Source organism: Nannobrachium achirus (assembly GCF_963921795.1).
Source record: "Nannobrachium achirus genome assembly, chromosome: 18".
NCBI lineage: Eukaryota > Metazoa > Chordata > Actinopteri > Myctophiformes > Myctophidae > Nannobrachium > Nannobrachium achirus.
Window position 1 is genome coordinate 50,678,024 of NC_137825.1, and position 116,803 is coordinate 50,794,826.

At 41.8% G+C, this 116,803-nt stretch overlaps 4 protein-coding genes across 4 annotated transcripts; 1 reads left to right on the top strand and 3 right to left on the bottom strand.

Annotated features, from left to right (window-relative positions):
• Positions 1 to 12,135: 12,135 nt before the first annotated feature.
• On the bottom strand, positions 12,136 to 15,094 carry LOC308302700 (uncharacterized protein). Its single transcript, XM_080746991.1, has 9 exons — positions 14,675 to 15,094; positions 14,417 to 14,488; positions 14,114 to 14,170; positions 13,895 to 13,965; positions 13,694 to 13,771; positions 13,501 to 13,580; positions 13,263 to 13,349; positions 13,078 to 13,155; positions 12,136 to 12,861 (listed from the first exon to the last, which is right to left on the bottom strand). Exons 6-9 carry the CDS (start codon positions 13,537 to 13,539, stop codon positions 12,757 to 12,759), a joined length of 309 nt encoding a protein of 102 aa, XP_080603117.1. The 5' UTR covers positions 13,540 to 13,580; positions 13,694 to 13,771; positions 13,895 to 13,965; positions 14,114 to 14,170; positions 14,417 to 14,488; positions 14,675 to 15,094; the 3' UTR covers positions 12,136 to 12,756.
• A 2,428-nt stretch (positions 15,095 to 17,522) lies between these two features.
• Positions 17,523 to 28,557, top strand: LOC308303172 (carbonic anhydrase 4-like; the record flags this gene model as incomplete). The annotated part of the gene is made up of 9 exons (XM_080747496.1): positions 17,523 to 17,563; positions 21,975 to 22,018; positions 22,156 to 22,182; positions 23,023 to 23,193; positions 24,296 to 24,444; positions 25,978 to 26,073; positions 26,793 to 26,871; positions 26,990 to 27,153; positions 28,378 to 28,557. 9 exons carry the CDS (start codon positions 17,523 to 17,525, stop codon positions 28,555 to 28,557), a joined length of 951 nt encoding a protein of 316 aa, XP_080603622.1.
• An 11,978-nt stretch (positions 28,558 to 40,535) lies between these two features.
• Positions 40,536 to 66,709, bottom strand: mmp25b (matrix metallopeptidase 25b). The gene is made up of 12 exons (XM_080747049.1): positions 66,613 to 66,709; positions 66,406 to 66,512; positions 62,752 to 62,884; positions 59,874 to 60,018; positions 58,016 to 58,320; positions 53,737 to 53,919; positions 50,672 to 50,729; positions 49,438 to 49,520; positions 48,515 to 48,667; positions 44,194 to 44,297; positions 43,293 to 43,500; positions 40,536 to 40,857 (listed from the first exon to the last, which is right to left on the bottom strand). The coding sequence occupies exons 2-12, from the start codon at positions 66,502 to 66,504 to the stop codon at positions 40,589 to 40,591; spliced, it is 1,740 nt and encodes a 579-aa protein (XP_080603175.1). The 5' UTR covers positions 66,505 to 66,512; positions 66,613 to 66,709; the 3' UTR covers positions 40,536 to 40,588.
• A 13,147-nt stretch (positions 66,710 to 79,856) lies between these two features.
• LOC308302792 (paired box protein Pax-6-like) lies at positions 79,857 to 98,930 on the bottom strand (the record flags this gene model as incomplete). The annotated part of the gene is made up of 7 exons (XM_080747081.1): positions 79,857 to 79,954; positions 82,097 to 82,232; positions 85,711 to 85,784; positions 86,591 to 86,747; positions 88,867 to 88,949; positions 94,890 to 95,117; positions 98,825 to 98,930. The coding sequence occupies 7 exons, from the start codon at positions 98,928 to 98,930 to the stop codon at positions 79,857 to 79,859; spliced, it is 882 nt and encodes a 293-aa protein (XP_080603207.1).
• Positions 98,931 to 116,803: the final 17,873 nt, after the last annotated feature.

Below are 116,803 nucleotides of genomic sequence, written 5' to 3' on the forward strand. Positions count from 1 at the left end.
CCCTTCTGTGTTGCTTAGAACTGGAGGATTGATTTGGGGATTTGTGTTGTAAATCACACCGAGATGACATCACACCGGTGTGATTTAGGCCTACAATCTAGGCAACAGTGATTTTTTTCCCCCCACACAACTCCTCTAAGGCATATTAATGTAGGGTGACCAGACGTCCCAGTTTGTCGGGTACTGTCCTGTTTTCAAGCTGCGTGTCCTGTCACCCTACATAGTTCAATATTGAAAATGGGTGGTTTTCCCCTTTAAGTAAATGTACGTACTTTCCACCACTGCCTCCTTATTGGTCAATTCAGGGCAATGGTTTTCAACACTTTTGTTCTAGATTGTAAGCGCTTTAATAATTTTTTGGTAATATCTGTATTAGTTCTTTGAATATTTGTTTTTGTTTGTTTTCGGAGTATCCTGTCTTTCTGATTCATATTTTAATATTGCTGTATATAAATGTAGGCCTATATCCCTGTTGATTATTGTGTTGTATCTCAGTTAGGGCATTCACCAAATATTCGAATATTCAAATATTCGAATATCAAAGTCACAATTCGACATTGTTCACCAAAGTCGAATATTCGCTTTTTTATATATTTGAACTGGGGACCCCCACCCTGACAAGCACTTGGAATTGTAGGTATTACATTTAATGTGACTCGGTTCCCCAGATAAATATTGTGAAAATAGCAGATCTACATGCTCACAACGCCTCGCAACGCGAGGCGTTGTGAGCATGTACTGTAGATCAGCTATTTTCACAATGTTCGCCTCTTGCTTACTTAATATTTGACAGTTTGGCCAGTCCTGTCGAATATTCGACTATTCGAATACTTTGAGGTCGAATAATTCGAATACTAAAAATCACTATTTGTGAATGCCCTAATCTCAGCTACATTGAAAGGGAGGGCCTGCCCCGCAACTGTACTCCGAGTTGAAATAAAGGTTATGATGATGATTCTTTATACATCGTTGTTGTCCAGTGCAAACCTTGTGTCCATGTCCAAAACCATTTTGTATCCATCATTTAAAAAATGATATAAACTAGTGAAAGCCTCGCAACGTGAGGCGGTGTGTGCTTGTAGATCAGCTATTCTCACTAGTTTTGTGAGACAGCATTGTATGATGAAGCAGGGCTTCAAATGTGTCGTTTTTACGAAAGAAACTACAAATTTGAAACTTGGAGATACAAGGTTTCCGCCTGACAGTGACGATAGAGTGATTTCCCCTATTCTGACCTCATGGCGGCAATGAAGGTCAAGGCAGTAGAAGAGAAGAGCAACTTGCACAAATATTGTTCAAATAAATACAAAATCTGATATAAAAAATAAAATCATTTCTATACGTATCCAGTCTAATTCAGGGGCGTCAATTGGGTATGGCAGGGGTATGCAGCTGCCATACCCTGGGTCCAGGGAGGGAAATAAAAGTTACTTTTAAATATAAATCCATGAATGTCTCTTTGTCTATCTGTGCTGGTTATTATGTTGTTAAATGACAGTCAAATAACTACAAATGCAAAATTTTACAAAATGGTAACTTTAACAAGGTATTATAATTATTCTTGTATTCTCCGCAGGCCAGCTGCACAGGTGCAATGCATTATTGTTAATTGTGGCAAGTTTACTAACATGCATAGAAACGGGGGAAAAATAGAATGTACTTCTTAAAATAAATGTATTATGCCTTTTGCTAAGGTATGGCAACATGACTGGTGTCTTGCACGCGCGCCTTCGCGTGCATGCAAGACACCAGTCATGTTGTCATACCTTAGCTTTCTCTGAACTGACGCCACTGGTGTAATTGTTGGTGTGTCATATTTTGTACACCCATATCCTCTAATAATTGACTCTCTGTAATCGACACCTGACTACATTTATTCTTTCACTCTTGGAGTGTAACAGTAGAGGATTAGATTGAGACCTAATTTGTATCTTGTCATATCATGTCAGTCGTCTTTGCTATCATCTCAGACTCAACTCGAGGGTGGCAAAAGAAAGGTGACACGGTCTAATCAATGTGTTTCTGCAGAAAGGACACGTGTGTCTAACAGTATTCTATGTTCCGAATATGACATTGACATGGGGCAATCATGTCGTCGTTGTCGGGTGAAAACCTGTATGTCCAAATAGTCGGGGAGCCACAGGCCCAAAAGCTCAAAGATTAGGGTTTTCCCTGTGACGTCATGACATACTTTTTATTTTATTTTATTTTTTCTGTTCATTTGGTCAATAAGATACACAGAATGAGAGGCCTGCTCTGCCTGAAACATTGCGAAAAAAAGTTATGGCCATTTGTATAGTCACTGTCCCATCGACTTCGCTATACAGGAAAAGAATACAAAAAATAAATCTGCTTTAAGTAGCATGTGAGGGGTCAAACTAGGGGTTCCTCATGATTCTGAATCCATTGCAAGCATTTGTTTTGCATGAAAAACATTCCTTGGGCTAGATTTCGGCATCTCAAAATGGTGAAAAGCGATGAGTCATCACTTTTCCCCGTTTTGTGGGGAAAGCTGCATTTTGTATTATTTTCCTGTATAGTGAAGTTGATGGGACAGTGAATATACAAATGGCCATAATTTTTTTTTTTTTTTTTGCAATGTTTCCGGCATAGCAGGCCTCTCATTCTGTGGACCTTATTGACCAAATTAATAGGACAAACAAAAATGTGAAGTATGTCATGACATCACAGGTCCTCGTTCATTTTTGGCCTGTGGCTCCCCGGCTAAAAACTGTTTGTTTTACATTTTTTATTTAAAAAATGATTTAAACAAGTGAAAACAGCAGATCTGCGCGTGTATGACGAAGCAGGGCTTCACTTTACGCAAAAAGGTACAAATTTGAAACTTGGAGATACGAGGTTTCTGCCCAACAGTGACGATGTACAGATTATAAGTAACGTTAAACCATTAGGATTAGGCTGTACCGCCAAGATTTCCCGAGGCTACAGTAGATGCTGCACATTTCTTGAGGTATTATAATTTTACAACATAAGCTGAATGTGCACAGCACGCACGCACGCACACACACAGTCACACAGTCACACACACACACATATAGTGAAAGATCAAGTCTCCTTAAGCCGTTGCTAATAGATAAGATCAGACTGTTTGAATGTTAGTCAGCAAACAGGTATTTCCGGGTAGAATGTCTGTGGATGTTTTCACAAGATAAAATAAAGTGTAAAGAACATTAGTTACAGTACATGTCCAGCATGTCAACCTGTGGATATTTATAACAAAATAGTGCAGTATATTTCTGATTGTCAGTTTCTAATAACATTATCATAAGAGTCCTGTTCTTCCAGTAAGAAGCTTACTGGAATATTTCACACACACACACACACACACACACACACACACACACACACACACACACGCACGCACGCACGCACGCGCATGCACGCACGCACGCACGCACGCACGCACGCACGCACGCACACACACACACACACACAACACGTTGGTCATTTTATCGTCTAATCAGACTTTGCTCGATCCAGTAATTAGATATTTGATATTCATTTTATCAGACACGCCCCCTTCCTATACAAACCCTTTGTAACTTCAAACTCCATTTTAACTATGTTAGATTCATCAAAAACATTGTGTGTGTGTGTGTGTGTGTGTGTGTGTGTGTGTGTGTGTGTGTGTGTGTGTGTGTGTGTGTGTGTGTGTGTGCGTGTGCGTGTGCGTGTGTGAGGGTGCTCAACAGTGCCACTTGGTCACCCAGGCCTGTGGTATTACCACCAGCCCATGCTATATACATAGTTAATTATATAGTTACATAGTTAGTTACATAGCAACATAGTTAGTTACATAGTTAGTTACATAGTTACATATCACATGCAGTCAAGCATTGGAGACGACGTACCACCGCTCAAAAATAAGTGCACCGTGTTTGTGAGGTTAGGCTTAGGGTTACGGTTAGGGTTAGATTTTATAACCACTCCCACCTGGGTGAAACACCTGGGATAGAGGGCGCTATCGTTATCTACGCGGAAATACATTTCTGGTTGCGGTGATATCATGATGATTCAGTCTATTTGCATTTCTCGAATCCTAACCAGGATAAGGTTCAATCTATGTTGGTCATAGGTCAACACGTCACACTTGTACGTGGATGGATGGGCGTGGTTTTATGGTGCAGTCCTAAGCAACGCCTAAGTTACCTGGAAAATAAATCAGAGAAACAGCCTATATATGGCAAACGCTAGAGCAAGCAATTACCATCCCCAAATGACTACTGTCGGCTGTGTAAACGTACCAGAACTGTGTTTGTGTGTGTGTGAATGTGTGTGACTGTGTGTGTGTGTGCGTGCGTGCGTGCGTGCGTGCGTGCGTGCGTGCGTGCGTGCGTGCGTGCGTGCGTGCGTGCGTGTGTGTGTGTGTGTGATTGTGACTGTGTGTGCATATGGTTGGTTTCAACTTTGTAATTGTAATTCTGAGTCAGAGTGAGATGATCCCTGTTTACTCAGTGGAACTGCTAACTTTATACGCCTATGGTAGCCTCTCAATCTTCTCAGGCCGCAAACCCCAAGATTATCATATTTTAACTGGGGACCCCCCACCCTGAGAAACACTAAGAGTTGAGGCATTGCATTTTGTATAACTCAGAAACAAAATGAACATTTTAATCAAAAGACTATCTAAATCAGCACTGGTGATAAGGGGACTTACTGCACAGATGTTGGGATTCAACCAGGGCGGTGGGAAAGGGGTCCAGCAGGGGCACGCGTAGAAGAAGGCTTCGTCTTTTTGACAATGCTTGCTGTGTGGTGCAGGTGAAGCAAGAGAGGGGGTGAGGGGTGCAATCCCAGACTGTGGGACGACAGTTGGGACAGGTAGAGTGACAGGGCGAGGGGGGAAGACGGCGGATGTTGTCGACCGGGGTGCATTCCAAAGGTAGACCTACTGGAGCATTCCAAGCCATCATCGTTGCCTTCTGCTCTTCCGTCCCTCCTGCAGCGGTGGGAAAAGTATGTATTCTGCCAATGCGTTTCAATGGGAATGGAGCGGTTTGCTACCATTTGCAGATTTCAAAAAAATATATATATATAGAAAACCCTCCATTCCCATCGAAAAGCATTGCCAGAATTTGCCCTCATATAGGTAGAATAAAGCATGCGGCTGTTACCATGGTGTAGTATCAGTGATGTCAGCATGCAGACAGACGGTCAGGAAGCGGACGGACAGACAGACAGACAGACATTCGGTGGTGTCAGGTTTTTCTGTTTTGTATGTGTCTATGGAGTTAACATTACTCTAATAGACCCCCAGGTGTGGTTATAACACGCAAATATGTCTTCCCTGTGTATTTCTGGTTACTTCCTGAAAGTAAAGCCTTTGAGTTAAAAGGCCCAATTGAAATATACACTGATATAATGACATAATAATATGATCCCCTCCCCCCTTTTACCATTCAACAACACTGTGGGTGTGGCTAACTTCAGCTGGGTCACCATACCTGACAACCAGGTATACATGAGCAGCTGGGTGTGTGGCCACATAAAAACCTAATTTTAACACTTTCTGTAGACTTCTTAGGGGGAAAAAAATCTTCATCCAAGTATAATCATACCTGATGATTATGTTGTAGGGGAGAAGAATTCACGGCACGCAATGTCTTTAAAGGACAACTTTGTTTTTTTACAACCAGGGTTCATATTTTAGATAGTCATCAGAGAAAAGAAAAGATGAGTGTTAAAATGTTTTCATTTACTTCTTTCTATCATTTTAGTGATTTTAAAGATTTTGATTTGCATGGGCATGCAAGTGGCTAAATATGTATTTTTAGACAGAGTAAGCCCATTCCCAAGATGCACCGCAATCTTTCATGGGCAGATGTGACTTATGGGGGCTGGTGTAAATAGTAATACAAAATACTAAAATCGCTAGAACAATAGAAAGCAGTAAATGAAAACATTTTAACACTCCTCTTTTCTTTTCTCTAATTACAGTCTAAAATATGAACCCTTGTTGTAAAAAAACAAAGTTGTCCTTTAAGACCTGTGGAGGAAGTAAGGCTCTTCCTTACTTCCTGAATGTATTTCCAATATGGCTGCAGTGCATTGAGCCTGCTTTCGCACAGCTTTCTGAAATGTACTGTATCTGCATAAACGCCGCCTAGGCTAACGAAATAGCCTATCGTCACTGTCGGGCTGAAACCTTGTATCTCCAAGTTTCAAATTTGTAGTTTTTTCCCCGTAAAGTAAAGCCTCGATCGCACCACGATTTGGGCTATTTTCACTATTTTAAATGGTTTTCAAAATGATAAACACAAAACGAACCAGTATGGTATGTGTTGGGGTTCTTATTGCGACTGTAGGTGGCAGTCAAAGCGGAAAGCCACCCATTTTCAATATTGAACTATGTCATTAATATACCTTTGAGTTGTTATGTGGAATTAAGAAAAGAAGTGTTGCCTAGAACTGGAGGATTGATTTTGGAGTTTGTATTGCAAGTACACCGTGATGATGTACAATTTGCTGTCAAAATAAACACTGTCTCAGAGTTATGGGGAACCGTGTAATAAAAAAAAAAGAAAACCTTGAGAACCAACCGCTCATATATTGTTTTTATCCAACCAGGGGCGTCAATTGGGTATGGCAATATGCAGCTGCCATACCCTGGGCCCAGGACATATTTATGATGTTGTATGTTCCACAAGCTGATGGGTCAGATTGTGGTTCGTTGTTGTTAGTTCTTATTAGTACGCACATATTATAATTGTTTGTACCTGACTGGGGTTTAGATTAATATTATTGTTTTTGTACTTGATTGGGGTTTAGATTAGTATTAATGTTTATTGTACTTGATTGGGTGTTAGATTTGATTTTCGTAAAATAGAAAAGCCTCCTGTGGACAGGTGATGAGAATTAACACGTGTGCTATAATCACTTATATCAATGCATCTGGTTCGTCCAATGTAATTGTGATGTCCATGACAAAAAAATAAAACATAACATATATCATAACAGTAGGGAAAATAAAAGTTACTTTTAAATATAAATCCATGAATGTCTCTCTGTCTATCTGTGCTGGTTATTATGTTTTTAAATTACAGTAAAATAGCTACAAATGCGAAATGTAACAAAATGGTCACTTTAACAAGGTATTATAATTATATTCTCCACACTTGTATTCTCCCCATCTTGACAAAATTGTATATTCCCAGGTTCTGCAAGTCAGCTGCACAGGTGCAATGCATTATTGTTAATTGTGGCACGTTTACTAACATGCCAACATTTAGCTGCACTTGAACAACCGTTCCAGGCTGCCATATCCAGCCCAAGAAACTGTAGAAACGAGGGAACAAATTGAATGTACTTCTTAAAATAAATGTCTGTTGCTAAGGTATGGCAACATGACTGGTGTGACACCAGTCATGTTGCCATACCTTAGCTTTTTCTGAACTGACGCCACTGTATCCCACAAGCCACATTTGAATGCGTCAACTATTTACAAAAGTATGCTTTACCTGGACCAAGCAGGACAGCCCAAGTCCTCTGTCACCTCTGCTGACAACCAGGGGTCCGCGGACCACCTGTTAAAACCCATGATATAATACATTACCTCTGTGCAGGCCTTGTAAGGCTGAAGAACCAGAAAATCTTTTCTGCGGAATGTGCAATTCATCAAAGAATGGTGTACGTCAGGTCACAAGACATGCCAGCATCACACACAGATGCCAGACTACAGATAAAAACATTGGTACTCAATCTCTACATCTGGATTGTCTTACATAACTCGAACGACAGGATTTTTATCTGGGGTTATGTAAGGTTGTTTGGGCCTAACACCCTCCCACAATGATGACATATGGAAAGATGAATACATATTTAAGTGTAATGATTCTGTATAAAAGAGGGTGGGTGGGTGGGTGGGCTAGGGGGGGAGAAAAAATGCATTATGTTGCAACTGAATTATAGACAGTAGCCATATAATAAATGACTGACTGAGACATTGTATGGGGTTATTATTAGGCCAAATCAAATTCGTATTCGTACTTTGCCTTTTTTTTACTCGTAAACATTTTTACCAAAAAAACTATACGTAAACAAATTAATTGGAAAAAAATATCCGTAAAAAAAAAAAAGTATGAATGTTTTTGGGGAAGCTACAGTGATTATAATGCCAAAACAAAAAAACAAGACAAAATACGAATATTTTCTTACTGATTTACGAGTGGTTTTGTTGGTTACTTCATCACGAATGCTTTCGTCATCTCACGCACACGAATCTGTATCACGCGCACACGAATGCATGCCTGGAATCAAACGGCCAATAATCACGTGATCAGCAGAGAGCCAATGGAGTGCGGCCTTTCCCACTAGCCAATCATAATTCTCCATTCTTGGCAGCGGTTGCCATGTCTGGTAAAAGTGAGTAATCTCTGCTTTCTGTTGTTTGTTCCTCACATAATATGCCCTATATAAAACCTATATCCACACGATATTTGTTTTTAAACTATTGACTAATCAATCATTTTTATACATTAAATAAAATAGAAATGCATATATTATTAATACACACGATAAAAGCCACTTACAGATGCTGCAAATCAAAACTAGACAATTAACCTTACCTCCGGCCCTGACCTTTTTACTGTAAATACAATATTTATTGTTTCTTATTTTTTTCTTATGATTGATGATACAATGTGCACAATAGCCTAATGTATTTTATTATTCTGTCATTTAATGTACATAGCATCCATGAAATGTGAAATGGATGATTACAAAAACAGACCATTTGGCCAAAACAAACTAGTTACTATGATGAACAGTGTTTCATAACAGATTACAGTACAACTTTGACTGTACAACCTGGATTAATGAACATTTTGCTAATAAAGAATGCAATCAATTCCTAATGTAATTTATTTACTTACCAGCAGACCCTCTGATGTTATAACCAAGCTAAATAAGTGTTCATGTACAATAGGTTATTTCACATTGATGTTAGCAGACAGTGATGACCAAGATCAACTTTAGGCTGGAAGGAAAAAATGCTACAATAGTCAAATACAAATGCACAGAATTATATTTTATTAGACAGTGGCTCCACAGTGTGTGGCAACCAGGTTAATCAAACAGATTTTCCTGCCGAGTCCCCGTTTCAATGATGTGTTCAATTGCTGAATCTTATTTGTTAGTTTCTTTCTACATGAAAACTAATTATAATAGAACTTGCAGAATTAATTGTACAAAATTATCGATGTGATTGTTTAGAGATGTAAAGGATGTTTGGAGGAGGGTTTCAGTATTTCTAATGTAGGTGTTGTAACCAGGGCAGGAATTTCAGGGAGGCCATGAAGGCCATGGCCGTCGTTGCCCCTCAGTTTGGCCTTGTGCCCCTCCAAAATATGGCATGCCCTGAGGCCACAGTGGCCTTAATGCCCCAGCTGACTGTACCACTTTCTCCTCTGTCTCTGTCTTGCTAACATGTGACACCAGTGTCTTTCTTGTCATGTAGACAACAGTGTAGTGTTGAGTTCCCATTTATAAACCAATCCAGTATCTTTGATTTGTACAGGGCTGAGGCTGAGCATCAGATTGTAAATACCCATTTATTTATTTCACAGCAGATATTCTACATATTAAATGTAACATTTAAATTAAATTCATTATTTAAATGGACTAAAATTGTTGTTTTATTTGATGGCCTTCCTGCCCCGGCATTTGGCTTTTGGGCCCTCAAAAAATGGACTACACTAAAGGCCAAGTGGCCTTGCCCCTAAAACGATGAAATTCCAGGCCTGGTTGTAACAGTAATACAGTGCCTGGAAAGGGCATTACATAGAACTGAAAATGGAAGGACCATAGGTTAAGTGTCTGTTCAGCTCTACAACGCTCTTCAACCTACTAAGGCTAGACTCATTGGCTAAGTTGACCTCAACAATGAAGATAGATGTCCCTACTGTGGTGTCAAATTTCAACATCTCAAAAGTGCATTCTGCTGTAATTATATTAGAAATGGGCAAATAAATAAGAATACAAATAAGCAAATAAAGAAACATTGCACTGCCCTAAACTATTTTTAAACAGTAACAGAGCACACATGACACACATTAACCACTGTGTGCTGGATTCCAGGTAGTGAAGACTGTACGAGGGAGAAGGACACTTTGAGCAGAACACTTGTCGACATAACACCTGTCCAGGCAGGGAGGAACATGAACCCAGTGGGAATTAGGAACTTTGGTAACGATGCCACCCCAGAGCAAGAATATCATACAAGGTTTCATAATTTTAGATTGTAATTAGGGAAAAGCAAAGATGGGAGAGTTAAATGTTTTCATTTAGTTCTATTGTTTTAGCGATTTTAAATACTTTATTTCAGTGCATGTGTGCAAGTGCCTAAATGTGTCCTTTTAGACACAATAAGCTGGCAATTTATTTTATTACAATTTACAGTGACACTACTAGCCCCCATAAGTAACATCTGCCCAAGATTGTGGTGCCTCTTTTTGAATGGACTTATTGTATCTAAAAATACATATTTAGCCATTGTACACATGTCCCCAAGCACTGAAAGCAATGTAATCAAAATCGCTAAAATTATAGAAGAAAATTAACACATTTTAACACTCATCTTGTCTTTTCTCTAATTACAATCTAAATATGAAATCTTGTAAAGGTGTCCATTCAGTCAAGTTTGCGATTCTATGTGGTGATGTCAGACGGAGAGAGAGAAAAACAGAGAAACCATCACTCCTCGTGCTCATGGCGGAGGGCGTTGTAGAAGCCATGGAAATCACTGGGCAACACCTGCTTCATTTCTTGCAGATGTTTGAAGTTCATCGCTTTAATGGTGCGGCGGCAGGTGTAGAGTGGGGACACTGTGGTGATGTTGCTCTTCTTCCTCAGTGATGGGGACTCGTAGGGCTTCCAGGCGTCTGAGTGGTCGATCTTGTACTCCATACTGCCATCAACGTTGTACCTAGGATGAATACAAGGACAGTGACAGGGGAGAAAAGTCAGGTTTTAATACTCATTAAATAATGTTTGTTTTGGTTTCCGCAGCCATGTCATTATTATGTATTCAAATACCTGATTGCTCGGAGGTCATGCACGGTGGGATCCCCAGTGACCTTTCCCGGGCGGATGGCTTTGCAGAGGTTCACCTGGCTGAAGTTTTTGAAGAAAGTGTGGTCTACATACTTCACTTGGTATGGCCTGGGATTGGTACGGGCTTCCCGGATGGCAACGACATACTCAGCTGGAACGCAGATGTCTCTGTTCCTCAGTCTTCTCTCAATCACACTGTGCACAGGATGTACTCATCATAAGAGGGATGTTCTTCGAGGAAGTGCACGAAGCAAACTCGTTGGCAGAGAGACCAGCTTCACCCTCATGCCATAAGTAATTTGATGCATCATGTGAAGTCATGTCATACATGGTAAAGTTATGGACACAGAGCTTGGTCTTGAAATAGAGGGATGAGGCCTGTAGCTTGGAGCAGAGCAGGAGCCCCTGAAGATCCATGCATGTCACCAAGGTCTTCTCACCTGCCTCGTCTTTGTCCTTCTGCTTCATGGCTTGTGCAGTGTCCTTTTTGTTGCAGTGCTCCTTCCATGTGGCAGCCTCAATGTTCCCAGCCTTGAACGCACAGCAGGTATCACACCGGTCTTTCTTCGGGTGAAAAAGAGAGTAATTCAAACATTAAACATTCTGGTGAACACTTGCCTTGACAGCGCCTGGATGCCATGGTCTGCACTGGAACGGATATACTCTGCATGGAGGTGATTGATGGACTTGAACACAGGCTCCAGGTACATCTTAGTAGCCTGATCTCAGACTCAGCTCACGCTTTAGTCTGAAACTGTGCTCTATTCTAAGCGATTTACAGGGAGGGACTTTTTTGCGAGCGCGCGCGAGTGATCGACACGCACGGTGGACGCGACGCACGGTCGCGGACTGTGTGTGTGTGATTGTGTGTGTGTCTCTGTCTGTGCCAGTGACAGAACTGCGACCAGAAACATGTAATCAACATAAACAGCTTGGTGAACTCAGCGTGTGCGTGTGTGTGTGTGTGCCTTCCTCAGCCTGCCTGTGTGTGAACTTCGTTTGAATCGTTTCAACTGCTGCGCGGATTGGATATTCGTTAGACCCACCCCCCACCCCCCGCGCTCATTGGAGCAGCCGAAAATAAAAAGTGATTCCTGTACTCAGCTCCAGACCAGAGAAAGAGTCCACTCTGAGAGTGGGCGGGGTCTCTGGTCTGGAAGCAGGCTAACATCTTAGAGGACGAGGACCGGCAGTAGTGCGAGGGAACTTTTGGAAGGTCCAGAAGGAAGGTCTTCAAGAAGTCAGACTCCTCTTTCCTTACCCTCACCCGCTTCTGCTTATCTTCCTCAGTAGGGCTTTTCCCTCTTCTTCCTACCCACTTCAAAAAAGACCACTGCTTCAAGCCTAGGGTTGACAGGAACATGCGTTGGCACACTCCGAGTCTCCTGCCATCTACGACAAGGTGACAGAAAATGGATGCCGACCTCCTGGATTTCTCTGCTCCTGTCCTCCGTCGCTTTACACTGCTCACCTCTACCAATGATGCAACATAAATCTTCCTCTCCTCTCTCAGTCTAATTTCTCCCAGAAGTACTTGAAGATCTCTTCTCGCTTCGACTCTTCCACTTCTCTGCAGTGCAGTTTACTGGACCTGTGGCCGGCTGCAGACTGACATGACACACCCATTTTTCTTCCCTCCTTTAACACTGACTCTCTATTCTTCCTAGGCCAGATATGACTGGCCTATCATTCTACGCCTCTTCTGGATGTTGTTCTTCCAGCCCTCTGGATTTCTCCTCTTCCTACAGAGACCAGCATCAACACCTGAGGAGTCTTCTTCCACCTCAAGTCCTATATTGTGTCACAAAAAGAGAGAAAATTTGTCATTCAGACCATTAGTGTGCGAGTCTCTCTGTGTGTATCTGTGCAGCCCCTTGCGTGCACATCTGTGTGGGTATGTACATGTGTACTGTATGGATGTGTAGTTGAAAGAAAAGAGTTAAATAGCAAACATGCACCATGCAAGATACTACATTACACACGTGTCCATATTAATAATGACAACACCTTCATTTCCAGATTCCGATTCACCAGGAGAATCACCATGTTGGTCACGTTCAGGTGTCCAGTTTCGATCAAGCGGATCTGGGAAAGAAAGAGGAACAAACAGAATGCACACGTTGACATAATTCAGTGTTGCTAGGACTTTGCATTCTTTGCTCTGGCTGACTTAAGCCTGGTTGTACACAAACCTTCTTCGTCCCCACTTGTGTCGTCATCCTCAACTCCTTCAGAATCTTCATCCTCCACATTTGAGTCCGGCTCAACTCTGTCTGCACCTAAAGAACAGAAAAGAAATATGAGATGTTCTCACATTAAGTGTGAGGCGCTTTCTGGTCATGTACAGTATGATTCTGAAGGAAAAAAATGAAAATGCAACATTCAGCAGTCACTATTTGTGTTTATTACAGTGATTATTAATAATAATACCTTCATATCCAGATTCAGCAGCACCAGAAGAATCACCATGTTGGTCACGTTTAGATGTTAGGGTTAGTGGTCGAGTGGATCTGGGAAAGAAAGAAACAAAATGAATGCAATGTTAACACACCTGCAATTCAGTGTCAGGCTTTGCTCTGGCCAATAGCCTCGGTTCCCTGGCACTTGTTAGTTTTACACCAACCTTCTTCTTCCCCACTTAAGTAGTCATCCTCAATTCCTTCTTCGCCTCCCTCATTTGAGTGAGGCGCAACAACTTCTGCTGCAGAAAAAGAGAAGAGACTGAATGTCAAATAGAAAACATGCAGCATTGACAATAATGCAAAGTGTCACATGTGTGCGTCATGTTTTTGTATGAAAGACTCTATACAGCTATTAATATTACCTTCATATCCAGATTCAGCAGCACCAGGATTATCCAACTCTAATTTAAGGTTCCATGATGAATCAAACCCTCTGGTAAAAACATAAGAGGAACACAATGTACAGTGAATGCAAAGTAGAAATTACATTGCCAAGATGTTGCATCCTTTGCCCTTAATCTGTTTTACCACAAACCTTACTTCTCTCTCAGTGGGTGTGTGTGCGTGCGACAAAGACAAACCTTCAATCTCCTCAATTGATGAGTCCTCCACAACTGCTTCTCCTGCTGCTTCTCCTGCTGAAAGGGGAAAAAGGTCACACAAATTAATGAAATGGCTACTTTTTAAGATTGTGATACTACAGCAGATACTGATTAACAATTTGTGTTAAGGTAATAATACTATGTTTGAAACTAGTACAGCAACAATTCAAAATGGGTACTTAGTGCATGTTTAGGGATTTGTAACTAGGACAGCAGGTACAATACAAAACCACACATATGTGTTTCTATGCACTATAATTCATAACACACCACACCACATACCTTCACTCCCAGATTGAATCAAAACAGCTGACCCAGCACTGGCAGCATCAACTTGGTCACAATCAAGTGCATCTTGGAAAGATACAGATTATCATTAGAACACTGAATACAGCAGCTAATTATTGTAATTCATGATTAAAACACTTTGATTTCCAAATTAATCACACAAGTTGCACCACAGCCAGAATCACTACACACATCATTAAACTGAGCTGACTTATTCCTATTTTTCTTTCTATTTTTTTTTATCCCACAAACCTTCTTCGCTGCTTTCACTGCTCTCTAGTACAGTCTCTGCCTCGTCATGTCTGCCCCTGACATACTTGACGCTAACCAAAGCACACAGCTCCTCCATAGAATACATCATCCTGAAATGTTATACTGAAAATAAAAGGAGAATACAGGGTTAAAATCAAGGGTAACACAATGGTGTAAAGAAATTAAGTACATTTTCTTAAGTACTGTACTTGAGTACAATATTGAGGTATTTGTACTTGACTAGAGTATTATCAATTTCCAATACTTTTAATCCACTATATCTCAGATCCAAATATTTTACTTTTACTCCACTACAAGCTGAATTATTTCCAATTTCCAATACTTGTACTCCTCTATATCACAGATCAAAATTATTGTACTTTAATACACAACAAGCTGAGTGCCTTTGGAGTACTTTTACTCCAATGCAAGCTCACAGTGCGACTCATTGTGAGCATGTAGATCTGCCATTTTCAAAATATTTGAAATGGGACATTCTGCATAGAGTACTTTTACTTTTGGCACTTTAAGTACATTTTGATGCCAACACTTTAGCCATTTTATCAAGTACATTTTGAATTCCAGACTTTTACTTGTAAAAGAGTATTTCTACATTACATTATTGATATTTGTACTTAAAGTAAAAACATTTGAGTACTTTTACCACACGTAATGGTACGTTTTTGTCCAGATGGAACCAAATGGACCCTTTATGGACCCGTTAAGGGTCCATTTGGTTCCATTGACACTCTATAGAAGTTGTTGTGCTGGCAGCTTAATGTAATGGTACGTTTGTGTCCAGATGGAACCAAATGGACCCTTTATGGACCCGTAATGATGTAGTAGCCTATTATAGACGGAGCTAAGATGCTAATGAGGCTAGCGTTAATATTAAACTTTCTTTACATCAAATAAAGACCCCGGACTAAACCCTAAAAGACACTACTGCTAAGCACATTTAACAAACGTTTTAATAGATAGATTGCTGTATTTTATGATAATAATAGCGACGTTATCTTACCTTTCTCTGTCTGTCGGCTCTGCTGTGAAGACTGTAGCATAGTTACATACGTTTCCCTTTTATAAATAAAAACCGATGACAACACTAACAAAAAAAATGAACGGTAAAAAGATGAAGCATCCAAATAAAACGTATTTTGACAAGTGATAAAAGTAGAAAAAAGTGAAAAGAAAGCATTTTTATCTAACGAAGACGACAACAACACAACACTGTCTGTGGACGAACCGGAAGTACACAAAACGCCTCTGCGCGCCCGCCCCTTCCCCCTTCCCCCCTTCTGCTTGTATACTATACTAAAAGTATTAAAAAGAAAAGTACAAGACAGCTACAGTTCAGTGATACAAGGTCAACTAAAAAGAGAAATAAAAAAGATGTTGGGGTGTTTACACTGGGGTAGCCTATCTATCAATTCCTACAACATTAAATGACAGAATAATAAAATATATTGTGCACATTGTATCATCAATCATAAGAAAAAAATAAGAAACAATAAATATTGTATTTACAGTAAAAAGGTCAGGGCCGGAGGTAAGGTTAATTGTCTAGTTTTGATTTGCAGCATCTGTAAGTGGCTTTTATCGTGTGTATTAATAATATATGCATTTCTATTTTATTTAATGTATAAAAATGATTGATTAGTCAATAGTTTAAAAACAAATATCGTGTGGATATAGGTTTTATATAGGGCATATTATGTGAGGAACAAACAACAGAAAGCAGAGATTACTCACTTTTACCAGACATGGCAACCGCTGCCAAGAATGGAGAATTATGATTGGCTAGTGGGAAAGGCCGCACTCCATTGGCTCTCTGCTGATCACGTGATTATTGGCCGTTTGATTCCAGGCATGCATTCGTGTGCGCGTGGTACAGATTCGTGTGCGTGAGATGACGAAAGCATTCGTGATGAAGTAACCAACAAAACCACTCGTAAATCAGTAAGAAAATATTCGTATTTTGTCTTGTTTTTTTGTTTTGGCATTATAATCACTGTAGCTTCCCCAAAAACATTCATACTTTTTTTTTTTTTACGGATATTTTTTTCCAATTAATTTGTTTACGTATAGTTTTTTTGGTAAAAATGTTTACGAGTAAAAAAAAGGCAAAGTACGAATACGAATTTGATTTGGCCTAATAATAACCCCATAACATTGTTGTGTGTTGCTTCAATAAATATATCTCTGCTGTCAGGCCGAAACCTCCAAAATGTCCATTTTCGGGAAAATGAGCTCAAGTGCAGTTAGGAGGTTTTGACCGAAGGGCTTTGTACTACTTTTCATTGGTTCAATATTATTTTAACCAACACACAGATGTAAAGGGTGTTCAATAGCACATATTTATGAAAAAAAGAGAGGGCCAATCGGGTGGAGTTAGCTGGTTTGGCAGAAAGTGTGGAGTTAGGAGGTTTTGTCCCAAGCACGTTTTACTACTTTCCATTGGTTCAATATTATTTTAACCAACACTCAGATGTAAAGGGTGTTCAATAGCCCTGATTTATGCCAAAAAAAATCGAAATGATATTAAACATTGGTCAAATTGTCAAATTTTAGAGGCAGAAATTGTGAAAATAGCAGATTTAGTTGCGAGGCGTTGTGAGCATGTAGATCTGCTATTTTCACAATAGAACCGTATTGCGAGTCGTTGTGAGCATGTAGATCTGCTATTTTCACAATAGAACCGTGTTATACAAAATGTAATGCCTCAACTCTTAGTGCTCGTCAGGGTGGGGGGGTCCCCAGTTAAAATATATTCTTTTGGGGTTCGCGGCCTGAAAAGGTTGAGAACCACTGCCCTAGAGTGCCCCAGCTTGTCGGACAGCCACACCCAATGCCTCCATATGAGGGAAAGTATGCTGTAGCCAAGATGAGGTGGGCGGTGGCTTTGCTATACATTTTCCAACGTCGACAGCAGAATGAGATCACCCTGACTGGCTTCGATGCTTAATGGACCTGGTAATGGTATACGGCACGCCAGGGGTTCCGAAAGATGGCTATCTGGGCAGATGGGGTTACATTGATGTGTAATACCCAGAGAGATTGTAGCGAAATAGTGTTCTCATGACAGAAACGTGAGAGCCTGGGACGTGTCCAACGAGACCAAAACATGTGGGGCAAACAATGTCCCCGGTGACTGGCGGTGACACTTGTAAAGTTGTGTTCGTTCTGGGGACAATTTCAAGCTATAGCTTTGCTGTAATGAATGAAGTATGACTTTGGATTAAGGAGAGTCTTGACTCTTGTTGCACCTGCAGGAAGATGAGGATTTGATGGCTCTGACTCTCTGAGTGCCTCTGCCAAATATTGGCCTGAAAGGGCAATGGTGTAAAGTAACTAAAGTAACTTCAGAGGAGGGAGAGAGGAGCGCTTGTCAACAAACAACAAAGTTCCAATACTGGTCTTGGGTGCACGGCTCAGGGAACTAATGTACTTTAGAAAAGATGCCAGCACTCACTTTTAATCTATCATCAGCATGTATGATACACGGTGAGGAAGGCCCGGTAGGGCCGAAACGTCCGACCGTGTGCTGCAGCTGCTGGGGCAAGAATTAAATAAAAAGGAAAAAGATTAAAAGTGATTAAAAGTGAGCATTTACTCAAGTAGCCTACTGTACTTAAAGGAGTAGTTCACCCCCAAAATTACTTTTTTTCCCGTTGATTAGTCACACCAATAATATTTTGTTGTATTTTGTTGCATTTGTCGCAAGACAAAAAATTGATTATCGTAAACTTAGCCTGATGGTTTCCCCAACCAGTGCCATGCATTTGGGTCCCCATCCAGGGCCATGCATTTGGGTCCCCATCCAGGGCCATGCATTTGGGTCCCCATCCAGGGCCATGCATTTGGGTCCCCTTCCAGAATCAATGTGGGTAAATTCACTATAATCACATTTTTGTCTTAGGAATGCGACAAATAAAAACATTAAAAAATCTCTGTGGCATGGAGTAATCAATAGAAAAAAAGTCATTTTGGGGGTGAACTACTCCTTTAAGTACACTTTTGAGGTCTTTTTGAGCGGTGGTCACACCGTCTCCATAGCGTGGCCGTGTGTGTAGGTATGTTTGTTTGTTAGTTAGTTTGTTTGTATGTGGGTGGGTGGGTCTGTATGTAGCCTCAAGCCTGTGTAGTACCTTTTCTGACCACACATGTTAAGGGAGGGGCGCTGTTGTCCAGGCCACACACACACACACACACACACACACACACACACACACACACACGCGGGGGGGGGGGGGGGGGGGGGGGGGGGAGAACCACCGCTCAGTTCACACGGGTGTGATTTTTACTTTACTGGAGCAGCTGCCATACCCTGGGTCCAGGGGGGAAGATAAAAGTTAGTTCTAAATATGAATCCATGAATGTCTCTTTGTCTATCTGTGCGGGTTATTATGTTGGTAAATTACAGTAAAATACAAATGCAACATTTAACAAAATGGTCATTTGAACAAGGTATTAGAATTATATTTTAGGTATAATTATATATTATATGTACTTCTTCTTAAAATAAATGTATCATGCCTGTTGCTAAGGTATGGCAACATGACTGGTGTCTTGCACGCGTGCGAAGGCGCGCGTGCAAGACACCAGTCATGTTGCCATACCTTAGCTTTTTCTTAACTGACGCCACTGTACTGGAGTATTTCCAATTTCCTGTACTTTTACTTCTACTCCACTAGCCCACAACTCAGACAAATATTGCACATTTACTCCATTATTTATTTGAAATGTAGATTTTGATAATTTTTTATACATAACATAGGCTAAAGTAACCCCTTCTTCTTTCGGCCATTTGAATATAGCTGATCTACAAGCTCACAATGCGTTGCGACACATTGTGAGCTTGTAGATCTGCTCCTTTCAAAATATTTTAATACATTTTATATCATTTGAAAACTTGTTAAATGGGACATTCTGCATAAAGAGTACCTTTACTCAAGTAATTATTTCATTCCGGACTTATATTATAACAAGGTATTTCTACATTGCAGTAGTGACACTTTTACGTTTAAGTAAAAAAAATAGATACTTTTTCCATCACTGTGAGAGGGTGATTCCCAGGTCTGATTCCCATTCGGACTTGATTTTGTGCAGTGCATGCAAAATCTAACTGAGATATTCACTTGAAGCAATGCACAATAAGACCCACCTTTAATAATATAGTGTTAAAGGTGGGTCTTACATTGCTTCAGTTATCAAATCAATTTCTGTACGCCTACTTTTTTGCGTTTTAATGGCTGAAATTGCACACATAATTTTCCAATGCCAACAAAGCAAGCCTGACAAAAGTATCAAACACACAAAATTCAACAGAAACACAGGAAAATACACCTACTCTGTTAAACAAGTTTCTTGGGGAACAGTCCCCCGCTTCATGGGGAATCCCATCCCCCTCCCTGAAACCAATAGTAGCCTATACATGAAAAACTTGTTTGCTTATCTCCCCCCCTCCTCCTTTTTTTTTTACCTGAAGCATTGGCTACTTTGAAAAGGTAAGGTGGTGAAAGGTAAGAGGCGTGCTCAAGCTATCTGCTGAGCCCAATAAAAGAGAGAGGAGCTGATGCTTCCCCAGAGAGAACTTAAGGTGACAACAGCTGTTCTGTGAAGGTAAGAGATGTTTTTTCTTCTCATTGGCGTTTTTCCCATGAAATGTAATGTAACGTGCTAAAGTTAACATGCTATTTTAGACTAATAGGCTATTGATTGATTGATTGAAGACTTTATTAGAAGTTTGCATAGGAAAAGGTACAGTTTCATGACGGTACAGTTCACTGGCACAAGGTCTACTAAAAGGAGATCCTAGAAAAGGCTAAGTTTATTTCCATAGGAAACCATTGAAGTTTCTCATATAACATTGAAAGACAGACGGATAGAACACAGTACTATGCAGTACAGTAGATATAGTTGTACTTAGTTGTACATAACTGCACCATAGCTGTACATATTTGACACAATTTGGTCAAAAATGGTGAGTGCATGCACAAATGTGTTGGATTTTAAAGCTTTATGGTCAATAGAGAACTTAATTGGGGAAGCATGCTGTGTGCCTTTTGCAATTAAGGAAAGTGCACTTAGTTTAATAGCAAAAAAAAAAGAATACTAAATTGTTTTACTCAAGTAAAAGTATCAATACTGCAATTTAGAAAATGCTCTATTTTCCAATACTGTAAAATGTAATTGAGTAAAAGTATGGGAATCAAAAGTAGGCTACTTAAGTATAGGTTACCAAAAGTAAAAGTAGCGTATATGCAGAATGTCCCATTTCAAGTTTTCAAATGTATATACAAATCTTTTGAAAATAGCAGATCTACGAGCCCACAATGCCTTGCATAATGACATATTGTGAGCTTGTAGATCTACTATTTACAAATGGGTGAAATGTATAGGGCTGAAGTGGTTATGTATTTGTAAAAAAAATATCCAAAATCTGCAAAGTAGCCTAGTCGCCTAAAGTTTTCAAATAAATGTAGTGGATTAAAAGTACAATTTAGTTGTCTCTGAGAAGTAGAGGAGTAGAAGTTAAAGGAGTAGTTCACCTCCAAAGTGCCTTTTTTTCAATTGATTACTCACCCCATGAGACTTGAGTTCAATAATATGTTTTAGTTTTTGTCACATTCCGAAGCCAATAATTTGAGGAAACTCTTTGTAGGCCCATTGATTCCGGATGGAGACCCACATGCATTTGGGTCTCCATCCGGAATTAATGGGGGGACATTTCTTATAATCAAATTATTGGCTTAGGAATGGGACAAAAACAAAAAAATATTATTGAACTCAAGTCTCCATGTGGTGTGTAATCAATAGGAAAAAAAGTCATTTTGGTGGTGAACTACTCCTTTTAAAGTAAATGACTCAAATAAGTAGCCTACAAATACCAAAAACATGTAAGTACAGTTAGCCTACTATTACTTTACACCTATTGAATCACTTTACTGCAGTCTTTGATAATTGAACAGTTGTTCTTTTGACTTGAATGTTTGTGAATTAATTGCCGTCACTCACCGCCAGAGGTGTCAATTGGGTATGGCAAGGCATGGCAGCTGCCATACCTTGGCTACAGGGGGCAAAAATAAAATGTACTTCTTAAAATAAATTCATCATACCTGTTGCTATGGCAAGGTATGGCAAGTTTTGGCAACATGACTGCGCGCGCGTGCAAGACACCAGTCATGTTGCCATACCTTAGCTTTTTCTGAACTGACGCCACTGCTCACCGCCTTCTGGCCGTTCCTTTTCAGATGAAGAGCCTTCTTATTGTGTTCGTTGCTTGCGCTCTCGTGCCCAGCTGGGCTGTTGCCGGCAAAGGGACGAAGGCTTCGACCTCAATCAGTAAGTGTTTGCTTTTATGTTTAAGTCATTTATAAAATTATTATTATTTTAGATAGTATAGCCTGATCATTTAGTTTTACTCTTGCATGGCCGCGCACGGCTATTTATAACGAATACTTGTTGTTTTCTCCCCGCAGATTGGTGCTACCATCTTTCAAGTTGCAGTAAGTACTACATTACGCATGTAAAATGTCATTGAAATACCCCTGCTGCGTATAGGCCTAGGCCTACGCACAGTGGTTCCCAAACGGCGGCTTGTGATGGACATTTTCGTCCAAATTAATTTTTTTTCTGCGGAGATTATAGGCTTAGCCTATATAGGCTACACAGCCGTCAATTATTGCCAGAAACGTTTATGCCAATATTATTTCTGCATTATAATTAGGCCTACCTATTCTGAAAAACAACAAAAAACATACAATATTTTCATATGAAAAGCTTTCAAAAACATTCAAAGTTTCATAAATAAATAAATAAACAAATAAATAAACAAATAAATAAATTAATTAATTAATAAGCTCACAAGGTGTTGCATTGTGATGCATTTTGAGCATTTATTGAAATAGCTGATATACTGTAGGCCTATAAACTTTGGGTTAAATTGGTTAAACTGATTTTGATAGTGTATAGTGTTTTGTTTTTGTGTTCATTTTATTGGGGACCCCCAGGAGCCCACCCAAGGAAGGACCCCTGGGGGTCCCCAGTCAGACCATGCTTTGAGAACCACTAATCCTGATAGCTTTTGGCCACTTAAACCCCAGCATCGCTATTGTGCATGGGGAAGGCTTTCCTGAAAATAGCAGATGGTGCGTTGTGAGCTTGGGCGTTGTAAGCTTATTTTCAGTGAAAGCTTTCTCCACAAGGGTTAGACAGAGAACAGGAAATACACTAGTATAGAGCCCTGAGGCACTCTGCGCAACCATATGGGGTTTAAGTGGTAAATACAATGAACGCCCGCCATTGCGGCTTGACTAATTGAAACTCTTGCGTTTGTGCTCTTCCAGACGATACGACTTGGCCGACCATCGCTCCGAGTTACTGTAACGGTTCCAGGCAGTCTCCCATCGACATCGTCTCGGCATCAGCCACCGGCGACTCCAATCTGGGAGCCTTCACCTTTAACAATTATGACAGCAACTCGTCGATGACAACCGCCTTCAACACTGGCAAGACAAGTGAGTAGCAGCTGCTTTAGAGACAGACCTTTTCGTTGCTATCGGGCAGCCAGAGACCTCTTATCTCCACATTTGAAACTTTACAGCGTCACAAAAGCATCGTAAGTAGCAGATCGTCAAGCTCCAAACTTTTGAGATTTTGAGCAGTGTTTTTCCATAAATTGAAGCCCTACTTCATCATACAAAAGCGTTGCACAAAAGTAGTGAGAATAGCAGATCTACAAGCTCGAAGGCGTTGTGTGCTTGACAACGACGATATTCATCATTAATGTTGCAGCTGGTAAAGCTGGGGCTGACTTTAACATGCTGCTGGCCTAGCTTAGCCAAGGCCTATATATGACCAGTTTTCTTTTTGTTAGATTTTTTAATAATCTAACCAGCAAATTAACTGAAGCTGTCAAATAACTATATTGGAGTAAAAAGTACAATATTTACCCCTGAGATATGGTGTAGAAGAAGAAAAAAACACACATGCTTACTCTCCTGTGTTTAAAATTTTCATGTGAGGATTACATAATGCAATGGTTCTCAACCCTTTCAGGCCGCGACCCCCAAAATATTCATATTTTAACTGGGGACCCCCCCATACATTTTATATAACACGGTTTTGTTGTGAAAATAGCCGATCTAAGGCGTTGTGAGCATGCGGATCTGCTTTCACAATTTTCACAATTTCTGCCTCTAATATTTGACAATATGGCCATCGTTGATTTTATTATTATTTTAGAGGTATAAAAAGGGTTTAAAGGTCCTTAAATGTAGAAATGTGCAGATACCCTCTATACATTTATACTGTATATGTTGGTTTGTTTACTGTTGCACATTAAGTTAATCATCTGGGGACCCCCCAAAATCATTTGGGGACCCCCCTGGGGGTCCTGACCCACAGGTTGAGAACCAATGACATAATGGGTCAGTCGACGTTTAGGGGTGGATCTGGGATGTGCTCCTCTCTCATGGTGTCTTCAATCTGTACACATAGCCTACAGTGTAGCCTATACTGCATGTGGGTGGTGAATGTTGTTTGTCCAACGACAGAATGTTACTGTACTAATACATTTCCTGTCTCCCCCCCCCCCCCCCCCCCCCCCCCCCCCAACAGTCAAAGTGTCACTCACCAGTGGGATCAGCATTTCAGGAGGTGGTCTTGCTGAAGCCTATCACAGCCTGCAGTTCCACTTGCACTGGGGCAACGGCTCCTCAGTGCCCGGCTCAGAGCACACCGTGGACGGCAAGCGCTACCCCATGGAGGTATACTTCTTCAAATTAATGCATGCTTTTTTTGTATTAATTGTCTTTAAAAAATAATTGCCTTTGAATGTTTTTGAAGCTCTTTTGAAACGTTATATCAACTCTGTATAATGTGAAAAGCACGGCTTGGGTGACTAAAGGTCAAGACATGCTCCGTCCGTCATTCGGACTGGCTTCTGAACTAGTTCAAAGAGTCAGGACATCTGGAGGTGCAAGAGAGTTCTGAGACAGCCCATCAGGCTGCCTACACACAGTAAAGTCATATACCCTCTCCTTGTCCTTTGAGAATGAGGGGGGGAGGGTGTCGTCCAATTAATTCTCTATGGAAGTCACATGGTTTCATGCCTCTTCCAAGCCTCTTGGCTTAAATCAAGCTTGATTTAAAGGACCTACACCATGAATTTTCACTTTTTCTATTTTAAAACCTTTTTTTGGGGTCCCACTGGCACCTTCTATCCTCACAAAGTCCTATTTCTGTACATTGTGTCTTTCTCTGGTTTTGGGAAGACAGAGATGAAAAGCTTTCCACGGGTTCTCAGAACAGTGCTGTTCTGAGAGTTGAAAAAAAAATTTTTTTTTTCAAAACCTTTTCTTTTCAAAACATTTTTTCAAAACATTTAAAAAAAAAAAAAAATTTCAAAACATTTTTTTTCAAAAACTGTCAAAAAGTAAAAAAAATATATATATATTTTTTTTTTCAAAACTTTTTCAAAAAACTTTTTTTCAAAAAACTTTTTTTTTTCAAAAAAACTTATTTTTTTTCAAAAAACGTCTTTTTTTTCTGGAAAAACCCCACTAGATGCGCCCCTGAGCAAACAGAGGCCGTTTTGGTATTGCAGCTGGAGAGCCTCATTATAGTAGAGCTAGAACAAACAAAAAGAATGGTCAGAGTGTTTGTTGAGGGTTAAAACCTGTCTAAGACTCAATTTTGAGCATATATTTATACAAAAAATATAGTTTTAAAAGCATGGTGTAGGCCCTTTAAGCCAAGAGGCTTGGAACCATGTGACTTCCATAGAGAATGAATTGGACGACACCCCTCCCCCCTCATCCTCAAAGAGGGTATATCACTCTTTTGTGTGAATGCAGCCTCAGAAGTTCGGAGGGAGTCCATTTGTAGTCATACTGTGCATCTCCTCCCTGTCCGGAAACCTGGGAAGGAGCATGCATTGTGCTCAAGTCTTCCAGCAAGTACTGAGAGCTGATGATAGGAGTTCTTCTCCAGTCGCTCCACCTCAGCAATCCATCTCCCAGTACTCTAGCGCAGTGATTCTCAAACGTAGACATTTTAAGGTCTCCCCTTAACTTTGACAGTGTACAAATGTTTTTTTGTACTCTGTACTCTGTCAAAGTTACAGACTTTTAAGGACCCCCATAAAGGAACCTAAAGAGTCCCTGAAATCCACTTTGAGAACCACTGCTCTTGCGCAATGTAAAGGGTATCAGACTCGTCCTTGTTCTAGGAAGATAACAAAATAAGCCACTCTGACCCGGGTACTTAATTGCTTATTTCTTTATTTCCCTCCCTCTTAGTTGCACATTGTGAATGCCAAGGCCTCATATAACGGGAATACAACGCTCGCTATCCAGGACTCCACGGGGCTTGCTGCTCTCGGGTTCTTCATAGAGGTAAGGAAGGCGATTGATTCACAACAACATCAGATATTAAAGGACCAGTTTACCTCTGCATGAATGATGATGCATTTTGCATCATGTGAGTCATCATGCTGCATCATATGATGCAAAATGCATCATCATTCATGCTGAAATACTAAAATATCTCAAAACACAGATTGAACACAAAACATAACTCAGGATTGTGTTGATCTTGAAATAAGATCTGGTTGTCCCAGAGGTGAACTGGCCCTTTAAAGAGGCGGTGCCATAGTTTTGTACTTTTTCTGGTTTTCATGTGTCTGTGAGGTTGACCGTACTTCAATAGACCCCCTGGTGTGGTTGTTATGAACAATTATGTATTCCCTTTGTATTTTGGATTTCTTCCATGAGGCTGAAACCTTGTGGGTCAAAAGTGCCGATCCAAAAACACAGATTTAATGACATCATATAATCATCCCCTCCCCTTTTACCATTCACCCAACACTGTGGGTGTGGCTAACTTCAGCTGGGTCACCACCCACCTGAACAACCAACCAGGCATACTTAATGAATTGGTGGGTGTGGCCACCTAAACACCTAATTTTAACTCTTTCTGTACACATTTTTGGAAAAGATCCTCCTCCTATAATCATAATACCTGATAATCATGTTTTAGGGGGGAAATAAATCATGGCATTGCATCTTTTAATAGTGTGACCTGACACGTGCTAATTCAGTGTTCACTTTGTCAGGAAATGACAGGTAACGACACTGCTTCGCCTGCAAGCTGGAATACCTTGACCGGCTACTTGTCCAACATCACACAGAAAGGTAAGCGTTTGTTTTTGCATCGTTTTCCCTTCACATTTGACCGTGTAAATGAATTCAATGAAGGATCAGCAATCAGCGTGCAGTTCCTTCACCAGTCAGTGCATCTGTCTGTCCACAGACCAGAATGTAACGATCGCTGCCGGCATTTCCCTGGATGACCTGTTGAGTGGAGTGGACCGCACCAAGTACTACCGCTACCTCGGCTCATTGACCACCCCCACTTGTAACGAGGCCGTGGTTTGGACCGTGTTCAAGGAGCCCATCAAAGTCAGCAAAGATCTGGTGGGTTTGATTTTACAGCACATGAATGCATCCGTTTTGAAATCGTACATGACATAATGTTACAGCTAGGAGGTTCTGTAGTTCACTTTTTCCGAAATATTGAGTCAGGACCCATCTTTGGGACCAGGCACGTGCACACATAGACATCAAAGGGGGCTTGAGCCCCTGCCCTTTTATCCCTCTGTAAAAAGTGCCCTCTCCAGACCATGAATGCAGTTTTTACTATGGCGAAAGAAATTGATTATCGTTAGTTCAGTGTGGTATCAAGCTCCGAAAACAGCCGACCTCCAAGCTCACAACACGGCGCGCTGCGAGGTCTGCTATTTTCGATATTTTCGATATTCTGCGAGGTCTGCTATTTTCGATATTTTCGATATTCTGCGAGGTCTGCTATTTTCGATATTTTCACCGAAAGGCTCTTTTCATTCTCTGCACGTCCCTGTTTAGGACGTAGGCCCATTTTTTATGGGTCACGAGTAAATCTGTTTAATGATTATTTCAAAAGATCTTAAAAAAAGAGAACATTTTTCAAAAGAATTTCACAATTTAAAATCTTGAAAAGTTTTAAGAAGTAGCGATAGCAGATCTATAATGCGACACGTTATCGTCTTATCGATTGGCTATTTTCACAATTTTGGATACCGGGGAGATCTCGGGCTAAAATGCAGTGGTGTAAAGTAACTAAGTACATTTACTTAAGTAATGTACTTAAGTACACTTTTGAGCTATTTGTACTTTACTTGAGTAGTTCCAATTTCCAATACTTTTACTTCTACTTCACTACATCTCGGTTCCAAATATTGTACTTTTACTCCACTACAATTTTTGAAAACTTTAGTTACTAGTTACTTTGCAGATATAAATTATAATATTATAAAACATGCATGGACCACTTTAGCCCTATTTCATAAGTTGGCTATTTGAAAATAGCAGATCCACAAGCTCCCAACGCGTCGCGATGCGACGCGTTGAGAGCTTGTAGATCTGCTATTTTCAAACATTTAGTACTTTTACTTTTGGTACTTTAAGTACATTTTGATGCCAATACTTTCATACTTTTACCCAAGTACATTTTGAATTCTGGACTTTTACTTGTAACGGGGAGTACATCTACAGTGCAGTATTGATACTTTTAATTAAGGACAAAATGTGTGCACTTTTTCCACCACTGCTAAAAATGCGTGTGGAGACCACTAGCTGACGAACCGACGTCTTGTCTTGCAGATCGACCTCTTCAGCACCACGGTGCACGTTGGCGACGCCACCTCAGAGCTGATGACCAACGTCTACCGAGGCATTCAGCCGGCCCAGACGGTGACCACCCAGGCCAGCACAAGCGGATCGACCAAGACGTCTTTCTCTCTGGGCCTTGTGGCTCTTTGCCTACTGATCAGGAGTGTTTAGAGTTAGGGGCTCCAAAAACCTTTTTAATCGTTTTTTAAAAACCAACTGCCACCTGTGCCATTGCTGTTGATCACCAATACCCAGTGGAGGAAAAACGGTTGTCTGTGTTTTAAGTTATTGCTGCTATTTGCATAATGCATGTACCGATGTCTCCGTTTCACATTGGCACATTTCCTGGGGCAATCTGCCTAGATCATGCATGTCAAGCATCTGCAATGTAGTGCATTTGAAACTACATTGCAGTGCACATCATGGGGTGATCACTGCTTGCCTCCTGTGAATTGTTTTATTTACATTTTTGTTTGTTTTATTTTTATTTTGTTGCTGAGGTCAGCGGACAAAGTGACATGAGTGAGATGAAAAAAACCTGAGTGAAATGTGCCAATGTCAACCAGAGACATCGGTACCCATCTCCCTTATGTTTTCCATGTGACCTGATGTCCTCTAGAGCAGTGTTTCTCAAATGGGGGTAAGTGTACCCCTAGGGGGACCTGATTCTATAAGTGTCTTTTAAGTCCTTCTAAGATTTTTTGAAAAACCTATGTTTCTATGTCAGCAATCTGGCCAGCCGTCGTCAAAGAAAAGGTCCTTTTCACTTAAATGGAGCTCAGTTAGTCTGTTCTTGAGAGACTACTATGCCAAAATGACACGTATTTGACCACGGACCCGTATCTCAAAATATTTCGTTCCAGGGACCACCCTGAAGTAAAATTTGAGTTACAAACGTTCGCTTTGAAAATACATATATTCAAAGATTTGCACACTTTAACGACTTTTTCAAAAATAGCAGATCTACAAGCTCGCAGCGCGGCACTCGGTGCCGCGCTGTGAGCTTGTATATCTGCTATTTTTCAATAGTTAAAGCATTCAATAATCCCAGGCCTAAATGGGTTTTAATGATAAAACATTGGCAGACTCTGTGTGAACCTGTTCATCCGTAGATTGTTAAACGAAATGACATCAATAACTCGACTAACTGTTATTCAATAGAAAGCAACGTTTATTTGCCATTGTGCTGTTTCATTTTGTAACATATTGGCATTGGAACTGGACTTTTGATGTCAATATTTTGTAAGCAAAAGGTTGTAGTCAGGGGAGGTTTTTGTCTGACACCATTCTCTGTAAACTCTAGCAATAGCAGGAATCGATAGATACGTCTGTCTCCAATTACGTTGACCTCACATATTGTTGGAGTAAAGTTAACACTGCCATTAAAATGTGACGTATTTCAAAAAAGGAATTACTTCAATATTCATTTTCCTATTGTGACTTGGGTCGCAGCATCCGCTATATCAGCTCGAGGGGTGGATTGAGATTCATTCTGGTGACAAGTTGGTCAAACGTAAATGGATGTGATTCAGTCTGGGATATTACGCCAACATACTGGGTTTAGGCTGTTGGTCTCAACGTAGAATTAGATCACTTTAGTCTGAGATCAGTGGTTCTCAAAGTGGATTCCAGGGACTCTGTGGGTTCCTTTATGGGGGTCTAAATTAACCCATACAAGTCTATAACTCTGACAGTGTACAAATGGAACCAAATGAACCCGTTGGGTTCATTTGGTTCCATTTGTACACTGTCAGAGTTAAGGGGAGACCTTGAAATGTGAAAGTTTGAGAAACACTGCCTTAGATCACACGCCTTGCTGGTTGTAATGTTTAGTCAAACAGTATCTGAGCAGCAGCACGCACAAAGTAACATTGACGGTGGCGCCTAACAGGACCACTCCAGTGTGGAATCGGCATGGCAAGTGTAGCTGAACCGCCATCCATTCCTTGCAGAGCTTTGATTTTGTCCACATTGATTCGGAGCGCAGAACACTGTGTACAAACACACGCCCACAATGTAATCCAGGTGATGATGAAGATCTCGGCTTGTACGACCGTGCTGTTGGTATGATGATGAAGGACTGCAATGAAGGACTGATTTTACTCAAAATGGACGCCACCACTCATGACAAATATCGTCGTTGTCGGGTGGAAAGCTTGTATGTCCAAAACTGTTCGTTTTGCACATTTAAAAAGTGATTTTAAATCGTGAAAATAGCTGATCTACAGGCGTGGTGTGCTTGTAGATCTGCTATTTTCACTAGTTTTGTGCGACAGTCTTGTATGATGAAGCAGGGCTTGGCTTTACAAAAAAAAAACGTACACATATGAAACTTGGAGATGCGAGGTTTCTGCCCGACAGCGACGATATGTTATGCTCCTTTTTCCCCTGTTACCTTCTTGTGCTATGTAAACATGCAGCAGTGGTGAGAGCATTGAATGAAAAACACTGTATTTATTATTTTCATTTGTAAATGTTTCGAAACGTGAGATTTTTTAGGATTGTATCCGTATTCCGTAGATATGTTTAATAAAATGATAATGATAAAGGACTCTAGTGCCCAGTCACATTCTTTGCTTTGATTTCCGTTTGTGCCCTATAGTAACATCACATTCATTTAATCCATGTTGTTGCACTTTTCCACGTGGAATTCTTCCAGACACTTGATATGGGGAGAGGTTAGCCAAGTGTTCAAAAAACCTTAGTTCGACAATAAAAGCCTGTGTGTGTGTGTGTGTGTGTGTGTGTGTGTGTGTGTGTGTGTGTGTGTGTGTGTGTGTGTGTGTGTGTGTGTGTGTGTGTGTGTCAAAAGCAGGTGGATTCTATTTCAAAGAATTGAAAGGTATACCCTGCACATTGTCTGTTCCAAAATAGTGGTTTTCTGCCCAGTTTGAACTGGTGGTGGGCTCACTGGGCTCATTCCATTCTCAGCTTTGCCATTGTTTGTCTTTACGAATAGTTTCATTGTTAAGTGATTTCTATCAGCATGCTTGTGGCCCTCGTGTTGTTCCACGTGAAGGTATTGGCACATGAGTAAATGGGACAAGCTTGCCAAGTGTTTCAAGTGTCAAACAATAGAAGAAGTGGATAAACATTACTAGGCAAACATCTGCACTTTGAAAAGCATTGAAAGGATAAAACCCCTCATGGCATTAATTGATTGTTGTTTAATAGGTGCTCCAATGTAAAAGTAAAAGTGGTTGAGATGGTGCCATGAGCGTTAATATTGAACAAAGTATATTCAGTGTCAGTGCCAGTGGCCTTCAAGGAGTGTTAATCCCCCTACCTTCTTTTAAAACGGCACTGAAAAGCCACTTAGAGGAAGGAGGCTGCTACTCGAAACTGGTAAATGAAAACAAAGCCTATCCTTACCTCTCCTTGATCTTTATATTGCAAATACCATTTATTTTGCAACTGTTTTTGATGATATCTTCAGCATAGTACTGTGTGCTATCTGTCTGTCATTCAATTAGTGGGAGAAATATGTAACAAAAATAGGCTAATGTGTTCACTTCCGGCAGAAAGCGTAAAAATGTGCACCTAGGGGTATTTTTGTGCACCTGAATTCAAAAATCTACGGATCCAAGCACTTTTCTCATGGGATCTGGTGGTTCTGGTGCTTGCAATCGATTCAGAATCATGAAAAACCCCTATAGATAGACCCCTCACTACTTAAAGAAGATTTTTTTGGGGGTCTTTTTTCCCTGCATGGTAAGTGAATTATAACCACCAAATCCCATGGGGAAAGTGCTTGAATCCGTCAATTTTTGAATTCAGCGCGCAAAAATACCTCTAGGTGCAAATTTTCGCGCTTTCTGTCAGAAGTGAACACCTTTTTTACATACTTCTCCCACTAAATGTTAAATGAAAAAAAGGACCTCAATTGAAACAAGCCAGGCTTTTTTGGGTGTATCCTTTTAGTTGAACCACTTGTACCAGTGAACTGTATAACCTACTGTCATGAAACTGTACCTTTCCCTATGCAAACTTCCAATAAAGTCTTCAATCAATCAACCTGTCAAATGTACAGTATAGTCTACAGTATACACCAGGGTAATCACCTCAGCCACTTTTGATATACAGTATTTCATGAGGGATTTTTGAGCGGTGGTCACACCGTCTCCTATACGTGGCCGTGTGTGTGGGTATGCGTCCGTCCGGCCGTCCGTGTATGTAGCCTCAAGCCTGCAGTACCTTTTCTGACCACACATGTTAAGGAAGGGGCGCTGTTGTTCTCTCTCACACACACACACACACACACACACACACACACACACACACACACACACACACACACACACACACACACACACACACCCATCCCCCCACACACACACACACACACACACACACACACACACACACACACACACACACACACACACACACACACACACACACACACACAGGGGGGAAGGGTGGGTCAGCATGTGTGGTCAAGTATTATTATTATTATTAACAAACTGAATGTTTTAGGGTCAAATAAATTAGAGTGTGTGAAGAAACTACAGCATTGTAAAGCACACTAACCCCGCTGCACCCACCCAGTAGTGCTGTTGCACAGCCTCCACGACCACCGCTCAGTTCACACGGGTGTGATTTTCTACTTCTGACTGGCTTTCAGTCTTTATTCGATTCCACACTTGACCAGTTTCCCAATTCAGACATTAAAACCGACTTGCATGCAGCTTTTTGAGTTGTGATGATAAGAGAGCCTTCCTCAAAATCAACATGAAATCCTAGTGACGTACACCATCCTGTATTTGAAGTCATCTGCCTCGTCTGTTCTCTCATTTGATTTTCAGTAGAGATGTTACCGATCAATCGGCAATGGATCGGATCGGGCCGATCAAAGCGTGATCGGCGATAATCGGTGGTTTAGATCAAAAGGTAAATTCACCGATCCGATCGGTGCATCCGATCAACCAGCCGTTCAGTATGCCCACTTGAGGCCATTTTGGGGTATTGATTTCCACAGTGCTGAAGGAATAATTAGTTACTGCTATGATAATAAATACATAGTAATGCTGGTAAATAACTATAAGGCAAATATATAAATGAATTCATGAGTGAATTAATTAATTAAAGATAAAACATTAACATTTAGAAAATATAAATAATATATAAATAATAACTTGATCGGATCGGTGATTGATCGGTATCGGGTGATCAAACTTTTGTGATCGGTGCTCGGTGATCGGTTCCAAAAAACCTGATCGGACCATCCCTAATTTTCAGCTAGTCCATTTCAGAGTCTCAGTAAAGATGTGACGTTCATCACAATGGCCTGTCTATAGCAGGTGTGGCGCAGAGAGTCGCAGCCCCAGCCTCAAGCCTCAAAAGTCTAGTATCTGCCCTCGCTCCATAGGGATATCCCTTTGGAGCGATGGTTAAGATATTGGACTTTCACGCGGGAGGCCTGGGTGCGAAGCCCGGGTGGGGAGGTCCGATTCACCTCCGTTACATTGGTGCCGTGACCCGGATCCGGGCTTCCCCGTAGGAGGAGGTCAAAGGGGGGTGAGTGTGGCGGAGAGAGCTCGCAGCCCCATCCTGAAGCCTCAAAAGTCTAGTATCTGCCCTCATGCCATAGGGATATCCCTTCGGAGTAATGGTTAAGATATTGGACTTTCACGTGGGAGACCCGGGTTCGAAGCCGGGTGGCGAGTTTCGGATCACCTCCATTATACAGGGTTTCCCAAAGTGGGTGCCGTGATGTCAGTCTAATGCCTCATTCACACTACAGATATATAGTTGAACGTTTAGCTTGGTAATTCAATGTAATCTCAATGGAAACCAGCTTTAAAGATACAGGAGACGCTCCAAGCAAAGCTTTGAAAGCTTTAAAGCTGGTTTCCATTGAGATTACATTGAATTACCAAGCTAAACGTTCAACTATATATCTGTAGTGTGAATGAGGCATAAGGGTGCCGCAGAATACTTTGATAATATTTGGATTTCACTTCAGTAAGTTTAACCACTTAGACCCTATGCTTAGTAAAACAGACCTGATTTGCACTGTACTTGATGATTTCTTTCATCTACCCCAACTCTCTTCACCAAAAATAGCCGATCTACAAGCTCACAACGCGTCACGTTGTGACGCGTTGTGACGCGTTGTGAGCTTGTAGATCAGCTATTTTGGGTGAATAGCTGATCTACAAGGCCCCACAATACTATGGTTTAGTGATGAGTCATCACTTTTAACAGTTTTGTGGGAGCCACCTTTACCCCAAGGTGTTTTTCGTGCAAAACAAATGCTTGCAATGGATTCAGAATCATGAAAAAACCCTAGTTTGACCCCTCACATGCTACTTAAAGCATATTTATTTTGGTGAGTTTTTTCCTGTATAGTTAAGTTAATGGGACCCCAACTTTCAGCATCCGTAACATATTCTCCTAAGGAAACAATGAATTTCAGTTTTTGTGAGATGTGTTACTAGACACCTTTACAAACACATTGGTGAAGACATGTTTTGGTAAGGAATTTATTCCAGGACTTTTTAAGATAACCCCTGACTATATTGTGCAATCCTTAAAGGACAACTTTAGTTTTTTTACAACAAGGGTTAATATTTTAGATTGTAATTAAAGAATATAAAAGATGAGTGTTAAAAGGATTTCATTTACTTTTTTCTATTGTTGCGACCGTAGGTCGCATTTACTATCAAACCCTGCACAAACTGTGAGTGAGTCCGTCAGTCCGTCCGTCAGTCTGTCTGTCACACCTCACACGTCACACTCTTGCCCTGCTCATATCTCCGCAACCGTTGCCCCGATCCATGCCAAATTTTGCACACACGTTCCTTACCTGCCAAACTACAACCTCCGGAGCTCCAGGGACCCCCAGGTCCCTGGGGGACCCCCAGATGTAAAAAATGACCAAATGTGCTAAACTGACCAAATGACCACCCCAACGGGGCTGCTCACGGGGAATTCCCGGGGACCACCCACTCCTGGTGCTCCAGAACGGATGCAAAAGTGGTGGCGCCCCCAGTGGAGGACCCCCTACACTGCAGCTCACATAAAATGCCGTAACTCCGGCTAGGAGCGACCGGGACAGCCGGGGCCGGTACCTATTCGTCCGCCTTGCCGGCGCGGAGACCCCACCCCTCATTTCTCACATGGCCCTCTTCTAGCGCCACCATGAGGCCGATTCTTGCAAAACACATTTTTGGACACTGCTCCTACAATTTTTGCCCTAAAATCACGCAAATCGGTACACAGTATGTCTACACTCATCCCATCAACATGAATCTCTCCCATATAGCGCCACCTCCAGGCCGATTTTTAAAAACACATTTTTGGACACTGCTCCTACAGATTTTGCCCTAAAATCACGAAAATCACTACACAGTATGTCTACACTCATGTCATCAACATGGATCAGGAAGATTTTGGCAAAACACATTTTTGCCCTATTTGTGGAGATAAGTGACCTACGGTCGCTTATCTCCCGATTAGGGAGTCTTACTGGTTTTAGAGATTCTTATTTCAGCGGTTGGGGGCATGCGTACAAGAGGCTAAATATGTCATTTTACACAGAATAAGCCCATTCCCAAGATACAACGCAACCTTTATGGGTGGATGTAACTTATGGGGGCTAGAAGTGTTACTGTAAATAGCAATAAAGAAACTGCTGGCTTATTGTGTCTAAAAAGACATATTTAGCCACGTGTACGCATGCCCCCATGCGTACGCATGCCCCACATTTTAGCACGGTAAATGCGATAAAACAATAGAATGAAGCAAATGAAAACAATTTAACACTCACTCTTTCTTTTCTCTAATTACAATCTAAAATATGAACCCGTATTGTAAAAAACAAAGTTGTCCTTTAATAAAGACAAAGTAAAAAAGAAAAAAAGAAAAAAAAAGAGTGCACAGAGAGTTGAAGGGATGGTTTAAATAGGGGCAAGATATTGATCAACAGGAAGGTTTCGATCACAAGGGACCGATGATAACCATCACTTGACGTCGAACAACATGTACGGTACACCGAACAGGTTTGTCACGGCACGAGCATATCACTCTAAGGCCAAGTAGTGAAGTAGAAACTCTTCATTCTTGTTGAAGTTGAAATGTCAGGTAGCCTACAGTAGTTACAGTATGACGTCTGACATTCTTCAGAGCAAGATAAAAAGGCAGACAAGGACATGGATAAGACATGTTGTAAATATTGTTTTGACATTCTAACGTTAAGATCTTTCTTTCACCACCCTCGACATTCGAGACCAGTTAATTCTTTTGAAATATTTCACATCAATCACCCGATTGCTTTTCATTTGATGATAAATACATTGATGACACGTGAATTTGTAATACAATTAAAGTGTAACGAATACTGTAAAGCAAAAGGAAAACAACAAAGGAATTCAAATTATGTACAGAGGGATATCCACGATTTCCACTCTCAAGTGGGCTGAGAGATCAGCTGTGCATCCTCCTGATGATATATAGGTCTATATATTTTTTTAATTAATCAATAATCATTTATTTTTTTGTATTACACTTATGGTGTAAAGAGGGTTTTGGAATATGTACTGTATGTGGAGACTGTTTGAGAGGTTTCACTGAACCACACAGAGCATGCCAAAAATTCCTTTACTGTAATTATGCACGGTAAAATGTCGTTTTGCAAGTGAATCCTATACAAACCCTAAATTCCGGGTGTGAACAAATAATGTCTCTAATACTGCATAAGCTCACATAACGATGCGTTGTGAATTTGACTGACATGTCACATGAGTGGTTCATTCGACCCTGTGAAAGTGTTAAAAAAGCACCTGGTTGTTGTGGCTCAACTGGTAAGGGTGCATACCACGTTATAGCAAGGCCATAGTCCTTCCTGCAGGTGGCCGGGGTCCAAATGTGACCCGGGGCTGTTTGCTGCATGTCATTTTGTCGTGTGTCGGGTGGAAAACCTTGTATGTCCAAAACCATTCGTTTTGTGTTTATAATTTTGAAAACAATTTAAAATAGTGCGAGGCGTTGTGTGCTTGTAGATCGGCTATTTTCACTAGTTTTGTGCGACAGTCTTGTGTGATGAAGCAGGGCTTTACTTTAGGAAAAAAAATGCCAAATTTTAAACTTGGAGATACAAGGTTTCTGCTCGACAACGACAAGTGAAGATTTACTTCAGTCTCTCTCCTGCCTTGCGTGTCTCTCTCTCTCTCTCTCTCTCTCTCTCTCTCTCTCTCTCTCTCTCTGTCACTATCAAAAATAAAGCAGAAAGGCAGGGGAAAAAAGGCAAAACATTTAAATAAAAAAGAAATTGAACATTCAGGAATTGTAGAATGTTCTCACAGACCATTTTCACGTTGTGGATGTCACCTGTCAATTTTCTGAACAACAAACCAGCTGCTGCGCTCAGTGTAGCTTGAATTTGCTTCCAAGTTGACTGTCTGTTAGTGGGGTCTGGGGACCCCCGATGGTCCTTGAGGGGGTTCCATGGGGTCACCAGCAGAATGAGGACATGAGACATGTATTGTGACATGCAATGTCATGTATCATTAATGTCACCTCAATATCTGGCCTATACACACTAAAATCCTGTGTTTTTTTTTTTTTTTTTTTTTTTTTTTTTTTTTACATTTGCATTTCTGAGAGTGTACAAATAAAAAGCAACTTGTTACAGTGCATCATTGCTTTACAGTACATCACTGCTTTAAAACAGTGGATGGATTATTTTTTTCAGTTTTGCAGTTTTAAGAGACAAGAGTTGTATATAATATAACTGGTCAAAAAATAAAGAAGGAACCAAACATGGACAACTAAACTCACCTACTTACAGTAGTGAGAATGGACCTAACATGAGAACAATTAAAACATTAAATGCATTCCATAAATCAATCATCAGTTAATGCACAACGTTTGACAGCCCTAATTTATACACTCTCCGAGTTGAATTAACACAGTTCTTCAGTGTGTAGTCACAAGGCTCATTGCTGAGTCACGGGTTTTTCATATTTATATTTCACTGATTTATTGATTTATTCAGTGTGCAAGTGTCGTGGCACTGAAAATAGCCAACTATTTTTCAGTACACGACACCCGCATCCGCATGCACCTATAAGTATAAAGCAAGCTTAAGTAGCCCTTGTTTAAACCTGTTAAGGGGGTGGGATTCTGCCCTAAATCCTATATGTTCATTTTGTGCTTAAACATAAGGTTGTCTTGAAAGTTCTCATTATGGGGGTAGTTATTTGTCCCGTGTTCCAGTGTTGAATTTCAACGCAATATCCTGTACACACTATGTCATTACATGCTTATTCTTGCAAAGGAGAAATTCAATTCTTTTTTGAGCAGGACTTAAAGTAGTAGTTCACCCCCAAAATGTCTTTTTTTTCTATACTCACGCCATGGAGACTTGAGTTCAATAATACCTTTTAGTATTTGTCGCATTCCTAAGACAGAAATTGGATTTTAGTAAATGTACCCCCATTGATTCCCATCCGGAATCAATGGGAGTAAATGTATTAGCCTATAATCTCATTATTGTCTTAAGAATGCGACAAAAACTTTTTTATTTTAGCGAATTCAAGTCTCTATGGGGTGAGTAATCAATAGGGAAAAAAAATGCATTTTGTGGGTGAACTACTCCTTTAATTCATTGTAGTCTGTGTAACTGCAACCAGAACCAACACTGCCCTCTAGTGGAATAGGGGGAACTTTACACAACTTGCTGGTGCACACACAAACGCTCCCACACGCAGGCACGCACGCACGCACGCAGGCACGCACGCACGCACGCACGCACGCACGCACGCACGCACGCACGCACGCACGCACGCACGCACGCACGCACGCACGCACGCACACACACACACACACACCTATTTAAAATAGACATTAATCAAATTCAAATGTATAGCATCAATGAAGAGCTATGTAACAAATACTGCCCACATAGATGCATGGCAGGGTATTATAGTTAGTCCTGTCCGTGTATGCCTGTTTGTCTGTCCGTCTGTTAGCTAAATAATTAATAAAAAGAATAATCAAAAAAACAAAACAAAAAAAATCAATTAAATTCGAGAACAGATCCCTGGATTTGCATGAAATTGATGTAAGAAATCCAGAACCCGGAAGAAGTACTTCCGGGTGTCAAAGGTCAAGGTCACAACAGTGTTGATTTTGACAGCAGATTTTGATTTAGTTTTAGGCATATTTGATCTGAAAATGTTATCTGAAATGTTTTAGTTTTAGTCTAGTTAAAGCTAGTCTAGTTAAAGCTAAACTACAGTTAATTGATTTTATCGACATTCTTTATTTTGGGGGCCTTGATTTTACACTTGGTTTCATGCTGGAAATAGCCAATCTACAAGCTCACAAGCTTGTGAGCTTGTAGATCGGATATTTTCAGAGCGCAACAGCCGAGCACAACCAAACATGACTTTGTCTTTTTTAGTTCTAAGGGATCTCTTCTCCACTAGTCCCTCCCTAACATTTTAGTCTAGTTTTTATTTCTTGACGAAACTGTCAATATATTTAGTCTTAGTCATCATAGCTAGTAAGCATTTTTCGTCATAGTTTTAGTTGCCGAAATCAACACTGGGTCACAATCAAGGTAAAGGTCAAATATAGGAGGCACGGTGAGACGTAGAACAACAGTCCAGGACTTTGTTACTCTCCAATGCAGTGGTTCTCAAAGCGCATTTCAGGGACTCTCTAGGTTCCTTTATGGTAGGGTGACCAGACGTCCCAGTTTGTCCGGGACTGTCCCGTTTTCAAGCTGCGTGTCCCGGTGTCCCGACGAATATCTCTAAAACACTAATATGTCTCGGTTTTCAACATTCATTACAAAATTGTCCCGTTTTTTGGCAGAATTAAAATAATAGTAGCTGTTTTCAGTGGTTGCATAGACATTTATCATGTTCTTTTCATGAAAACATGCTCACCTAACCAATCAGAAAACATGAACAAATTCATTGCGTGTCTGAATTCAACACTGAGGCTGTTTGTCAATCACTCACTGCCTGTATGCAACCCTGGTGCGTTATGTGCACGTGCACGAACATTAGAGAATGGGCACGCGCGTTTGCGGTTTCCAGTTTGAGCGCCTGAAAATATGGTCACCCTACTTTATGGGGGTCTAAATTGACCCTTACAAGTGTGTATATTTGACAGTGTACAAATGGAACCAAATGGACCCTTAACGGGTCCATTTGTACACTGTCAAAGATAAGGGGAGACCTTCAAAATGTCAAAGTTTGAGAACCACTGCTCCAACTAACTCCTCAGATGCCCATAGAGCTGACAAGAGGAGCAGCCAACTGCCGGTGACCAGCGAAGAGGATCCCGTCATGCTACAGCTACAGTCTTTGGATTTGGGATTATCCGGAGGAGCGCCGGCGGTGGCCGCCGGACACCTGAGCCAGTCCACCGCTGTGGATTTAGGAGAGACGTCGTCTTCGCCCATTTCACCGCCCTTCAGCACCAGATAGTAGTTGTCCTTGAAGACGTGGGTCTCTCCTTGAAGAACAGAAGCAGGGTTTTATGTCATTAGAACTGTGAAATGCAAACAGCAATTATCCAAATAAACCCTATTTTATATCGTTTTTTAAATGTTTGCCTATAATGCAATGTAGATACCGGTAGGCTATTTTAAAATCTACAAAGTAACTAGTAACTAAAGTTTTCAAATCATTGTATGGGTAAAAGTATAATAAATGTATTCTCATTTGATGAGATGTAGTCTCTCAGACCTAAAATAACTCTTCTCTAATTGTGTTGACTTCTTGTAAATTAAGTAATGCATATGTTTAACAATAATTTAACTCGTAAAATGAAACAGGTCCATTTGGTTCCATTTTACGCTCTAGAGTTAAAGATCTATAAAGTGCACTTTTAACCAAACCGATTCGGCCGTGAATCGGCGGCGGAAAGCGTCTGTTGCCGACAGGGAGCTCATCGGCAGCGGGTCGGGAACCCTATCGACCAGTATCGACGGAAAACTGGAAGACTGGAGTGGACTTGCTCAGTTTTGTTGAGTCGCCCCTGGCCGTCGGAAGGATTGAGGGAGTTGTAGAATGGACCATTAGTTTGCTACTGCTGCAAAACCAAGCCAAAATAAGCCAGAGACATTTTCCCGTCACAAATCTTTACTAAATAGCATATTCACAATCTCAACTCTCAATTTCCTATACTAATCAACTCCAAAGCAATGCTAGTAATAGTGATGTGTGTATTGGTAAGAGCAGTTAAAAAACACTGCACGCACAGAGTAAAATCTCCGCTTCCCCCTTCTGGTTGCCAGATTCTGTGAGTGAAACAAGCGACCAGTTTCACCTATTAAGCTCTATTACATTAGCTATTTTCTAAAAGAATGTTGAAAGCAAGGCCAAATAAGCAACTACAATTCAGAAACAAGCCCAAACAAAAGTAACCCACAACTATAGCAACATTATAAGAAAACAGGATCAAAGTCACTTATAACGAGCAGACCTGGCAACACAGTGCGCATGCGCAAAACTGCGTACAGTGTGTCGTCTGAAAAAAAAATGTGCTTAGTTTTTTGCAGTTCTGTGAACAGTTAGAAAGAGTCTCCTGTAGTATTTTCGGTGTGGAGGCACCTTAAGGGTCAATTTGGTTTCATTTCACGCTTTCAAGAGTTAAAGATCTACTGAACAAGGGTCCATTTGGTTACCAACTCTCCATCATTTAGCTGGGGACCACCGGTGGTCCCTGGTACCACTGGCTGAAAACCGCTGCTATAACGAAATGCCCCAAATAGGAATGCCAGGTTGAAAGTGATACACAGGGTTGTGGAGTCTCGTAATACATTCAAAGCAACAGAGGGACTAGAGTAGTGGTTCGGGCAGGTGACAGTGGGGTCGCGCATTGGTAACAAAAAAACAAACAAAAAGGTTTTATGGCCGTCGCCAGGGGCGTCACACCAAATTCTGGGCCCTGGGTACAAAGATTCACTGCAGGCCCCCCATGAATGTTAACTATTGAAAAATAGCAGATATACAAGCTCACAGCGCGGCACCGAGTGCCGCGCTGCTATTTTTGGAAAAATCGTGAAAATGAGTGCCAAGAAACCTATGTTTCCATGTCAGTGATCCTCAAACTTTTTCATGTGAAGGACCCCCCATCTCTTAGTTCCAGGGACCCCCCCCACAAGCAAAATTTGAGTTACAAATGTTCACTTAAAAAATACATATATTCAAAGATTCGCGCACATTTTCACGACTTTTCAAAAATAGCAGATCTACAAGCTCGCAGCGCGGCACTCGGTGCCGCGCTATGAGCTTGTATATCTGCTATTTTTCAATAGCTAAAGTTACTAGGGCCCCTCCACCTTGGGCCCTGGTAACTCAGTCCCACTTTCCTACCCCTTGTGACGCCCCTGGCCGTCGCCACCAACCATAGAGTTAAAGCGACGGCAAGGATGGCAAGTCGGCAACTTGACAACACACTCCGCCTCCAACACTGAAGGAGGAGAAGCAGAGAAACACAAGACACAGGCTGCAGAGGAATTATGTTCAATGTGAGTAGGCAGCTTAAAACAGCCATTGTGGGTGTTTTTGTTACTCCCGACTCGCGAGGTACAACACATGGAGTCCGACATGGGTCCATTTGGTTCCATCCATCCAGCCCCGTGGCTCGTGGAGTTAAATTACGGATCACGAAGGAACATTAACGAGGCGGGGAGATCATTCTCACAGAGACAGACAACCGGACAGTTGCAACAGTTGTGTCACAGACTCACAAAGATAAAATCAAAAGCTGCCTGGATTATTAAGAAACTCCGTTCTATATTTTGGCAAAATGCTTCTGTTTACAAATGTGTCGTGTGTACACAACACATTATATTATTATGGGGGATGGGGTCGTGAGATCAAAAAGTTGAGAGAAGCCCTGGACTAGAGATAGATAAGCCCTCTCCGGGTGATCAGGTTTACCTTGACCTTTGCCTTGACCGGTACCCCAGCTGATGATGTCATCCAGGTCAGAGGGGACTCCCTTCCAGCGGGAGACGTCCCGGGGGTAGTCCGACTCGGGCTGCTTGGTCAGGCGCTGGCTCCTGTGGCTCTCGTCGAACCTCCAGTACTCTCCTCCGCTGAACAGGTAGGTGTGGCCGTTGTGGGCCCAGATGAAGGCAGCGTCCACCTTGACCAGTGGTGAAAAAAAAAGTACTCACATTGTTTACTTGACTCATTGCCTCCCGGGCCCGGGGACGAGTTTTAAGTTACTAAACGTGGTACTAAAAAGTATCCAATCTAGAGTAGGTCTGAGCTAGGATGTAGTTGTTATACATGATAATAGATTCTATTGTGTTATAATCACTGTTATAATCTGTTATAGTGTATTATAATTATCATAGTAATATATTAATTGTTTATAGTGTATTATAATCACAGAATAATCCATTATAGTGTATTAATTAGGATAGTTGTAATACCAATTTATATTGTATTATAATCACAGTTAAAAGGGTACATTTGTTTCTTACCGATAGGGGAACTTTTGTGTAATGAAAACTTTATTTTAATTAATTTATATATATATTTTTTAAAGATTTGTTTTGGGGCTTTTTATGCCTTTATTTGATAGGACAGTAGACTGACAGGAAATGAGGAGAGAGATGGGGAATGACATGTGGCAAAGGTCGTCCGGATCGGGAATCGAACCGGCGACGCCAGCAGGCATCATAGCCTAGTATGTGGTATGCGCCTTGACCACCAGGCCAGCAGATGCCCCCAAATGTCGATATTTTTATGTGGTGCAGTGTAGTGTCGTGTAGTGTGGTGTGGTGCTAAAGCTGCAGTCAAAAAGGGGCTTTAGTGACTATCCGTTACTGACCTTGTCCACTTGCTTCCCACTCTTGGTCCTCATGCCCCAGTCACTCAGGGGTCTGGGATAGCCCTCCAGGGCCTGGGTGTCTTTGAACACCCAGTACTGAGGACCTGGACAGAGCAGAGAAGAAGAGGACAGCTTGTTGTAACCCATATATCGTCACTGTCGGGCAGAAACCTCGTATCTCCAAGTTTCAAATGTGTACGTTCTTTCGCAAAGTAAAGCCCTGCTTCATCGTACAAGGCCGTCGCACAAAAGTAGTGAAAACAGCAGATCTACAAGCAGTTTAGTTCATTTATTTAAATGATAAAAACGAACGGTTTTGGACATACAAGGTTACCCGACAACGACAATATGCTTTCAATGAATAGCAGATTGAACAGTCAAAAAATGTAAACAGCACACAGTCAGATGTTAAGGCTAAAAGGATAACACAATGTATTATATAACACTACTGCATGTATTTAGTCCATTAACATAGCATACAATAACACAATAATAGATGTCATCAACAAATACTACAGTGTACTGTACAAAGGAGAAAAAGGAAAAATAAAATACGGCAGAAGTGAATCTCCTTTCTTTTCAAGCCAGTTTTGAAATAAACCTGTGCACATTTATGTTGTCTGTTTATGTACTGCACTCTATGGAGTATGCAGGGAGCGATATAAAATAAAGAAAGAAATAAAAAAAGATAGAGAAAGAAAGGCACAGGACACTTTTGCTGTGCTACTTCTCATGCACTGACCAATGGACACTTTCGTTTGGCTCTGGACAATTAAGTAGTCATTTTTTTAAGTATTATTACTTATGTTTGACACAACAATGAGATACTTAGGCCTACTGTATGTAGAACTGACTAGCATTGACTGTTATGGACACTTTATTTGGTTAAGGTCACTTTTCTTTTGTTTGGCACTGCATTGATATGTTGTACTATAAGTAACCCCCAATGTATGAATGAATGGACCATTGTAAAATGCTTTGAGTTTGCAACTTGTATAGAAAAGCGCTATAAAAATGCAATCCATTATTATTATAACTATAAGTATTACTATTTGTGTTATGATGTGACACTTATGCATTGACTGTTCTTTACACTTTATATCTTTTAGGTTTTAACCTACATTTATGACTGCTCTGTATTGTTGACAATCAACAGACAAACGGCTACAGAAAGAATTATAGAATTATGTCTGCTATGTTCATTTATATGTCAACTGCACCGACTGGACATCCATCTGTTCTGTTGTTGTGTCTACTCTGCGTAGGATCACTCCCCTACCCTAGCCGCAAGCAACTTAGATGTTATGAATGCTGTGTGCAAGTTGCAATGCCCTCCATTGACAGCTCATTCATGAATCAGAATTGACAATAAACTCTCCAATATTCACTGCCAATATTACACCTGTACAGATAGCTTGGGTAGGCTCTTTGTCTCTGACAAGTCTTTGTTCCATAAAGATCATAAAGGACCCTTACTGTCCATACCTGGAAAATGGACATGGCAAAGTTCCAATTATTTAATCTTTATAACAGCATAAGTTGAATTTTACTGCCAAGATATTCTTGTTATCTGCCGACATTCTGATATTGATGGAGTCTACACAAGTTTAATATGTTTGTTCTATTCCAGTTTAAGGGATGCATTTTAAAGACCTGCTGAAATGATGTTTGCGTGTCAAAAGTCCTTAAAGGTCTATTCTAAAAGCTACTAGTAGATTGGAATGTAACACGGAAGCTACAATATATTCTGTGCTCAATTTATGTTAATTTACAGTTAGTATATCAATTTGCCGACCTGTAATTTGTTGGGCTTAAGTTTATGATTTCATCCCATGCACACCTTTAGTTACTTGAAGAAGATTCTGGACAGTTTTCGTCATTGTTTCAATAATAATAAACATTTGCAAAATCAAGCAGTTGTCTACTCCCATGACCCATGTTGATAAAAGTATTAAAAACTTGAAAAGTGTCTGTTTAAGGTAGATTTAGAACGGATAAAATGATGCGATTCATTTGCGATTAATCATGATTAATTATGGACAATCATGTGATTAATCAGATTAAATATTTGAATCGACTGACAGCCATGAAAGCATTAGAGGCGAGACATTCTGTAACAAACATGCTTCGGCACTGCCTCTCTGTTTCTTTGTAGACCATCCTAAACGATGATGAAATGAAACCAGGGACGTTTTTAATGGATGGGCCTGGGTGGGCCCAGGCCCATCCATGTAGAAAGCTGGCCCACCCATCGATTTTCTTTTCTTCTTTTTCTTTTTTAATCATATCTCTTTCAATAACAGTACTTGCTCCAATGATGCATCTTTTACACTAGCAGCAGTTGGCTACTGTGTGTTTGGAGGGGGAGTGTTAGTTTATATTTGGAAATGTGTTGTTGGGATGAAGTGCAGCTGGGAACTCAATGCTTTGTATAAGCCTATTAAATATTGTTCATTGATATTGCCGCCCACACCCGTTTTAACCCTTGGGCCCACCCTGAAGTTGCCAGGCCCACCCTATTTCTCTGTTCTGGCTGCGCCCCTGAATGAAACTGATGTGAAACTAGCGTTTTGTAAACGAATCTGCTCGCCCTTTTTGAGTAACACATTGTCGAACATTGTTTAACCTAGATTTGATCTTGTTCAATTGTGGCTTCATACCTACTGTATGAAACTGGTTGTTGTGCAGGTACTGTAGCATAGAGGCGTATGCCGGTGAAACCACACAGCAGTAGATTAAAGGTTGAACTCGCACCCGCGACATACTAAATCCTAAACCGCTTGTGTTTATAACCACGGCCCGCTTCTGTGGCCAACGGAGGCGCACCCTCTCAAGCGACCTTTGCACTCTCAAGGCACCACCCAGCAAGCTAAAGCGAGATAGTTGCTGTATCAACTGGAATCAGCAGCGTTCGAGTTGCGTGATGTCCCGATAAGGATAATAGGAAATAATGTTTTGGCGAGAACATTTGCCCCAACTGCCACTCAAAGTGGCTACTGGCCAGTCACAGCACGTCCTGGCACAAGCGTAATAGCCAATCACAGCGCGTCCTTGCACAAGTGCTATAGATTCTGGGATGACGCATCCCAACCAATATTTCAGTGCTTGTACCTCTATGAGTGAGAGATAAATAAACCCCTCTAGATTCTGATTCTTTATTAAATTGTCTTCATTTTCTTGGAAACCATGTTTTTACTACTAGCTTTTTACTACTTTTCATTGGTTCAATATTATTTTAACCAACACACAGACATAAAGGGTGTTTAATAGCACATATGTATGAAAAAAAGAGAGGGCCAATTGGGTGGAGTTTGCTGGTTTGGCAGAAAGTGTGGAGTTAGGAGGTTTTGTCCCAAGCACGTTTTACTACTTTTCCATTGGTTCAATATTGTTTTGACCAACACTCAGATGTAAAGGGTGTTCAATAGCTCTGATAAAAAAATAAAAAAAAACTCAAAAATGGAGTTAAGAGGTTTTGGCCAGATAGTGACAATTTATACACTTTGCCCGTGTACATATTATTGCTCCCTCCCATACTGATGTATGATTATATAAATGTGTGTCTGTCTTACAATTAAGCAGAGCAATCTGAGAACGAACTGTGTCACAAATCTTTGTTCTCTAACACACCGCCTATGTGCACGCTGACTTTCATCTGACTTTCTCAATCAGTTCACACGTCACTAATGACCAATGTAGATCATAGAAGATAGAAACAATTTCACAATGCTGTGAAAATGTAAATCATAGCGCTGTTTTTAAGTAATATTCATGCCAATTCACTATCCTTCTTTCTCTTCCCTCTATTATGTCTCCCTTCTATTTCCCCCCTCAGTAATAAATCTGTCTTTTTAGACCCCTGATGCAATAAGTATGATTCAAGCCTCATCATAGCAACTTCCTGCTTGAAACGCTGTCACAAAAGGAAAGGCCTAAGACAGGGGTCTTCAACAGGGGGTCCGGGACCCCTAGTGGGTCCTTGGAGTTACTACAGGGGGTCCTCCAAATCGTTGTGTGATAGAAACTAGTTTTCCCCCCTTTTTTATATTAACCACTTGAACACAAACATCCATATTCTGAGAGCTTTAAAAATAGCAGATCTACAAGCTCACAACGCCTCGCGCTGCGAGGCGTTGTGAGCTTGTAGGTCGGCTATTCTTGGCAAAGAGCTTTGGAGGGGGAAAAGAGCAGACTAAGTACAGTGAAAGGTCAAGTTTATTAAGTATTGACGGTTAAATATCTGAAAACCCACATTAACATGAATCCACTGGTAGAGACCAAAAAAATCACTTCCAAATGAAAATGACTCGTCTTTCCTCACCAATAAAGAAGATGATGCAACTGTCACTCTTCCTCTCGTACACGGCATCCACCCTGTTGGTGTCTGGAGGGAGACCCATCCAGAAGTTTTTAATCAGAGCGGGACTGTTTGAGACCAAGGAGCCGTCTCGCTGGGTCCTCCAAAAGTACACACCTGGATAGGGAAAGGGGAGGTGAATGGACTGAATAATAGCAATAGGGGTGTGACGATACATTTAATAGCGATACGATACGCAACACGATACATGGTTGACGATACGATATATGGACGATATTGGTTCATTCATAGCGATACGATTCGATTCAACGATTTAAAATCGATATGGTAACTATTTAGCAAAGAAATTAAATAATGTGTAAAACATGTGAATAGTGCAGTTTTTTTTAGGGAAAATCTATTATTATGGATATAAATAAGTAAACACTGTGATTCTCTAGCAACGCTACATTATATTTCAACACATATGGACACCTTGACATGAACACAGAGATTACACACATTTGTCGATAGACCAAGAGTAGCTATATGGGATGGAATTAGTAGAAAAAAGTAATTAGACTCCCCCTTTTTTATTTCCCCTCTTAAAATTGCTAAATACAAGGCAAAAGTTTCCATATAATCAATTATTTGCATTGCAAAACAATTCGATACCGATTATCTGCATTGTAAAACGATACGATACAAAACGGTACGATAATTTTCTTTTGCATATCATTGCAAATTAAAATCGATTTTTCGATTCAGTTACTATCTCGTTACACCCCTAGATAGCAATATCCCCGCTGTGAATCTTTTTTTGTTTTGTTTATTGAGAAATAATACCCATGAGAAGTGAGAAGTGTGTCACCATTCATGCTGAGTGCTGACACATACAGTCACTGTTGATTTCTACACTTGCAATTGCTACTTTTTAATTGACGTACCCTTAAAGAAGAAGACCTCTCCCCTGACATTGGCAACCGCGTCAAAACCTCCCTCGCAGCGATCCAAGAGCGAGGGGTCATACCTACGGCACACGAAAAAGAACTGGTTAGTTGGATGAATGACCACCTTTCTGTGCCACATGACATCTTTGACGTTTTTTTTGCAAAGGCGTTCAGTGCCAATGACGTCTTTGACGTCTTTTGAGTTTTTTGTAGAAAAAAAAAAAATTTTTTTTTTTTTTTTTTAAAGATGTCAAAATGACCTGGGATCAGAGAGATGCTTTTCTCTGTTTGTGTGTTGGCTCCCTCGTTTAGCTGATTGAGAAAATGTGTGTTCATTCAAGTGGATGGACACTTTTTTTCATTCAAACAGCTCTATCTCTGGAACCATTTGTCTGATTGACAAAATTCTTTTTGCCACTGAATCACAACAACTGTGTCTGTTTCTGTGGGGAAAAAATTATAAAAAAAAACATTTTTTTTGATTGCGCAATAAAGAAAAACATACAAAACCGTGGCACAGCTACCTTGGAGCCATTTTGGCATTTGGCACAGAATGAGTTAAAGCACAAAACCACTTTGGTAGAGGTTTGGATTGTGCAGGTTACCTTGCCATGATGTAACTACAAAGGTGGTCAAGAAATTAAAAGTAATTTCTCCACTGACTAGAAATTGACAATTAAAAATGTCATTGACTTACATTGCAGCTCCTGGAGAGACTAGATAACTGCACAACCGAAACCTCTACCAAAGTGGTCTTGCATTTAAGTTTGGAAGCATGGCAGCCATTATTAGACCCCTTGGCTGTTGTTTTCTTGTTTTGTTTTTCGTTGTTGTCGGGTGGAAACCTTTGCATGTCCAAAACCGTTCGTTTTCTATTTATCGTTTAAAAAAGATTTAAAATAGTGAAAACAGCCGATCTACAAGCACACAACGCCTCGCACCGCGAGGCGTTGTGTGCTTGTAGATCTGCTATTTTCACTAGTCTTGTGCGACAGTCTTGTATGATGAAGCAGGGCTTTACTTTACCAAAAAACATACACATATGAAACTTGGGAGATACAAGGTTTCTGCCGGACAGTGACGTTTTCTTGCAGTTCCAATAAGAAAATCACCAGAGGTTCATTGTAATTGAAGGTTTATTCCTTCTTTGGATATTTCCAATCTATCAATGAATGACTATTGTGTTCCCAACATATAGCGTTCAGAGCTGTGTATCTTGAGCTCAACTCACAGTGGTGGATCAGGATCCGGATCGCCAGTTGGATATGTAGGCCTGCCGTCTTTCACACCTAGAGGGCAGCAGTGAGGAAAGGCAGGGGTCATCAACATGTCCGTACCCGGACATTTGAGTACCTGAGACAAAAAACCGTCTAAGCAATATATTACAATTTTGAATATAGATATTTGTGTGATTTACCAGACTGTAAACCACAAACTAGAAGTTTTTAATCTGTTAAATTCTTAATGCACTCCCCCCTCATGTTGTTGATGTTGAATTACTGTAGATTGTTTTACTTAACTCATATATATTAGGAATTATAAGACATAATACTTATGGAAAGTGGAAAAAAACAGTATATCTCCAACAGTTTGTGGAACAACAGTACAAGTCCGTACAAGCAATATTCAGCAGACAAGGGGAGCAGATAATATTAAAAGAGACAATTGAACAAAATGAGGGGGGAGTGCGTTAACAATTTAACAAATTAAAAATGACTAGTTTGTGGTTTACAGTCTGGTAAATAAAAAAATATATATTAAAAAAAAAATGTAAATATGGACTTAGACTGTTATTCGTCTGAGGTACTCATTTGTCCGTGGCAGATTTTGGACTTTCTTTTTTTACACACCATTATAATGTTCTTATTTTCAACATAAGACCCTGTTACTAGTCTCCAGGTTTTCTTCAGAACATTTATGACACTTAATTCCTATGACACTATGGCCTATTAGGAGTCCACTAGTACTGGGGGGTTCTCAAATGTTTTATTTGCAATGTTTTTATTTGCAAGGACGCCAACAAAACGGAACCAAATGGACCCATTTTTACGCTCGCAGTGTTACATACCTGTTATGGTCATTCAGGGTAATACTATTTTCCTCTCATTTTGTATGTCTGTGGCAAAAAATTAAAAATAAACAAAACATACAAAAATGTCCACTACAAGCCAGCATGGCGATGACCCCCTGAGGAATGGTTGAAGGGATATTTCACTTTAAAAAAAAAAAAACATTTTGTCATTTTATCATCTAATCAGGCTTTTATGAACACCCTGAACAGTTTTTATTTTGCTTGATTCAACATTTAGATATTTGATGTAAATGTTATCAGGCCCTCCAGGCCCAGGGCCTCTCCCCACACACACCCATTGTAACTTCAAACTCCATTTTAACCATGATAGATTCATTGAAGACACCCATAATTTGTTCTGGTGACTCATAATACCCTCCTAATATGTGAGCAGGCCGCGTTTTTTCAATGACTTTTTTAATTTATTTTTAATAATTCTTTGGAAAAATGGGAAAAAAGTAAACACAATAAAAAAAAAAACCAGCCTGCTCACGTATTAGGAGAGTATTATGAGTCACCAGAAAAAAGTAATGGGTGTCTTTAATGAATCTATCATGGTTAAAATTGAGTTTGAAGTTACAATGGGTGGGTATGGGGAGAGGCCTGGTAACATTTACATCAAATATCTAAATATTGAACAAGCAAATTAAAAACTGTTCGGGATGTTCATAAAAGCCTGATTAAAATGACTAACTGTAAACGGCAGTTACCGGTAGTTGCAAGCCGTTGTGATACTTGAGAGCTATGCGAAATCTGCTTGGAGGTTATGAAAGAGGATATTCATCATGAAACTGCCATGTGCAGTTGTTTTTGTTGCACACATGTTCTGTGTGATGTCTTAAATGCCAGGAAATGTGACAGCATGTGACAGACAGTACTTCTGCACTTTGAAGCACTTCTCTGAACTTTCCAGTCAGATCATGTTTGTGAAATGCCTTCTACATAATACATTGTACATTGTCGCAGTTTATAGGAGCATTCACCTTATGAACAGAGGCTCATATTGATGGGAATGGTAATTGATTGCCGTCAGTTAGTGCATTGGTTCTCAACCTTTTCAGGCCTCGACCCCCAAAATAATCATATTTTAACTGGGGGGGCCCCCACCCTGACGAGCACTAAGAGTTGAGGCATTACATTTTGTATAACACGGTTCTATTGTGAAAATAGCAGATCTACATGCTCATTATGCTTCTAATATTTGAAAATTTAGTCGATGTTTAATTTGTCATTTTAGAGGTATTAAAACGTCCTTAAATTGTCACTTTAGAAATGTGCATAGGCCTATACCCTCTATGTCTATACACTTACTTTATGTTGGTTTGTTTTGTTTACTGTTGAGTGAGAAAACAATGTTGCACATAAGGTTAATCACCCGGGGACCCCCCAAAATAATTTGGGGACCCCCAGTGCTGTGTTCTACCTGTAACACACATATACAGCGTCTGTTGTCGGAAATAAAAATATGAATAGCGTCTGCCCTCGTTAACCTTTCAAAGTAGCGTATTTGATAGGCATTATGCACTGGCGTATGCCCTGGCCACACGAATAGCCGCCCCTTGGAGATAGGCTCCTTTCCAGACTGTGATGCGTAGAGACAATACAAAATGTGGAACGGAGCGAACAGGCTGGAAACCAGGCTATGCCCACACAGCTTGCAGACAGGGGACAAGTTGAGCACAGGGTTCCCACACATTTTTACCAATTAATTTCCAAAACTTTTCCAAAACTTTTCCAGAATATTTAACCCAATTTCCAGGACTATATAACAATAATTCAGCTCAATAACAAGTCGCTTACCCCTATGCACAATGCCCAAAGACAGGTAGTGTATGCCAGTGGTTCTCAACCTTTTCAGGCTGTGACCCCCGAAATAATCATATTTTAAATGGGGACCCGGCACCCTGACGAGCACAAAGAGTTGAGGAATTTTGTATTACACGTTTCTATTGTGAAAATAGCAGATCTACATGCTCACAGCATGTAGATCGGCTATTTTCACAATTTCTGCCTCTAATATTTGACAATTTGGCCAATGTTTAATTTGTCATTTCAGAGGTATTAACAAACCAATAACCAAAGCCAATGTATAGCTATTTTTCTAGGACCTTCCAGGACCCTTGATCAATTCCAAAACGTTTCCAGTACTGGAAAAATATTTTTCTAATTTCAAAATATTTCCAGGAATGTCATGACCGTGGGAACCCTGTGAGTAGGACACTGACCGTACAGCTGCTGGATGGCCAGCACGTCGTCCAGGGGCAGCCGGTAGTTGGGGATGTTCCTGGCCGGGCCCTGGTAGTAGGGCCTCATGATGGAGGGGTCGGTGGAGGAGTGGGACAGGCCCAGGGCGTGGCCGAACTCGTGCACCGCCACCGTGAACAGGTCGGTGCCGCCGCCGCCCTCTCCTGCAAGGCGCGAAACGGAACAACGTCAGTCGACCGTCTCGCGTAGTGATGGGACGATAAGCGATGTTATCGTTTATCGCGATAAAAAAACACTCACGATAATCGTATCTTGTAGATTTAATTTGTCGTGAAATCGTCCTCCGTCATGCACTGGGATCAGTTCGCCTTTTATTTGCCGGGCTGCATATCCGGTACCACTTAAACCCTCTGTAATTGGTAAACAGTACTTACTAGTAAGACGCCTCAGGGCGACACGCGGGCGAGGTCGCGTGTCAATTCTTGACCGTCTGGCCAGTGATATACATATATCGGACCAGTTACCCATATATGGAGATCCCTGCATGATAGTCAACAATGTGATGTCAGAACATGGCCATACATGGGCATTACCAAATATGGGCATGTTCTGACATCACATTGTCGACTATATATGAGCATAAAATATATGGGCATACCTGTGATATCAACTGTGATGTCACAGTGACAAGGGAACCAACCCATAGACTGTAAAAATGTGTACTAACTGACTGACTGACTAACTGACTGACTGACTGACTGACTGACTGACTGACACACACAGTATGGATATCCAGGGTTTGATCTTTAATGAGGTGATGTCACGTGATGTCACATGACATCACTTCCTGTACAGACAAGCCGCAACATTTCTCATGGTATACTGCAACCTTTGGTCGCAATAATATACGTACTTGATACAGTCCTTTTTTCACTCTCTATCAAACGTCTTTGCCAAAAAAATAGCCGATATACACGCTCACAACGCGCTCACAACGCTATTTTGGCAAATGTTCGCCCAAGGATAATGAATTTTGATTATCGCGATAATATCGTAAATCAACAATTTATTTTGTCACAATCTTGAGAGTTAAAGATCCTTACGGGTCCATTTGGTTTCATTTTACGCTCTCAAGAAGTTAAATTATTGTTAAACATTTGCATTACTTAATTTAAAAGATGTCTACACAATTAGTGAATGTAGTAGAGTTGTTATTTGTTCCACGTTGGCCTCTCCTAAGGTACCAAATCAATACAGCATGGAATTGTGGACAAAATCGACAACAAAATATTTGTACGTTTTGGGTCTGAGAGGCTAAAGCCCGTATCAGAGTGTACGGTGGAGAGCTATCCACCGCAAATTTGAGGTTGAAAGCTTTCCACCTCAAGTCAGAAAATAAGTGCAGGCCATCATAGTACGCCACGGTGGAGACCTATTCACCGTGACTGACTAGTCTAGATTGACCAATCAGTGAACGGGGTGTAGAGCCTGTCTGTCTGATAGTAAAAACAGAGAGATGTGTTGGAACTGGACTGGTGGAAAGCTCTACACCGTGAGGAATGATGTAACGTTGTAGTTTCATGACTCAAAAAGACTCGAAAAGACTACACCGCGGTGTAAAGCCTTCCACCGGCCAGGCGACTATGATGCCGGCTTTAATCTCATCAAATGGTGGTCTGTGGCTCACCTCGTAAACCGCCCTCTTCAGGAAAGCATTCTGGATTACGGAAGTTGGTGGTTTACTAGGCTAGTCTGTGGCTCAAATGCCGAATAAATAATGGACATTGAAATGAAAAGGGTTGAAACCCACTATCTGGATTTACTGTCATTGAATTGAGTGTTATAAATCTCTTTCTAAAACGGCTAGTTCCATTCCTTGATTCTGATTGGCTGGTTGCCATGGTATACCTGAGACTGTAACCCATACCTTGAATCAGTTTATATCAAAGCCAGGTGCGTTATTTCTTTCCACTGTGCCGTGAGGCTGAACTAAAGAAGCGAGCGTTTGATTTCCTCTCAAATCCTGCCGTGCGGGTGCTTCTAAGCACCGCCCGCATGCATAGGACAGTGACTGAATGGCTCCGAGCGGGGCTTGTAAAGGCAACAAGCGCCCTCTATTCTCCTGGCACCACTCGGCTGTTTAGCTTAGGTTGCTATGCTAGCGTTTTGATGTGATGTTCACCCACATAGCAGCTAAATCTGGATGAAAATAAACATGTCTATGGATTGAATATGGTTCTTAACTTCTTAACATGAGACTGATCTAACATAAGTGTTGTTTCCCTATTTTTTGGGCAAAAAGAATGACGTGACTTGGTAAACACTGGCTTCCGTAAGTCCCTTTCCTGTATGTGGCTGGTAAACGCAAGGAAATGTCTCTTCCTGGTGGCGGAGAAGTGTACTTCTTTCTTTAAATGATGCAATGCTATGATTTTCATGTTGCAATATTGTGACCGTTTTAGAAAAGCAATAAGCCACGCGAGGCTTGTGGTTACCGGGGGAGTATACACCGGCTGAGAGGGTCGGAAACACTCGGCTGCGCCTCGTGTTTCCCAACGCCTCTCAGCCGGTGTATACTCCCCCGGTAACCACTCGCCTCTTGTGGCTTATTGCTTTAATATATTTTGTACACTTTTAATAGCTGTTGTCCCTGATACCGTATATACCTTGTCAGATGTCAACACAATCTTTTACGTCTGTCCTCATACCCACCCGTTCACCAAAGTATTCACGTGTCCATGTGTAACAGGGTTGTTGTTGTGAAATATAGGGGTTACACGTGCATCCAGGGGCGTCACAAGGGGGGGGGGGGGGGGAGTGGGACTGAGTTACTAGGGCCCAAGGTGGAGGGGCCCTAGTAACTTAAGCTATTAAAAAATAGCAGATATACAAGCTCACAGCGAGTTTGTAGATCTGCTATTTTTGAAAAGTCGTGAAAATGTGTGCAAATGTTTGAATATATATTTTTTGTACATTTGTAACTCAAATTTTGCTTCTGCGGGGGGGTCCCTGGAACTAAATATTTTGAGATGGGAGTCTGTGGCCAAATACATATCATTTTGGGGGTCCTCGAAAAAGTTTGAGCACCACTGACATGGAAACATAGGTTTCTTGCACACATTTTCACAATTTTTCAAAAATAGCAGATCTACAAGCTCGCAGCGCGGCAATCGGTGACGCGCTGCGAGCTTGTATATCTGCTATTTTTCAATAGTTAACATTCATGGGGGGCCCGCAGTGAATCCTTGTACCCAGGGCCCTGCGTGCATCCACTGATTAATCCATCTGTCTATCAAATACTTTCTTTTATCCTTCGATCCACTTACCCAGCTATTCATTAAATAATTCATTCTTTTATTCATCATCCATCCATCCACCTAGGCCTGTCACAATCATTACATAATCGTCTGATCGCAATTATTTGAGATTATTGCAATTATTTTGTCATAATCGTCATTATTGTTTCCATGTTCAAGAAATGTTCATACATTTGAAAAAGCAGAAATAGCTGATGAACAAGCTTACAACGCGTCCCGAAATTTCAGCATTTTTTTAAAAGTATAATATGTATATAAATATGTCAGTAATTTCTCTGTATATTTCAGTTATTTGTCACATCTCCTCTGTGCATTTTTTGATTACAAGGAAAACCGAAATGTATTGTTTATTCATATGTTCCAACGTTCCAATACCAAAAACACAATTGAATCGTTAATCGCAATTATTAGCGTGACAATTATTCGTTAAATTTGTAATCGTGACAGCCCCTACATCCCCTGTGACTTGAAGTTCAATCACCCCCAGGCAGGGGGTTTGCAGCTGCCATAGCCTGGGTCCAGGGGGGAAAATAAAAGTTACTTTTAACTATAAATCCATGAATGTCTATTTGTCTATCTGTTCTGGTTATTATGTTGTTAAATTACAGTAAAATAACTACAAATGCAAAATGTAACAAAATGGTCACTTTAACAAGGTATTATAATTATATTCTCCCCACAAAATGACAAAATGGTATATTCCCAGGTTCCGCAGGTCAGCTGCACAGGTGCAATTCATTATTGTTAATTGTGGCACGTTTACGAACATGCCAAGTTTAGCTGCACTTGAACAACCGTTCCAGGCTGCCATATCCAGCCCAAGAAACCGTAGAAACGGGCAGAAAATAAATGTATCATACCTGTTGCTAAGGTATGGCAACATGACTGGTGTCTTGCACGCGCGCCTTCACGCGCGTGCAAGACACCAGTCATGTTGCCATACCTTAGCTTTGTCTGAACTGACGCCACTGCCCCCAAGTACCTTCGTAACTCCAGACCTCGTCGTCGTCAAAGTGCGTGTCGCCCGCCACCTCGTCCCTGCCGGGGAAGAAGGCGTGCGCCAGCGTGCCGCCGCGCCCGTCGAAGGGGTACCCGTCCTCGTGCAGCGAGCGGATGAAGGACACGCGGATGTCCCCCCCGGGGCCCGACCGGCCCCTGTCGCCCTGGAGCCGGGTGAAGCGCAGCGGGGCCGCGTCGCTCCAGGCCTTGAAGGCCAGGGTCAGGAGCGAGTCCACCAGCTCGGGTCTCAGTGTGGCCGAGAGGGAGGGCGAGGGGTATCTGTGGACACTGCATACGAGAGCGGATTAATCGGTATTGGATAAAGTACTCACATTTTTTTACTTGAGTAAGAGGATCAATACTGGAACGTAGAAAGAAACACTCTGTTACAAGTTAAAAGTCCGGAATTCAACATTTACTTGAGTGAAAGTACAAAAGTGTTGGTATCAAAATGTACTTAAAGGACAACTCCTCCCTAAATCACTTCTAGGCTCATTTTCCTACTTATATCGATCCAAAAAGACTGTCCATGGGGTCTATTAGGCAGAAATGCACCTGTTGTCCAGTTTCCCCAGCAGAACCCAGCCGCTCTCATAGCATAGAGTGGAGCCTATAAGCCTATCGCTTTTACACTATTTGTTGTGGTCAAAGGTGTTTTTATTTTTCATGAATGTGTTACTAGTTGTCATTACAAAAACATTCATGCCATTATTGTCCAGTACAGTCACTTTGATTGGCAGTTGTGCAGAATGAGATTTATGAGATTTTGGTGGCTTGTGTGGGACAACCAAGGCATAGATGTGTTTGTAATGACAAATAGTAACACATTCATGAAAAAAGAAATCACTTTTGACCGCAACAAATAGTGATCGGCTATTTTCAAAATGTCTGCCTCTAATATTTGACAATTTAATTTGTCATTTTAGAGGTATTAAAAAGTCCTGAAATTGTCACTTTAGAAATGTGCAGATACCCTCTATCCACAAGTTTCCCCGGGGGTTTACTGGAGACTATCAGGACCAAACTTCCGGGTTTAACAGCAGACATACAAGCTCACGTCGCGTCGCAGATGCAACCCGTTGTGAGCTTGTAAATCGGCGGCGGAACCTCGATGCAGACGTTTGCGCAATGCACTATGGGGCGTTGGGAACTCGTGGATACACTTAAACCATATCTTGGTTTGTTTACTGTTGAGAGAGAAAACAATGTTGCAACTTGCACATTAAGTCAATCATCTGGGGACCCCCCAGGGGGTCCCGACCACAGGTGTAGTCAGACAGACAGGGTTCCCACATATCTTTACCAATTAATTTCCAAAACTTTTCCAGAATATTTAACCCGATTTCCAGGACTATATAACAATAATTCAGCTCAATAACGAGTCACTTACTCCTACGTGCAATGCCCAAAGACAGGTAGTGTATGCCAATGGTTCTCAACCTTTTCAGGCTGTGACCCCCGAAATAATCATATTTGAACTGGGGACCCCAGCACCCTGACAAGCACTAAGAGTAGAGGAATTTTGTATAACACGGTTTTATTGTGAAAATAGCCGATATACATGCTCACAACGCCTCACATTGTGAGGCGTTGTGAGCATGTAGATCTGCTATTTTCACAATTTCTGCCTCTAATATTTGACAATTTGGCCAATGTTGAATTTGTCATTTTAAAGGTATTATCAAAATCAATAACCAAAGACAATGCATAGCTATTTTTCCAGGACCTTCCAGGACCCTTGATCAATTCCAAAACTTTTCCAGAGCTGGAAAAATATTTTTCTAATTTCAAAATATTTCCAGGAATTTCATGACCGTGGGAACCCTGGACAGAAAACCCACCTCCACGTGAGGTCTTTCTTGTCCCACTGCACGCCCGCCAGGGCGTAGCGTTTCCTCCTCCTCCTCTTCCTCATGTCCTCCTCGCCCCCGATGACGTCTGGCAGAGAGCACCGGGGCGTCGACATCAGCCTCAGCGTGTCGTCGTCTGCAAAGGGCACAGTTTCACTTGAGCCTTTCATGTAGAACAGTACGTTGTAAGCAGGGCTGTCACAATTATTACATCATCGTCCAATCGTAATTATTTGAGGTAATCCAGGGGTGTTGTTGCCTGGATTATTCATGAAGCTTTCCCGGAAGAGAAAGATCCCATGATTTGCTGCTAGTTGCACTGTTTTCCCCCCGCGAGGTACCAAAAAGATTTTTTCTCCACTGGACCCCATTCATTTTCCTAACCTTAATAAACATCGTCATAAATACTTTATGGTTCCTGTCGCTAGTGAAAAACTGCCTTTCAATTACCATGATATGCGTTTTGTGCAATATGGTCCCATTTATGTTAAAATTGATGATAAAGTTGCGGGGGGCGTGGCCAACTAAACTGATACCAGCCGGCTGTGTTCTTCTTCGTGTGCTGTATTTCGGGAGGCTCCGACCACATTCTCCCATGTATCCCTGCGGTTGCACATAAATGTTCATATAGTTTCAAACACTTTCAAAAAGTAGTGGAAATAGCAGATCTACAAGCTTGTGAGCTTGTAGATCGGCTATTTCCACTATCAATGTTCTTTTTCAAGTAAAAAGTTGTCAAATATGTCAGTCATTTCTTTGTATATTTAGGTTATGTCATATCTACTGTACCATGTGCAACTTCAAAGGCTAAAAGCCAAACAGAAATGTAATTGTCAACGACAGAAACACAATTAAATTGTTAATCGCAATTAATTGAGTGACAATTAATCGGCATGTAAAATGTCATAATCGTGACAGCCCTAGTTGTAAGCATTTTTTTCCCTGAAGAACCTGAAAGCAGCACACAGAAAATAAATACTCGGGCGGCACAATTCCCAATTCCCAAATAAAAACATTTGCCAGCCCTTAACACCTTCTAAGCCAAGGGGAGCCCCTTAATGTTAAAACCGTACTATATCGCACATCCCCCCAGGGACTCTCAGCCACGTCGCACATTCCCGGACTTTGTCTTTAAAACCGGAATAAAAGCTTTTGATCCGAAAATCGGCGATCGTCTAACCTTCCCTAGTCACCACTCGTGCACTGATGGCTCATGCAGACCGTGCATGAAGCAGAGGTGACGTCAGCGCCTCTCCTTCTCCAAGGCACCTTCCACCCATCCGTTTACTGTCTACACACTCGAGCTCCTCCTGCAGCCATGCTTGGGGCTATGCTAGCGAAACTTTTCAGGTCTGTTCTTCAGTCACACATGGACTATTTGCGGGGACATTTACGTGAAAGGATCGCGCACGCGAAACGCACGGGGACATCGACGATCGGCCAAAACCCCCATTCTATCCCAACGGAGATCGAGAAAATCATGGTGAGTTACTGGCCTGGGGGGAAAAAAAAAAGAAAAAACAGCGGCGCTGTTCAAGATGGAGGGGCTGCGGGGTCATGTTTATAAACATAATATTATGTCTCAGATCACAATACAATAATAGAAATTTCACGGCTAATCTACCAACCCCCATTCTATTTCGGACTGCAACGTGTTAATACAACCTACACCAAGGGTTGCCAAACTTTTCAGGTTCCCCAGTTCAAATCATATTTGAACTTCAAATTATATTTGAACTGGGGACCCCCACACCAGAGGGTCTTTTCCACCGGCAAAGAACCGGTTCTGGTTCTTTCTCCCGCCTATGGGATGAACCAGAGGTGAGCTTTTCCACCAAGAACCGGAGTTGGTTCCGAACCGTAAAAGTTGGTTCCGAACAGGAACCACAAAATCCTTGGTTCCTCTGGTTCACTCATGGTTCAATCTGGTGGAAACGCAAGCCGGTTCGCAAGAACGAACCAAGGTTCCCAAGAAAGTTGAACCGGCACTGGTTCTGGAACCGGTTCTTTGCCGGTGGAAAAGGCCCCCATGACAAGCACTTGGAATTTTACAACTAGTTTGACGTGGTTCCACAGATAAAAATAAAAATAGCCGAACTACAAGCTCACAGCGCCTCGCAGTGCGCAGTGCGAGGCATTGTGAGCTTGTAGATCGGCTATTTCCGCCTCTTTCTTACATAACATTTGACAATTTTGTATTAAAAAAGGTCTTTAAATTGTAACTGTATAAATGTGCAGATACCCTGTATATATTGTACTACAGTATACTGTATGTTGGTTTCTTTACTGTTGAGTGAGAAAACAATGTTGCACTTTAAGCCAGGGGTCTTCAACAGGGAGTCCGGGGCCCCTAGGGGGTCCTCAGAGTTAGTACAGGGGGTCCTCCAAATCTGTGTGATAGAATCTTGTTTTTTTCTTAACCACTTTTTATATTAAGCACTTGAACCCTAGCATCCATATTCTGAGAACTTTAGCCAAAAATAGCAGATCTACAAGCTCACAACGCCTCGCAGCGCGAGGCGTTGTGAGCTTGTAGATCGGCTATTTTTGGCAAAGAGACTTTGGAGGGGGAAAAGAGCAGACTACAGCGTGAAAGGTCAAGTTTATTAAGTATTGACGGTTCAAGTGGTAAAAAATCTGAAAACCCACATTAACACGAATCCAAAATACACTGATGATTCTGCTGTCAAACAAAGAAACTATATGGAATCTATGAACAGGTTGTGGGGGTCCCTGCTTCATCTCTCTCTCAACTAAGGGGGTCCTTGGCCTGAAAACGTTGAAGACCCCTGCTTTAAGCTAATCACCTGGGGACCCCCACAGTTTGGGACCGAACCACTGGCATACACCCAGGATGTGTGACCCTTACCAAGCTCTCCGGTTTCCCTGATTCCGCCGAATCTCTGCATGTCCCGGACAGCCTTCTTAATTCCCTCCATGGTCTGCAGCCTATTGGAGCGTGGGTCGGGAGGAGGGAGGTAGCCATACCTGCTCAACCAGTCCTGGATGAACGAGGAGGTCAGTGGACAAACTGTGAGACGTTACAGTAATACACATCTAGGCCTGTCACAATGATTACATCATCGTCTGATCGCAATTATTTGACATAATCGCAATTATTTGACATAATCGCAATTATTTTGTCATAATCCTCATAGCTGAAACATGTTCATACATTTTCAAACATTTAAAAAAATGGTGGATATCTACAAGCTCACAATGCGTCACATCGCGGCGCGTTGTGAGCTTGGAGATCGGCTATTTCCACTATCAATGTTCTTTTTAAAATATAAAGTTGTCAAGTATATCAGCCATTTCTTTGTATATTTAGGTTATGTGTCATATCTACCATGCAGAAAAACGACAAAAACAAATTAATTATTTGAGTTGACAATTAATCGTCATGTAAAATGTCGTAATCGTGACAGCCCTAATCACGATAATACGTTGTGGCTCAGTGTGTCTCAAACATGACTTGGCCGGAATGGCCGCGGACCCCCAATAAGAGAAAATTTGTGTTGATGAAGATGAAGATGTGTCACTATCTTTCAAGATTAACAACAGAAAATCTAAGTCTAGCAGATCTACAAGCTACAAAACTGATTTTGAAGCTATATCAACCAATTTTGCTGAGGACCCCCTGAAACCTCCCTCAAGAATCCCTGGGACTCCCTGGACCCCACTATGGGGCCTTTTCCACCAAAAGAACTTTGGTTCAAGAACCAGTGCCATTCAACTTTCTTGGAACCCCCGGGGCTAAAATGTATGCTAATTGGTCGGGGCAGTTAGGGTCCAGTTAGGGCCGGGCCTTAATTTTCAGGCCCGTTGAGAACTCTACCAAGAACCAAGTTGGTTCCGAACCGTAAAAGTTGGTTTGGAACGGGAACCACAAAATCCTTGGTTCCTCTGGTTCAATCTGGTTCAATCTGGTGGAAACACAAGCCAGTTCGCAAGAACGAACCAAGGTTCCAAGAAAGTTGAACGGCACTGGTTTTTGAACCAAGGTTCTTTTGGTGGAAAAGGCCCCAAAAAAGGCCAGAAACCGGCTTGCGTTTCCACCAGATTGAACCAGAAGAACCAAGGATTTTGTGGTACCCGTTCCGAAACAACTTTTACGGTTCGGAACCAACTCAGTTCTCGGTGGAAAAGCTCACCTCTGGTTCATCCCATAGCCGGGAGAAAGAATCAGAACGGTTCTTTGACGATGTTTTTAGTCCAAGGAGTGATTTTCGTGCAAAACAATTACTTGCAATGGATTCAGAATCATGAAAACCCCCTAGTTTGACCCCTTTTTGGAAATATCCCCTGACTAATACCTCCTTCCTCTTTCACACAGAATTGTGGTTTGACCCATGTCAGCTCTGACGGCACGTCATGTTTCTCTGGAACAAACAGTGGATTTACAATAACGCACACAATGCAGTCCTTCTTCTTTTTTACGATGTCTTTCCTTCAATTGTGTTTGATACCAAATGAATGCTTTTGGACAAGGAACACTGGGCTTCCTCAGAGCACAGATTAGAGATTACGTCCAGGGGGGGGTGGGGGGTGGTGGGGGGGTCGGGGGTTAGTGTTTCCGGTGTCATTTTTTTTCCGCCCTGGTCTGTTCATTCACAAGCCTGATTATCAGGGGCGTCACACCAAATTCTGGGCCATGGGTACAAGGATTCACTGCGGGCCCCCCATGAATGTTCTTCATAAGGGGGAATTTTTGTGCTTTAACTATTGAAAAATAGCAGATATACAACCTCACAGCGAGTCTTTGAATATTTCAAATCCTTCTTTTGAAAAACCTATGTTTCTATGTCAGTATGGTGCTCAAACGTTTTCATGTCAAGGACCCCCAATATGATATGTATTTGGCCACGGACCCCCATCTCAAAATATTCAGTTCCAGGGACCCCCCAGAAGCAAAATTTGTGTTACAAATGTTTGCTTGAAAAATACATATATTTAAAGATTTGCACACATTTTCCAGACTTTTCAAAAATAGCAGATCTACAAGCTCGGTGCCGCGCTGTGAGCTTGTATATCTGCCATTTTTCAATAGCTAAATAATTAAGGCCCCTCCACCTTGGGTCCTAGTAACTCAGTCCCACTTTCCCCCCACTTGTGACGCCCCTGCTGATTATCCCCGGGTAGAAGCGGTTTCCCGCTGGTGGTCTTGTGGCTGTATTGAGCCACTTGCCATGTGGCAGCATCCCTTATAGTTCAGTGGTTCGCAAACCTTTTCATATCAAGGACCCCCAAATTGACACTTATTAGCCCACGGACACCCATTTGAAAAGATATGTCAGGGACCCCCATAAGAGAAGATGTTTTACGGCTTTAGCAGTGATTCTCATCCATTTTGATTTCAAGGATCCCCAGTTTGGCATGCATTAGGCTACGGACTCCCATTTAATGGCATTTCTATCTCTGGGACTCCAATTTATATTGTAAAATCAATGTTAATTTTACTCTGAGAGTGTACAGGTCCATTTGGTTCCATTTGTACACTCTCTGAGTTACAGACCCATTAGGGTCCATTTGGCTCCAAACTATCGTTTAGCTGGGGACCCCCTGGAACACAATCATGGACCCGGACCCCACTGTGAGAACCAATGCCTTAGGGGATTTAAGCAAGTAGTACGGAAGACACATGAGCTTCACAGAAAATAGGATATCACGTAACCCCCCCCCCCCCCCCCCCCCAATCAATATTTTATGACCCATCCTCGCTGAGTGTCTTAGCGGAGGGAAGCTCCATGAAAATATTACAATAAAGTCTGCTCTAGGCCTTTCATATATTTGAATGCGAACTAAATTGATACATTTCACATCATTGTTTTTTTTTTTTTTTTTTTTTTTTTACAGTGGAGTGTAGCCTATACATCTCCCTAAGGCCTAAAACAAAAGAATCAGTTACTCGCAACCGTTCATTTTGAAACATCCTTCCTCCCCACACCCTTGCATCTTCAGTTGAAAGGATAGGCGTTGGCCTCATTGCATCAACTGTTTTTGTGGTAGGCCTATATTCCATAAAGTTATTAAATATGTAGGCCTATACATTTTCTGACAGGTATTTGTTTCAAATACCAGTGCAATTTCACTTTATTCAAGATGTATAGACAATCTATGCAATAGTTTGAATCACCATGTCACTTATATAGTAAGGAAATTCCTGAATTGGAAATAAGGTATAGGCTATAAGTAAGTTATGTCATGGCATGGCATCTGATTGCCTGTATAGGCAGTGTAGTAACTAATGTTTTAGTTACAAGGCTACAATGTTTTTTAATGTTTTTTAGTGGTTTTTTTAAGGCAAGGTGAAAATCTGATCACCAAACCCACACATCATTCCCTGTTCCCACAGACACAACATGCTCAGTCAGATGCATCCTTAATATAACAACACTTGCATTATTCAATAGGCAGAATTAACTTTTCTTGACACCACAACTTCAGCGACCCAAATCTAGCATCAGGTTTAATAAGACTGACAAAGTATGTGGCAAGTATTATGATATCAATTAGGACTTACTAAATGTCTTGTGTGTTGGTCGGCCGCTGGTGATGCGCTTCCACTTCCACACCAAACAATTGCGATCAGTGTAAGCCATGGCAGAAGCGCGAACTCCATTCCAATCACTGCAAAGAGGAACCGTTAACGTCACATGTCTGATTAAATCACGCCGCATCCCATCATCCATCCAGCACTCCCCAAATCCTAGATGAAATCACAACCTACCGTGCTCTCTGATCTCCCTTCCCCCGCCGATCCTTAAGCCTATGCTCTGATGAGACTCAGACTAGGCAGGGCAGAGATCGATTACGCTCTCTCTCTCTCTCTCTCTCTCTCTCTCTCTCTCTCTCCCTCTCTCTCTCTCTCTGTGTGTGTGCGCGCGCGCGCACACACACACACAAACACACACACACACACACACACACACACACACACACACACACACACACACACACACACACACACACATTTCTCTCTCTCTCTCTCTCTCTCTCTCTCTCTCTCTCTCTCTCTCTCTCTCTCTCTCTCTCTCTCTCTCTCCCTCTGATCTTCTCTAGAAAGGAAAAGTTGTATGGTGGGATTTCTTTATTTGATTTACACTTGCTGTTCATAACAAGGTGATGCAGGGGGCCAGGGCAAAGTTGATTGATTGAAGCATTTATTAGAAGTTTGCACAGGGAAAGGTATGGTTTCATGACAGTACAGTTCACTGGTACACAAAAGGATACGCTCAGGAAAGCATATGGCTTATTTACATTGAGATACTTGATATAACATTGAATGAGTCAATGACAGACAGATAAAACACAGTAGGCCTACTAGCAGCCGGAGAACAGGAAAAAAAAGAAAAAAGAAAGGAACCCAGGTCAGAGATGAGGAAGATGCAGATGCACGGTGGATAGACAGAAACTAGAAAATAAACCGTTAATTTGTTTCATTCTCATTTTCAATCTGGAGAGTCTGAACAGTGCCTCGAAGACCAATAGCATTTATGCATTAAGCAAAACGCTAAACATAATGTCAGCAAACCTTTGATTTAGTCTTCCTAGTCTTTTGAATAACACACCATCTAGTTTTAGTTATATTTTAGTCATCTGAGATTGTTTAGTCTTATGTCATGGGATGCTCATTCACATTGATTGAATGCTGTATTAACAGTTTGCAAAAATGTACAATGGTGCCAAATTTCCAGTGGCGTCAGTTCAGAACGCGCAAGACACCATGTTGCCATACAGTACCTTAGCAACAGGATACATTTATTTTAAGAAGTAGGCTACATTCTATTCTATACATTCTATGAATGCTTCCATTGTGGTCCTATGTCTTGTCAGCTATGACAGTGGTTCCCAAACTTTTTAGCCTGAGACCCAAAAGAGAAATTAGACATTTGCCCGGGACCCAAACTAGTGAAGACAGCAGATCTACAAGCTCGTTTTATAAATGAAATGACTTAGAAAAATCATGGAATGTTTGGGGAATGTTTTTTGAAACCCGACACAGTGTTGTTCAATGGGTAAAAAAACAAACAAAAACAAAAAAACATTGCCAAACACCAGCATTTCCAGAGAAGGCCAGCATGACATGTACTCTGAGCAGGGGCGTCACACCAAATTCTGGGCCCTGGGTACAAGGATTCATTGCGGGCCCCCATGAATGTTAACTATTGAAAAATAGCAGATATACAAGCTCAAAGGGCGGCAACGAGTGCCGTGCTGCGAGCTTGTATATCTGCAATTTTTGAAAAAATCGTGAAAATGTGTGCAAGAAACCTATGTTTCCATGTCAGTGGTGCTCAAACCTTTTCATGTGAAGGACCCCCAAGAAGCAAAATTTGAGTTACAAAGGTTCGCTTAAAAAAAAACATATATTCCAAGATTTTCACACATTTTCAAAAATAGCAGATCTACAAGCTCACAGCGCGGCACTCGGTATATCTGCTATTTTTCAATAGCTAAAGTTACTAGGGCCCCTCCACCTTGGGCCCTAGTAAATCAGTCCCACTCTCTCCCCCCCTGTGACGCCCCTGACTCTTGAGTGAGTCACTTCCCTTCCCATAAGTGACAAGTGATGGTGAACACATGATGGACCACATGTCACAACATCGCTGGACATCACGTCAGACAGGCCTGTATCCCCCCCACCATGCTCCCATCCACTGTGTGGTCTGGGCTGTATATAGTGCACTGGGTCACAGAACAATGTTTATGGGTCACGAAAAAATCTAAATTTATTTTATAATATATTTTATAGCATATAGTATCTATAGGATATATATATATATATATATATATATATATATATATATATATATATATACTGTATATTAGGGTTGGGATGTGATTAAAACAATTAATCTAATTAATTACAGGCTTTGTAATTAATTAATCACAATTAATCACATTTTAATCGCATATTAATATTTGACCCTAGAAGCATTTATTTTCAAGTAAAACACATTTTGTTGTACGAGTGAATCAACGAGTGAGTTTTTTAAATCTAAATTTCGCATCCACTGGGCCAAGCAAAGCGCTCTGATCGGCTACTTCTCCCTTTGCGTTTGTTGTCTCTTCTTGGTTGGTGCATCGCTATGATCGGTATGCCCAAAACTGAAGGTTCTGTGGTGCAAAAACTAAGTGAGATTAAAATGCGTTAATTTTCTGTAATTAATTAATCACAATTAATCAGTTAGAGTCCCAGCCCTAATATACAGTATATATATATATATATATATATATATATATATATATATATATATATATATACACACACACACACACACACACACACACACACACACACACACACACACACACACACACACATATTTATATAAGGGGGAAAAACACACATCTATAAGAAATTCCACAAATAAAAAAATAATATAACATATAATCTATCTATAAATGCGAGAAGTCTCTGCGTGTCTGGCTGTCTGTCTGTGTGTCTGTAATCCGCGTATCTCGAGAACCGTTCGTCCCACCGGCTTCAGATTCGGCACACGCGTTCCCCGCCGCGGCACGGAGTGCAGTGCCGGGTCTCGACCCGACCCGACGCGCGGTTTTCCCGAACCGGCGCGAAACGTTCGGAATCTCCTTATTTGATTGTTGGTTTATTTGGTTGATTGTTGACATCAGGCTGTTCCGGAGGAAATCGGCGAAAGCTCTGACTCATTGTGACATCACTTCATAAAAGGCTCTGACATCACGTACGCCACATGAGTCAATTGTCTGCAACACAGTTGGAGGCACAGACAGATACTCCATATATGGGCATAAAATGGACGCAGATAGACAGATATCTCCATATATTGGCATAAAATGGACCCAGAACTATAACTGCAGTGATCTCCATATATGGACATAAAATGGACAGCGACATACAGACAGACAGATACAGATAACTCCATATATGGGCATAAATGGACACAGGCAGACAGATGGTCAAAACGGGTCCTATGAAAACAGGTATAATGGGGTTTGCATTAAAGGGCGGGGCATTCATTCCCTATTTACATTGTTCCGAGTTGGCCAGGTCGCCGACTAGAAGCTGGGCCGCCCGAAGGGCGGCCCAGCTTCTAGTTATAAGAAGTAGTGAAAATAACCAATCTACAAGCTCACGATGTGGCGCGAAGCGACGCGTTGTGAGCTCTTAGATCTGCTATTTTCACTAGTTTGGGTCTCGGGCATCTCTTTTTACTGGTCACGACTCGAGTAAAAATACACTTTTCTTTTACTACATTTAAAAATATATATTTAAAAAGATTTAGAAAATGTGTGATCTCCCTTTTGGATCTCGATAAAATTCTCATTCCTGTTCGACATTCCAGTCAAAACTGATCTTGGGTCGGTGAACACATCAAAAAGCAGTGTGGTATGTTGTCATAAAACAAAATTATGTTGGAATATATTTACAGGATTTACATAGTGTGAAGGTAACACACTATCTCCTTCTTTCTCCCTCGGTCTCTCACTCTCTCTCTCTCCCTTTGTTTTTTAGATTGATTGATTGACTGATCGAATATTTGTTGGTCAGAAATGTAAACAGCACGAGGTACGGTCAGACATTTAGGCTAAAAGGAGAACACATAAAGTCCCGGGGACTTGTTTCCATTGTGGTCCTATGCATTCAATTCAGCAACATAGCATAACAATAATACAATAATACACTGTAGGCCTATGTACAAAGGAGAAAATGTGACCATCATTATATAATCTTCACCAATAAGAATTCAACTACTTCACAAAAACAAAGTTGTATCTAAGAGATTAGCTGAAAAATAGTTTTATGCATATCAGTTACTATGTAATATAGCCTACTGTAGTTGTGTGGCTGTCCGAAGGGACAGGAGGAGCGAAGTATCACATAGCTATATGCATATCCCATAGCCTGGAGGAACATTGAGTCTGAGATGAAATAACTTGCTGATTGATTTGAAAATGATTCAGTCGAGTTCCTTGCCCTGTTGGCAGCATTTACAAGAAATATGACAAGTTGCAATGCAGACCCAGTAACACTCATTTTTAGAACGCATATTCAAGAATATCAGGTAATAGGTGGAGTAGAGCAAGACATTTTTGTAATATTTTTAGAAAGGCTTTATATTGGAGGAAATAGGACTCACCACAAGCAGTGCTATTAGTAGAATGAGAGCTGTGACAGACGTTCATGTACTTGCAGCAGGTGATCATCATCCCTGTAAAAAGTGCCCTCTCCAGACCATGAATGCAGTTTTTACTATGGTAAAATAAATGCAAATGTCCTCTTTCCATGCCATACCTGAAGGCAGCATTCAAGAGAACTGCCTTATCCAAACTCACAACGCGTCGTGCTGCGACGCGTTGTGTGCTTGGAGGTCTGCCATTTTCAATATTTTCACTAGGCCCTTTTAGAAATGTCAGCCCGACGTACCTGATATCGGAACTGAAAAACCTGCTGAATAGATAATTCTATGGATCGAATATGTGAATTGTACGTGGACAATGGAGGGGTGGGTTGGGAGGGGGGATTGATATTGAAGTTGATTGATTACTTGTGTTGTTGTTATTGTTGTTGTTTGCCAGACCCATGAAATGGGTAGGCCTACATAAGCAAATGTCGGGTTTTCTATATAAAGGGTATATATGATGATGACATGATGATGACATGCCTACAAAAGGCATGATGTCATAAATGGGGGTCTGGCACAACCAGGTTGACCTGGTCTAGTTTTTTATATAATGTGAAAAACAATAAAACATTTTATGATAAAAAAAAACATTCTCTGCACGTCCCTGGTAAAGCCATAGGGTCTCAGTGGCTTGAATTAATCCTACTGTATAAGTCGGGCGGCCTTCCACAAATGCCAAGGGTGTGGATTCTACTTTCAATTAGTATTTCTGTCTAGTCTTCTTACCCACTAGCTAGACGGAACTCACGCGACGGAACTCACTCTATAAATAATGAAGATAACATGGTCTCACCTTTCAGGCGAGCCCACAATAAAAGTTTTTGTTGATTTTGATTATGTTTATCGTACCCACGAGTCCTATCACGATGAGATAAACTTAAGAAACCATAGGTTTCTACTAACTAAAACATTTTTTCTTACCCCCCTCCCCCCAAAAAAAATATTTACGAACTTTTTTTCCTGCACCATTAAAAGCAATAAACCTTAAAAAAAAAGGAGAAAAAAAAAAAACAACAACAACCATACATGTCCCTTTAGGGGCTCCATGCGATTGGGACATCGTCATTTCTCAGGGCGAGGCGAGGTTGAGATGGTTTGAAATGGATATGTGCAAGTAATTACTGGATGAAAAACAAATAAACCGGGTCTAATTATGGCGTAGCGTCTACTGTATGTGGATTTCTTCAATCATGATCTCTTCCATCATGGTGGTGATGTCATATTGATGACGTTACTCTTGCCCAAAATGGAGGGGCGACAGCCTGCGCACACCGGCGTTGTCAGGCATGCACGGCAACCGGTTGTGTTGTGAGTGAGGTCAGACCAGAGCTCTGCTCAGCATGTATAAGATTCAGTGTTCTCACTCAGTGTCGGGAGAGAAGGGGATAAAAAACATTGGGAATCAGAAAGGGGATGAATAAATTGTCCATTACCCAAGGGAGCCTAAAACTCTGTCTCTCGTCCATGTCTAGATGCAGATGTGATGATAAGCCCCGACTCCAGGAAGGAGTGTGGTCTCAACTTTCCCAGACTAAGGTCTGCTGTACTGATTGCGCATACTTCAGATCTCAATCAAGCCATGACGACCTCTACTGCCAAATGCCCGTGAATGGACAGATCCCCCCAGAATCCTTCCAGCAAATCACCAGCCAGGAACAAGGAGACACAGACGAACCAAGATCTTACAGTCATCAAAAGTTCACCAAGACTTTAACTCAACCAGGAGGAGAAGTGAAGACACATCAGCTGACGTATAAGAAAACTCACATCTGTAAACAGTGTCACAAGAGCTTCAGCAAGTTATGTTACCTGAAGACTCACCAGCGAACCCACACTGGAGAAACACCTTTCCACTGTAAACAGTGTGACAAGAGTTTCAGTCAGTTAGGTGTGCTGAAGAGGCACCAGCGTATCCACACTGGAGAAAAACCTTTTCACTGTAAACAGTGTGACAAGAGTTTCGGTTACTTAGCTGACCTGAAGAGGCACCTGTCAATCCACACTGGAGAAAAACCTTTCATCTGTAAACAGTGCTACAAGAGTTTTAGTCGGTTGGACGAACTGAAAAGTCACGAAAGTACCCACACAGGAGAAAAACCTTTTCACTGTAAACAGTGCTACAAGAGTTTTAGTCGGTTTAACGAACTGAAGATTCACGAGCGTACCCACACAGGAGAAAAACCTTTCATCTGTAAACAGTGTGACAAGAGTTTTAGTCAGTTAGGTCGCCTGAAGACTCACCAGCGTATCCACACAGGAGAAAAACCTTTCTATTGTAAACAGTGTGACAAGAGTTTCAGTCAGTTAGGTCACCTGAAGACTCACCAGCGTATCCACACAGGAGAAAAACCTTTTCACTGTAAACAGTGCTACAAGAGTTTTGGTCGGTTGGACGAACTGAAGATTCACGAGCGTACCCACACAGGAGAAAAACCTTTCATCTGTAAACAGTGCTACAAGAGTTTTAGTCGGTTGGACGAACTGAAGATTCACGAGCGTACCCACACAGGAGAAAAACCTTTCATCTGTAAACAGTGTGACAAGAGTTTTAGTCGGTTAAGTAACCTGAAGAGTCACCAGCGTATCCACACTGGAGAAAAACCTTTCATCTGTAAACAGTGCTACAAGAGTTTTAGTCGGTTGGACGAACTGAAGATTCACGAGCGTACCAGCACAGGAGAAAAACCTTTCATCTGTAAACAGTGTGACAAGAGTTTTAGTCGGTTAGGTCACCTGAAGACTCACCAGCATATCCACACAGGAGAAAAACCTTTCATCTGTAAACAGTGTGACAAGAGTTTTAGTCAGTTAGGTCACCTGAAGACTCACCAGCGTATCCACACAGGAGAAAAACCTTTTCACTGTAAACGGTGTGACAAGAGGTTCAGTCAGTTAGGTCACCTGAAGAGACACCAGTCAGTGCACACTGGATAAAAACCTTTCATCTGGTAACAGTGTTCCAAGACTTTTAGTTGGTTAAATAGGCTGAAGATTCACCAGCATATCCACACGGGAGAGCTTGTCCTCTTGCTGTGACCTTGTCATGGTGGAGAGGCTTAAGTGACTCAGATCCTGAGAGTGATGCTGGTGGGGGGGCTCAACCCCCCCTTACAGATTCAACCATAACCTGGCTCAAACTTTAGAGATACTGTGTACCACTTTGCGTGATTTTAGAGCAAAATTTGCAGGAGCGGTGTCCAAAAATGTGTTTTGCAAGAATCGGCCTCATGGTGGCGCTAGAAGAGGGCCATGTGAGAAATGAGTGGTTGTGGTTTGGCAGCCAAGGAGTGTGTGTAAAATTTGGCATGGATCGGGGCAACGGTGGCAGAGATTTGAGTAGGGCAAAAGTGTGATGTGACGTGACAGACAGACTCCGGTGGAGGTTTTGATAACTGCGACCTGGCGGTCGCTATGAATGCCTTGCTTCTGTTTGTCTGATCTGCAAAGCATCACTGGTGTTATCTTTCTCGTTCCTTCCTTCCCTCCCTCCTTCACTTGCCTTCTTTAATTTCTCTCCATCCCCCCCGGGGCCTAAAGCGAGTGATGCCATTAGCACAAGAGCCCAGCCACTAATGGTCAGCATGAAGGGGAAGATGCTAGTAGTGTCCATTCCATGTCAATAGTTGAAACCCTACTGCCTGAGTCATAGTACTTCTCGTGCAGACAGCACTTAGTTGCACGCGGGTGTCACACACTCAAGGTGTCACAGGCTTAAATATACTTTGTCTCATGACAGAGCTACGTTTAGTTTGAAAATCGGTCATTTTGGGTGTGCGACGCAGTCTTATAGGGTAAATGATAGGCTTAACATATCGTCACTGTCAGGCAGAAACCTCGTATCTCCAGGTTTCAAATCTGTATGTTTTTCCTTAAATTAAAGCCCTCATACGAGTAGGTCGGGAGTGGCTTATTGTCGGTATCAGCTGGTAACACGCGGGAGTCTGTCCCCGTTAGAATGCGCTAGACCCCTGGGAGATGGACTGCTGAGGTGGAGCGCCACACCTACCATCAGCTCCCAGTACTTGCCAAGCCGTGCTACTCATACGCCGATTTGGCGGTGCCCGGAATCGAACCCATGACCTTGCGGTTCAAAGGCGAGAGCTCTACCGACTGAGCTACCCGGGCAAATCATACAAAAGTCTTTTAAATCATTTTCAAAATGATAAATACAAAACGAACGGTTGTGGACATACAAGGTTTCCACCCAACAATGACGATATGATATGACATGGCCTTTTCTCTGCTGAGTAATTAGTGCTCTATGTTGTGTTCAATATAACCATACTGTAGAAAAGTAATTTATCCCATTTAGACCAGGAACCCCTATACGTAAGTATACCTTTCAATAGTTTTTGCTATGTACAGTATATTATACAAGTTCTTCCGAAAACCTAGGTCAGGATTTAGAAGGCGTTTTTAGAATCGGCCTTAGATCTAAATGGGTGAATACCCCATGGGCCGAGGACCATGATAATGCCTTCATGCCGATATGTCTTTACGGGTAACAACAACCTAAAATCAATCAAAAAGGCTGCCTCATCCCTGTTGTGAAAACCTTTTAGATGACTAATTCCTCCACAAGCAATTATTGGCAGTCAGTTCATAAGAATGAAACGAGATAGTCTATCCACAAGTTTCCAACGTCCCATCGTGCATTGCACTCGGCGTCGCAGCCGAGTGTGATCTACAACAGGGGTTCCCAAACCTTTTTGTCTCAGGGCACCCCATAAATATTTGTTTTAATCCGAGGCACCCATAACATAATAATTTTTCACTCCCAGCACCTTATGGTCGTTGTCGGGTGGAAACCTTGTATGTTCAAAACCGTTCGTTTTGTATTTATCATCTATAAAATGTACTACAACTAGTGAAAACAGCAGATCTACTGTTTCGGCTGTTTTCACTAGTTTTGTGCAACAGTTTTGTATGATGAAGCAGGGCTTTGCTTTACCAAAAGACGTACACATTTGAAATTTGGAGATATGAGATTTCTGCCCGACAGTGATTATGTTGGGAGGAACATGTTGAGATAACAGCCATTTTGGTTAGAACTGACTGAAAATAACGTTGTGCTTCAAGTTTAAAATGATACTATTTTTTTTTTTCAAGTTTCCAAATAAATTCCAAATATTATCAAATCCTCTCACGACACCCCTGGACTGCCGTCGCGGCACCCCAGGGTGCCCCGTCACCCACTTTGAAAACCCCTGATCTACAAGCTCACAACGGTTGCATCTGCGACGTGACGTGAGCTTGTATGTTAGCTGTTCTCCAGATGTGTCCCAATTCTACCGTAAATTACCGCGGAAATAGGTGGATACAAAAAAACTAAAACAACAACACCTAAGAATGAATTTGATTCATTTCATCACACACTGTTTAATCTTTTGTTAAAAGGGTCCAGGGTCTTCACAAAAGGGTTGACTCTAGGTAACTATGTGGTACTAACACAGCAAAGTCACACAACAACAGAAACCACTGAGAGAGGGCTTATGTGATCATGTGAAAAGACAAATAAATAAGTCGAAAGGCATTTCACAAAAGATGAAACCGAGATACATACAGCCACAAAAACGATGGTCTATAGGGCGAGCATGGGCTAAAATCTTACAACACTTCAGTTCTATAAATAACTGATCGTATACATTTTTGGTCATGCTGCTAATGTGGCTACTATTGTATGGATAGTAATCACAGTTCATGGCGGCACAGCAAAGTCCTCTGTAGAAATGGACCCAGATGCAGAGGCGTCAATTGGGTATGGCAAGCTGCCATACCTTGGCTACAGGGGAACATAATAAAATATACTTCTTAAAATAAATTCATCGTGTCTGTTGCTAAGGTATGGCAACATGACTGGTGTCTTGCACGCACGCCTTCGCGTGCGTGCAAGACACCAGTCATGTTGCCATACCTTAGAGTCCAGTAACGGTGTGCGGCTCCCATGTGGATCTCTGACATCACGTTGATGATGTCAGTCTTGCCCAAATATGGAGAGACAGCGGGACGCTATATACAGGATGCCATATTTTTTCTTTTTTCTCTGGTATATCCAAATTCACCCTTTGTTAGCCTTCTGGTTGGTCCCTGACTGACCAACCAGCAGGCTCTATCTGCCTTGTCCCGCCCTGGTTCCGCCTTTTTTATGTTGAATTAGCTAAAACATAATTTTTGGAGAAATAAAAACATTTAATAACATACTGATTCACTATGCTGCCACTGAGCAGCTCCAATTGACTGATACAAAGTTTGAAATTAGAATTGAGCACACAGAATAACAATATGAAGCAACTGAATTAACATGGCAGTGGATGGAATGTCCCACTGAATGTCCCACCAAGACACAGCAACCAATGGGTGTGGAGAGGGGCAGGACAATGGCAAAGGGTGAATTGGGTATGGCAAGCTGCCATACCTTGGCTACAGGGGAAAATAATGAAATATACTTCTTAAAATAAATTCATCATGCCTGATGCTAAGGTATGGCAACATGACTGGTGTCTTGCACGCACGCCTTTGCGTTCTAACTTCCTATATTTTTGATTGTCATTCACCGAAGTATTTGCACTTCTTTTTTGGTATAATAAAAGCTTGATTGTCATTTGCTGACTGATATGTTTACAAACACCCTCCATATCATAGCCCTAAACCTAGATAAAGCATATCAGTAGGCTTATGAATGTTACCTGTTGATATTAAGCGCAGATATCGGCCATCTCTTCATCTTGATATTTACAGTATATTGTTACTATGGGCTGATATCGGAATGATTGCACGGTCTAACATTTCTCAATTACAGAGATTTAATCATTCGTCAGATTTTCTGAAATCAATATAATCTTTTAGCCTAGTAAATGGCCAGTAGGCTATTGGTGCTTCCCTACTTATTTAAGACTGTGCTTGGACTCTGACAGGGTGATTGTGCTGGTGCTACTAAAGTATGCCTTACCGATATCATCATCATAATCCACTGATTTCTGTACAAAAATATGCAATCAGTCCAATACTGGAAAGATAGTAAAAGTGGTTACCGTCAGCAAATCAAAAATATTCACAGTAGTATACAGCCTTGCGCAGCTTTTGTTTAGGGAAAATGCTACCACAATGTCACTGAGCTGCTCAAGTTACAAAAAACTGCAGATAAACTTTACAGTACCGACATTTGCTGGTATTTACTTATTTGATAATAGTGAGGTATTATTTCCCATGAATTGTAAAAAGATATTTAAACTAAACCATGTCTACTACCAAATTTTAATTGAATTGAATTGTATAACCTACGGTACATGTTTATGCAATTTATGATCATAAAAAAGTCTTATTTGGTATCTGACTGTTTTAAACATTTAAATTCCATAATCCATCATTAATGAAAATAATCTTTAAACCTAAACAGTGAGAGGACCATGTAAAAAGCACAACAAAATAAAACCTTCACAATAACCTTGGGCAACTTCCTTGACTCTTTTGAAACGCGGAACACAAAGTAATTGCTTGGTTTACAATAGCATAAAGCAGCCATTTATGGTTAAAGCCTATGTTTAAAACCCCTGTTTAGAGGTTCAGCCAAAGAGGCAATCCCCAATTGCACCCATTGCTCTCTCTAGGACACAGTAGTAAAATCTCTCCGGCCCTGTGCTTTGGTGTGGCTTTTTTTATTTTTGGATCATAAACGGCTGGGCTGAACAAAAGGATTGAAATAAAAAAAACATTTACCATAATAAAATGCTAAGTAAATACCAGTATGGACAGAGTACTGCAAAGTGCAACCAAACGAATTTGTAAACATTTAGTGCATATCGGGGTTGGTCTGCAACTCATTGAAGCGCCTCTATTATCGCTCAGCCCTGTGCTTCCTTAAACCCCTGCGTCTCTATATTGTGTTTTTTTCTTTTTTGTTACTGTACTTGCCTTTTGAGCCTTCGTTTTGTATGCTGGTTGATAAATGTCTCTTTCCAGGCGCATCACAAGGGGGGGGAAGTGGGACTGAGTTACTAGGGCCCAAGGTGGAGGGGCCTTCATTATTTAGCTATTGAAAAATATCAGATATACAAGCTCACAGCGCGGCACCGAGTGCCGCGCTGCGAGCTTGTAGATCTGCTATTTTTTTTAAAGTCGTGAAAATGTGTGCAAATCTTTGAATATATGTATTTTTTTTAGTGAACATTTTTAACTCAAATTTAGGTTCGGGTGGGGGGTCCCTGGAACTAAATATTTTGAGATGGGGGTCCGTGGCCAAATGTGGCCACATTTACTCTATAGCACCCCCATGTGGGGATGTGATGATCTCTGCAGACACCATATTAGACTGTACATATGATGGAGTTATTGTATCGTATCATGTTCTCTTTTAAGCGTATGCTAAGATAAAGTTATGCAATGGTTTTGACGTTTCAGAACATCTAACTCAGTCACCCCGGGACCCAAACTAGTGGAAACAGCAGATCTACAGGCCAAATGTGGCCACATGTAATTTTGGAGGTCCTTCATGTGAAAAGGTTTGCGCACCACTGACATAGAAACATAGGTTTTTCAAAAAACCCTAAAAGGATTTGAAATATAAGACTTGCACAGTTTTCACGATTTTTCAAAAAAAATAGCAGATCTACAAGCTCGCAGCGCGGCACTCGGTGCCGCGCTGTGAGCTTGTAGATCTGCTATTTTTCAATAGTTAAAGCACAAAATACGAGTGAATGCTTGTACCCAGGGCCCAGAATTTGGTGCGACACCCCTGACTGACTGTACATGCCCTTTGAGCCTTCCATTTGTATGCTGGTTGATGATAAAAGTCTCTTTTCTGGTTTCACTGCAGCCGGGCCCAGTATTGACCCAGGTTCTGGATGCTCTGTTGCTCTGTTCCTGGCACCTGGACTGGCACCGAAACCCCGGGAGATATGAGCCCTGGGTGGCAGAGGGGCAGAAGGCAGGAGGAGGAGGACAAAAAGAGAGGAAAAGAGACGGACAGAGCCATTAAGACCTGGAATTATTTTAGCTCAGGGGTCTTCAACAGGAGGTCCGGGACCCCTAGGGGGTCCTCAAAGTTACTAAAGGGGGTCCTCCAAATTTTTGTGTGATCGAAACCTTTTTTTTAACCACTTGAACCCTAACATCCATATTCTGAGAACTTTAGCCAAAAATAGCCGATCTACAAGCTCACAAGTGAGCTTGTAGATCGTCTATTTAAGAGGTTTGGTGTAGTGGTGGAAAAAGCACTCAAATGTTTTGCTTGAGTAAAAGTATCAATACTGCAAAGTAGAAATACTCTGTTCCAAGTAAAAGTCCGGAATTCAAAATGTACTTGAGTAAAAGTACAAAAGTATTGGCATCAAAATGTGCCTAAAGTACCAAAAGTAAAAGTACAAGATGTTTGAAAATAGCAGATATACCAGCTCACAACGCGTTGCGATGCGACGCGTTGTGAGCTTGTAGATCGGCTATTTTCAAATAGCCTAGGTATAAAATAGGGCTAAAGTGTATGTTTTATAACATAATCATTTATAGCTGCAAAGTAACTAGTAACTTGTAAAAGTACAATATTTGGATCAGAGATGTAGTGGAGTAGAAGTAAAAGTATTGGAAATGGGAGATGCTCAAGTAAAGTACAAATACCTCAAAAGTGTACTTAAAGGGAATTTTATCATCTAATCAGGCTTTTATGAACACCCTGAACAGCTTTTAATTTGCTTGATTCAATATTTAGGTATTTGATGTAAATGTTACCAGGCCCTCCAGTGCCAGGGCCTCTCCCCATACACACCCATTGTAACTTCAAACTCCATTTTAACTATGATAGATTCATTAAAAACACCCATTATGTTTTCTGGTGACTCATACTACCCTCCTAATACGTAAGCAGGCCGTGTTTTTTTTTTTTTTTTATAACTTTTTTCATTTATTTTTTATATTTTTTTATTGTATTAATTATTTTCCATTTTCCCAAAGAATTATTAAAAATAAATGAAAAAGGTTCAAAAAGAAACGGCCTGCTCACATAGCCTACTAGGAGGGTAGTATGAGTCACCAGAAAATATAATGTGTGTTTTTTATTCAATTATCATAGTTAAAATGGAGTTTGAAGTTACAATGGGTGTGTATGGGGAGAGGCCCTGGGCCTGGAGGGCCTGATATCATTTACATCAAATATCTAAATATTGAATCCAGCAAATTAAAAACTGTTCAGGGTGTTCATAAAAGCCTGATTAGACGGGAAAAAAAATGAATGTGAAATATCCTTTTTAAGACCTGGAATTATTGTATGTGCAAATCTTTGAATATATCTTTTTAAAGTGATCTTTTGTAACTCAAATTTTGCCTCTGGGCGTGCCTGGCACTAAATATTTTGAGATGGGGGTCACTGTCACTGTCTGGCCAAAACCTCTTAACCTCTTAAGTTTTTTGATTATTTCTTTTTTTGGCATACATCAGGGCTATTGAACACCCTTTACAGCTGAGTGTTGGTTAAAATAATATCTATAAGGGTCTTTTGGAGAAAATGTTGAAAATAGCAGACCTCCAAGCTCACTTGGAGGTCGGCTATTTTCAGTCCTTGATACCACACCGAACTAATTCATTTGACCACTCATGGTCTGGAGAGGGCACTTTTTACAGACGGGTAAAAGGGCAGGGACTCAAGCCCCCTTTGATGCCTATGTGTGCACGCGCCTGAAGTGCAGTACTTAAAGGGGAAGACCACCCATTTTCAATATTGAACTATGTCATTAATATACCTTTATAGAGGAGTTGTGTGGAAATAAAAAAAAAAGTTCCCCCTCTTCTGTGTTGCCTAGAACTGGAGGATTGATTTGGAGGTTTGTATTGCAAATTACAACTTGATGACATCACACATTGTACTTTACAATACAAACCCCAAAATCAATCCTCCAGTTCTAGGCAACACAGAAGAGGGGGAACTGTTTTTTTTTTATTTCCACACAACTCCTCTAAGGTATATTAATGACATAGTTCAATATTGAAAATGGGTGGTCTTCCCCTTTAAGTAAATGTACTTTGTTACTTTACACCACTGCTGACCGAGACACTCACCCGTGTTGGAGTTGGCCGAGGGCGGAGTCTGCAGATGAGGGGAGGCGTAGGCGGACGAGTCGAAGCTGCGCGGGGCGGAGGAGGGCGACGGAGGCAGCATGCAGGAGTAAGAGGAGGTAGACTGAGGAGGGAGGGACTGAACCAGGAAGAACCAGATGAACGGCAAGATGAACGATGAAGGATAAGGGGAGGGGGGGGAGACATAAGTTAGAGCAGTGGTTCTCAACCTTTTCAGGCCGCGACCCCCAAAATAATCACATTTGAACTGGGGACCCCCACCCCACCCTACAAGCACTAAGAGTTGAGGCATTACATTTTGTGTAACACTGTTCTATTGTGAAAATAGCAGATCTACATGCTCACAACGCCTCGCGTTGCGAGGCGTTGTGAGCATGTAGATCTGCTATTTTCACAATCCTTCTTCCTCTAAAATGTGACAATTTGGCTGATGTTTGATTTGACATTTTAGAGGTATTAAAAAGTCCTTAAATTGTCACTTTAGAAATGTGCAGATACCCTCTATACACCTCAACTTTAATATGTTGGTTAGTTTACTGTTGAGCGAGAAAACAATGTTTCACATTAAACTAATCATCTGGAGATCCCCTAAAATAATTTGGGGACCCCCCTGGGGGTCCCGACCCACAGGTTGAGAACCACTGGGTTAGAGCAGTGGTTTTCAACCTTTTCAGGCCGTGACCCCCAAAATAATCATATTTGAACTGGGGACCCCCACCCCACCCTGACGAGCACTAAGAGTTGAGGCATTACATTTGGTATCACATGGTTCTATTGTGAAAATAGCCGATCACCATGCTATTTTCAAAATTTCTGCCTGTAATATTTGACAATTTGGCCAATGTTTAATTTGCCATTTAAGAGGTATTAAAAAGTCCTTAATTGTCGCTTTAGAAATGTGCAGATACCCTCTGTAGAGTCTATACACTTTGTTAGTTTGCATACTGTTGAGTTAAAAAAACAATGTTGTACAAGTTAATCATCCAAGGCAGGGGTTCCCAAACTTTTTTGGCTCAGGGCACCCCTATACATATTTTTTTCATCCGAGGCACCCCTACATTATATTCATAATCCCAGCACCTTATATTTATACCATATTTGAGTGATTATGTTGCGAGGAAAACGTTGAGATAATAGACATTTTGGTTAGAACTGACTAATATACGCTTGTACTTTTGAGTTTAAAATGATACTAAATATTTTTTTTAAGTGTCCAAATATTATCAAATTATCTCGCGGCACCCCTGGACTGCCGTCGCGGCACCCCAGGGTGCCCCGTCACCCACTTTGAAAACCCCTGATCTAAGGGACCCCCCAAAATAATTTGGGGACCCCCCCCTGGGGGTCCTGACCCACAGGTTGAGAACCACTGAGTTAGATCACTGGGTCGGGACCCATTTGTGGGTCGTAGACACATTTTTTATGGGTCCCTTAAGTATTATGTATCCTACATGTTTTTAATTATTATTATTTCAAAAACATTTTCAATACACATTCCCAAAAAAGCTTGTTTTTTCATGAATTAAAAACAAAATTCTATGTTTTTTTTTTGTAATTTCATGAAGAAATCAAAGAAAAAAAATCAAAGACATTCCATAAATTAGAGCACAAATGTAGTTAAAATAGCCGACCTACAAGCTCACAATGTGGCGCGAAGCGACGCATTGTGAGCCTGTAGATCTGCTGTTTCGACTAGTTTGGGTCCCGGGGTGACTGAGTTAGATGTTCTGAAACATCAAAACCATTGCATAACTTTATCTTAGCATACGCTTATAAGAGAACATGATACGATACAATAACTCCATCATATGTACAGTCTAATGTGGTGTCTGGCAGAGACCATCACATCCCCACATGGGGGTGCTATAGAGTAAATGTGGCGTAGTAATGCTACAGTAGATACTAAACTGGTTCCAAGGCATTAAATGAATTGCCAGGAAAGAATGGTGTCTGGGATTTGCCAGTATGACCCCTATGGACTTCTTAATACACTTCTCAAGGGTGTGCTTTTGTGTGAATGTTTTGTTATCGCTGAGTGCATCTATTCAATTTCCCCAAACTGACTTTTATCAGTTTATCTTATCTGATATCTGTATTGTATTTGCCTTGATATTTCTTTTATAGTTCTTCAAAGCACTTTGTGGTTGCTATCTCTGCCTTTCCCCCTGTCCTTCCGGACTGGAAGGCCAGAGGCGGCGATTATGTTTTCGCCCCTGTCCGTGAGTGAGTGAGTGAGTGAGTGAGCGAGCGAGTGAGTGAGTCAACTTTTCGTGCAGAGTAGACATAGACAGGTCTAAGCCTACAATCTTTCGATAAAAGGGTGTACCAAACTTTTCTTAGTTGATTCTAATGTATTTTGTCCTGTAGAATCCATTTCTGCCATGTACATTTTTGTATCATACATAGTTAATGAGATAATTAGCATATTTGAGTAAATATGCTAATTATCTAATTAATTATGCACAATACAAAAATGTACATGGCAGAAATGGATTCTACAGGACAAAATTATGCACAATACAAAAATGTACATGGCAGAAATGGATTCTACAGGACAAATTACATTAGAATCAAATGAGAAAAGTTTGGTACACCCTTTTATCGAAAAGATTGTAGGCTTAGACCTGTCTAACAGCCAGTAGGCTAAGGAAGACACTCCAACCCATAATTTCTAAATTGCCCTCATGGTGGCGTAACCGCTTTGGCCTATAACTCTCCAAACATAGGCATAATCAAAATGTCTTGCAACTCCCCATTTCCGCCTATCCACAACTTTCCAACATCCCATCGTGCATTGCGCAGAAGACGAGCGGCATTTCCGGTGTCGCAGCCGAGTGTGATCTACAAGCTCACAACGGTTGCATCTGCGACGCGACGTGAGCTTGTATGTCTGCTGTTAACCGGAAGTGTCCTGCAGATAATGCTACAGTAAAGTCTTGCGGAAACAGGTGGATAGATTTTGCATAATTTACACCTTTTTGAAAGTGTCAATTACATATTGTGGGGCGATTGCTTATCTTAACACTGAGCCAAAATCTCTTGTTAAATGCAAGGTGAAATATCACTGTTTTTTTTTCTTACTCTCTCCACAAAATGAGGTACAAAATGAGGATATTTTGAGCCATGTGACAGAGAGCCTGAAACAGTTGCTTTTTTATATTCCATATTGTTTGCCTGTAATTGGCCTATTCCTTACATAAAACGCCACCAGTGTTGGGTGTAGCGGCGTTAAAACTAACAGCGCTACATAACCAGAAATGTGTTGCAGCCTGTGGTGGTTGCGCAGTCAGTCTACAGTTTTATATAGGTTGCCACTTCTGGTGTAACACCGGGTGGCGAGTGGCAAGGCTGGCGACAAGGCTTTTGTCTTGTTTACATATAATTTACAGTCAGGGTTAGGTGGGCTCGAGATAGTATCTCATGCCCATGAGTTACGTTATGTTGTGGGCTCGAGATACTATCTCGTGGGCACGAGATACAGATACTAAGTCGTAGCCACGTTTCTTTTTTCTCTCTCTCTCTGAATGGCCTCTCCAGGGCTCCGTACTGTTCTACCATGGCTTGGCGGCCTGTTTTCTTTTAAACATGTGACCCACCTGGACCCCAGAGGAGAAGACTGACAGGGAAGCGTAGCTGGGAAGAGAAGTCTCACCCTGACTCAACATGGACCCTGGAGAGAAGAGAGAGAGAGAGAGAGAGAGAGAGAGAGAGAGAGAGACACACACACACACACACACACACACACACACACACACACACACACACACACACACACACACACACACACACACACACACACACACACACACACACACACACACACACACACACACACACACACACAGACACAGTTACATCTAGCTGCAGGTAACGCGGTTCGCTTCCTGGAATAGGACGAAACTAAATGCTTTAATATAGATGTGATCTAATGGAGAAAGTGTAATGCCGACATGAGAGCAAATGTGACGCAAAAGTGGCAAAGGTTTGTATAGAGATGACGTTGAACTTAGTTAAACGAAATATTAATCAAAACAATAATCATAATCATAATAATTATATAAATAAACGATTGTAGGATAAGCATAATAATGCTGTAAAGAGGTAAAGCTACAGGGACGTGCAGAGAGAGGCAGGGGTTGAAATTTCCAAAAGGGCCGTTTGGTAAAAATATCAAAAATAGCTTGGAGGTCGGCTATTTTCGGTGTTTGATAACACACTGAACTAAGCATAAAAAAGTCAACACTGGATAGCTATGGCATGGATTTCTACACAGAGAGGGCAATTCTTTCACCGGCTGCCTTCAGTTATGGCATGGAAAGGGTAAAAACTGCATTCATGGTCTGGAGAGGACACTTTGTACAGAATGATAAAAGGGCAGGGGCTCGAGCCCCCTTTGATGTCTACAGTATGTGTGCACATGCCTGTAAAGCTATATATATACAGCCTGTCTTGCAGACGTTAGGGTCGCCTACTCACCTGAACTGTTACCGTGGTGAGGATGATAGACGGATGTATTGAAGGAAGTTGTCAGGGGCGCCTGAGTCTGCGAACAGGAAGTCCCTCCCCCTGAGCGTCTTTGATTGCGTAGCTTCTCCTCCCTCCGCCACTTGGCTCTTCGGTTGGAGAACCACACCTAGCAACGATAGAGATGTCAACGATACGTAAGGGAGGGATCTACAAGCTCACAACGCCTCGCATTGTGAGCTTGTAGAACGGCTATATTTAGCAAAGAGCTTTGGTGTAGAGGGGAAAAAAGAGCAGTACAGAGTGAAAGGTCAACTTTATTAAGGATTGACGGTTCAATTGGTTAGATATCTGAAAACACAAATTGACATGAATCCAAAATGCACTGATGATTGTGCTGTCGGGGGGTCCCTGCTTCATCTCTCTCTCACCTAAAGGGGTCCTTGGCCTGAAAACGTTGAAGACCCCTGATGTAAGGGATATAACGTCTGGCTCAGCGGTCATTATCGAGAAATAAAATCCATGATCCCTATCATCCTGAAGGGATTTTATATCTCGATAATGACCTTAAAAAAAAACACATAAAACCCACAGGACATAAACTACAAGATGACCTGTATGATTTTATGAACTAGGGGAACCAACCCAACCTAAAATTGCAACATTCTTTCTTTTAAAAACAAGAGGGCGAAAGCACTATTCTCTATACTGCATCTTAGGCATTGACTTGGCCTAGGACAATATATTGAAGTCTTCACTCCCTAACCTAACCCTACAAAACAGTTTTGGACATACAAGGTTTCCATCCGACAACGACGATATCGTCACTGTCGGGCAGAAACCTTGTATCTCCAAGTTTCAAATGTGTATGTTCTTACGCAAAGTAAAGCCCTGCTTCATCGTACAAGACCGTCGCACAAAAGTAGTGAAAACAGCAGATCTACAAGCACACAACGCCGTTATGTGCTTGTAGATCGGCTGTTTTCCCTAGTTTGAACCATTTTTAAAATGATAAATGCAAAATGAACGGTTTTGGACATACTAGGTTTTCACCCGACAACAACGATATATATAATCTACTGCTTCCATGTTTTTCCATGTAGACGTTAAAAGGGCAACCATCCTATTAGAGGTAGCCAATGGGAATGAGGCTGATGGGTGCCATCACTCAGCCCATTAGCCATATAGTGGCCATAGAGATGTGAAAGGCAATGCTGGAGTACATCAACCACTTAAACCCTACATACTTTGTGACTGGGGTCCCCCCAAGGATCTGTACTTAAGTTGCTCCCTCTTCCCCTTGTGCACCAAAGCCAGTGGTGTGAATGCGTCACGATGCAACGCATTGTGAGCTTGTAGATCTGCTATTTTATAAAAAGAAAATCGTCATTTTAAACTTGAAATAGGACACTTTTACTTTTGGTACTTTAAGTACATTTTGATGCCAATACTTTTGTACTTCTATTACATGTTGAATTCTGGACTTTTACTTGGAACAGGGTATTTCTACATTGCAGTATTGATACTTTTACTTAAGTAAGAAATGTGAGTACTTTTTCCACCACTGACCAAAGCTTGTAGACCTGCTATCTTTTGCAGAGGGTTCGCCTATTATGAAACCCCCAGAAATAGCGACGCTAGGATTCACGTGGTTAAGTATAATTGGTACTGAAGAGTATAGCCACGGGTTCTGCGTTGCAGAAAACGTTGGAAATGGACTGCACTCCCATGCATTCAGATCAATGCAAACTGAATTGATGGCAATGAGTCAAGGCTCAGCCACACTCATTAGTGAGTTTGTTGTCGGAAAACTACGGGGCTGAAAGCGTATCAAATGTTAGTCAATGGAGTCTAGATAGAGCAGTGGTTCTCAACCTGTGGGTCGGGACCCCCAGGGGGGTCCCCAAATTATTTTGGGGGGTCCCCAGATGATTAACTTAATGTGCAACATTGTTTTCTCTCTCAACAGTAAAGAAACCAACATAACGTGTAAGTGTATAGAGGGTATCTGCACGTAAGTGACACTTTAAGGACTTTTTAATACCTCTAAAATTTAAATTAAACATTGGCCAAATTGTCAAATATTAGAGGCAGAAATTGCAAAAATAGCAGATCTACATGCTCACAACGCCTCGCAACCGTGTTATACAAAATGTAATGCCTACAAAATGTGATGCCTACAACTCAAAGTGCTCATCGGGGTGGGGGGGTCCCCTGTTTAAATATGATTATTTTGGGGGTCACAGCCTGAAAAGGTTGAGAACCACTGGGATAGAGTGTTCACTCACCTGTATTCTGGCCTCTGGTAAATCAATCTTGTTCGCCAGTTTCTCCCTCGCAAAGACATCTGGGTAATGTGTTCTTTCAAACTCTGTGCAAAAGATCAAGTTGAGTCACACACACATGCTCATATGATGCACGCACGAACGAACACTCGCGCACGCACGCACGCACACATGCCAGTTATCACAATATACAAACCTGCTTATCTGCTAAATTAATCGAATCTTTACAGGATATTCCTGAGTTTAAATCGTAAGCATTCAAGGTCCAAACCTAAGCACACTGTGGATTTAAGAAGTGACACAAATGTTCCCTGTAGTCATTTTAATTTCGAATGCACTGTACAAGCAGCCTATTCTAAAATGGACCGCCATATAAAATCGTCACAAATTATTTTCAGGTAATTGTAATTGTCACGTAATAAATTGTACACAACAAAACATTTTTTTTAATGTAACACACAAGTGTAATCCTGGGTGCTATTCTCCCTTTGCCAACATGGGGAGAGCAATGAACTGAGCTCCTGCTTCCTTCAAGGGGGGGAGTTTCCCTGATTGGACGTAGCGCGTGGAAGGCTGTTTTTAGCCCAAGGCAAAACCAATGCTTGCAATGGATTCAGAATCATGAAGAAGCCCTAGTTTGACCCCTCTCACGCTACTTAAAGCAGATCTTTTATTTGTTTTTTATATTTTTCTTTTCCGATGGGACAGTGAATATACAAATGGCCGTAACTTTTTTTTGCAATGTTTCCTGCAGAGAAGGCCTCTCATTCTGTCGTGTGGTGGGGGGCTCAACCCGCGTCCACTAAGTAGAGTAAGCTTTCAACTGTCCACTGATACCTTTGGTTTGATGAGGGGCGAAACAGTTTTTGTTATTTTCGGACCAGACGGCGGGGTTTTCCGGTTTTGCCAAGGAATACGGATGTAGAGGAACATAGCGTTAGGGAGAACTCCACTAACGCTATGGACCAGAGCTACGTGGCCCTGTCACACATACGCCTGCAAGGGTTCACATGCATGTATCAGTGTTCCAACTGCTGACATGCTTGTTATGATGTCTCATTCTACAACTGTCTGTGTCAGAGTAATCCTGATGACCTCCGTGACATTTCAGGTCTGGTAACTTTTTTAATTCCAATGACTCAGAGAGTGTTCAAATGGAACCACGTTTGTACGCTCTCTGTGTTACAGCGCAGACCTGTAGAGCAGTGTTTCTCAACCTTTTTTCTGCATGGGCACACTTTTCATGTCCCAAGAATCCATGGGCACACCAACATAATGCGGGGGTGTAAATATCGTCACTGTCGGGAAGAAACCTTGTATCTCCAAGTTTCAAATTTGTACGTTTCTTCGCAAAGTAAAGCCCTGCTTCATCATACAAGGCTGTCGCACAACAGTAGTGAAAACAGCCGATCTACAAGCACACAATGCCTCGCACCGCGAGGCGTTGTGTGCTTGTAGGTCGGCTGTTTTCACTAGTTTAAATCATTTTTAAAATGATAAATAAAATACTGGCTTTCAAGCAGTTTCAAGGGGCACACCCTTCTCAGGGAAACACTGCTGTAAAGGCTCATACATACTACAGGGTGGAGTGATGAGCTATCACCGCGGCGTCGTTTTCTAGCTATCACCTAAAAAGGGGAAGAGCTATCACTTCACCTGAAGTATGTAGGCTGGCTCATGCATAGTCCAGGTCAGGGACGTGCAGAGAATGTTAGAGAGGCAGGGGCTGAAATTTCTAAAAGGGCCTTTTGGTGAAAATACTGAAAATAGCAGACCTCCAAGAGCTTGAAGGTCGGCTATTTTCGGTGCTTGATATCACACTTAACTAACCAGTATCAAGTCAATACTGATGATGTTGCGTAACGGCATGGATTTCTACACAGAGATGGCAATTCTTTCAAAATAAGATGCTGCATTCAAGTTCAGGAGAGTTTGGACAAGGCAATGGACCAATCCCCAATCACATACACACCCATTGTAACAGTTACAATGGGTGTGTATGTGATTGGGGATTGGTCCATTCTCTTGAATGCTGCCTTCAGGTATGGCATGGAAAGAGGGCATTTGCATTTCTTTCAGCTAGTAAAAACTGCATTCATGGTCTGGAGAGGGCAGTTTTTACAGACGGATAAAAGGGCAGGGGCTCAAGCCCCCTTTGATGTCAATGTGTGCACGTGCCTTCTCCAGGTGAAGTGATAGCGCTTCACCTTTTTAGCTCATCACTCCACCCTGTACAGTAGTATGTATGAGCCTTTTAGGGTCCATTTGGAACCCCTCAAGGAACTCGGTGGGTCCCTTTGGTACGTGTATAACAATGTTTTCTTCTCTTTTCATTTATATAATAATACACTGGCACACAATTATCGAAGACAATTTGTTTAACGTCTAATTAGCTAAAAACCCCAAAGTACAAATCGACGACCCCTCTAGCGCAGCAAACGCGCGCAAGCAGCAGCAGACACAGAGCGGGCTAATAACGACAGACACGCATGAGATGCCGAAGCTCTGCCCTGGAAATTGCCGTAATTGGCATCCTCGCGACCACGGTTTGTGTCAACACATGATTGTTATTGTGCCCTGGCGTGTGCACGGGAGGTCAGCGCGGTCCTCATTAATGTCATTTGCACGCGGCTGACCATCGCGGCGATGGGTTTTCCGCCTGGCTGCACAGTGGTCAGCGCGTCCTCATTTGGCTGGAGGGGGCCTGCAGCCAGGCAGCCACAGCCACTCAAGGGTGCTTTTCTGAGCCGTTAAAGAGGAAGAGGCTCGCACACCGTCTTTAAAGCTCCCAGTTTTGTTTTATTTAGCAACGTTTCGACCCTGTTCGGGTCTTCTTCAGGCATGGTATCATACAGGAAAATACAAATGTTAAGTACTCATAGCAGTGGGTGTGTGGCAGTGAAACACAGCTGCTCACAATAATCATCATAGATAACCCCACCCACCCAAATTACCAGAGAAGGCTGCTGATTGACAGTGTCTAGCCTATACATAGGTAACATTAACATTTTATAATAATTCAGAGAATGGGGGGGTTACAGATAGTAGTATTCTCAGTAATGCAAAGTAAGGAAATAAACTGCAAAATAAACCACTTGTGAGTAAAAACAGTAAACAAGAAACCATACAAATAGTACAAAATGAATTAAAATTCAAGTTATGGACACATATGGACATTAATGGCATAAGGCATATGGCTTCAGACTTGATGCCTATGCGGAACTAACAAAGATTAAAATATTAAAAATATTCAAAAAACACTTTTTGAAACAAAAAGAAAAGCTAGACCAGAAATGGTTTTATGTCAAATTCCTCATTAAGGCCATGAGGGGCCATAGTATTGTGCTTTTCTGAGCCCTCTCGGTGGCCCTCCAGTGGGGTTAACCCATTTAGAACGGGTACACAACATCATAGTGTATTATTATTTTATGCTTTAACTATTGAAAAATAGCAGATATACAAGCTCACAGCGCGGCACCGAGTGCCGCGCTGAGAGCTTGTAGATCTGCTATTTTTGAAAAATCGTGAAAATTAGAATTTTGACCCGATTCTGTAAGTGTCTTTTGAATCCTTCTAAGGTTTTTTGGAAAAACCTATGTTTCTATATGTCAGCAATCTGGCCAGCCATCGTCAAAGAAAAGGTCCTTTTCACTTAACGGGAGCTCAGTTAGTCTGTTCTTGAAAGACTACTATGTCAGTGGTTCTCAAACTTTTTCAAGTGAAGGACCCCCAAACTGATATGTATTTGGCAACGGACCCCCATCTAAAAATATTTTAGTTCCAGGGACCCCCCCAGAAGCAACATTTTTGTTACAAATGTTCGCTTTAAAAATACATATATTCAAAGATTTGCACACATTTTCACGACTTTTTCAAAAATAGCAGATCTACAAGCTCGCAGCGCGGCACCAAGCTTGTATATCTGCTATTTTTCAATAGCTAAAGTATAAAATAATTAAGGGCCCTCCACCTTGGGCCCTAGTAACTTGTGACACCCCTGGTCACAGCCCTAGGGTGCTTTTCTGATCCCTCTCGGTGGCCCTCCAGTGGGGTGAAGTAACTAAGTACGTTTACTCGAGTCTTGTACTTAAAGATAGGGTGCCATGATTTTTTTCCCCCTAAACATGATGATCAGCTATTATGATTAAACTTGGAGGAAGATTTTTTTCCAAACAAGTCTACAGAAAGTGTTAAAATTATGTTTTTATGTGGCCACACCCACCAGTTTAGTTTAGTTTAGTTTATTTGATCATCTTTCACAGTGCGATACATTTTACAAATCATACCTCCACAAAAGTTAACCAGGTGTACTCATTAAAGGGATATTTCACTTTCAAAAACACTTTTGGTCATTTTATCGTCTAATCAGGCTTTTATGAACACCCTGAACAGTTTTAATTTGCTTGATTCAATATTTAGGTATTTGATGGAAACGTTACCAGGCCCTCCAGGCCCAGGGCCTCTCCACATACACAACCATTGTAACCTCAAACTCCATTTTAACCATGATAATTTCATTAAAAACATCCATTACTTTTTCTGGTGACTCATACTACCCTCCTAATACGTGAGCAGGCCGTGTTTTTTTGATAACTTTTTTAATTTATTTGTAATAATTCATTTTTGTATTTAATTTTTTTCATTTTCCCAAAGAATTATTAAAAATAAATGAAAAAAGTTATCGAAAAAACACGACCTGCTCACATATTAGGAGGGTATTATGAGTCACCAGAACAAATAATGTGTGTTTTTAATGAATCTATCATAGTTAAAATGGAGTTTAAAGTCACAATGGGTGTGTATTGGGAGCGGCCTTGGAGGAGGAAGGCCTGATAACATTTACATCAAATATCTAAATATTGAATCAAGCTAATTAAAAACTGTTCAGGGTGTTCATAAAAGCCTGATTAGATGATAAAATTACCAAAAGTTTTTTTGAAAGTGAAGTATCCCTTTAAGTACGCCTGGTTGTCATGGTGGGTGGTGACCCAGCTGAAGTTAGCCACACCCACAGTGTTGGGTGTATGGTAAAAGGGGAGGGGTTGATTGTATGATGTCATTCAATCAGTGTTTTATTTTTGTTAGTTTTTTTATTTGCATTCTCCGAAATTCACTCCGATATTCGGCCCGAAAAACGCAGCAGTGTGCAACCAGCTTTAGACAAATTTTCAGAACAGTGCCGTGCTGCGAGCTTGTATATCTGCTATTTCTCAATAGTTAAAGCACAGAATAACGTGTAATAATGCGTTCCCAATCTAAATGGGTTAAACCCCCTCCTCCCCCTATGAAGAACATTCCTGGGGGGCCCGCAGTGAAGCCTTGCACCCATGGGGCCCAGAATTTGGTGCGACACCCCTGACAGCAGCAGCTACAACAACGTGACAAGCTCTGGCTAGAGGGCTGTGATTGGCTGAAGCCGGGGTAGCGCGTGTGTGTGTCTGTGTGTGTGCAGATATGTGTGTGCAGATCTACAACCTCGCAGCGCGGCACTTGGTGCCGCGCAATTTTTTGAAAAATCGTGAAAATTTGTGTCAAGTCTTTGAATGTTTCAAATCCTTCTAAGGTTTTTTGAAAAACCTATGTTTCTATGTCAGTGATGCTCAAACGTTGTCATGTGAAGGACCCCAAAAATTATATGTATTTGGCCACGGACCCCTCTCTCAAAATATTTAGTTCCAGGGACCCCTCAGAAGCAAAATTTGAGTTACAAACGTTCGCTCAAAAAACACATACATTCAAAGATTTGCACACATTTTCACGACTTTTCAAAAATGGCAGATCTACAAGCTCGCAGCGTGGCACTCGGTGCCGCGCTGTGAGCTTGTATATCTGCTATTTTTCAATAGCTAAAGTATAAAATAATTCCAGGCCCCCTCCACCTTGGGCCCTAGTAACTCAGTCCCACTCCCCCCCCCCCCCTTGTGACGCCCCTGTGTGTGTGCGTGTGCGTGTGCGTGTGTGTGTGTGTGTGCGTGTGCGTGTGTGTGTGCGTGTGTGTGTGTGTGTGTGTGTGTGTGCGCGCTGACCTTTCTCCAGAGCCTCGATCTGCTCCTGGGTGAAGCTTGTCCTGTTCCTCTGCAGTTTCCTCTTCAGCTGTAACCTCAGCTGGGACTCCTCGCCCTCTTCCCTCTCCACGGGGCCTCTGCCGCCACCGCCGCCGCCACCGCCGCTACCCCCTCCTCTTCCTCCTCCTCCTCTTCCTCCAACCTCGCCACCCATGCTGCCCTCTGTGTCCAGCAGACAGCCCTCAGACACTGGCATAGAGAGAGAGAGAGAGAGAGAGAGAGAGAGAGAGGGAGACAGTCAAGTAAGTAGATGCTCATTTACTGAATGCAATTACCGTAGGAAATGTAACTAGCTATGAGGAGGTACGTGTCGTGCACACACAGATATCAAAGGGGGCTTGAGCCCCTGCCATTTTATCCGTCTGTAAAAAGTGCCCTCTCCAGTCCATGGATTCAGTTTTTACCATGGTGAAAGAAACGCAAGTTTTTACCATGGTGAAAGAAACGCAAACGCCCTCTTTCCATGCCATAACTGAAGGCAGCATCCAAGAGAATTGCCTCGTCCAAACTCTCCTGAATTGAATGCAGCTTCTTATGTTGATAGAATTGCCCTCTCTGTGTAGAAATCCATTGTTACGCCACATATCCAGTATTGACTTGATTATGCTTAGTTCAGGGTGGTATCAAGCACCAAAAATACTGTGACGCGTTGTGAGCTTGGAGGTCGGCTATTTTCAATATTTTCACCAAAAGGCCCTTTTAGAAATTTCAGTCCCTGCCTCTCTAACATTATCTGCATGTCCCTGGCTATGAGGATAATGATATGCCAGCTGAGCACTGATGAATGGGGCACAGGGTTAGAGTCGCCGCCTGTATGGCAACCGGAAGGCTCCCAGTTCGATCCCGGGCTCCCCAAGAGTTGTTGTTGAAGAGTCCTTGAGCAAGACGCTGAACCCCTAACTGCTCCCGATGAGCAGGTTGGTGCCTTGTGTACAAAAGGGTCATGCTAGATAGACACAAACCTCCCCCTCCTGTCATGACAGCTCCACCCTTCACCTGCTCAGCTCACTCACCACACCTGCTCCCACTCACAAGTAATCTATGACTGCCTATATAAACTGCCTTGTGCATCAGTATTAAGCAGCAGGAGAAGTGCAAACACCTTACTAGAAGAGCCCAGGCCTGGAGTTTGATGCATGTTGTGCGTTACTGACAATAAACCACATGACCACATGCATAAAATATACCATCCTGGTCCTCCTCCTCTTCTTCACACTCTGACCGGTGAACCATGGCAGTGTTAACCTTCCTCAAACCAGCCCCATAACAACTAGAACTCAACCCCTACTTTACATGGTCCTTCGACGCCGAAAACTGGAACATTGCCATGGCTGAAGAGCAGGAGATCCTGTGGGCTCTCCTGGAGATGATAAAAGTAGGGTGTTGTTCTAGGTGATATGGGGCTGGTTTAAAGGGGGGTTAGCACTGCCATGGTTCACCGGTAAGAGTGTGAAGAGGAGTAGCACCACCAGGATGTTGTATTTTATGGTCATGGTTTATTATCATTGACGCATGACAAGGTTTATGGCCAGACAGGGCTCTGAAGGTGTTCTCTCTTGGGCTGCTGACAACAGAGTGAGGGCACAAGCAGTATTTATACACACCTGGCCCTGATTAGTCAATGAGTACAGGTGTGATTTGTGAGTGCAGATGAGGGGTGGGGCCAACCATGATGATGGGCCAGGGGGCAGGGTTGCTGTTCAATATGACTTTTGTACAGCCGCCCCAAATACGCGAGTATTTACACATCTGAAAGTAATATTGGCAATAGGAGTGGTACTGCCGCCCCGTGAAAACAGATTGGGGCTGGGGGGGGGGGGCTCAGGTGGTGGCCGAAACTGCGGGGGCCCACATGCAGGGGAAGGTGGAGACCGAGGAGCCCTGGCTGCAGGAGGAGGCGGTGACTTAGGAGGAGCCCCGGGCGCTGCCGAAGGAGGGGCCCTGGGTGCTGGAGGCGAGACAGGAGGTGGAGCCCGCAGCACTGGAGGCGGCGGAGACTTCAGAGGCCGGAGACTCTAGGAGGCCGGAGCAGGTGGAGACTTTAGGAGGCCGTAGGAGGAGGAGACCTCAGGAGGCCTTAGGAGGAGGAGACTTCAGGAGGCCTTAGGACTTCAGGGGAGGCCTTAGGAGGAGGAGACTTCAGGAGGCCTTAGGAGGAGGAGACTTCAGGAGGCCTTAGGAGGAGGAGACTTCAGGAGGCCTTAGGACTTCAGGGGAGGCCTTAGGAGGAGGAGACTTCAGGAGGCCGTAGGACTACAGGGGAGGCCTTAGGAGGAGGAGACTTCAGGAGGCCGTAGGACTTCAGGGGAGGCCTTAGGAGGAGGAGACTTCGGGAGGCCGTAGGACTTCAGGGGAGGCCTTAGGAGGAGGAGACTTCGGGAGGCCATAGGACTACAGGGGAGGCCTTAGGAGGAGGAGACTTCGGGAGGCCGTAGGACTACAGGGGAGGCCTTAGGAGGAGGAGACTTCAGGAGGCCGTAGGACTTCAGGGGAGGCCTTAGGAGGAGGAGACTTCGGGAGGCCTTAGGAGGAGGAGACTTCGGGAGGCCGTAGGACTACAGGGGAGGCCTTAGGAGGAGGAGACTTCAGGAGGACGTAGGACTTCAGGGGAGGCCTTAGGAGGAGACTTCGGGAGGCCGTAGTACTACAGGGGAGGCCTTAGGAGGAGGAGACTTCGGGAGGCCCTAGGACTTCAGGGGAGGCCTTAGGAGGAGGAGACTTCAGGAGGCTGTAGGACTTCAGGGGAGGCCTTAGGAGGAGGAGACTTCAGGAGGCCGTAGGACTTCAGGGGAGGCCTTAGGAGGAGGAGACTTAGTGGTAGACATCTTGCATTCTGGGCTCCTCTCCAGCCATGGCAATGTTGACATTCTCGGCGTCAAAGGACCATGATAAAAGTAGGGTGTTGTTCTAGGTGATATGGGGCTGGTTTAAAGGGGGGTTAGCACTGCCATGGTTCACCGGTAAGAGTGTGAAGAGGAGTAGCACCACCAGGATGTTGTATTTTATGGTCATGGTTTATTATCATTGACGCATGACAAGGTTTATGGCCAGACAGGGCTCTGAAGGTGTTCTCTCTTGGGCTGCTGACAACAGAGTGAGGGCACAAGCAGTATTTATACACACCTGGCCCTGATTAGTCAATGAGTTCAGGTGTGATTTGTGAGTGCAGATGAGGGGTGGAGCCAACCATGATGATGGGCCAGGGGGCAGGGTTGCTGTTCAATATGACTTTTGTACACCTTGCATGGTTTCCTCTGCCATCGGTGTGTGAATGTGTGTGTGAATGGGTGAATGTAATGCACAATCTCTGTAATGCGCCTCGGATAAAGGCTATATGAGGCTATATAAATGCTCCATTTACCATTTAACGGTAACGTTCTGTAATCATGCTGAATGTGAGTGATGTGTTGAACGTGACCTGTTGAATGTGGCACCTTGTAAACTGGGTGGATTTTGATTGGATTTATACGTGTTTCTATCGTTCGTCAAATAGGCTATATGCACAGCATGGAGAGAAGTGGTCCTTCACAGGTGTTACCAATGATACTAATAAAGGCTCTGACTGGTCCATTCTGGTCAAACAGAGTCATAGTGCTGATATTGTAATGTGCATGTTGGCTCACTGGAAACACTCTGCTACACCAGTGTGTCTCAAAGTGTGGTTAGGGCTTAGGGTTGTGTAACTGAGTATGTACAAATGGACCAAATGGACCATTTGGCATTCACCAGCGTTTTAGTTTTACTCAGGTTAGGGTTAGGTAAGGTTAGGTTTAGGTGTTCGGACCAACAGGAGTTTGAACCAATGCCATGTTACCGAAAGGTGTAACTCTACTCTACTGTCGCTCTCGGCGCATCGCTGGAGAGTCACCGCACGTGTGCCCACAGTCGGAGCTCACCTGTGCCGTGTTGCGCCTGCACGGCGGCGGGGTCGTGGTACCAGTTGTTGGGGCCGCTCCAGTTGGAGCCGCTCTGCAGGTTGAGCATGGTTAACTTCTCGTACATAGCACGGCTACTGTCCCGGCCACCGCCAAGGAGGAACCAAGAGGCCGTGAGCCGCCTCTCCACTCACCGTCAACCCCTTGCCCTCCCTCGTCCTATATCGTTCGCTGGATGATAGGTATAGGCCGGGACCAGAGAGAGAGAGAGAGAGAGAGAGAGAGAGAGAGAGAGAGAGAGAGAGAGAAATTAGCAGTGGTGTAAAGCAGGCAGGTGCAAACATGACACATATCTATCTGTAAAAAGTGCCCTCTCCAGACCATGAATGCAGTTTTCACTATGGTGAAAGAAATACAAATGCCCTCTTTCCATGCCATACCTGAAGCAGCATTCAAGAGAATTGCCTTGTTGCGCTCCTGAACTTGGATGTAGCAACTTATGTTGAAAGAATTGCCCTCTCAGTGTAGAAATTCATGCTGTATGTATGTCACATCTCAAGTATTCACTTGAATATGCTTAGTTTAGTGTGGTAAACCGAAAATAGCTGACCTCCAAGCTCTCAACGCATCGCAGTGCGACACGTTGTGAGCTTGGAGGTCTGCTATTTTCAATATTTCCACCAAAAGGCCGTTTTAGAAATGTCAGCCCCTGCCTCTCTAACATTCTCTGAACGTCCCTGGTGTAAAGTAACTAAGTATGTTTACTCAAGTACTGTACTTAAGTACAATGTTGAGGTATTTTTCACTTCAATGGGGTATTTCCAATTTTACTTCTAGGGCCTACTTTCTACTTTTGGTTCTTCAAGTACATTTTGATACCAATACTTTTGCAGTTTTATTCGAGTAAATTTAGAATTCTTTACCTGTAAGGGTCCATTTGGTTCCATTTGTACATTCTCAGAGTTACACAACCTTTTAGATTAGATGTCTTTATTATCCACAAGGGAAATGTGTTTTGCTCAGCAAAGTACTTCAGTTCTATGAAAAGATAATAATAAATCTAAATTTAAAAGGTATTTAAAAGAAAGCAAAGTCCTCTCTCCACACTGTGGAACACTCATAATGTGTATTTCTACATGGCATTATTGATACTTTTTTTTTTTTTTTTTTTTTTTTACTTTGTTTATTGATTTTCACTTGAGGCATTTAGAGAAATAAGTGGTACAATATTCTGAGTAGCAGCTTCTTTTGTACATACATCAAATATACAGCAATGGTAAAAGGATTGCATTTTCACCCAAAACAACAATAAAAAATAGGATAAAGAAAGTAGAAGATTGTTACAACTAAGTGAATGAACACAGACAAGACAACCAAAGACAAAAGAACTAAACAAAAACTAAAACGTATACATCAGTCAAACAACATATACCGGTATCCATATCTATGATATACATATAATCCGCTTAACAGGACAGCACACACTCGTCACAGAAAACCCCTCATATCAAAGCTCCAGCAGACCTCATGTGTCCTCATAGTATATCCTCAATCAGAGATGGATTCAGATTTAGGACAAATTTAAAGGAGTAGTTCACCCCCAAAATCACTTTTTTGCTATTGATAACTCATGCCATGGAGACTTGAGTTCAATAATATCTTTAGTTTTTTGTCGCATTCCTAAGACAAAAATTTGATTACAGTAAAATGATCCCCATTGATTCCGGATGGGGACCCAAAAGCATTTGGGTCCCCATCCGGAATCAATTGGGATACATTTACTATAATCATATTTTTGTCTTTGCGACAAATAAAAAAATATATTATTGAACTCAAGTCTCCATGGCATGAGTAATCAATAGCAAAAAAGTCATTTTGGGGATGAACTACTCCTTTAAGAAATGGGCCCCATACCTTCCCAAACTTCTGGGATGAGCCGTTTAGTGAGACTCTAATTTTCTCTAATTTGGCATTATTGATACTTTTACTCACTTTTCTTAAGTCAAAAGAGCGATACCCTTTTCCACCACTGGAAACAAGAAGGCGACGGGGTTGACGTCGCATGCGTTCACACATGGTGGGCATTGTGGGGAATCAGCCTCATGATGCTGACAGAAATGGAGCTGGTTACACGCTCACTGTCGTATGGGGTATGTGTTATTGTGTTATACATTGGTATGCTAGTATACCATGGGGAACCGGGGTACATTAGAACCCACTCTGTAATGCATGGCATTTATTATGCGACGTTGCTTTTAGCTCCATCTTTACTGGAAGACCTGAGCATGTATGCGCAGATTGCGCACGCACACACACACACACACACACACACACACACACACACACACACACACACACACACACACACACACACACACACACACACACACGTCCCGTATGCACACTCCTACACGAGCACACGCATGCGTGCGTGAGAAGAGAAGGCACATACTATATGAAAATGCATTGCACAAAATGCACATTACACGCAACACACTTGTGGGTTTTCCCATGAACCAGTTTATGAAAACGCATTTCTTTTAAACAGGTATTTGTGGTTGAAAGTATTGATGCACACACACGCACGCACGCACGCACGCGCGCGCGCACGCACGCACGCACGCACGCACGCACACACACACACACACACACACACACACACACACACACGTACACAATGTGTCTGAATTTACTCAGTAATCACTGTGACTCTTATGTCAATGCTGTGAAACTTAAGACATATTGGAGGTGAACCAAGTCTCTGAAAGTATAACACCGCGTTAAGTCAAAGGTCAGACTAACCAGGGTGGTTTATCTAAGATAACCCAATTTCCTAAATCAATCCCTCTCTCTTTAATGCATTGGTTCTCAACCTGTGGGTCGGGACCCCCAGGGGGGTACCCCAAATTATTTTGGGGGGTCCCCAGATGATTAACTTAATGTGAAACATTGTTTTCTCACTCAACAGTAAATAAAACCAACATAAAGTTTAAGTGTATAGAGGGTGACTGCACATTTGTAAAGTGACAATTTTTAATACCTCTAAAATGACATATTAAACAATGTCAAATATTAGAGGCTGAAATTGTGAAAATAGACGATCTTCATGCTCATGCTTGTGAGCATGTAGATCAGCTATTTTCACAAAAAAAAACGTGTTATACAAAATGTAATTCCTCAACTCTTAGTGCATGACAAAACATGATTATTTTGGGGGTCACCACTGCTTTAATGTAATTCTCAGGGACACTCCAGTCTCCCGAAATGACTTGGTGGTGAGTGTAGTGCCTGTGTGGCAGAAACTTGCCTATAAGTAAAAAAAAAGTGATGTGCCAAAGTCTGCAATACGTTCTAACACAGTGAATATGACACACAGACTGACACGTTTCAAACTTACCAAGCTTCAAAGTGTAAGGCAGCAGAATCCAAACGATTATCCCTCTTCAAACAGCTTTATTCCCTTGTTCCCCACGTCCCTCGCACTCTGTGCTTTGTTGACAACACTGTGTGTATGTGTGGAGTGTGGAGAGACAGAGAGAGAGAGAGAGAGAGAGAGAGAGAGAGAGAGAGAGAGAGAGAGAGGAGGGGGGCTCAAGAGAGAAATGCGTCTGTAGGCACTCTTGTCCTCCAAGCCATGGATAGAGAGAGAAGAGAAAGAGAGAGAGGAGGGGTGAGGGCTGGAAGAGAGAGAGAGAGAGAGAGAGAGAGAGAGAGAGAGAGAGAGAGAGAGAGAGCCAGCAAGGGGTGACAAAGTGAGTCAACATCAGTGTCAAGTTTGAACTTAACGCCAGCGAGAGGAGGGGTGACTGAAAGAGGAGGGGGGAAAAAAGCACAGATAATGGAGAGATAGTGGATAACAAATATGGGATGATAGAATAACATGTTAGCCATTAATTGCACATAAATATACAAGTACGAGTTAGGGGTGTTGGCGATATGGTGATAAATATCGTTGAGGCGATACAATGTCTCCATGATATGCCTTTTCAGAGATATCGTATATTTATCTTGATACAATGAGGGAGCCTTATAAAAAATACTGTTGAATTGTTAATGCAGAGATTCATTGCAGAATGCATTTAAATCTTTTGGTCTAAATTAGTGGTTCTCAAACTTTAAAATGAAACCAAATGGACCCGTAAGGGTCCATTTGGTTTCATTTGTATACTGTCAGAGTTACATACTTGTAAGGGTCAAATTTAGACCTCCCAAAAGGAACCCAGAGTCCAGTACCTGGACTTTGAGGACCAATGGTCTGGTCTAATGGTCTCCTTTTTCCATTTGTTACCTTGTAGGTGATTGTACTGTTAAGTCACTAGAAAAACAAAACAAAAAAAACACACACCCAATGTGAAGTGAGCGGTGGTCGTGCTTGCATAACGTCTTCAGACTAGGATTTGAGTCTAGGATGTACAGGCTATGCTACACACACACATTTTGCTATGGCAAAACGCTGAGGGAAAAGGCTACAGACATATGACATATGACATCACTAGACAAACATGATGCTACGTAGACACATTTTGCTATGGCAAAACGCTGAGGAAAAAGGCTACAGACACACGCACAGCCACTTATGGGAGCGGTTTGCACCGCTCAAAAACATAAAAATCGTGATAAGATTGTGTATCGTGATACAGCTTGGAAACATATTGTGATATTGTATTTTTCCAAATCGCCCACCCCCAGTACGAGTGTATTGCATTCTGGAAGCATGCGGACAAAATTCCCTTCTGGGGTGAAATGAAATGTTGACAGTTGACACAAAGTAAAATCCAGAGAGTTAAATGAACTCTGAAACACTTCCAGATTGAAATAAACACATTGGATTTCACTGTACATTGAATGATTGTCATTTATTCTCAATACCCAACACTGCAATGAATGAGATTGTTCTTTCCATCTTTGATAAAGCACATAATAACTGAACATAGATGAGGAAATGTGAAGAGAAATAAATGTGTGCTTTTTACAATGCCAATCCCAATGTCAACACAACATTTATATGAATTCAGTTACATATAGAAAACTGATATTTCACGGGCTTATTAAGCTTGATAGATTGTTCAACTGATTTGTATATTAAAATGTTAACTGACGTTATACGTACAGTATCTCTGCTGTTTGGCCGAAACCTCCTAGTCCTAACTCCAAAATGTTCATTTTCGGTAAAAGTGGAGTTAGGAGGTTTTGACCGAAGGGCTTTTTACTACTTTTCATTGGTTCAATATTATTTTAACCAACACACAGACGTAAAGGGGGTTCAATAGCACATATTTATGAAAAAAAAGAGAGGGCTAATCGGGTGAGTTAGCTGGTTTGGCAGAAAGTGTGGAGTTAGGAGGTTTTGTCCCAAGCACTTTTTACTACTTTCCATTGGTTCAATATTATTTTTTACCAACACTCAGATGTAAAGGGTGTTCAATCAATAGCCCTGATTTATGCCAAAAAATATATACTGCAGAACTCTCTAATACTGTTTACTACTAATATCTCTATGTGGTCCTCCGACGAGCCCTAAAATAACCACAACCAAACAACTTTATTTGTATAGCACCTTTCATACAAATAGAATATCTGCTGTACTGTATCAAGCTATACAGTCTATATGGTATCAAGTAACGATTGAATAACAAATTCAACCCTTGAAAACTAGTGGATTTCAACCGTATTACTTCTACTTAGTAGTAGAGTAGTAGTAGTAGTACAGGGCTTGACAATACGTTTTTGAGGCACTTGTCCTTTGGACATGTACATTTCCCATTCACTTGTCCGGGCACCAAAGTCACTTGTCTTAGACAATTTCTTTCTTAAATGCGATGCATAGGAGTCAGACATTGAAATAGAACAAATAGGGGTGCCCACTGGCCTACCGGTCCGGGCGCATATACCACTTAGGCATTGTCACATAGGCATGGATGCCTGGCGGTGGCGGTTCGATTCCCGATCTGGACGACCTTCGACACATGTCACTCCCCGTCTCTCCCGCCATTTCCTGTCAGTCTACTGTCCTATCAATAAAGGCATAAAAGCCCAAAAACAAATCTTAAAAAAAAAAGAAATAGAATAAATAACAAAAGTACTGCTAATGACCCCCCTTGCTCCCTTCACCCTCCACTCCATAGTATCGCCAGTCCATAGTCTGCATTCAGCACAAAGCTGCTAGGAGTGTCACAGAAAAAGTGAAGCCAAGAGCCACTTATTTAGCCCCCTTCAACTACACCAACATTCAGATTTCACAAACAAAGTGCTTAATAAAGTCTCAGTTTGTGAAATCTGAATGATGGTGTAGTTGTAGGGGGCTAAATAAGTCACTCTTGCCGAACCCATGTAAATCCGGGAACACGACGGTCAGGGCTTGATCTCTATGGCCATGTGTGAGCTACGAAGGGCTAAAATTGCTTTGGGAAACCCGGCCAATGAATGTGAAGTTGATATAAAGAATGCTGCTAAGGCAGCTTCAGTTTCAGGCATTCATTTAACAACTGCAACCACGGAATGAACCTGATTTACAACCAACATTTCAAGCAAACAGTACAAGGGTCAGAGGATTAAGGCTTTGTACTAAGCTCTATAAAGTGACGGGAGTCAGAGGAAATTTTTCCACTTGTTATAAATACTTAAGGTATTGTTAACTAAATATAAAAGGTACTGTCCTCCTGTATCTGAGTCAAGGGACAAGACACTGTTTGACCCCAGAACTGTGTTAAAGGAAGAGAGATACCAGGGGTCTTCAACGTTTTCAGGACCCCTGAGAGAGATGAAGCAGGGACCCCCACAACCTTCATAGTTCATAGATTCCATATAGTTTCATCTTTTGACAGCACAATCATCAGTGTATTTTGGATTCATGTCAATTTGTGTTTTCAGATATTTAACCACTTGAACCGTCAATACTTAATAAACTTGACCTTTCACTCTGTACTTAGTCTGCTCTTTCCCTCTCTACACTAAATCCCTTTGCCTAAAATAGCCGATCTACCAGCTGTGAGCTTGTAGATCTGCTATGTTTGGCCAAAGTTCTCATGAAAAATAAAGTTTCTATCACACAAAGATTTGGAGGACCCCCTGTAGTAACTCTGAGAAACCCCTAGGGGTCACGGACCCCCTGTTGAAGACCCTTGATATACACAGTACGGTCCTGTGTTAAATGTATCCACTTGTTGTGGTCCGTGTCGGTTACTGTACATTTGTACAGTAAGAGACAAGTTAACACTGAGAACTTCATTGCGCAAGGTCTGAGGCCCGGCGTTAGTAATAAAGCAGGTATGACGGTATAGCCTCGCGTCACCAGGCTTTCCACCCGGCGGAAGTATGGTCGAGTTAAAGGGCGACAGAGAAAGAGAGAGAGTATGTCACTAATCACTTGAACCCATAACATCTACAACATAACATTTTGGGGGAGATCTAGAAGCTCGTCTAGGTCTTCAACAGGGGGTGCGCCGATACTGCAGGGGGTACCCGAAATTGTTGGAGGAAAAAATAATATATATATATATATATATATATATATATATATACTGTATATATACACATTACACACACTATATATTTTTTTCTTTTTTTTTTTTAAAGAAAGACAATTTTTAATTTGTCTTTAAATATATACACAAAAACATATTTCTGTCTCTTTTGAATAGCCTGTATACATGATTATTGTGCAATAAGCCTTATTCACGGCCCGCCCACTCAGCAAATTTCTCAGCATCCCCCGGGTGCTGGCATCAATTTAGAAGGGGAAACTATAACAGAAATAGCTGGACTTAAAGCCAACAAATCATTATTTCGAACAGTAAAGTAAATTATAATGCTTTGTGCCTTTTACTATCTTGTGTTCTTGATCATGCTAGCCGTATTTTATACTTTACTATTCGGAAATTGCATTACATTTGCGATTTCTGTGTTAACTCTATAGGCTATAGTAGGATTTTCCCCTTCAAAATGTGACTTCAGCACCTGAGTGGGGCGGGCCGTGAATAAGGCTAATTGACAGATTGTTAGTGATAGATTGATAGTATTGACAGCCACTTGTACATGCACGTTTAACATAAAAGCATGAATATATGAACCTATTATTTCAATAGATTAATAGCTTAGTATTGAACGCACAATTACAATAACACAGGAAACAATACATAAATATACAACATATCGTCGTTGTCGGGTGGAAACCTTGTATGTCCAAAACCGTTCGTTTGGAAATTATCATCTAAAAAATGAACTAAGTGAAAACAGCCGATCTACAAGCACACAACGCCTCGCGACGCGAGGCGTTGTGTGCTTGTAGATCTGCTGTTTTCACTACTTTTGTGCGACAGCCTTGTATGATGAAGTAGAGCCTTACTTTGCGAAAGAACATACAAATTTGAAACTTGGAGATACGAGGTTTCCACCCGACAATGACGATATGTTGTACCCCCACCCTACGAGGTAGGGGGTCTCCATCTCCCCATCAGTTTGGAGGTCCCTGGGCTGAGAACATTGAAGACGCTTGAGTGGTTCATGGGCAACCGCCGTCGTTTAACAAGCTCACAGTCACAGTGCATCGTGAACTTGTAGATCGGCTATTTTCGGTGTGCGACACTGTCGAGCGATGAAGTACAAATACATCTGGCTTACATATTTTTGCAGCGGAAGAAGGTTGGAGTGAGAGAGGAAACACGGAGAGAGAGAGAGAGAGAGAGAGAGAGAGAGAGAAGGAGCAGGGGCGTCGCACCAAATTCTGGGCCCTGGGTATAAGATTCACTGCGGGCCCCCCCACACAAATTTTGTGCTTTAACTATTGAAAAATAGCAGATATACAAGCTTGCAGCGCGGCACCAAGTGCCGCGCTGCGAGCTTGTAGACCTGCAATTTTTTAAAAATCATGAAAATATATAAGTCTTAGAATATTTCAAATCCTTCTAAGGTTTTTTGAAAAACCTATGTTTCCATGTCAGTGATGCTCAAAATTTTTCATGTGAAGGACCCCCAAACTGATATGTATATGGCCACGGACCCCATCTCAAAATATTTAGTTCCAGGGACCCCCCAGAAGCAAAATTTGAGTTACAAATCTTTGTTTAAAAAAATACATATATTCAAAGATTTGCACACATTTTCACGACTTTTCAAAAATAGCAGATCTACAAGCCCCCCCCCCCCCCCCCTGTGACGCCCCTGGAGGGAGGGAGAGAGAGAGAGAGAGAGAGAGAGAGAGAGAGAGAGAGAGAGAGAGAGAGAGAGAGAGGAGTATCTGACTTTGGGGTGTGTGTGTGTGTGTGTGTGTGTGTGTGTGTGTGTGTGCGTGCGTGTGTGTGTGTGTGTGTGTGTGTGTGTGTGTGTGTGTGTGTGTGTGTGTGTGTGTGTGTGAGTGCTGTGGGACGAGGTCGTTGCCAGCTTGTTTTATTTCCGGTTGAAAAAACTTTGCGCTCCCTTTCTCTCTGTCATTCCCTCTCTCTCTCAGACACCCTGACACCGTCAAATCCTGAGTGTTCCTTTAACTCCACGGGTGTAGAAATGGGACCCCTCACAGGTCCATTGTTTTATAGTAGTTAACTCGACACTCTGGATTTTACGGTGTATTCTTTATCCGTCGCTCCCCTTGCTCTCTTTCTCTCTCTCTCTCTCACCCCAGTACATTCTTCTGTGCCACGCATTGTTAATTTAAGTCGACTAAGATATCGATATTTAGCCGACTAAGACTAGACTACTAGACTAAATCAATTTCAGAAGACTAAGACTAAGACTAAATGTGTGTTATTAAAAAGTCTAAGTGTAAGACTAAATGGTATTAAACCCAAATACATATTTTATCTTTACAGAGAATGTAGGCACTTATCTGTTCTTTTCAAATCTCGTTGGTTTTGCACAGAGAGTAGTAGACAGTGTCAGATGTGAGCAGAGATTGTGTACCTGGCAGTGGCACTGTGGCACACTAGGCATTGTAGCCTATAGCCATAGCAGTTTTACTTGAACATTAACATAAGTATTGTATTTGCTACTGTATATTAAAGGAGCTATAGTCAACTTTTTCATTGTAGGGCCGACACTTTGTTTACATCCTAGTCTATAGACTAGAATGTAAACAAAGTGTCGGTCTGACAATGGCCAAAATGATTATTTTATCATTATTTTACGCTTTTTTGTGGTCATTTTTGAATAGAAACACATATATGAAGCTTATTTTTTTATAAAATATTTTCGAAACATTATTTTTATTTTAGCATCCGTTTTTCAAGAAAAAGTTGACTATAGCTCCTTTAAGGTGCAATGGCATTACAGCCAATATGGTGTTTTGTTTATTATTTTTTGAGAATTGCACTGTATTTTTCTGAATCTTTTTTATATTGCACTGACAACAGACAGTAGAAAAAGTACTTGTTCATGAGTCTTGTGGTTATATATTTAGCCTAAAAGACTTAGCCTAAAAGTCTTAGACTAAAAGACTAAGACTAATCCCAAAAGACTAAAACTAGTCTAAGACTAAGTTGTTTTGATATTTAGTCGACTAGACTAAGACTAGACTAAAACAATTTCGGAAGACTAAACCGGACTAAGACTAAATTGTATGATTTAGTCTTAAGACTAAATCAAAAATGTCTGACAAAAGGGTGGAAACAAGTGGAGGAAAGTGAAGGGAACACAGATCGATTGGTTTTCTCGAGACTCTTAAGGGCAAACCGCACCAATGCAACTACTTGCAACTGCCATCGGGGATAATGGTTGCAAGCAGGGGCGTGCAGAGAATGTTAGAGAGGCAGGGGCTGACATTTCTAAAAGGGCCTTTTGGTGAAAACAACATTTGGCGAAAATAGCAGACCTCGCATTGTGAGCTTGGAGGTCAGCTATTTTCGATACTTGATTTCTACACAGAGAGGGCAGTTCTTTCAACATAAGGATGCTGCATTCAAGTTCAGGAGAGTTTGGACGAGGCAATTCTCTCGAATGCTGCCTTCGGGTGGAAAGGAATGGATTTTATTTTGTCATTGAACACAAGTGTACGACGGAATTCACCCTTTGTTAGCCTTCTGGTTGGTCCCTGACTGACCAACCAGCAGGCTCTATCTACCTTGTCCTGCCCTACCTTGTCCTGCCCTTTTTAAGTTGAATTTGCTAAAACATACATTTTGGAGAAATAAAAACATTTAAAAACATGCTGAGTCACTATACTGCCACTGAGCGGCTCCATTTTACTGAAACCAAGTTTTAAATTAGAATTGAACACACAGAATAACAATACAAAGCAACTGAATTAAAATGGTAGTGGATGGAGTGTCCCACCGAATGTCCCACCAAGACACAGCAACCAATGGGTGTGAAGAGAGGCGGGAGTGCGGGACAACGGGCAGGACTTGACAAAGGGTGAATTAACTTGATGGCATCAATCTATTGCAATTATTATAGTCGCATTCCGTCGCTGCAAATGATCTGTCGCTGAAACGCTTCCTTTCCGCCATTGTTGTGTTCTTGTGGTTTGAATGTGGCGTAACCTACTGTATGATCCCTGTCCCTGTGTGTGTGTGTGTGTGTGTGTGTGTGTGTGTGTGTGTGTGTGTGTGTGCGCTCGCACGTGCATGCGTGCGCGTGCATGGGGGGGGCCTGTGTTTGTGTGTGCTTCCCTGCAAAGATTCATGTAGCTTCGGGACATGCTTTTTTTTTTTTGGATCTTGTTAGTTCATTCCTGTCACCCCCCCCCCCCCCCACTCTCTCCCTCCCTCCCTCACTCTCTCTCTTTCTCTCTCACACACACCATCCCTTGCTTTTTCAGTGCTGGGGGGTTGGGGGGGGGGGTCACCATGGCAACAATGCCATGACAAATATTCATCAAGTCCCTTAAAGTAAAAACAAACGGGAGTGCATTATAATTGCTCTTACCGACTTCCACTGGATCCCATAATGCATTCATATATTATGACTGAGCGGACCCGAATGGAAGGGGGGGGGGGACTCGTGCTCAACATTAAAGGAGTAGTTCACCCCCAAAATGACTTTTTCCTATTGATTACTCACGCCATGGAGACTTGAGTTCAATAATATCTTTTTGTATGACAAAAAAAATAAGACACAAAAATTACAAAATAGTAAATTTTCCTCCATTGATTCCGGATGGGGACGCAAATTCATTTGGGTCCCCTTCTGGAGTCAATGGGGGTACATAATTATCAAATTATTGCCTTAGGAATAGATCAAAACGAACTCAAGTCTTCATGAGGTAAGTAATCAATAGGAAAAAAGTCATTTTTTGGGGTGAACTACTCCTTTACACTAAGTCATTATACTGAACCTGTGTGAATCGCAGACTATCACGCAGGAACTAAGACCCAGGCTCACACACTTCATCTCAAGTCTTGCCGCTCAACTTTATGTTCTCAATTCATTTCCGTTACCTTGTTTGTGGAATTCCCCATTTTTTCCCCTACCCGATTCTCTCCTCTCTCTCTCTCTCTCTCTCTCTCTCCTCTCTTTCCCTCTGTCTTTGTCACTCCATCTCTCGCTTTTCCTCCGCTGTTGTGCAGCCTCAGGCGATGCTGTGATGTGTCCTCCCTCTGTCTCCCCCCCTCTCTCTGTCCCTGTCACCTTCAATTGCTCTGTGAAACTAGACACACCGCCTGGGGCATGGAGAGAGGGAGGGAGGGCAGGGGAGAGAGAGAGAGAGAGAGAGAGAGAGAGAGAGAGAGAGAGAGAGAGAGAGACACACAGACAAAAAGATTAGACCAGGGGTCTTCAACGTTTTCAGGCCAAGGACCCCTTAGTTGAGAGAGAGATGAAGCAGGGACCCCCACAACCTGTTCATAGATTCCATGTAGTTTCATTGTTTGACAGCACAATCATCAATGTGTTTTGGATTCATGTCAATTTGTGTTTTCAGATATTTAACCACGTGAGCTGTCAATACTTAATAAACTTGACCTTTCACTCTGTACTTAGTCTGCTCTTTAGTTTTTTCCCCTCTACACCAAACCTCTTTGCCAAAAATAGACGATCTACAAGCTCACAACGAGGCGTTGTGAGCTTGTAGATCAGCTATTTTTGGCTAAAGTTCTCTGAATATGGACGCTAAGGGTTTAAGTAGTTCATATAAAAGGTTTCTATCACACAAAGATTTGGAGGACCCCCTGTAGTAACTCTGAGGACCCCCTAGGGGTCCCGGACCCCCTGTTGAAGACCCCTGGATTAGACAGAGCAAAAATGATTATTGCAGTATTAAAAAGATAGAGATAATTGCCCATGTAGTGTCTTTGAGGACAATACTAAAATGAAATATGTGCCTTTACACTTGTTGTCAAAGGTGAGATTTGTGACATAAACATTAAAACCCCTTACTTTCGGGACATGATCTACCCCTTGACCCCTTCCCACACATTCAGCTACTACAGGATGTCTGTCCGTCCCTGTGGAATGGACCCCTACTGGCCTACCTATGCACTAGTAGGGGCCTTTTCCACCAAAAGAACCTTCGTTCAAGAACCAGTGCCGTTCAACTTTCTTGGAACCTTGGTTCATTCTAGTGAACCGACCGCGAACCGGCTTGCGTTTCCACCAGATTGAACCAGATTGAACCAGAGGAACCAAGGATTTTGTGGTTCCCGTTCCGAACCAACTTTAACGGTTCCGAACCAACTCGGTTCTCGGTGGAAAAGCTCACCTCTGGTTCATCCCATAGGCCGGGAGAGAGAACCCGAACCGGTTCTTTGCCGGTCGAAAAGCAGCCGTAAAGCCCAGGATTTTGAACCCGGACCCCGGGTCTCCCGCGTGGGACACTAGCCTAAGAGCAGGGGTGGGCAACTTTGATGATGGAGAGGGTCACTATATTTTCACTCAATCCAGATGGCCAAATTGCATATTGTTACTGTTGAGCAAAATCTTCTCATCTAGCAAAAATCTCCATTGAGTAGCATCTCCAGTGAGTAGCAAAAATAGACCATCTACAAGCTCAAAACGTGTTGCGCTGCGGCGCGTTTTGAGCTTGTAGATCTGCTATTTTTGATACTTTTGAATTCGAATCCTGAATTATCTTTTGTTATTTTTGAATTGGAATCCTGAAATGTAACATTTTACCCTAGTCATTCAATAATATATCAGTATTCACTATTCACCTGCAGGCCGCATTAATGAAGGTGGGGCCGCAGTTGCCCATGTATGCTTAAAGTGTTAGTTCAGCTATTTTTGACATAAAGCTGTGTGAAATACTTGTCATTAAAATAGTGGTTATAAATGTATTAATTCTAATGAATATAAAGTAGTTCCGGTGATTTGGCAGGGGCTCATGGCCCAATCATTAAAAATAGATGAATCCACAAAACTAGCGTCATTTGTATTGTTGACCTATTTCTACCAAATAGACCAACTTTTGTTCAACTTTGACCCCTCTCTGTCACATGGTACTATTTTTTTGTGTCCAGTATCACTACGCTAGTGCAACGTATTTCCCCAAAACAAGGTGCTTTGCAGTCAGTTGATCAGAACGAAACCTCGCTCTATATGGTGGAAATAGGCCAACAATACAAATGATGCTAGTTTTGTGGATTAATCTATTTTCAATGATTGGGCCACGCCAAATGGCCCCCACCCCATTGGAACTACTTAATATTCTTTCTAAACTGACCAGAACTCTGACCACGGGACTCTGGTAATCAATTCATACATTTTTGAGCGGTGGTTACACCGTCTCCTATACGTGGCCGTGTGTGTATGCGTGCGTGTGTGTGTGTGCGTGTCTGTATGTAGCCTGAAGTACCTTTTCTGACCACACATGTTAAGGGAGGGGCGCTGTTGTTCAGGCCAGGCCAGACACACACACACACACACACACACACACCCCACACACACAGCCCCCCCCCCCACGACCACCGCTCAGTTCACACGGGTGTGATTTTTAACCACTATTTTAATGGCAAGTATTTCACACAGCTTTATGTCAAAAATAGCTGAACTAACCCTTTAAGACGGTATGCCCCTTGGCCCGGGAGATTTCATGCTTTTGGGATTGAGGTAAGCTCTCTGAGTGACTCTGCTACACTCACTGCAGAGTGCAGTCTCATTCCCCATCTCCACAGTATCAAATGAAAACTCACCTCGTCAGACTCAACCTCGCCCTCTGGCACTCCTCATTTCTTGTATAAATGATACCTTTTTTCCCCCAAACAAACACACACGCACGTGCCACGCACACACCCGCACACACCCACACACACACACACACACACACACACACACACACACACACACACACACACACACACACACAAACACACACACACACACACACACACACAGACACACACACACACACACACACACACACACACACACACACACACACACACACACACACACACAACCAGAGAGAACGGGTCAAAATAACATTGTGAAAAATAAACATTCCCTCAGCTGATGCCTGTTGCAGAACCGGTTCCTCCATTTGAAGGTGTTGTAGGGGCATGATATGGGACCTGGTCAGGGGAATTGTGTTGCTAGGGAGAACCGCTTGTGTTCACGTTTATTCCCTATTGTCACAGCTGACTGGTTCACAAACACTGTAGTCTAGATGGACAGGGGGGTCCGCGCGCATAGGGTGGATTTTTTTTTCTTAATCCTTGAAGGGTATATTTTAAGGTACCAAGCTGACATGTTCTCATGGGGTTCATTTTTTATGATTTCTTGCACCTACCCATTCACATACAATACAGGAAAAAAAGACCACCCGAAAAACTTCTTTAATAGCATGTGAGAGGTCTAACTACTGTAGTTTTTTTTTTTCATGATTCTGAAACCATTGCAAGCATTTGTTTTGCACGAAAAACATTCCTTGGGCTGAATTCCCCCCAAAACTGAAAAATTATGACTCATCACTTTTCATCACAAAACCATGGTTTTGTGGGGCTGTTTTTAGCCCAAGGAATATTTTTCATGCTACAATGGATGCTTGCAATGGATTCAGAATCATGAAAAACCCCTAGTTAGACCCCGCACCTGCTACTTAAAGAAGATTTTTTTTAGGGGGTATTTTTTCCTGTATTGTATGTAAATGGGTAGGTGCAAGAAATAATTAAAAATTAACCCCATGATGAGAACATAATTTCAGCTTGGCAGAATCTTAAAATATACCCTTCAAGGATTAAGAAAAAACAGGTGGCGAAAAAAAAATCCAAGTATGACATCATTTTGTAGGCAGAGGAGAATTTCTGCCCCCAGTTTCCGTGAATCTTTTTACTATTTTTACTATTTACACATTTTTCTTCTCTTTGTTGTTGAAAGGAAAGTGTTAGAATTATACTTTAGTCGTTATTTTTTAGTCGTTGTTTTTTTAAATAGCGAGGGACAGAAAATGCTCTGGGGGCAGATTCTCCTCTGCCTACAAAATGATGTCACGGCTTAAAAGCCCCTATACTCTGATAGCTTACACTTCTGAAGAGGAAGAGGAACAGACCGAGAGGGCTTCCCTTTTCTTTGACGACGGTTTCCCAAACAGTGGGTCGGGACCCATGTTACTTTTTTTGTATCCTACAGTATATACAGTGTTGTAAAAAGTAGGCCTACTCACATTTTATACTTAAGTAAAAGTATCAAAACAGCAATATAGAAATACTCTGTAAGTAAAAGTCCAGAATTCAAAATGTACTTGAGTAAAAGTATGAAAGTATTGGCATCAAAATGTACTTAAAGTGCCAAAAGTAAAAGTACTAAATGTTTGAAAATAGCAGATCTACAAGCTCACAATGCGTCACATCGCGACACGTTGTGAGCTTGTAGATCAGCTATTTTCAAATAGCCAAGGGAGAAAATAAGGCTAAAGTGGTTAATATATGTTTTTTTTAATGTATAACTGCAAAGTAACTAGTAGCTAAGGTTTTCAAAAAATGTAGCGAAGTAAAAGTACAATATTTGGATCCAAGATGTAGTGGAGTAGAAGTAAAAGTATTAGAAATTGGAAATACTCAAGTAAAGTACAGATACCTCAAAATTGTACTTAAGTAAAAGTACTTAGTTACTTTACACCACTGAGTATATATATATATATATATAGATAGATTTCAAAAGAAGAAGAAATAAATCATCAATTAAAAACAATTCCAACGCGTATTTCATAAATACAATCAAACTATCAGATCTGCAAGCAACAAAAACACAATGGTGGTCCCGTCCCTGGCACAAAATAAAATATTTCAGATAGAATATAGGGCTGTCCGCAGCTAGACAATTAGCTAGGCCTATTTATTAATTTTGCTGGGTCCCCAGATGATTAACTTAATGTGCAACATTGTTTTCTCACTCAACAGTAAACACACCAGCAAACAGTTTAAGTGTATAGACTCTATAGAGGGTAGGGTATCCACACATTTCTAAAGTGACAATTATTTGAGGACTTCTTAATACCTCTAAAATGGCAGAAAGAGCATGTACATCTGCTATTTTCACAATAGAACCGTGTTGTACAAAATGTAATGCCTCAACTTAGTGCTCGTCCGGGTGGGTTGGTCGAGGTCCCCAGTTAAAATATGATTATTGGGGGTCGCAGCCTGGCAGGGACGTGCAGAGAATGTTAGGGAGGCAGGGGGCTGACAAGGGCCTTTTGGTGACAGCACCGAAAATAGCAGACCTCCAAGCTCACAACGCGTCGTGCTGTGACGCGCTGTGTTGTGAGCTTGGAGGTCGGCTATTTTCGGTGCTTGATACCACACTGAACTAAACATAAATCAAGTCAATAATGGAGATATGGCGTTAGCGTAACGGCATGGATTTCTACACAGAGAGGGCAATTCTTTCAATATAAAATGATGCATTCAAGTTCAGGAGCGTTTGGACAAGGCAATTCTCTTGAATGCATTGCTGCCTTCCGGTATGGCATGGAAAGAGGGCATTTGCATTTCTTTCACCATAGTAAAAACTGCATTCATGGTCTGGAGAGGGCACTTTTTACAGACGGATAAAAGGGCAGGGGCTCAAGCCCCCTTTGATGTTTATGTGTGCACGTGCCTGCAGCCTGGCCTGAAAAGGTTGAGAACCACACTCTTCTAG

What these genes read in the sequence shown, in the direction of transcription:
- LOC308302700 (XM_080746991.1), bottom strand. Translation starts at nt 13,539, where the DNA reads ATGGTGATTCTTCTGGTGCTGCTGAATCTGGATATGAAG. An exon ending in TGCTGAATCTGGATATGAAG is followed by an intron (nt 13,350 to 13,500) that starts GTATTATTATTA and finishes TCTGTTCTTTAG; the next exon opens with GTGCAGACAGAGTTGAGCCG. An exon ending in ATCGGAATCTGGAAATGAAG is followed by an intron (nt 12,862 to 13,077) that starts GTGTTGTCATTA and finishes GACACAATATAG; the next exon opens with GACTTGAGGTGGAAGAAGAC.
- mmp25b (XM_080747049.1), bottom strand. Translation starts at nt 66,504, where the DNA reads ATGGAGTTCGCGCTTCTGCCATGGCTTACACTGATCGCAATTGTTTGG. An exon ending in TTGCATCATCTTCTTTATTG is followed by an intron (nt 44,298 to 48,514) that starts GTGAGGAAAGAC and finishes TGCTCTGTCCAG; the next exon opens with GTCCTCAGTACTGGGTGTTC. An exon ending in CGGTCAAGGCAAAGGTCAAG is followed by an intron (nt 40,858 to 43,292) that starts GTAAACCTGATC and finishes CTGTTCTTCAAG; the next exon opens with GAGAGACCCACGTCTTCAAG.